Source organism: Dendronephthya gigantea, unplaced genomic scaffold (assembly GCF_004324835.1).
Source record: "Dendronephthya gigantea isolate DGI-Jeju-01 unplaced genomic scaffold, DenGig_1.0 000001F, whole genome shotgun sequence".
Lineage (NCBI taxonomy): Eukaryota > Metazoa > Cnidaria > Anthozoa > Malacalcyonacea > Nephtheidae > Dendronephthya > Dendronephthya gigantea.
In genome coordinates, this window is record NW_021163011.1 from 623,365 (window position 1) to 735,606 (window position 112,242).

Here is a 112,242-nt window from a genome sequence, read left to right on the forward strand (position 1 = left end):
TTTACTTGCATATGTTGAAACATTCTGATAAAACTACCGAGTTAACTACCATTTTCTCTTAAATTTTAATTTGTCCCTTTAACTCGAGAGTCTACTTTATAAAGGATTCTACTTATACGACTTCGATCATTCAACAGAAACGAATATTATTGAATTTCAGTGATGGAAATATATGTTTATTGCTTCAGGTGAGAAGATTTTGCATCATTGCATGAATGTATTTCTAGTATGCATATAAATTAATAAGGAATATGCATGAGAAAAAGGAACTAAGGAACCATAATAAGCTGTTCCACTAAAAGGCAAAAGAGATCAAAAGTATCAAACAACGAGGATGACAAGGATCGTACATCCCAAGAAACTCGAGGTCGATCGGGATAAGAATGTAACATTCCAGAAGTCATTCTTTTCTAGGTGCGCGAGTGTATTGCATGTTCTTTCAATTTCCAAAAGGGCTGACAACGAAGAACATAAGCTTTTGTCGATTCAAAAACGATCTCTATAGCTATTACCATTCGGCCTTGAATATATATGACGCGGAAAATCCTAGACTTGGAAGTCTGTAAATAAAGTAAATTAAATAACCATAGCCATTTGTAGCAATATTCACTATCATTATATTTATTTAATTTATTTTATAATATGCAGGGTTTTATTGACGAATCCGCCATTTTGAAAAACGATAATAACACATGTGCAATTATCGTGTTTGATCCACCGAATCTGGAATAAAGAAGGGGGATAAAAAACTTTTCAAAAAAATCAGCAGTAGCTGCTATACAAATTAATTATTTGCTGCAGTTTGCAGAGTCGTGCACTCTGTCTTTATATACAATTTATATACTTAAGTACTACAACTACAAGTTATTCCGCTTATTCCGCAGTTTGAAAAACTACCATCACAGTTCATCAATCATCGTCACCCCGTTACATGCATGGTAATATTTATAACTATATACACGATATCACAACACAAACATGACCAAAAATCACAAAATTTGCATGGCTTATGTTATGGCTTAAAGTTTACAAACGAATACGATAATTAAACTTGTTTTAGCTAATAGAAACCGTCTATACTGACGATTGCGAACCGTACTCTCGTTCAGTTAACGAGGCTACTCGATCGTACGTTTAGGCCTAGGTTAAACATCGCATTTTAGTCGCGAAGAATGCAATTCAAACAATAGATAATGAGATGGTAAACCTGATTAAGCTTCATTACCATCTCATTGCCTGTTGTTTGAATTGCATTCGACGCGACCAAAATGCGACGTTTAACCTAGGCCTCAGTACAGTGCAGGTTAACTAATGAGACGAATAAATTTTCATTATGACTTTGAAAAGGGATTTTGGTAAAAATAAATAAATGTAGCCTTTAACACCAAGTGCTGATGCTCCAGTAGCTTAATTAGAAATTTGCAGAGATGCGTCGTGCGCGTACTATCTTTAATTATCTACGTTTGATCATAAACCACTACCTTTATTTATGCACAATGGGCACTATATTGCATAAAGGCGATTCTCCATTAACGTCCGCTTCACCCGCGCGGGCGAAGCGCCTTTTGAAATTCTGTCCATGCGACCGTGACCGGCCTAAAAAACAAAGCGCGCTTCGCCCACGCGGGCGGAGCGGAGGTAATGGAGAATCGCCTTTAAATCAAGATTGTTTTTTATTCACATCATTTCTTAACTAAATCAACCTGTTTTAGCTTACATTAAATCTGTAAATGCAGTGAGTGAAAAAGACACTTACGGTTGATAAACATACTTGAACCGCCATTAGAAAACGATGAAAAGTCAAATTTAGAATAAAGAAACCCCGCGCAGTCGCAGGGAACTAATAATAATCCCACAATCACCACATAGCGATGTCATATATACTAAGCCTCTGGCTTTTGGAGTCACATCCACTGCGTGACACGCCAATCTCGCTCTCTCGTCCTGTTTCGAGGAAAAAGGCTCCTCTTGCAAGTTTGATTATGGCGCCGTAGTTGTCGGCTTCTCGCACGTCTTAAGCGGAAGGAATATGGCGTAAAAGAGAAGATTTAGGTAAGTTAGAAAAAATATATTTATAGCTGTTGATTTCAAGATACTTTGGCCAAGTGGTGAAGACAGTAGTCGTGTTATTACGTCTCGATCCCATAAATATCGTGCTAAATATCGATTTTTTACCATGTAAAAGGCGTGATTTTGGAAATGATATATTGAAAGGGTATTCAGAGGTAAAGGGAATGTTGAAACCACTGGTTGAAACATTCTAATTAATCTACGAAATGAAATACCATTTTCCTCAAATTTCATTTTGTGACCTGTGAAATCAGACTTAACTTTATTGATCGTAAAAAATTGGACCGTGACCATTGGCTTCACCTGGGCCACATATAATTAGTTTATGGTAAGGTAATACTTCTTTGCTCAAGGCGTCCCATATCTGCGATATTTTATAGCGTCAACACAAATGGTTGATATTAGGTTAAAGTTGAGAATATAAGGTACAGTTACTTGCGTTTTGGACAAGAACATAATTCATCATAACTCATTGAGGTCATTAATTTATGTACAATCCTTCGACAAAAGGTTTAATAAAATAAAATAGGATTCGTAATTCGCTATTTGTTTTGCTGATCTAGTGGTGAGGCAATGCTCTGCCCGGTTCAAAACTGGAGGTTCGAATCCTACTATACTGCTTTTCATTATTAACTTCGTGAAAAAGACTATGAAATGACATAACCATAGCCGTTCAGGACAAAATCTTTTAGCCTAGTGACTAAGACAATGGCCTCCCAAGTGGTATCTCGATGGTTTGAATCCTACCATAACCATTTTTCATTACGAAGTTCGTGAAAAGGATAAAGTAAATTAAATAACCATAACCGTTCAGCAAAAGATCTTGTAGTTTAATGGCGAGGAAAATGGTCTCCCAAGTGGTTGCTATCTCGATGGTTCAAATCCTACCATAACCATTTTTCATTATGAACTTTGTGAAAAGGATAAAGTATATTAAATAACCATAGCCGTTCGGCAAAAGATCTTGTAGTTTAGTGGCGAGGTCAGTAGTCTTCCAGGTGGTATCTCGATGGTTCAAATCCTACCATAACTATTTTTCATTATGAACTTCGTGAAAAGGATAAAGTATATTAAATAATCATAGCCGTTCAGGACCAAATCTTGTAGTCTAATGACTAAGACAATGGTCTCCCAAGTGGTAAATCGATGGTTCGAATCCTTATAAACCCTTTTTCATTATGAACTTCGTGAAAAGGATAAAGTAAATTAAATAACCATAGCCGTTTAGCAAAAGATCTTGTAGTCTATTGGTTAATACAATGGTCTCCCAAAAATGTGAAATAAAGAAAGTGGTAAATCGATGGTTCGAATCCTACAATAACCGTTTTTCATTATGAACTTTGTGAAAACGATAAAGTAAATTAAATAACCATAGTCTTTCAGCAGAAGATTTTGTAGCCTAGTTGCTAACACAATGGATTTCCAAGTTGTAAATCGATGGTTCGAATCCTGCCATAACCGTTTTTCAGTATGAACTTTGTGAAAAGGATGAAGTAAATTAAATAACCACAGTCTTTCAGCACAAGCTCTTGTAGTGTTGTGGTCAAGATGTTAGTCCCATGTGTTGACAGTCAAAGGTTCGAATCTCGTTTTCGATGAAAATTTTCGTTATTTATACAATGTGGTAAGTTTATGGTGAATAAATTGGTGCAGGCTTTCAACAATCACCAGTTAGCACTGTGGTAAAATCGTGGACTATCAAGTACAAGATCGAGGTATCAAGAACAGTATGGTACGTTCCTAATGGCGGTGGAAGGGAAAAGAAAAAGAAAAGAAAAAAAAATTGGTAGGTATGTTGCTCGGGGAAGGTTTGTACTCGATTAATCTTTGCAAATCAAAATTAATCTTTAGGGAAATCAGGGGATAGGTAGGGTGAATGAGGGGTATATGGGTACAAAAAGACTTAGTAATTGGGTGGCCTCGGCTCCCGGGGGAAGGAAAAGGGTATAGGTGAGAAAACAGTATATAAAATGTTTAAGTCTTTTTGTACTCATTTAAACCTCTTTACCCCTATTTATCCTCCTATTTACTCCTATCTATCCCTACTTTTTCCTATCCTCACATACCCCCAACTATCCCCTAACACAATTAAATGTTTGAAGAAAGCTTGCTTTGAAAGTCAGGAAAGCCGGGGGAAAGAGAACCCCCCTCAGTCTACTCCTCGCCCAAGGCGAGGGCATATTCGCCCTCTCGCTCTACTCCTCTCACACTCACAAATTCTCACTTTATTACCTTGTTCTTTTTTGGTTTGTCCAGGGCTTGAACCATCGACTGTATTCTTGGCAGATCATCGTCGTCACCATTACACCACCAGTTCTTGTGGTGAAAGCCTACAGTTTTTATATTTTACTTAATCCTTTTTGGAAGTATTTTTGATGAAATGGAAGAAAAAAACTTTCCCACCTCGGACCCGAACCTTCGCCTTTAAACGCGCAGAGCACTGCCTTTACCAGTAGACCGCACGATCATGCGATGAAAGGCTGTACTTTTTTATTTTACTGAATACCTTACGGGTAGGATCTCAAATGAAATAACAAATTAAAGGAGTTCTTTTTAACGCTCATGATTTATTTTCTCGTCTAAAACACGCACACAACTGTATCTTATTCGAAGCTTGTAACCTCATAGTAGCCATTTGTGTTCTCGCTATAATATCACATACAAGGTATGAAGTGCCTTAAAACACTATTGTTTCCATAAGTTAGTTGTTATATGCGGCCCAAGTGAAGCTAATGGTTACGGTGCGATTGTTCTGTATTTTTAATGAAGTATATTCAAAGTAAAGTCCAAGAATTAAGAAAAGCCGAATACTCATTTTACTGAGACTGGAAAGTTGATAGCCGTAAACACCCGTCTGAATGTGAATTGGGATCTGGAAAATTTATACGTGTGGTGATGCATGGTTCGGGTAATGCGTGATCATTACGATAATAATTATTTATTTTCCGTAGCCTTGTTCCGTCCTTGACCGTGCTGATATTTCTCAAACTCGTCTGGTTTACCAATCCGTCTAAATGCGAATTTAAAACGAGTTTCTCTTCCAGACGAGTATCCCGTCTTCGATGAGTGTCCCGTCTTTATTTAGAGGGGAAAGTTAGACGGGAAAATTCGGACGACAAACCCGTCTGTGATTCACCGTCTCTAATACTGGTGAATTCGACTAAATGTATATAACTCGTATAGTCATGAGGCAACAAGCATTACATCTGAAATTGCAAATAAGCAAATATCCAGTTAAACAGATAGAGGAATATTTCTTTCAAGACTGTTCGTCGCCGCTTCGTCTAGCCGGTTCGTCGAATATAAAATGCACCAATCTAATATTTAAACCTTTGGAGTAAAAAGACCAACGGCTTAACAACTGCTTGACGACCACATCGTTTGTCGATAAGCTATTGTAGTATTGTTGTCTATTTGACTTAATCGTTTCTTCAAAGAACTTATAAATGAATAGTTATGAATCGTTGCCGTAATATTGTAGAGCCGCTGTTTGTTTGTTTATTATCGCGGCTAATTGCGGAAATTGCGCTTTTGAACTGAACTTCTTTTTTCTTAACGTATTTTATATTCGACGAACCTGCTAGACAAGCTAGTATTTCGACTCTTTATACAAGAAAGTCTTGAGATAAATAGTTAATATCTGTTTAACTGGATATTTGCTTCAATTGCGATTTCAGATGTAATTTACGAGAGTACGAGATGCATGCTTGTTGCCTTATGATTATACGTGTTATATACACATTGAAATACATTGTTAATTCTTGTACTTTACTTTGACTTCAGTTCATTAAAAATACCAAACAATCGCACCGTAACCATTAGCTTCACTTGGGCCGCATATAACAACTAACTTATTGAAACAATAGTGCTTTAGCACTTCATACCTTGTATGTGATATTTTAGCGAGAACACAAATGGCTACTATGAGGTTACAAGCTACGCCTAAGATACAATTGTGTGCGTGTTTTAGACAAGAAAATAAATCATGAACATTAAAAAGAACTCCTTTAAATTGTTATTTCATTTGAGATCCTACCCATAAGGTATTTAGTAATATAAAAAAGTGCAGCCTTTCATCGCAAGATCGTGCGGTCTACTGGTAAAGGCAGTGCTCTCCGAGTTTAAGAGCGAAGGTTCGTACCCCAGATGGGAATGTTTTTTTCTTCTATTTCATCAAAGATCCTCCCAAAAAGGATTAAGTAAAATAAAAAAGTCTATGCTTGCACCACAAGAACTGGTGGTGTAGTGGTGAAGACGATGATCCGCCATGTATACAGTCGATGGTTCAAGCCCTGGATAAACCGAAAAAGAGCAAGGTAATAAGGTGAGAATTTGTGAGTGTGAGAGGAGTAGGGTGAGGGGGCGAATATGCCCTCGCCTTGGGCGAGGAGTAGACTGAGGGGGGTTCTCTTTCCCCCGGCTTTCCTGACTTTCAAAGCAAGCTTTCTTCAAACATTTAATTGTGTTAGGGGTTAGTTAGGGATACATGAGGATAGGTAAAAGTAAGGATAGATAGGAGTAAATAGGAGGATAAATAGGGGTAAAGAGGTTTAAATGAGTACAAAAAGACTTAAACATTTTATATACTGTTTTCTCACCTATACCCTTTTCCCGGGAGCCGAGGGCACCCAATTACTAAGTCTTTTTGTACTCATATACCCCTCATTCACCCTACCTATCCCTTGATTTCCCTAAAGATTAATTTTGATTTGCAAAGATTAATCGAGTACAAACCTTCCCCGAGCAACATACCTACCAATTTTTTGTATTTTTTTTTTCTTTTCCCTTCCACCGCCATTAGGAACTTACCATACTGTTCTTGATACCTCGATCTTGTACTAGATAATCCACGATTTTACCACAAGGCTAACTGGTGATTGTTGAAAGCCTGCACCAATTTATCCACCATAAACTTACCACGTTGTATAAATAACGAAAATTTTCATCTAAAACGAGATTCGAAGCTTTGACTGTCAACACATGGGACTAACATCTTGACCACAACACTACAAGAGCTTGTGCTGAAAGACTATGGTTATTTAATTTACTTCATCCTTTTCACAAAGTTCATAATGAAAAACGGTTATGGCAGGATTCGAACCATCGATTTACAACTTGGAAATCCATTGTGTTAGCCACTAGGCTACAAGATCATCTGCTGAAAGATTATGGTTACTTAACTTACTTTATCGTTTTCACAAAGTTCATAATGAAAAACGGTTATTGTAGGATTCGAACCATCGATTTACGACTTTCTTTATTTCACATTTTTGGGAGACCATTGTATTAACCAATAGACTACAAGATCTTTTGCTAAACGGCTATGGTTATTTAATTTACTTTATCCTTTTCACGAAGTTCATAATGAAAAAGGGTTTATAAGGATTCGAACCATCGATTTACCACTTGGGAGACCATTGTCTTAGTCATTAGACTACAAGATTTGGTCCTGAACGGCTATGATTATTTAATATACTTTATCCTTTTCACGAAGTTCATAATGAAAAATAGTTATGGTAGGATTTGAACCATCGAGATACCACCTGGAAGACTACTGACCTCGCCACTAAACTACAAGATCTTTTGCCGAACGGCTATGGTTATTTAATATACTTTATCCTTTTCACAAAGTTCATAATGAAAAATGGTTATGGTAGGATTTGAACCATCGAGATAGCAACCACTTGGGAGACCATTTTCCTCGCCATTAAACTACAAGATCTTTTGCTGAACGGTTATGGTTATTTAATTTACTTTATCCTTTTCACGAACTTCGTAATGAAAAATGGTTATGGTAGGATTCAAACCATCGAGATACCACTTGGGAGGCCATTGTCTTAGTCACTAGACTAAAAGATTTTGTCCTGAACGGCTATGGTTATGTCATTTCACAGTCTTTTTCACGAAGTTAATAATGAAAAGCAGTATAGTAGGATTCGAACCTCCAGTTTTGAACCGGGCAGAGTATTGCCTCACCACTAGATCAGCAGAACATTTAGTGAATTACGAACCCTTTTTTATTTTATTAAACCTTTTTTCGAAGGATTGTACATAAATTAATGACCTCAATGAGTTATGATGAATTATGTTCTTGTCCAAAACGCAAGTAACTGTACCTTATATTCTCAACTTTAACCTAATATCAACCATTTGTGTTGACGCCATAAAATATCGCAGATATGGGACGCCTTGAGCAAAGAAATATTACCTTACCATAAACTAATTATATGTGGCCCAGGTGAAGCCAATGGTCACGGTCCGATTTTTTACGATCAATAAAGTTAAGTCTGATTTCACAGGTCACAAAATGAAATTTGAGGAAAATGGTATTTCATTTCGTAGATTAATTAGAATGTTTCAACCAGTGGTTTCAACATTCCCTTTACCTCTGAATACCCTTTCAATATATCATTTCCAAAATCACGCCTTTTACATGGTAAAAAATCGATATTTAGCACGGATATTTATGGGATCGCGACGTAATAACACGACGACTGTCTTCACCACTTGGCTAAAATATCTTGAAATCAACAGCTATAAATATATTTTTTCTAACTTACCTAAATCTTCTCTTTTACGCCATATTACTTCCGCTTAAGACGTTCGAGAAGCCGTCAAGCCGACAACTACGGCGCCATAATCAAACTTGCAAGAGGAGCCTCTTTCCTCGAAACAGGACGAGAGAGCGAGATTGGCGTGTCACGCAGTGGATGTGACTTCAAAAGTCTGAGGCTTAGTATATATGACATCGCTATGTGGTGATTGTGGGATTATTATTAGTTCCCTGCGACTGCGCGGGGTTTCTTTACTCTAAATTGGCAAAAAAAACTGCGTTTGAGCTGCGCGACCCGCCAATTCAGGCATTTACATTAAGATTCAATACATATGGCGGTCACAGAATGTTTTCCTTTTTGCCACCACTTCTAACGAAGCACTGTGTTGTTGTGGCGAGACGGGATTTTATTTCAATTTATAATAGTAATACTCAATCTCGTCTCCAGTGTGCCCAGAGCCCGCAATGCTTTGCTTGCAAGTGTGAAAATTGAAGGCTATTATAACAGGTGGGTGGCGGCTTTTCGGGGCGGCTGTCGTGCGCTTGTCATCACGCGGAAATACAAATCAACACAAATCGTCGTTTGTTGTGACTTCAAGCAAGTTAAACCGCTCAATAAAACGAGTGCTTCGTTAGAAATCGTTAAATTCAGCGTTGACTTGCCGTTTGCCTACGAAGTGGCAAAAACGAAAACTTTCTATGACCGCCATTCGTATTGAATCTTAAAGCTCATTGTCATCGGATCAGATCTTAAAGTGGTTAGCTCATTTTAACTTGCGATTTCTGTGTGAATACTTGACCGATTTTAATAAAAATAGAACCATTTTAAGGAGCCTTATCCTCAGTAGATACATGCTTTTTTTAGATTGATATGTTGCCAATTCGCCATAATATTCACTTGAGTTAAGCGCGTGCTTACTACGTGCTCGGAATGTTGTCATGCGGTTGGAAAAGGCGACAAAACTCTATGATACCCTCCCGCTAGGATAAATTTGACCCTAAAAATCGATTCCGGACGTAAAATTGGACCAAGGGGTCAGTTTTTCGGCTTTTTTTGCCCGATTTTTTTTTCGATATTTGTATTATTGTGAAATAGTATTGCCGGTGATGTGATAATTCATATCATCATGCATGTTTATATAAAAAAAAATCGGCAAAAATCCTCTAAAGGCTCGATTTTGACGCTAAAAATATAAAAATAATGCTGAGAATGTGAACTAACCGTACTAACTCACTGTAACCGTTTTAGTTTGTATTTTGCGTAATATTTTATAGATTAGGCCGCTGTGATGTGTAATATTGAATAATAAATAAATCGCATGCATTTTAAGCCTGCAGCACAAGAGAGCTATCAGCTGAGCTACGGGTTACTCCTGCCGGTTAGCGCAGCCGACAGCTCACCGTGTGCGGATAGATTTTTCTGAGTTTTAATATATGATTTGGAGAAAATTGTAACTAGTACAGCGGAAACCAAAGATATTGGATACAGAATTAACGCATTTTGAATATTTTCTTTCTGTTCCATCAAAATTGGTAGTTGTATTCTTGAATATCAATCCATGTATTTGAAACCTGAAAGAGAACGATGGGCATAGAAATTATCCAATCAGAAAACTCGATTTATACAACGTGAATGGGGAAATAATTTGTCATGGAGTTTCACTGAGTTTCCTCGCGTAGTGTAAAAAAAAGTTCCCAGATTGCTAAGAGAGTCTTAAAATCCTCTTCCAGCTGACAAGCCTGGACAGTTTTCACGTGCCACTCCTCGTTATATGCTCAGCCAAACAATATGTTCTCACGGATGGTGCCTGGGAATACCCAAAGCGTATCCGAAACGTAGGCTATGCTTCCTGCATGTTCTAAAATGCCGTTGGTTATCAGAAGCTCCCCATCAATAATGCTTGTCAGCAGTAACGACTTTCCACTGCCTACAGAGCCGGTAATAATTACCAATCCCTTTGAAAGTATTTGAGGTGAAATGTTATTTATCAGTGATACGCCATCGTGTTCCTCGTGTTGCGCCTGATGTTTCAGCTGCTCCCAGAAGCGTGGGACTGAACTGTTTGCATTATGAACATGTGTGTCAGTCAACAAATTAAGTGTCGTTTGGTATGTCATTTGATATAACATTCCAGACAAGTGTCATCTTTCATTTCCTGCCAACTCAATTTCCACACACATACCTGCATTTCTGTCTTTCTCAAACAGGCTTTTCAACACTAATTTATATGTTATATACTAGAAATACATTGCATGCAAAGTCCCCTCGCCTGAAGCAATAAACTTATATTTACATCACTGAAATTCTATAATACTCGTTTCTGCTGAATGATCGAAGTCGTAAAGTAAAATCCTATATCTTGGTACAATTATAAAGTCAACTCTCGAGCTATCAAATTCGACTATAATCATAATTGTGCTACGAATAGTTTTAAATACTTCAATTTTTAGCGAAATTTCAATTACTTTTTAAACAAATTCACCTTTAAAAATAAATACTTTCCAAATCAAAATGATTTCAACGAAATTGACGAATAAATTCAAAGAGGTGTCATACATTTGTTGTTAAATCCACATATTAAACTTGCAAAATACTTGTATGCTTTAAAATACAAAATCTACCCATTTACCTGTTCAAAAACACTTTAAAAATGCTTCAATATCGTAGATTTTTTCCATCCCTTTGGATGAAATGAAAATTTTTCTATCCAAAGGCATCTTCAGTACATTATATTTTAATCAATTTTACGAGTCAATTTTTCGTATAGTTTTAAGACCACCCAAATGAAAAATATTATTTAAAAAGTTTTATAATTCAAAATATCAGTTATGCTGACGTGAACCCAAATTTTAATTTAGCCAATCGCACGTTTGTAAACGTTTGCTAGTTACCAGTTTTAACTCGTCTTATACTCACGCATGCGCATTACTTACAAAAACGCCCAACGTCCATGACATAATCGCGGATAACTTTCATTTCGCATTTGCATTCCCGGGCGTAATTAAAATCTCCGGGCGGAATTAGTACCCTCGCCCGGTGTGACGCGAAATCTCTGACCTGCGAAATCTTTGACTTTTGCGTTTGTGCACATGCGCAATGATATGCATGATTTATTTTTGCTCATAAATTTCGCAAGTGTTCAGAGAAAGCGTGCGTCTTAAAAGCTTTATTTTAATCCTTTAATCGTTGTTAAATGCGGCTAATTTTACAACTGGGACTAATACTGCCAGTGTCGATACAAAGCCTAAAACAAAGATAAATAAACACAAGGTATGTAGAACTTGAATTTTATAGCGATCGAACACCGCACAATTTAGTCAGGCGCCTCTGACTTTTATTTTCTCTCGAATTTTGAATGCCATGAAAGAATATAAAGTTTGTTTATGAAAAAAATTTCTTGTTATTTCATAAAAATAGGTTTCTTTACAAGATGTTCTGGAGTTCCTGAAGTCAGGACGCCAGATGCCAGCACACTTAGAAAATTTGAAGAAGACCACGAGGAGAAAAGCCTTCCATGCGCTTTCTGAATTCTCAAGAAACTTTGTGTATGAAGGGTATGGTATTGGCAAGGCATAGCAAGTCTGTGTGATTTTTGTGGTTCTTAAATGATATTGGTAAAGCTTAAAATCATTTTTTCATCGATATAGCTGTTATTATTTACTTGGCTTTTACTTGGCTTTAGGTGGATTTGTGATTTATTTTATGCTTTGGATTTACTGGAAATATATTGCTTGGTATTATTGTGGCCAGAGCCAAATTTCCTCATCAAAGATGTAGTACTTGTGCCTGTACAATTTAAGTGTAAATATATAGTTTAATTGTAAATAACTAACCTCTGGATGTAAATAATTATGTAAATGCAGTTGCAAGAAATTAAGATAATAATAGTAATTAGTTTGAATATTTCTTTAATGTTATTGTTGAAAGTATAAATAATACCATCACATGTTAATAAATCACTATCATGAATGTCCTGAATAGTTATTGCTGTCTGACAACATTGTGATCTGTGTGTTAATTACTAAAGAACAACACTCTAATACCGCAACATATCAACTTAAATATCTATATATTATTTTTACATTCAAGTTGTTGATGTCAAAGGTCTGGACAGTGGACATTGAGCATGTACATACATGTGCACATGTTGACCACACATATCGACAAACCTATGTGGTCATGTGGACAATTATATAGGCTATTTAGGTATAGTATCACATATAAAAGTTGCAGTTCACACACGACTTATATTTAATATACAATATACATGTAGGTGGCCAAATAGACTATAGTCATATTAATTTCAAACATTAATTTGCCAAATATTTCCTAAACCAAAGCTGAAAATTACATTGTCTTACATATTCTTTGAGAACAAAGTAATACTTTATAAATAGAAATACTTTATACTTACTATTAGAACATATAACATTTAAAATATAAATTATAAAGATCGGCCGAGATCGGTAATTTCGCGAAGGTCAGAGATTTCGCGTGTACACGCGCGAAATCTCTGACCGGTCACGCGAGGTCAGAGATTTCGCAGAGGTCAGAGATTTCGCTTGGCACCGGAGCACCGGCTCAGGACTATATTTGCAAAACCAGTAAATTCATTTTAGACAAGTGAAGTTTACACAATGTGTTTTACTTAGATATTAGGCCCATTTTCACTGCACTCTTATTGGCACGGCACGACTAAAATAGATACTTTGGTTAAATTTTCTTCACTCAGCACTTTTCTTGTCTCATTTTCTAGAAGCTTAATCAAAAAAATAACATGCATATTCAATGGAGATTTAGCACGGGAACGTGAACGTCAAAGAGAACTTAAAAATGGGGACAGATGGCGTCATACGTCTATATATGGACACACGACGCAATTTATTCGCAATATTCACGTTCTCCTTGACGTTCACGTCCTCGTGCTAAATCTCCCATTTGATGTGATACTTCTGCAACGTTTCCCATAGTTAAATTACTCCCGCTAAACAAATTTTAGGTTAAATTTCTTGTGTCTTTTCTTGATATTTTGAATCAACATATACTGTCATTATTTGTAAATAATTTATACGTGTCTGAAATCAAGCTTTTAAAGTTAAAGATTTATAGCAAATTTACCAATAAGAGATTTTAAGGGGTAAATTCTGGGTAAATCGTAGTGATTCTTGAACATCGGGTTAGTATATTCCAGGCTTCAAACTATGCGAGCGGGCACGTAATAAAGTCATGAATAAAGTGAAAATGTTAAATAATAAAACTGCTTACTTTCTTTGAACAAAACTCCTAACTTTCGTTAGAAATATAGTCTATGTAATTAAAATTGTTTCAAGTATGTTTTGTTACGTCTAATATTGCAAAATTAATATTATAAACGATTTTTGTTAGCAAAGTATTTAGAGCATTTTGTTTTTCTTGTCAATGGTCTACTTCCCTTTTTCATTATGAAGTAAATTATATTTGTAACACAAATGCATGCATACTAAATTACTATTATTCAATTATTTTTTCTTCTAGAGCAGTGTAACGATTATTCGCCTGATGCAGGCGCAGGAACCAGTGACTTCGACCTCGTCTCAGGGAATATTCACCGATACTCACTTCAGTTTCAAAAGTTTGCACTTTTAACGCATAATTATAAGCTTCGAGATGTCTGTGAAGAAAATGCAGCACCCAATTTTGTATCAATTTGGCAAAGTTCAGCTGGAAGCTTGAGCAAAGCATGTGCTGTATATCCCGCAGGCCTTTTCGCAGGTTCAGTGAAGAGGTTCATTGATGCAAAACAATATACCTTCCTAATTTACTGCCACAAGTTATTGACTATTGCAATTTAAACAAAGAATATTGACCATTCGAATATTCTTCGATAGTGTTTCCTGACAGATGAATGGATTGTATAAAACTAAAATATCTGATGTATAAACCCGGTAATATAACTCGATCATCAAGCCAGTCCCTTTACCTGGTTTTCTTTGTTCATACCCTGCATGTTCTTTTGCAGTCACATGCATGAGAAGATTCGATATGATTGATGCAAAACTGCAGGCTCCTTTCTATGTTCAGGTACAAGTGATTTACTAATGCAAACTGAAAATTGTGAAAAATATACCCGAGAGATTTGGCATCAAATGTGGTATAACAACTGCCTAAATAGACAAAACACTTCTCAAATATGAGATGAAACATCTGCTTTCATACCAGCCCAACTACTTAATTCACTTGACTTCGTTTATTCCCCGCAGGTTTTTCGCACAGGTACCATGAGAGAGTTCAGTGATGCAAAAGATTTGCCACCTTCCTGATCAACTGGTACAAGCAACTAAAAAAAAATTGCCCTTCAGAATATTGATCGAAAAAATTTTGCTTCAACGATGAATAAACTTTGTCACAAAATGGTTAATATATATTTTCATCAAATAAACGCTTTTCAAACCAGCCGAACTCTTTTTTCTTGGGCTTCGTTTGGATCAAGTTTTTCATGCCGAGAATGACGTTAGTGTCAAACAATTTGATAAATTTTGGTTATTTAAAGCCGCAAACGAATAGGCGAGTATGAATCGTACAGCCTGTTCGCTTGTGAACCGGTTTTTGGGTGCACAAGGTTTTTTATTCCTCTTAAATTTTGTTTTATTGTCAGTTTATCGTCGGTTTCCTGGACTTAATCAGATTTTATTTTCTGAGTGGATCTTGCAAGTTAGGCGAGGCAACACTCGGAGATTCTGAAAAGGAAAAAATATAGTTGCTGAAAAGGAAGGTAAGAATGACAATTTATTTCTCAAAAGTATTATTTCGCCCATAAGAAGAACATGAAGATAATGTTGATTTGTGATTTGTAATTTTGCTGCGTGTACAGGGTGTATACTCCAAAAAAGTGACAAATTATAGAATTAGATATAATTCGAATGCCTGAGCGCTATGCTAAACTCATAGGTGCATGCATAGACATAAGCTTCTTGAATTTAAATAACTTTGAATTTAATTACCAAAAACGTGGACTTACAAGAAATTCGCGGTTCAACTGGCAAAGCGAAGAGCATTTTTCGTTACTTATTCCTATTCAGTTTTAGAACTTCACTACATTGCCTTGTCTGAAATTAGGCGCGTTTATGCTTGGAGTATAGGATAATCTCTGATGACTGATGCGTCACTTTTTTGTTTGGATCCTGTAAAATGGTGTTGGTATAAACAAAAATGTAGCTAATTTGAAAAAGGATGTTAATAAAATTAGATTTTGTGCAAATTTATTTTCAGAATACAAAGGCGAGCAATGAGTTTTCTACTTTTGATTATAATTATGGCTCATGCTTCAGATGTCATCGCCAAAGTTACTGTTGGTAAGGCTGTATGCATGGGTAACGTTGCTGGTAACTCGCATTATACTTAAGGTCTACGTTCTCTGTTTTTATATAAGGATTGGAAATTAAAATAGTTTGTCTAAGAACATGCTTGTAAGAATTGCCCAGAGCTATTGATGTCTATTTCTAGAAAAGAGTGCAAACGTTTTGTTTGAATATATAGTATAAGGTACTCAAACGCACCAAACTCTTTGCCGGCTTGGTATAGATACGGTGGATGTAGTTAGCTATATATTCGATTGCATGATCATCACAGGGTGTCTAAAAAGCTTATAAATATATATTGGTAAATGCATGTCCTCTAGGCGTTCGCATATAAGCATCGTTAAGGAAACCATTTAGTGTGTTTTTTGTGGAAGGCGATTTGTTTTGGCGAGTGAAAAATGTGTCTTATGAACAACATAATTAAAAACGCGCACAAAAATGTATTCGTGTATTGCTTTTTGTTCGGCAAATAATTTTCCTCATCTTCTTTCATTTAAGAATACAACTTTGAGGGTGATCTTCCAACCGAAATAACTCCGCAAAAGTCTTTGAAAATCAGTACAAGTCACTTCAAAAAGGGTTCCAAATCAATGAGATGGCAATGGAGTGCCAAACAGATACTGACGTGGGATCTTTCGACCAAGAATGTTAAAGTAAAAAGCAACGCAGGAATACAAATCTGGATTCACAATTCTAAACCTTTGGCTGAAAAGTGTCTCACTCTTTGTGTTCGGCAGAAACGAAAAGCAAATCAGAAGCAGTTCTGTTTTCCATTTTCTCTAAATTTTGATGGGTGGAGAGCAGCATGGGTGTCATACTCAGAATTCCTTGGGTGTCCCGCACCATCATCAACTAAGCCCGTCCCTGTCCGTGGTTCGCCAAATTACGCTGGAACAATCGACATGTTTTCTATAACGGCTCCTTCAGGCGTGACTTCACCAGGCATTCTGCACATTGACTTTTTAAGATTTGTCGACAAGCTATCCATGGCAACACGCGATTTAATCATTCCACCCCTCACATACGTTCAATCAACGAAAACGCTTTGTACCGACTGTAGCAAGATATCCTCGGGTTTAACGCAAGACGACGCTCTATTAAAACACAAACGCAAGTCGTTTTGGCAACAAATCTATCGCTGGAGCCTGCAAACTCCATTCCCCGCTATAGCTTCTAAAGTGGACAAGGGCAAAATGAAAGCTATTGACGAAATAACTCGGCGTTTATTGGACTGGTATGCTAGCGAAACCAAAGCATATACAACAATTCCTCACAAGTTGTCCAAAACCGACCCATTTCCTAAACAACGATGGGGCGATTTAGTGACATACTTCGACGAAGCACGAACACACTACAAGAATTTAACAAAAGGTGATTCAAACACTCCTACATCTGGGCTATTTTCGAGAAATGACAAATCCAAAGTTCGCGGAGGACCAGAAGAGTTCTCATTCGTTCACCACAAGGTGTTACTTCCGTTGACACTGGAATTCCATCTTAAGTCCAGAACAGTCGAAATTGAGCACGTCGCGTGTGAACTTGCTAAAAAGTATGCTTGCAGTAAGACAAAATCCCTCAATGATGAAGATGTGGAAGCAATCACTGGTGAAGACGATTCATTAAAACGATCTTTCAAATCCTTCTACACTCGTTCGTTTACATCTACCAATAAAGGCATGCATCCTAAATGTTCAAGTGCGAAGAAAGATTGCGTTGAACACGTCAAAAAAGCTTTGCAAGACATCAACAAACTCCGAAAAACAAAAATAATTGGACTTTTCGAATACCTAAAAAATCAAGGTTTAAACAAAGGAAGCGCTCTTGGTTCAATGGACCACGAACTACTTCAGATGACTGGTTTTCTGCATTCAGTGTTCTTGATGAGAAATTATCTCAAATCCGACACCATTGACATGATGAAATGGTATGTGGAGTTTGGAGAGGTTTATCAGAAAAAATTTGAGTTCAAGGGCAGTACAGCGGACAGGATAAGAAGTGCAATGTTGTATCGTTTGATGACGGTTCTCGCAATGCCTGAAAAGAATGACGCCCAAAAAAGAGAAAAAATTCGGGATATGGACGCATTTAAAAGATGGGTCGAGAACGCTTTGGATGTCACTGAAGGACTTTCAGGCCTTGTTAAGCCAGACTACACAGTTTTCCACCACAAGACATTTTACGCCTCTGCTTACGGGCCACAAGCATTGCATACCGTTGCGTTGGTCTCTTATTTGCTGGAAGAAACAGCATATGAGTTGAAAAGTGAAACAAAATTAAATATAATCGACTCTTTGAAAGTCCTACGAATTGCCTCGGTTCGTTATTCAACACCCAGTCAGGTTGGTGGGCGGTTCCCAAAATATAACAAAGCCGTTCTTACTGAGATCGTACCAGCTTATGCTTATATGGCCATGAAATCTCCTTTGAAAGAAAAGGACAAATATAATAATCCTAATTTGAACATACATTTGGCGCAAGTCCGCATGTTTCTCCGTCTCTATACCCCGGTCCCCGGAACCTGTGAAGGTAATTTAAACAGCCGCTTGTGTAAGGGTACACCATCTCGTATTTACTATTTAAACACACTGGGATCTTTGGGAATCATGGAAATGGTGAAACGCCTAGCCTCCACGTATAAAAAGGGGCCACAAAAATGGTACTACCGCGCCGAAGACTCGCCAATTGGGCATTGGTCGAAACAGTTTGGGTCGTTGAGCATACATCGCCGGGATGATTGGGCAGTTACCGTGAAAGGTTTTGACAAGTTCGTTTGGGATTTCGAAAGTGGCAAGGATAATGTCTATGGTATGTACGGCAGCCACGGTGCCATGTTAATAGCAAACAGCGAGGCGGCTCTGAACTCGAAGGACATAGACAAGGGATGGGACTGGAGAAAGATTCCCGGTACGACTGTTATGGACGTGCCCTATGCAGACATGGCTACATACGCTCAAAGTAGCTCGCGTCAGTACAATCCGTCCGTCAATGCCATGGCCGGTGGTTTATTCCTTCATGGAAGTAAATCGAAGATGAAGTTTAGAAACGGCGTTTTTGGCATGGACTTCAAACAGCCCACATATGGGGGTAAGAAGAATTCACCTTTTTCCAAGCCGCTGAATTTCCTCTTCAAAAAATCAGTTTATTTTTATGACGATATCATTGTATCCCTTGGTTCTGATATCAAATATTCTGGTGGAAAATATGAAATTCACACCACGTTGTTTCAAGATTTAATGCCAAGTGCCAGTTCTCCAGCAACAAAAGATACTGCTCCAAATATCTTTCATTGCAATGCTGGTGGGCCTCTGAAAAAAACATCTTGGTCAGGGATAGAACTTGCAATATTGGTGGACGTTAATGGTAACAGGTGAGATAAATAGGAATTTCTTTTTAGACCGAAGCCTTTTATACAGACAGGATCCGTAAGGCGAGGTTTGTGAAAAATTTCGCGGTATTGACCAAGCAAGCGAGGTCAATAAAATGGTCAGTATGGGACATCAAGGGTGCATAAACTTGCATTGAAGAGAAGGGAAAATGTATGAATGTATACATTATTAGAAGCGCGGCGCGCATTTGACGACGAAAACCACAAAATTGCATTATTTTTACCTATTTGCAGACATATTATTGATCGCAATAACCTCTTTATTTTTCATCTCGTGATGGATCGTCAGCCCATTACGCGAAAGTAATGAACCGCAAAAAATTTTTCTCATCTAATCGCAAAGCTCCGTTTCACCGGAAGTGCATGTACTCGGTTTTCGATATAAAATGCATAGCGCCTAGAATTTAAGAGTCTTCTGCTGCATATTGCATGCAAGACTGCAGTTCTTAGTTTTATTATATACTTAGTAGGTTTAATAACTCAGAACCCCTCAGGGAATAAGATTGCAGCAAATTATAATTATTATAATAATTTATTATTATAATTTCGCAGGTAATTCCATGCATGCAAGGTTTTTCTTGTCTAACATAATTTACACGAAAAAAGTAACACCTCGTTTGTTCCCGCGAGATTTTACAGGTGGTATGAGTATATTAAAAACCACATAAATTATATAAGGTATTTTGCCTTTTCCAACGGTCTTAACAAATCTTATATTTGTTAGGTATTATGTTCCAAAGCCTGACCAACAGCGCTTGGTTCTCCATCGAAACCAAAGACAGGATTCTATTAAGGGAAAAAAAGCTACACCTGATCCAACACACGGAACGTATTGTACTGCGTGGTTCAATCACGGTAAAAATCCGTCAAGAAAGACTGCTAAATATCAATATGCCGTGCACGTAGGGGCAGAGACAGTCAAAGGTCAGACGAAACCGCTGTTCAAGCTCAATGATCGATATAGTGTATTAAAGCAAGGGGCGAATAGACATATTGTGCATTTTAAAAAGCACAGCGGTAGAGGTGATGTCTACGCTTATGTTGTGTTTCAAACAGGGCGTACAGTAGGATTAGGACAAACCGGTCCTATAGAATCCGTGAAACAACAGAGTATTATAATGGCAGAAGAAACGACCAATCCTAAAGCATTGTACATAAGCGTTAAATCTCCCCAGTTGAAGCTGGAAGAGATAAAAAATTCGCCATCTTGGTGCAAAGGTGGAACGACTACACCTTCAAAGAACGGCGACGTCGACGAAACATTGCTTTACTGCTCGAGGAGCGCTGATCAATCCATACAACTCAATCTCCGAAACTTCAAAAAATGGTCAAAGGTGGAGTCTTTGCGTGTTGGTGGAAAAAATAAATCAAGCACTAAAAGTGATTATCTGAAACCAGCAGGAGCCCCGAAAAAGAAGCTCATAGAATTCACGAAACTAAGAAATGGAGCTGAAACTGAAGTGGCTTTTGGATGATATCCGAACATTTATGTAAATCAGGAAACTGTGAAAAAGCTTTGTGAAAAATATCGAAGATAAGAAGAAAGAAATAATCCAGAGAACAATTAAGTGATCATATTTTGGGATGCTTTAATTAATCTTATGTATATGCATGTATGCACGTGTGCTAGTTCAATTTTAATATATTGAACGCTTGTGTGCAATTATTATATTCAAAATGAATGATTGAATTAAAAGAGCTTCATCGTGTTTGAGTTTATTAACATGCATTTTTGATCAACTTAAGTATTACGATTAATAATTTTACAATCACCCTGTAAGCTCGGTAAGTGCTGATGCTGTGACTGTGGTAATAGACGAGCACGCATTCAAAAACATGAAGGACGCTAGTTCCAGCTCTTCTAAATTTGTGCTCTAGGCCAGGCGTTTTTCATATATGGCTTGTAATATCTACAAGCTAGGAAACTAGGCGTAAGTCTTCGGATATAACGCCTCATTGCCAAAAGTCGATGTTAGTGCTGAACACAAAAGATGCCGATGAATTTTTTCAAATATTACAGCAGCTGATAAATGTTTAAGTGATATTGAAGATGCAATAAATTCGGATTTAAGAAATCCTCAGAAATATGGCTTTTCGCAAAAAAACTGAGCTTAAACCTGAAAAAAAAACTGAATCTCAAATTATTGCAACAAAACAGAACGGCTAAAAAAAGCTTCAGCTCAACAAATAAAAATTCATATTCAAAAAAATCCAATAAAACAGGTTTTTCAATCCAAAACCTAAGACGTTACTGGTGATGAAAATCTGTGTTGGAAGAATATATTTATAATAACAAGGGGGAATTTCGTTTTAGACCAATCAGCAAGTTTGTTTGCATTTTCAGTAACCCAATCTGAATACATAAGTTTTTATAAAAGGTACAATGTATGCCAATATGCATTCTAGTGATGGGTAGCGATTTTTCTTTTAAAACTTGAAAGTGCACGATTTACTTTTTCTAGTATTTTTTGGCAGGGATTTCCAAATGGAAGCTCTATCATAATTTATAAAACCCTTATATTTAACAGTTATTCTGCGAACTCGAGTCGTATATGAGCTGATAGCTATCGGCCATATACGACGAGAGTGAGCAGAATAACTGTTTTATTATATACACAAACTTTGTCGCCCTTTCGGTGCATTTTGGTCTGCTATTATCAACTAGGCTTGGATTTCTATTTCACTCAACTCCCCAAATCTTTCCGCCATTTTGTTTACTTTCTCTACTACAGACAGATATGAGCTAATATCTGTCTAGTAGCCAACCAATGAAATTGCAGCATATACCTCATATCTGGCGCTTGTGTATATAATAATTTATAATATTTGCATGCTCTTGTTCCCTATTGTTCTATTTGTAATCATCTTATTGTAGTTTTACACGCCCATTGTGGAAACCAGCTATAGCTGACAATGTTAGTGTGGTTAAATAAAGTTTATCATCATCATTTGATTTACAAAAAGGCAGGCGTCAACAAGACAACAAGACAAATATCTTGAAACAGTTAATTGTCTTTTTTTTCTCGAGCACCACCTATTCTTACTAGTTCCGCGAAGAATCCATTCTTCCTGTCAAGCAGAACGTCTTGCTTATCGAATTCAACAATGGATCCTTGGTCGAACACCATAATCTTGTCGCACCTCTTAGTCGTGTCGATACGATGAGAGATAATTATCATTGTGCAATCCTTGAACAAGCTATAAATGACGTTCTGGATTTGTTCCGCGGTCTTTTTGCCCACTTTGCCAGCAGCTTCATCAAAAATAATAATCTTGTTGCGCTTTAACAAAACTCTTGCGAGATGGATAAGCTGTCGTTGGCCAATACTAAAATTTGAACCACCACCAGCGCATACATTTTCCAACTTATTTGGTAAACCACTTACAAGAGGACCCAATTGCATCTGATCCAAAACATTCCATATTTCGGAGTCATCGTGGTTCCCTGTTGGATCAAGGTTTTCTCTTAAAGAACCGTTAAAAAGGACTGGAGACTGTGAAATAACAGAAATACGTTGTCGGGTTGATCGGGGATTAAAATGTGCGATATCCAAATTATCTACAATAATACTTCCTTCCGTTTCTGCGATTCTCATCAGAGCTGCGACCAAAGAAGATTTACCGGCACCAGTTCTGCCAACAATGCCAATCTTTTCGGAACCTTTAATTTCGAATGATAAATCTTTTAAAGCTTTGGGTCCTTTTTCATAATATCTTAGAGAAACATTCTTGAACTCTATTCCTCCGAATTGTGGCCAATCTTCAGGTGGTTCGTCGCTGATTTCGCTTCCCCGTTCTGGTTTGATTTCTGTATACGCAAGAATTCTCTCAGCAGAGGTCATCTGTGCTTGGACTTCGACAGCACTACGAAGAGCTTCTCCAACGTATATAATACTGTGAAATGAATACAGAATAGCCACCGATGCAACAGCTAAAATATGTGTGGAAAAGTCTTTCTCAATTCCATGATTAAAATTGAAACAAGAACAACATTAAAACTTACGAAATTGATAGTACTAATTTTTTTTTTTAGTTATACTACTCGGTCTCATATTTACTATATTATTTATGTTAATAATTTATGTAAAACCATATGTACAAGTCCCCTACATAATTGCTCAGACGTATCAGTATTTTTACAAAATAAACTCTTCATTCAACTATTTTTAAATGCTTCCTACGATACGACATAAGCAAACAGTAAAATTATTGTAATAAAGAAACAGAGACTGAAATTGTATTACATTCGTCACTCGAAACAACAGGTAAGTTTATTTTTAACCATCGGTTCAGTAACGCTGCTGTGTATTTTATTTTTAACAGTGTATAACTAAAAGAATCCTATCAATTTTACCATTTCAATGGTAAAAATTATTTTAAAAATAAATTATTTTTCAAAAAACTTACCTGCAGTTGTAGAATCCTTCACAGAATATAACTCAGAAGTTACGATAATAATCATGAAAAGATGGAGAATAGTATCGATCATCAGTACGAACCAACGCGCTGAAGCGTAATAAGCAAACATAGCTTTGTGGTGGTTGTCAACGTGACTAAAATAAATTTAAAAATATAAATGTCATGCATAGCTGAAAAATTACATACTGCGTATGCGTGATTTTTGGTGGATAGCACAGTGTAGATACCAATAAATTAATTTATTAAAATAACAAAAAATATGGCCAATATTAAATAAATGTGAAAGGTGTGTGAAACTACCTTCTTTATGCGGATAAGTTTAGTGATAAATGCTACGGAATACGAGTCCACATACAAGACTACAAAATCAGCAACCTCGGTCCCAGGGCCTTTTAGAACTTTACGAGAAAGAAGATGAAAGGCTCTTGGATCGGCCGTTATTTTATGCATTCAAGCATAATATAATTTTCAAAATGGCGGCAAAAATAACTGTACATGCAGCGGGGTATAAAAATAAGTAACACGAAGCTTTTCCAATCTACTACTAATTAATTAATTACCTCAATAAAACCTTTGTGAATTCTTGTTGTCTTTTGTGAACACGAATAATCCTCAGTCCCTCCAGAGTGTTCGAAAAATGGGAATACAGCGGACCTCCTGCTTCCGACATTAGACGTTTTATGTCCATTGCTGGTTTGAAGAAAAATCTTGACGCTTTAAAACATATCAAGAATATCGGTAAAAAAGCCAGCGTTAAAAAAACGTTGGCCGCAATGCACAAGCATACAGCAGTCAGTGTCAGGATCGTGCATTGAAATAGGTACGAAAAATTATACGGTAGAAGATCGTCCAAGTTATTGATGTCCTGTGAAAATCTGTTGAGGATACGTCCTACTGGATTCACGGCAAAAAAATCAGTTGGTGCTCGTAGAAGGCAAGTTGTCATCTTGTTATGGATGTTGTAGTTTGCACGGATCGGTAGAAGGAAAGTAAAAGATACTTCAAGCATAGTGATTAGAAGGGCAGCTGTTACATATATGGGATACATAGTCAACATTCTGTGTAACTTTTCTTTCTGTTCCATTATAATCGGCAATGATGAAACTTGAATATCTATCCACGTCGTTAAACCTGGTGATAAAATATGTTTAAATTCTAATATTTACAAAAACTGCAGAAGTTTTATTTCCATTGAAACATCCAGGTGATCTGAGTCGGAAATTTTAGCCAATCAGATCAAAATCTGGTCAGATAGAAATCCATACCGAGCTGCCTCGCGCGCTTTAAAAACAAGCAGTGGAGGGTTAAAATATAGCTGAAGTTTGTTGGTTTTTAATGTTTTATAACAAATTTTAAGCTTCCTGGCGATTATTTGTTATCGTTTGACACTTTAAATCATAATAAACGGAAAGTCTTTTTCCTCAAGAGCTGACGAAATCGCGTTACTGCTTGGCCAGTCGAGGAAAGTTTCGATTGTGTTTTATTTTTGTGCAGCTAAAGCACTTTGTCTTTGTATTTTCTCAAGTATCAGTTGTAGCGAAGCCGGGTCAAAAGGGACAAGTCTTTTAAGTGTGAAAATAAATTTTGGCTGGGCCTGCCACGGAAAGTTGTTTTAAATCTGAGACCCGAACAGACTTTTGTATAAAAGTCAGGGAAGAATTAGAATTGGAAATATTTATTAAAATAACAAAAAATATGGCCAATATTAAATAAATGTAAAAGTGTGTGAAACTACCTTTTTTATGCGGATAAGTTTAGTTATCTTTTTGCCTGTTTTGGCGATAAATGCTACGGAATACGAGTCCAAATACAAGACTACAAAATCAGATTCCCGTAAAAACCCAACAAATGAAACAATTGCTTCTCTAGTCTATTTTTTGTCCTCAGTGAAGTTCTATGAAAAGCAAATATGTCTTATTCCATCAATCTTTCATCGTAATAAACAAAAATGCTAAAACAACGCCTGAAATAATCAAATCCGTCATTCCTTGCTGTTTTCGCTGGAATTCGCTGTGCAAATTTAATAACAAACGCCAGCAATGGTCTCTGGCGTGGATTTCTATTTGCTTGCAAAATAATGCTTTCCGAGCTCAGCACGAGATCACATGGATGTCAAAAGAATAAAAGGAAAATACGTTTGACGAAAATAGATCTGAAAAAATTGTGTAGTTTTCCTACCACGTACTGGAAATCGTTTACACGTTTCAAGTGCATGTGAATGGAAAGAGTTTTGGTAAGTTATTTTGGTAATATTTGGTAATATTTGCTAATATACACAAAAAGCACCTTCGCTTACGGATTTAATTAAAGCCGTAATTGGGGAAATGAAAGAGGGTTAGGGAATTATATATATGGGTCAGGAATATATATATATATATATATATATTATAATATATAATATATATATAATATATTATATATATTTATAATATATATAATATATAATATATTAGCTTAGCTACTCGGAGTTTCACGCTATAAAGCGATCATCAGGCTAATGGCAGGTCTGGTTGCTATTCTCTATATTTACATCGTGATATAAGGTGTCGAATTACGTGTCTACATTTCGTAAAGAGTTCAGAGCGTTTGTTCAGCAGTGTTCTAGTTTTGTCTTTCATGATATGGAGTTTCTCCTCAAGGCAGAGGTTGCATCTTCTTGAACCGGCTTTGTAGGCTGGGACAGTTTTCAGTAGGGACCATGAAATCGAAAAATCTTTCTTAGCTTCCTTCAGCTTCCATATGTGTTTCGACAGTTCCGTCTCCTTGGCATACTTCTTATTCGCGAAAGATTTTGCGTGATTTCGGTAGCGTGTCTCAGGAACTTGTGGTGGTGTTCGCTTCGATCTCAGGCCGTACGTTTCTTTTCTGGTCGTTTGCTGTTCTTCATCGTTTTGTAGGAAGAAGTGCGCTTTCCAGCGCATTCTATGGATGGCTGATTCCGTTTTATTAATAAGGTCCCGTTGGTATTCATCGTGTGAGGGAAGTCCGATATTTTTAAGAGAATAGTTAAACCGAATCTGTTGCATGTCTTCTGTATTAGAACCAATCCAAGTAGAATTCGACACCTTATATCACGATGTAAATATAGAGAATAGCAACCAGACCTGCCATTAGCCTGATGATCGCTTTATAGCGTGAAACTCCGAGTAGCTAAGCTAGTCTTTCAATAAATATATATTATCGCTCTGCCAGTAATGGTATTGAGCGCTCTCCAACCATTGTCAAGTTCTGTGATCTTTTTGTCACAGTCAATTATTTGGATATATATATATATATATATATATATATATATATATATATATATATATATATATATATATATATATATATATATATATATATATATATATGGGTCAGGAATTATTGCATGCAGACAGCTTTTTTTAAAAAACATATATTCCCGAATTGCCATGATGCCGTCTATAAAATTTGGTGATTTTATGTTCTTTTATACGAATTTCGTAGCCATCAGTTCTTAAAAATATGATTCAATATTAATTAACAATTAGTATTATATACCACTTGTCAAAGTTTGGTGTTCGGAGCATTTCATTGGTCGAGAGCGAATCACGCGAGAGTGACGAATTTTTGATGTCGCCAGCGCGACCCCCTGCGGAGTGAGATAACGTGGGATTATCTCATGGGAAATAACTTTAATCACGTGCGGCGCACCTGGACGTGCGACCTTTAGACTGTTTATCCATTTGAAATTATGTCTTTTATGAATAGATGTTTCGTTGTTTACCTTGTAGTTTGGTTTTTCTTTGACAAGTGGTATATAATAAAAAACTTATTTACTTAGAACTCAAAAAACATTATGTTTTGTGGCCCTCGACCATCGATATTTCACTCGGCTTCGCCTCGCCACAAAACATAACGTTTCCTTCGCAGTAAATCAGTGTTAATTAATTGAATATTAATAATCACCCAAACTCCACTGCATGTATTGCTGGTTTGAGTTTATATAAATGCATAGCTTATAGCGACATATCAGGTAAATCGGACTAAGTGGCACTGCTCATAAGCTGTAATGTTATCTCTTAGCAAACTCAATGCTCACCATACCTTGTCCTGCTCCAGCCACGAATAACATCAGTAGAAGCGTGACGCCTGAGGCTCCGTACAGGAAATACTTCGCATAAACTCCGAAGGAAACACTACCAACTTTGTGATCTTCTCCAGCCTCCCGTAATATTTCACTGTGTGCTAGATCATCATCTTTTTCCAAAGGCCGATCTTCGTCCTCAATTTCTTCATGCCAGTGATCTTTTACACCAGCAATATCAATCCCTGGCGTCTTTGTGATTTCATGCACTGTTCCTTGGGCGATAATCGTACCTGCATAAATATATATTACAGCAGGCTAGCTAATTTTTAAGTTATTATACAAATTGACATCTTTGAGATTTTGATGCATCGCTCAAATGATGATCATGATGTGATCAGATTTTCCTAATTGGGATAAAAAATTTTAACTCGTTTTAAAAAAATATTTAATTTAAATATTAAAAACGATAAGCCAGGTACTGAAAATTAACATGAGGTTATGCAAGGTTAAGAAGGTATTGTTAGGTTCTTATTTTGGCTAGCAAGGTGGAATAGAAAAGCAATGCAGTAATCATAAAGCAAAACAAAAAGTTTATTATTCTGGACTTCATCACACAAGAACTTCGCATCCTTAAAGTGCCCCTGACACAAAATTCCATTTTTGCACCATAGAAAGTAAGCACCATAGTTGTCGGCCGCAGGATCCAATTTTTATACCAGCTATTAAGGTTAGGGTTAAATAAACCCTCAATTTTGAGGCTTTCAAACGGCTCTAAAATTGCGACGTTTTGAAATCAAAAAATTCTTTCATCGAAATACTCGGACACATGAGTCCTTTCCACAGTGTAAAAATCGCATTTTGTGTCACGAGCACTTTAAATGGGTTGTCGAAATATATTGTACACGAGGCTTTAATAAGCTGAACGTTATAACTGAAAACCGATATTTAAACCATTTTTTAGACGTTAGCCGGTGCAAACGATGGCGAGCTAATGCCTCCATAAGCCAACGAAATTTTTAGAAGCCTATATTGGGGACTGAGCTCGGGAATGCTAGTGAGTGCAAATTAATTTTGTCTTGTCCAGACATCTTACACTGAGCATAATTTCATTTTTTTTATTGGAGACAGCGAATAGCAGCATTCCGAACGAAAAATGATTGAACTAATTTATCGGGTCGTACCGCCTAACGTTTGGGTACGGACCATTGTAATTTCGTCAAAAATCTAATCCTTCTTTAATTCACTTGAGCCAATCATACTGAAAAGATTTTGAATAATTCCAGAAGCCGACTCATCAATGCGTATAAAATGGGGGTTGTGCGGTTAGGTTAATAGATTAATTAATCCAGACACTATAAATAACTCTCCGCTAAGCGCATTGATTGATGCGAACGTACAAACTTTAAATTTCCCTCCCTGTTAATCAACTTTTACCTTTATCCATTTTTACGATGTAGTCTGCTTCACTTAAGTATTTCTGCGTAACTAAGAGTACAATTTTCTCGGATAGGATTCCGTTAAGAACACTTTTTAAAATTTTTTCAGCGACTTTGGCATCTAAAGAACTCAATGGATCGTCCAGTAGGTATATATCCGCCTGCGCGTAAACAGCACGTGCCAATGCAATACGTGTGCGTTGTCCTCCGCTTAGAGTCGCACCGCTTTCTCCGACAACAGACAAATCGTGTGCCGGCAGTCTCATAAAATCATCTTCTAACTGGCAAGCTCTAACAGTCTCGTAGTACCACCCTTCGTTATATTTTGAACCGAACAAAATGTTCTCACGAATGGTACCTGAAGATACCCAAGGTTTATCGGAAACATAGGCAATACTTCCGGAACGTTTTAAAAAACCGCTGGTTATAGGAAGTTCTTCATCAAGAATGCTAGCTAACAGCGAAGATTTCCCACTGCCTACAGGACCAGTTATAATAATCAATCCTTCTGATGATACTTCAAGAGAAATATTGCTTAACAGTGACACGGTACCATTACAATTTGCCTTTTCGGCTCCAGGGAGATTACTTGACAAATTGTTTAACGAAATGTAAGGCGTAGCGTTTGTAATGTTTGTTGTGTCAATCGTCCTTTCAGCTAAATCTTCGGTCCTTTTCGAAACGTTAATCTGATTAAATCGATTCGTAGTTATTGCGGCATGCGTCATCTCACAGCGTTCAAAGAAACCTTGTATCCGAGAAAGAGCAGTCATTATATCCGTAGTGAAATGAATTCCGAGTGGCGTGGCCTTAAGAAGAGTGTTACTCAGGCCTAAAAACAACATCATCATTGTGAATACTGTGTTAAATGTAATCATTGAGCTGTCGGTGAATAGGAGAATTATGATTGTGAAGAATGTTGCAACTTGTTGTCCACACATGTTAAAGGTAAAACTGATGGACAAAATGAACCAGCGCTTTGCTTTGGATTTGATTTCTTCCCTAAGTAAATACAAAGAATAAACACTGAGAATCCAAAGTTACCCATGCAACTGATTGGTCGGGCAATCTCTGATTTCACGCGTTAATGATAACAAAAATTAGAACTCACCATCTCGTTAGTTTAATCTTACTCTCATGGATGTATTCAAAACAATTGAGCCTCGTGGAAATAACGCTGGTAAGAAATTCCTGTAGGTATCCAAGACGTCTTTCTGCAACGTCTGAAGCATTTTGCCGTAATCTCACGTCGATATCCGTAACTAAAACACGCAATGCTGTGAGGAGGACAAATACAAAAAGGCCCGGAATGACTTTCCAACCAAGATACATTGACAGCCAACAGGTGTATATAAAAGCTATAATCAACTTTCGAATCATGTATGGTAAAGATCTATCTGCCATCATGACCAAACGTTGGGTGTCGTTACATATCAATTCCATCACTTCCCCTACAGATATCATTGTCTTACTACATTTCAACACCTGCAAGGATATAAAAATCCATATATCTGTCTCCAGCCCCGATCAAATCTTCATCAGCTTGCATAACAGGATATCGCAATGTTCGCACTGTTCATGCACTGTTCGAAATTTTAAGCCCTGATTTGTCCTCTAATTAAGTTTCATTCATGACAGACGGTGACAATCTAAGTTTCTAGGCTCTAACTAATATGAAGGACTCTAATTATACATGTTTACTGCAAGTTATATATTGACCCACATTTCAAAATTTGTCTTACCTTTTGATAGATCAAACCTACGACAGCCCCTCTGGCTTTTATTCCTAGGACTGGTGTGACCAAATTGAAGTGTCGTGTGCCATATATCTCAACTAAAGCACCAACAATCATCCCCCATAAGTAAGCAAGAGAGCTTTTACCGGATGGCATGTCATGCGCGAAAGTACTACTTCTCAACATAAATATAAGTTTTAAAACAAAGTACCGATAAAAAATATCTCCTCCAATGCAGCAAAGACCAAGAAAGCATAAAATTCCATATTCGTTCCATGTATAGAATTTCAGCATCGCTTTCCAAAGTTTTGGTTTCCTATTCTCTCGTTTTGCTGAACTCATCTCATTTGCCCAAACCTTTCCCAAGCGCTTGACTTGATACTGAGCGCGGTAATTCTCCTTTAAGGGATCAAGATTGTCATGATTCAGGGGAATTTTGTTTCCTACCCACAACAGATCAAAAATCCACCAAAGCGTTAACTTAGAGATGAAGTTCGCTTTGTCTTGAGGGTGAGATTTAAAGCTCATTGTTCGCTTTTCCACCTAAAAATGAAAGCATGCAATTTACTGTAGTGGTCAAATGTTCACATATACTGTATTTTGTTTGCTGTATTTGATGTGGAAGGAATCTGTAGCAAATCTCATAAAACAATAGAAACAACAAAGTTAAGTTAACACAACGATTGTTGACTAACTTTAGTGAGAAATTTCATGGAAAAATTTGGCATTAGACTAAGTTGAACGTTTACACACATGCAATTGGCAGTGGCGTAGCCAGCAACGATAATTGGGGGGGGGCGAATATTCATATATTCATGTTAACAGACTGTAAAGACAATTGATTTGAAAAGAAATTAATCCTGCGTATCACGAATATATGAATATGTGCCCCCCCATTTATCGTGCTGGCTACGCCACTGGCAATTGGCATGATCAAGAAGCTTTTCCTAAACTCTCATCCTGTTTTTATTAAGACTGAAAACATAGGCAATGATTTTGTTTACGGCATCATTGCATGACGTAGCTTGCATGGCAGGCGGTCCCTGAATTCGGGTAGGGCGACGCTGGGTTTGTATTTTATTGATTGCGAGTCTAATCGGCTGTCAATCAAAAGTAAATATTTAACGCCTTCAAAGAATTTTGTCATTTTCAAAATTCATATTTTCTTCGGCCAATTTTGCCAAATTTTGTAAAATTCTGCAAAAATTTTGTTAAAAAGCTAAATTATGTGGACTTCGCCTGTAATTTCTATCAAAAATCCCTTTTTGTCTACCTCCGGGCGGAGATTTGAAGCCAAATTTTGGGCTCATGCCCAGTCTTTTCACGCAACTAAACACGCGGTTTTTTAAAACTTCAAAAATAATACTTCAACATGCAAGCACTAAAAACATCTTTTAGAGAACATAAAGTGCGTTTTGCACAGTATTTTTACGATAAAAGCATCCGTGAGAACTACAGAGTAAAGTATACTAAATTTATCTGTATCAAACTCGCAATTAAATGCCCTTTCTTATGAAAAACGTTGAACGAGGAGTGAAGCCGGGACAATTCAAAAGTGTTTGTGTGAATTCACTTATTTAATTTCATTGTTTATCATTTAATTCCTCTGAAACTTACGAAAAAACATTCTAACAATATTTATTTAACAACAAACTACAGCTAAATTTTCTTTTTTATATGTTTTATGAGCACATAACAGCAAAATATATATTTTTTGTTTTGTTGCCTGCAAACCTTTTTGAAGTAGTGATCGTTTTCGAACAAACTGTTTACATTTTCCTTATAATTTTACCACGCCGCGGTTCGAGGTATGCTTTAATCAGCATTGATTACAAAATTATAGCCTAAATCGTTAAAATAAACGATAAATCCGAACGAATGTAACTTCGCCGCTTTAAATACTTTTTTTATTAATACAAGGCGACAAAATATAAAGGCGATGAATAATCACTTGATCAATTTGCCACCAAAACTTGTTAGTGTATCATGTTTTGAGAATGAGCTTTATTTCGACATCTGAGCGAAATGAACCGCCCATCGTGGTTAGTGACAATGAACCACCCATTGTGGTGAGGGACAATGAACCACCCATCGTGGTGAGTGACAATGAGCCACCCATCGTGGTTAGTGACAATGAACCACCCATCGTGGTGAGTGACAATAAACCGCCCATTGTGGTCAGTGGACCTTCCATTGTGGCTGACTCAATGGTCACAACAAATGATGGGGAAGTAATTAGTGTAATTGACTACAAACAAGAACTGCAAGGGCTTGTTATCATTCATGAGGACATTCCCTCTCATTATAATATGTTCTTTGATAAAGCATATGGAGTGTTTCTATCTGTTTGATTCTCATGCACATAATTGTTTTGGTTTGTCCAATCCTAATGCTATGCCTCTTTCTGAGGCATAGCATTCTAATTTGTTTGAAATTGTGCCTGTTCAGTTTACAGAACCTCTTAATTGCACCTCAACCAAAACTGGGAATTTTATCTAGAGTGTAAGGCTTCGAAAAAAAAGAGAATTACAAAAAGCTAAATATTCAAAGGAAAATGATCATGAGAGGAAAATAGACTCCAAAATATGAGGGAGTATATAAGCAAACCATAGTGTAATGAAACTGACTTGGCTTGACAATATAGACTTAATAGTGCAAATGTAAAAGCCTTGGTAGACATAGTTCCCCAAGACATTTGTCTTTCAGATGTTTTCTTCAGATGACTTGTCCGATGCACTTCTGTGAATCCCTGATGTCAATCCAAGATAATATACAACTCAATGGCAAAAAAGTTGATTTATATCGCTAAAATTGATGTTTAAAAATGCATTTGACATTTTCTATCACAGTTGACAGTCCCCATTATCATATTAGAGATGTTCTAGTTTTGTTTTTTTGTTAAAAGTGTACCCTTTTATAGATGGTATTGACATGTAACATTAAATAACTATTTATGGCACATGCTGCTGTGCTGCTAAAATTGACATTTAAATTTGAAAGTGCATTTGACATTTTGTACTATTATGTTGACATTCTTCTTTTAATATAAATTGATCTTACTTTTATTTTAAAAGCATGTAAATCTTCTTCGTATAAATAATATACCAGTTGAGAAAACATAATGTAAACCCCTTCCCTCAATAAGTCAATAACAAACACTTATGTATTGCATACATAGTGTGTTACTATTAATGCCTTAATAATTATTAAAAAGTTATTATCAGTATTAATTGCTTGTTACTATTATGATGTAAATATTTCAGACTTCATCAAATAAGTGTAAGTAGTAAGTTTTGATGTGTTGTAAGTTTATCTATTTAGACTTAATCACTGATATCACTTGTAAATAAAGTTTTTCAAGCTAATATAATTATAGTTGTTTTCCCAAGGCAGCAATTTCCTTGCGATAGTAACTCCTAGTTTTATTCGATTGAGTTTGTAGTAAGACTTTATTCAATTTTATATCGACAATTCACAATTTACCTTGCGTAGGTCATCGTTATCACGGTCTCTCAATCCGGTTCTGTATTTATTTGTTAGATTGTCGCAAGCCCAATCACACTTTCGGCTCAAAATCCACTTTGAAAATCAAAGTCCAAATAGCATTGAGATATACGACACTCATATGGGCATCGGTGTAATTATGACTGGTCCATATGGTTGGTTAGCAAAGAACCACTGTGAAGTTAGCCGCGGATTCGGCCTCAGATTCGGCCTCAGATTGGGCCTCAGATTGGGCCTCACATTCAACTGTGTTCAATCATTCAAAAGTAGAATTTGGTCATTTAATAATAACAGGTTTTTTAGCCATTTTTTCGTTTAAACTTTAAAATTACGAAGATGTATAGCTTATTTATGCATTGCTAGACTGTAATTAGAACAAAGCAGTCGATTTTATACAGATTTACAGAGTAAATTGATTATTATTTTTGGGCACTGTGTGAGAAGTGATTGACCCGCATAGATATGGCATACACTATAATGTTTTATTTCAATTCCTGTGTATACGTCTATATTTTACAGAAAAATACGGCCTTACAAATGGCGTGCATCGTTGGGCTGCACAGTCACAACATACTCGGGATTATTTGCTTCCTTTCTCAAATTAAAAATGTCCTTATGATATAAATACAAAAGACTTAACTAGTATATGATCCTCTCACCGACGCTATCAATGTTACAATTTGCCAAAGTCATTTGCTACAACAAGAATTAGCGTAGATGTGCATACAAATCAAACGTACTATTGCCATATGACAAACAATGGTCCAACGAGGTTAGGATTACAAGTTAAACTCGGCGCAACTTTCACACGCATATATAGATCGTTTCAAACGTTATTTAGAACAGTATTTTCCCATCTATCCAAAAGTACACATCAGTTGAAGACGCAGACGTTACACGCTGAATGTTTCAGGGCAACAGCAACGACTCATTGCAAAAACATCTTACAATATTACATGGTGTTGACATATATACCCACGTTATCATCCTAATTGTGCAATTTAAATTTATGCATTTCATACAAAATGCATGCCTATTCCATCCACTGCATTGAAGTTAAAACTTCTGTTTATATGAAGGTATGATTTCATTGTTCTACAAAATAATACAATGTGCTGTGCCGTGTTTTGATGCAGTTTGTAGCGCAGACGATGGAACCTGCGCTTAGGCATTAAGGGATTACTCAGAAGACAGAAGGTTGACGTGCTATTAAAATAAAGCAATTAAAACAGTGATGACATGTAAAATAGACGCACTTAAGCGAACAAAATGCGAAAGAAAGATGATCTCATTGCCTGCTTAATTAAAAGACACATTTATTCAAGAGGATTAGACACATTAGAGATTAGACAATTATAATATTAGTTATGGTATCAAACTGAATATATAGCCAAAGATGCTCAAAATTTAACTGAAAGGTTTAATGAAGCAAAAAATCTACGTAAAAGATATATAAGATGCCATTATGCTAATCAAGAACAAGTTACAATCATAGAGGATGGTTTCTTATTAACTGTCCATACAAATGTTCTCAAATTTTAGTATTCAGTACATTACTGTATGATCTTTCTCATGACACCAACGTTTTTGCGGTAAAAAGAAAAAAAACGGGCGTTTTTGCGATACATTCCACTTCGATTTCTGACGTATTATTGCGTAATAACCAGATGACAGAAAAACTCAATTATTGTAATTCTGAAACATAAGTTGTAAAATGAAATATAATTTCCGATGGATAAATGAATGTCAAGACAGAATGAAGCAAAAATCTATGTAAGAGATATATAAGGGGCTATTATACGAAAATCAAGATCAGGTTACAATTGAGAAAAGTACTTAATATTTAGAGGATGGTTTCTTATTAACTGTCCATACAAATGTTCTCAAATTTCAGTATTCAGTACATTACTGTACGATCTCTCTAATGACACCAACGTTTTTGCGGTAACAAGAAAAAACGGGCGTTTTTGCGATACATTCGACTTCCATTTTTGAAGTATTATTGCGTAATAATAAGAGCGCAGAAAAACTAAACTATTGTAATTCTGAAACATAAGTTGTAAAATTAAATATACTTTCCAATGGGTACATGAATGTCAAGACAGAATGAAGCGAAAAAATCCATGTAAGACATATATAAGGCGCTATTATACGAAAATCAAGATCAGGTTACAATTGAGAAAAGTACTTAATATTTAGAGGATGGTTTCTTATTAACTGTCCATACAAATGTTCTCAAATTTTAGTATTCAGTACATTACTGTACGATCTTTCTAATGACACCAACGTTTTTGCGGTAAAAAGAAAAAAAACGAGCGTTTTTGCGATACATTCGGCTTCCATTTTTGACGTATTATTGCGTAATAATAAGAGCGCAGAAAACTAAACTATTGTAATTCTGAAACATAAGTTGTAAAATGAAATATAATTTCCGATGGATAAATGAATTTCAAGACAGAATGAAGCGAAAAAATCCATGTAAGACATATATAAGGTGATATTATACGAATCAAGATCAGGTTACAATTGAGAAAAGTACTTAATATTTAGAGGATGATTTCTTATTAACTGTGCATACAAATGTTCTCAAATTTTAGCATTCAGTACATTACTGTACGATCTTTCTAATAACACCAACGTTTTTGCGGTAACAAGAAAAAACGGGCGTTTTTGCGATACATTCGACTTCCATTTTTGACGTATTATTGCGTAATAATGAGAGCACAGAAAAACTAAACTATTGTAATTCTGAAACATAAGTTGTAAAATTAAATATACTTTCCAATGGGTAAATGAATGTCAAGACAGAATGAAGCGAAAAAATCCATGTAAGACATATATAAGGCGCTATTATACGAAAATCAAGATCAGGTTACAATTGAGAAAAGTGCTTAATATTTAGAGGATGATTTCTTATTAACTGTGCATACAAATGTTCTCAAATTTTAGCATTCAGTACATTACTGTACGATCTTTCTAACGACACCAACGTTTTTGCGGTAAAAAGAAAAAAAACGAGCGTTTTTGCGATACATTCGGCTTCCATTTTTGACGTATTATTGCGTAATAATAAGAGCGCAGAAAAGTAAACTATTGTAATTCTGAAACATAAGTTGTAAAATGAAATATAATTTCCGATGGATAAATGAATTTCAAGACAGAATGAAGCGGAAAAATCCATGTAAGACATATATAAGGTGATATTATACGAATCAAGATCAGGTTACAATTGAGAAAAGTACTTAATATTAGAGGATGATTCCTATTAACTGTGCATACAAATGTTCTCAAATTTTAGCATTCAGTACATTACTGTACGATCTTTCTAATGACACCAACGTTTTTGCGGTAAAAAGAAAAAAACGAGCGTTTCGATACATTCGGCTTCCATTTTTGACGTAATATGCGTAATAATAAGAGCGCAGAAAGTAAACTATTGTAATTCTGAAACATAAGTTGGTAAAATGAAATATAATTTCCGATGGATAAATGAATTTCAAGACAGAATGAAGCGAAAAAATCCATGTAAGACATATATAAGCTGATATTATACGAATCAAGATCAGGTTACAATTGAGAAAAGTACTTAATATTTAGAGGATGATTTCTTATTAACTGTGCATACAAATGTTCTCAAATTTTAGCATTCAGTACATTACTGTACGATCTTTCTAATAACACCAACGTTTTTGCGGTAACAAGAAAAAAACGGGCGTTTTTGCGATACATTCGACTTCCATTTTTGACGTATTATTGCGTAATAATGAGAGCACAGAAAAACTAAACTATTGTAATTCTGAAACATAAGTTGTAAAATTAAATATACTTTCCAATGGGTAAATGAATGTCAAGACAGAATGAAGCGAAAAAATCCATGTAAGACATATATAAGGCGCTATTATACGAAAATCAAGATCAGGTTACAATTGAGAAAAGTGCTTAATATTTAGAGGATGATTTCTTATTAACTGTGCATACAAATGTTCTCAAATTTTAGCATTCAGTACATTACTGTACGATCTTTCTAATGACACCAACGTTTTTGCGGTAAAAAGAAAAAAAACGAGCGTTTTTGCGATACATTCGGCTTCCATTTTTGACGTATTATTGCGTAATAATAAGAGCGCAGAAAAGTAAACTATTGTAATTCTGAAACATAAGTTGTAAAATGAAATATAATTTCCGATGGATAAATGAATTTCAAGACAGAATGAAGCGGAAAAATCCATGTAAGACATATATAAGGTGATATTATACGAATCAAGATCAGGTTACAATTGAGAAAAGTACTTAATATTTAGAGGATGATTTCCTATTAACTGTGCATACAAATGTTCTCAAATTTTAGCATTCAGTACATTACTGTACGATCTTTCTAATGACACCAACGTTTTTGCGGTAAAAAGAAAAAAAACGAGCGTTTTTGCGATACATTCGGCTTCCATTTTTGACGTAATATTGCGTAATAATAAGAGCGCAGAAAAGTAAACTATTGTAATTCTGAAACATAAGTTGTAAAATGAAATATAATTTCCGATGGATAAATGAATTTCAAGACAGAATGAAGCGAAAAAATCCATGTAAGACATATATAAGGTGATATTATACGAATCAAGATCAGGTTACAATTGAGAAAAGTAATTAATATTTAGAGGATGATTTCTTATTAACTGTGCATACAAATGTTCTCAAATTTTAGCATTCAGTACATTACTGTACGATCTTTCTAATAACACCAACGTTTTTGCGGTAACAAGAAAAAAACGGGCGTTTTTGCGATACATTCCACTTCCATTTTTGACGTATTATTGCGTAATAATGAGAGCACAGAAAAACTAAACTATTGTAATTCTGAAACATAAGTTGTAAAATTAAATATACTTTCCAATGGGTAAATGAATGTCAAGACAGAATGAAGCGAAAAAATCCATGTAAGACATATATAAGGCGCTATTATACGAAAATCAAGATCAGGTTACAATTGAGAAAAGTACTTAATATTTAGAGGATGGTTTCTTATTAACTGTCCATACAAATGTTCTCAAATTTTAGTATTCAGTACATTACTGTACGATCTTTCTAATGACACCAACGTTTTTGCGGTAAAAAGAAAAAAAACGGGCGTTTTTGCGATACATTCCACTTCAATGCACACACCGAAATTAGCATTCAGCTTTGGCAACTTATAGTACTGTAGCAATCGGCGGCGGAACTAGGACGATAATTAGGGGTGTTGTTTATCAATTAATACCCCCCTCCCCAATTATCGTTCTAGTTACGCCCTTCAATAAAACTTATATGTGAAAATCATAGGCGTACGAGGCGCGCTTATTCCCCCAGAAACATTTTAATAAATAAACGTTGGGCAAATATCGTCGCAATTTACCACAGATTTTACCAATTTTCGCCAAAATTTGTAAAACTTTTTTTTACTGAGATATAAAAGAATAGACGCGTACGTGATCCCACCTCCCAAAAAGAAAAATAGGCGCGTACGCCTGTCATTAAAATATTATATGAGGACAACTATATGTTGCTCGAGTTATAACTATTAAATTTAATGTAAATGTAATATAAACAAGTGAAATGGAGCAAATATTTGAAAGCGTGAGGGATGCCCATGGAACTCTGCATGGATGTAAAGCACTGTCTATCAAAATAATACCTATGCAATAATAAGGTAAATCATGTATATGCTTTATATGTATATATGAAAAAATTGTACGTCGTTTTATATAATTTCATTTCTTTTTAGGTGGCTTAGGTATTTAAATTTAAATCTGTCCTTGATAAGTGAAGCATAAAGAACCTATCGGTCTCGGAGATAATAATGCGCTAATTTAAAAGTGAAACTGCCACAACAATTCTGCAGCAATATACGTAATGAAGATACTATGTTTCAGGTGATTCCAAATGAAATGTAAAATGTATAAATTATATATGCATTCAGATTCTTAAATTTAAATTGTTGAAGGAAATTCATTACTGCGCATGAAGCAAAAAATTAGAATCCTCATAAAGGTCGTTAGAATGGAGAGTGGCATCAATACATTTATACGTATATAACTCTAACTAAATACAATACATATATTTTCTAGATTAATTTGGGTAGAAACCTTATTATGTTCTAATTTTCTTCCGCGGAAAGCATATCTAGTCACCTACACGAGTTATTCAAAAAAGCACGGTAAGAAAAGTAATGTAATATTAAATATTGTAATTTGTTTTAAATCATTTTCAGCTTATGCCAATTGCCCAGTATCTTCGTGTCTTAATATTTCAGGTAGACAAAATGCAATGAATGCAGTAATCAATGATATCCTTGCAGATCTGGGTAAAATGACTTCAAGAATATATCCATGTCAATTTCACAAAACGCAATTGAAAGAATTTTTATTATGATCGCCGAATAATTGAATCAATATAAATCGATATATTTATGTATAAGAATAAATATATACCTATTACATTATATATTATATTATATATATTATATTATATTTATATTAAAGAGTACATTTTCTTTTTCTTCAGAATCACTATAGTTTAGTTCTTCCGTGAACTGATTATTACCCAATAATACGTCAAAAACTTGGGTCCAAGTTATCGAAAAAAAACCGAGTTTTTTTCTTTTTACCGCAAAAACGTATGTGTCATCAGAAAGATCATACAGTAATGTACTGAATACTAAAATTTGAGAACATTTGTATGGACAGTTAATAAGAAACCATCCTCTAAATATTAAGTACTTTTCTCAATGGTAACCTGATCTTGATTCGTATAATAGCCCCTTTTATGTCTCTTACATAGATTTTTTGCTCATTCTGTCTTGACATTCATTTATCCATTAGATATTATATTTCATTTTACAACTTATGTTTCAAAATTACAATAATTGAGTTTTTCTGTCATCTGGTTATTACGCAATAATACGTCATAAATCGAAGTGGAATGTATCGCAAAAACGCCCGTTTTTTTTCTTTTTACCGCAAAAACGTTGGTGTCATTAGGGAGATCGTACAGTAATGTACTGAATGCTAAAATTTGAGAACATTTGTATGCACAGTTAATAAGAAACCATCCTCTAAATATTAAGTACTTTTCTCAATGGTAACCTGATCTTGATTCGTATAATAGCCCCTTTTATGTCTCTTACATAGATTTTTTTGCTTCATTCTGTCTTGACATTCATTTATCCATTAGATATTATATTTCATTTTACAACTTATGTTTCAAAATTACAATAATTGAGTTTTTCTGTGCTCTCATTATTACGCAATAATACGTCAAAAATGGAAGCCGAATGTATCGCAAAAACGCCCGTTTTTTTTCTTTTTACCGCAAAAACGTTGGTGTCATTAGAAAGATCGTACAGTAATGTACTGAACTAAAATTTGAGAACATTTGTATGGACAGTTAATAAGAAATCATCCTCTAAATATTAAGTACTTTTCTCAATTGTAACCTGATCTTGATTCGTATAATATCACTTTATATATGTCTTACATGGATTTTTTCGCTTCATTCTGTCTTGAAATTCATTTATCCATCGGAAATTATATTTCATTTTACAACTTATGTTTCAGAATTACAATAGTTTAGTTTTCTGCGCTCTTATTATTACGCAATAATACGTCAAAAATGGAAGCCGAATGTATCGCAAAAACGCTCGTTTTTTTTCTTTTTACCGCAAAAACGTTGGTGTCATTAGAAAGATCGTACAGTAATGTACTGAATACTAAAATTTGAGAACATTTGTATGGACAGTTAATAAGAAACCATCCTCTAAATATTAAGTACTTTTCTCAATTGTAACCTGATCTTGATTTTCGTATAATAGCGCCTTATATATGTCTTACATGGATTTTTTCGCTTCATTCTGTCTTGACATTCATGTACCCATTGGAAAGTATATTTAATTTTACAACTTATGTTTCAGAATTACAATAGTTTAGTTTTTCTGCGCTCTTATTATTACGCAATAATACTTCAAAAATGGAAGTCGAATGTATCGCAAAAACGCCCGTTTTTTTCTTGTTACCGCAAAAACGTTGGTGTCATTAGAGAGATCGTACAGTAATGTACTGAATACTGAAATTTGAGAACATTTGTATGGACAGTTAATAAGAAACCATCCTCTAAATATTAAGTACTTTTCTCAATTGTAACCTGATCTTGATTTTCGTATAATAGCCCCTTATATATCTCTTACATAGATTTTTTGCTTCATTCTGTCTTGACATTCATTTATCCATCGGAAATTATATTTCATTTTACAACTTATGTTTCAGAATTACAATAATTGAGTTTTTCTGTCATCTGGTTATTACGCAATAATACGTCAGAAATCGAAGTGGAATGTATCGCAAAAACGCCCGTTTTTTTTCTTTTTACCGCAAAAACGTTGGTGTCATGAGAAAGATCATACAGTAATGTACTGAATACTAAAATTTGAGAACATTTGTATGGACAGTTAATAAGAAACCATCCTCTATGATTGTAACTTGTTCTTGATTAGCATAATGGCATCTTATATATCTTTTACGTAGATTTTTTGCTTCATTAAACCTTTCAGTTAAATTTTGAGCATCTTTGGCTATATATTCAGTTTGATACCATAACTAATATTATAATTGTCTAATCTCTAATGTGTCTAATCCTCTTGAATAAATGTGTCTTTTAATTAAGCAGGCATAATGAGATCATCTTTCTTTCGCATTTTGTTCGCTTAAGTGCGTCTATTTTACATGTCATCACTGTTTTAATTGCTTTATTTTAATAGCACGTCAACCTTCTGTCTTCTGAGTAATCCCTTAATGCCTAAGCGCAGGTTCCATCGTCTGCGCTACAAACTGCATCAAAACACGGCACAGCACATTGTATTATTTTGTAGAACAATGAAATCATACCTTCATATAAACAGAAGTTTTAACTTCAATGCAGTGGATGGAATAGGCATGCATTTTGTATGAAATGCATAAATTTAAATTGCACAATTAGGATGATAACGTGGGTATATATGTCAACACCATGTAATATTGTAAGATGTTTTTGCAATGAGTCGTTGCTGTTGCCCTGAAACATTCAGCGTGTAACGTCTGCGTCTTCAACTGATGTGTACTTTTGGATAGATGGGAAAATACTGTTCTAAATAACGTTTGAAACGATCTATATATGCGTGCGAAAGTTGCGCCGAGTTTAACTTGTAATCCTAACCTCGTTGGACCATTGTTTGTCATATGGCAATAGTACGTTTGATTTGTATGCACATCTACGCTAATTCTTGTTGTAGCAAATGACTTTGGCAAATTGTAACATTGATAGCGTCGGTGAGAGGATCATATACTAGTTAAGTCTTTTGTATTTATATCATAAGGACATTTTTAATTTGAGAAAGGAAGCAAATAATCCCGAGTATGTTGTGACTGTGCAGCCCAACGATGCACGCCATTTGTAAGGCCGTATTTTTCTGTAAAATATAGACGTATACACAGGAATTGAAATAAAACATTATAGTGTATGCCATATCTATGCGGGTCAATCACTTCTCACACAGTGCCCAAAAATAATAATCAATTTACTCTGTAAATCTGTATAAAATCGACTGCTTTGTTCTAATTACAGTCTAGCAATGCATAAATAAGCTATACATCTTCGTAATTTTAAAGTTTAAACGAAAAAATGGCTAAAAAACCTGTTATTATTAAATGACCAAATTCTACTTTTGAATGATTGAACACAGTTGAATGTGAGGCCCAATCTGAGGCCCAATCTGAGGCCGAATCTGAGGCCGAATCCGCGGCTAACTTCACAGTAAGAGGCATTATTTATTTGACTGATCGCATCTATGGATCAACTATAATTATACCGACATACCGTCGCATTCAATGATAGTCAAGTATACTATATACAGTTTATCTTCGGATTAGAATTCAAGTATTTATCTTAAATCTATACTGGGAATCTATACTAACAATACTGGGAACAAACCGATAAAGAAAAATCGTGTGCTGAACGAAGAATGAAAAGTTAATATTGATACCAGGGTCGACCGAGTCATGGAGTTGACAGAAGTGTAATCTGTATATAATATAAACTACATGAGAAACACTGAAAAAAATGTGTATTAGCTACCTTCAAGTGCTTCAAGGTAAACAATATAAATCTAATTGCTTTGAATATTACGGCGGAAAATTAATCCCAACGAGTTTGCACTGGATGAATGTTGTTCTTTCCTGAGTCCTGACATTCGTGTTGGCCAGTGGTGTTAAAATTGCGTGCGCGTATCACATTTCTGCCATGTAATTCAATCAAGATTTCCAGAGCAGGATTTCCACTTTGATGGAAATTTCCATATGTTATGGAAATTTGGATATAAAGGCAAGTGAAATGGATTTTTTTATGAGAATGAAAAATTTATGGACATTCTTTAGAACTTCCAACATTTTCTTTCTTCAATTAAAATCATAGATCTCTGTGATTATTATAAAATTCAATAAAGAGACTTGTTGCGTTGCAATGACAATGTCAATGTGTACTATTGCATTGAATCAAGAATCAAGAAGGTTCTTTATTCGCATCATTTCTTAACTAAATCAACCTGTTTTAGCTTATAATAAATGCACTTAATGCAGTAAGTAAAAAAGGACACTTTACAGTTGTTAAACATACTTAAACGCTATTGGAAAACGATAAGGAGTCAAATTTAGAATAAAGAAACCCAGCGCAGTCGCAGGAAACGAATAATAATCCCACAATCACCATATAGAGCAATGTCATATATATGAACTACTAAGCCTTCGGCGATTTGGTTCTCGCTCTGCTTTCCTGTTTCGAGGAAAGAGGCTCCACTAGCAATTTTGACTATGGCGCCGTAGTTGTTGAAAAGGAATGTGTTTTTCATTATGAACTTGAATAATGAAAGAACTACGTAAAAGAGAAGATTTAGGTAAGTTAGAAAAATATAGCTGTTTATTTCAAGATCTGTTGGCGCTGTGGTGAACGCGATCGTCGTGTTGAATGGTTCATATTAAGTTAAAGCTACGAATATAAGGTATGGGTACAATTATCTGTGTTTTAGACAAGAAAATAAATCATCATCATGAAATCAAAATCATCGTGAAAAGGATAAAGTAAATTAAATAACCATAGCCGTTCAGCAAAAGATCTTGTATTCTTCTGGCGAAGACAATGGTCCCAAAGTGGTAAATCGATGGTTCGAATCCTACCATGACTGATGACTGTTTTTGATTATGAACTTCGTGAAAAGGATAAATTAATTAAATTATGATCATATCATAGCTGTTCAGCACAAATTCTTGTTGTCTTATCGCGAAGACAATGGTCTTCCAAGTGGTAAATCGATGGTTCGAATCCTACCATAACCGTTTTTCATTATGACTTCGTGAAAAGGATAAAGTAAATTAAATAACCATAGCCGTCCAGCAAAAGATCTTGTATTCTTCTGGCGAAGACAATGGTCCCAAAGTGGTAAATCGATCGTTCGAATCCTACCATGACTGTTTTTGATTATGAACTTCGTGAAAAGGATAAATTAATTAAATTATGATCATATCATAGCTGTTCAGCACAAATTCTTGTTGTTTAATCGCGAAGACAATGGTCTTCCAAGTGGTAAATCGATGGTTCGAATCCTACCATGACTGTTTTTTATTATGAACTTCGTGAAAAGGATAAATTAATTAAATTATGATCATATCATAGCTGTTCAGCACAAATTCTTGTTGTCTTATCGCGAAGACAATGGTCTTCCAAGTGGTAAATCGATGGTTCGAATCCTACCATAACCGTTTTTCATTATGAACTTCGTGAAAAGGATAAAGTAAATTAAATAACCATAGCCGTCCAGCAAAAGATCTTGTATTCTACTGGCGAAGAAAATGGTCCCAAAGTGGTAAATCGATCGTTCGAATCCTACCATGACTGTTTTTGATTATGAACTTCGTGAAAAGGATAAATTAATTAAATTATGATCATATCATAGCCGTTCAGCACAAATTCTTGTTGTCTAATCGCGAAGACAATGGTCTTTCAAGTGGTAAATCGATGGATCGAATCCTACCATAACAGTTTTTAATTATGAACTTTGTGAAAAGGATAAAGTAAATTAAATAACTGTAGCCTTTCAGCACAAGATCTTGTAGTCTAGTGGTGGAGACAATGGTCTCCCAAGTGGTAAATCGATGGTTCGAATCCTACCATATCCCTTTTTCATCATGAACTTCGTGAAAAGGATAAAGTAAATTAAGTAACCATAGCCTATCCGCACGAGATCTTGTTGTCGAGTGGCGAAGACAATGGTCTACCAAGCGTTGAATTAGTGGTTCGAATCCTTCCATAACCATTTTTCATAATGAACTTCCTGAAAAGGATAAAGTAAATTAAATAACCATAGCCGTTCAGCAGAAGATCTTGTAGTCTAGTGGTCCAGATGTTGGTCTCATGTGTCGACTGTCGAAGGATCGAATCTCGCTTTAGATGGAAATTCTCATTATTAATATTTCATGGTAAGGTTATGGAGAATAAATTGGTGCAGGCTTCCAACAATCACCAGTTAGCCTTGTGGTAAAGTCGTGGACTATCAAGCACAAGATCGAGGTATCAAGAACAGAATGGTACGTTTCCCGTCGCGTGAAAAAAAATGGTAGGTATATTCTTCGGGGGAGGTTTATACTCTGTTAATCTTTGGAAATCAAAATTAATGTTTAGGGAAATCAGAGTATAGGCTGGGTGAATTAGGGGTATATGAGTACAAAAAGACTTAGTAATTGAGCAGCCCGAGCTCCCGGGGGCAGGAGGAGAGGTATAGGTGAGAAAACAGTATATAAAAAGTTAAGTCTTTTTGTACTCATTTAAACCTCTTTACTCCTATTTATCTTCCTGTTTACCTCTATCTATCCCTACTTTTTCCTATCCTCAGATATCCCTAACTATCCCCTAACACAAATAAATGTTTGAAGAAAGCTTGCTTTGAAAGTTATGAAAGGCGGGGGAAAGACAACCCCCCTCAGTCTACTCCTCGCACGAGGCGAGGGCATATTCGCCCTCTCGTTCTACTCCTCTCACACTCACAAATTCTCACTTTATTACCTTTTTCTTTTTCGGTTTATGCAGGACTTGAACCATCGACCATATACTTGGCAGATCACCGTCTTCACCACTACACCACCAGTTCTTGTAGTAAGCCTACAGTTTTTTATTTTACTTAATCTTTTTTTTTGACGAAACTTAATACCTTTTGGTAGGATCTCAAATGAAATAACAATTTAATTGAGTTCACTTTGATATTCATGATTTATTTTCTTAAATCTCAGACACTGTATCTTATTCGTAGCTTGTAACTTATTATTAGCCATTTGTGTCATCGCTATAATATCACATACAGGATCGGGCGCCTTACAGCACCATCTTTCCATAAGTTGGTTAAATGCGGCCCAAGTGAAACTAATGCATGGTTACGGTGCGATTGTTTTGTATTTTAAATGAAGTGAAGTCAAAGTAAAGTACAAGAATTAATGATGTATTTAAAAATAGGTCGGAAAAAAGTACGATAGTTAAGAATGTATTTCAATGGGTATAACTAGTATAGTTATTTGGCAACAAGCATATACATGTAGTTTGATATTACATGGTAGTATATATTACATGGTTATATTCATCATTTCCGTTCTCAGTTACGCTGACAATTGTTATTACAACAATCTGAAAAAGCTTAGGCAGCCTATCATGCGTGTCGCATTTGAAAATAAAGATTGACATCATGAAAGAGTCTATTATTTTATGGTGCAGCCTCCGAAATTCCTATCTCGTTTATAGAGTTAAATAGACAAGAGACTACATTGATCTCACGGAATTCATCCAAAGGAACAGTGATTAGTTCTTTTTATTAATATTATTATATGTATATGTGTGCAACCATGAATTAGTACGATGATAATCAGTTCAAATTCTTTAAATTGAACAAGACGCCAGTTCAGGCATTCATTCGGGCTTGGCATGTTCGTGACACCCGCGCGAGAAACGATCCTAGCTAGGACGATTTCGATTCGTTCAAAGACTTCGTGCCGCCCACGCTTACTTTTCGAAAAACCTATAGCACATTATAAAAGAAAAAACAGAGCATATTTCTCAATTCGCTTTACCTACGGTTGCCCGAGTAATCAAAAAAGGGAATTTTCTATTTCGTCACTGCCACTATTAGACCAATGGAATGCATCAGACAAAGATAGTATGCGCATGCTCACGTCAGTATATGTTTTCTTCGCTTCACGTCGGTCGTATGTAAAGCCGGTTTTCCACTAGCGATATTTTTCGCGCGAAGCGACATTTTACTTTTGTTTCAGAGCTCTCAACTGCAACCATCTGGAACAAATTGCTCAAATACAAAGGAATAAAGTCGCTTCGCGCGAAAAATATCGCTAGTGGAAAACCGGCTTAAATTGTACTACAATTTACATATCAAAAGACATGTAATATCAAAATATCAAAATTTACTTAGCACTTTTTGGCCTCACGGAATATATATGTAGAGCTCATGCACTGGTTAATGATAATCACTGCTTTCCGCCCGTGTTCGGGTGTTTACTGTTCAGCCTGCGAACCGGCATTATGCATTCCAACATTCCTTTGTGAACTAACACTAACACTAATTCGTAACATTTTAACTGAGATAACGCATGCAGGTAATCTGAATTAGCCATTTTGAAGCTGCAGTAGAAGGCTGGTAATAGTGATATTAACAATGCATCATCAGGCTTTTTTGAGGACGAAGCTTTAATTTATCTACATCCCCAAATCGTTCTTTTAATGCATTTTTAACCCAATACTCTCATCAGTGCCGTATTATAACTTCGATTCGGAATGACTAAAAAATTTCAAACTAATAAGACATCAAACTTCGAGCCACCTTTAACTGAGATAACGCATGCAGGTAATCTGAATTAGCCATCTTGGAGCTGCAGTAGAAGGCTGGTAATAGTGATAGTAACAATGCATCATCGCGTTGTTTTCAGGACGAACCTTTCGTTTACGAAAAAGTTCTTCAATTCATTGTCAGCCTTTCTACTCAACGACATCGGAATGAACAAATAAATTTCAAACTAGTCAGGCATCACACTTCGAGCAACCGTTGTTCAACAATTAATAGAAACCTTAAGCACGTAGGACGGGAACACAACGACGGCAGCTATCAATACAATGCTCCATTGAAGAAATGAATTTTTAGATATACCTATGGGAGTTTTAGACGTGATCTACGTTCTGTTTACAACGGCAGAACGTCGTTTATTACGTCCTATGTAGAACGTCTGCATTTCAGGACCAATTAAGTGAGCGCTACCTCGAATTAGGCTCTATAGAATTGTCCCTAAATTGTACAGTTGATAATATAGAAGAACGCTTTATCATAACATTTATTTAAAGGAGTATTTCAACTACGTCGTCGTCGTGTTGCCGTCCTACATGCTTAAGGTCCCTAATACTTATTTACTGAGACCGATGGAGGCATTATGTTTTGTGGATCCGAGACCTGTCGATATTTCACGAAGCGAAGCCGAGTGAGATATCGACGGTCGAGGGTCCACGAAAGCGATATCAGTGACATTGAAAGCGAGGGACAGAAAGCGATATCAGTGACATTTTTGACATATCGGCTTTATGTCGCTTTGTCATCTTCCTGAAAAAGGCACAAGATGCTCCTGGCAGAACTCTAAATTTACTGCTACTACAATCGTATCGTGAACAACCTATGATAATAAGTCCAACTGAGTTAAAAATGCTCTAAAAGCGATAAAATTTCATCTTCAGAATCAAGAATTAATAAAGATTATCCTTGATTTAGAAACACTAAGATTTAATCAAAATTATAGCAAACAACGGACGATTTTAAAGCGATTGAAAAAAATACTATCTGGTTGATGGGGCTATCCGGCTTTCATACATGCAACCGGCCTCAGTCATACACATACACTTTTTCAACTACATAGTTGTTGAGGTCCTGTTACATGGTGCAATTTTTCTTGCAACTTGCAATGCAATTCTACTTTTGAGAGATGTGCATTTGGAAACAACGAAACTTTTGTGTTTATTACACTTCATGAACTTGCAACTCATGCAAGTTGCAAGAAAAATTGCTTTAGCATGCACAGCGGCTATCCACAAAAACTAATCACAAAAATGCTCGTTATACCTGCTCCTTATTGGTGGATCAAACACGAGAATCGAAAATGTGTTATTACCGCTTTTCACAATAGCAGATTCATAAACTTTTATTAACCTGCTCGGTCTTTACCGAGAGATATTTATACCAAATCTATCAAACTAATAAGCATTTGCTAATAGAACTATATAGCTCTATAATGTCAAAAGAAGTTTTTGAAGTTGTCATCGAAACGGTGACAACAACGCCTAAACTATTTCGAAACAGATAGAACGATTTTGTTATCGCGCACACAGGATATTTTCATGAATTCCGCGAAGAATCCGTTCTTTCGGTCAAGCAGAACGGTTTGCCTATCAAATTCTACGATGGAACCTTGATTGAAAACCATAATTCTGTCGCATTTTTTAATCGCGTCCATACGATGCGTGATAATTATCATTGTGCATTCTTTATCATTGTCAAAAATAACCTCGTGAATTTTCTGAGCAGTGTCCTTGCTGACTTTGCCCGTAGCTTCATCAAAAATGATAATTTTGTTTGCCTTTAACAAAACTCTCGCAAGATGGAGCAGCTGTCGTTGACCAACACTAAAATTTGAACCACCACCAGTGCAGACATTTCCCAGCTTGTTTGGTAGACTTCCCACGTGATGGCTCATCTGCATCTGATCCAAAACCTTCCATATTTCGGAGTCGTCGTGTTCACCCATTGGGTCTAGGTTTTCTCTGATAGATCCGTTGAAAAGGACAGGTGATTGTGAAATGACAGAAATACGTCGACGAGTCGTTCGTGGATTTAAATATGCAATATCCCGATTGTCTACAATTATACTTCCTTCGGTTTCTGCAATTCTCATGAGTGCGGCGACCATAGACGATTTACCAGCACCTGTCCTCCCAATAACGCCGATTTTTTCTGCTCTTTGGATTTGAAAAGATACATTTTTCAAAACCTTAGGCCCTTTCTCATAATACGACAAGGAAACATTTTTGAATTCAACCCCACCGAATTCTGGCCAATCGTCAGGTGGTTCGTCACCGATTCCGTTTCCTGCTTCAGCCTTTATTTTTGTATACGCAAGAGCTCTCTCGGCGGAGGTCATCAAAGCCTGTACCTCGACAGCACTGCGAATAGCTTCTGCCACATGCATAGCACTGTGAAATGTGTACAGAATAGCCACGGAAGCGATAGCTAAAATGCAAACAGAATTATTTAACAACACTTAACACATTACTTTTTAACAACACTTTTTATTCGCTTTCAATTTGACGTTAAAATAGCTCCTTTCAAATTTAAAACCGAAGTTATTGTTGGTGCTAACAGATAGCTATAACAATGTCATTTCAATATTGCATTGCTGATTTTGATCTTTTAAGAATTACACGGGAAAAAAGCCTAGTTTTCATTTCATGAATTGTTGTCATAAAGCCGGAATACGAAATTTAAAAAAATTTATCGAGCTATTTCTTTGAAAAAATATAGCGTATTTTTCTGCAATAGCAATTTTTTGGCTCTATAAAAATTTTCAAAAAGAGCTGTCCTGCAGTTGTTACCATGAAACCGTTTTTGGTGAAAAAAGAGGAGGTTTTAGCAAAGCAAACACGCCTATATGTACTACAAAATAATACGGTTTTATTTGTTACATTACTAACCTGCAGTTGAAGAATCTTTAACAAAATACAACTCAATAGTTACGAAAGTAGTCAGGAAAGTTACCAGGATAACATCGATTATGAGTGCAAACCACCGAGAGGCCGAGTAATAAGCAAACATGGCTTGATGGTGACGGTCAATGAGACTAAATAGAAAGTTTTGTGCAAAAATATTTTGTAATTAACTGGCTTTAATGCTAAACATGGTGAGTAGAAAAAAAGTGATGCCTTTCATATTCAAATAAGCCGCGAACTTATGACTGGCCTATATATTGACAATTAGACTATATGACAATTCCCAGTGATAACCTTCAACGTGACACGTGTTAAGTTACTTAAAACAATAGCAAGCACCGATGCAGTAACAGTATATACAAGCAATAGAATTATAATAGAACATTGATTATCAAAAAGGGGTACTCATTGGGGGTGGGTGTGCTGACTGCGCAGGAGAAAATAAGTTGCACCACCAAAAAATTTATATGACGAAAATAATCACGCCAAGCTAAAAATATTTTCAGGTGTGGAACGGAAATAATTAAAGACAGACCTACAATCACACATTTATTATATCTTGATTATCGTTCTTAAGAAATGGCATCCACTGCACCGCGACCTTCCCTTTCTCTTGGATGCGACACTTGCCCTGCTACATTCTCCGCTTATTTAGAATCAAAATAGGCGATAAAGCAAGGGTTGGTATTAAATGTGAGAGATGATGTGCATTCGCATTGTTTTAAAGAATTTAGCAAACTATTAATTGTGCCTATAATTTTCTGATTTATCAACCGAGTATCAGTGTTAATTTCTTGAGTATAGTAATTATTCATTACCTTATTAAAACACTGGTAAATTCTTCCTGCCTCTTATGCACACGGATAATCCTCAGTCCCTCTATGGTGTTTGAAAAATGGGAATACAGCGGACCCCCAGCTTCAGACATTAGACGTTTAATGTCCATAGCCGGTTTCAAGAAAAATCTTGACACTCCATAACATATGATGATTATAAGAAAAATCACCGGCGTTAGAATGCTGTTAGCCACGATACCTAAGCACACGGCTGTCAGTATCAATATCGTGCATTGAACCAAGTACGCCAAATTATATGGCAAAAGATCGTCTAAATTAGTCATGTCTTGTGAAAATCTGTTGAGGATACGACCGGTCGGATTCACAGCGAAAAATTCAGTCGGAGCGCGGAGAAGACAAGTCGTCATGTGGTTATGGATTTTGTAGTTTGCTCGAATCGGTAAAAGGAAAATGCAAAATTTTACCAGCATTGTGATCAATACAGAGATAATCACGTATATAGGATACACCACTAACGCTCTCTGTAACTTTTCTTTCTGTTCTATTATATTTGGTAATGACGAAGTTTGGATATCGACCCATGTGCTTAGACCACCTATAGAATAACATTGGAATTGAATTAAAGTTTGACATTTAAATTAATAAAGTTAATTTTTTAAAACGACGCCATATCACGCCCCGGATGATCATGCAAAAAACGACCAATATTTGTATATTGAATAAGGTTTAAGGTTTCAATATTTCTTCTTTATTTTTTTCTGCCAAAAAGTCAAAAAGCGAAGAACCCGAGCACGTGAAGTTCCATGCGTGTAATAGAAACGCTACAATCCAATAGGTTAATGTGTTCAAACGAATCTGCATGGTCATCTTATCTACCGTTATTTCTTGAATTTACCAAATATTCTAGTGAGAGTTGATTATTAATTAGAAATGACATTGCGACACCAAAATTAACCTTCGGCGTAATTACGGCATATGTACCTTGTGCTGCTCCAGTCACCAATAATATCAGGAGAAGCATAAACGCTGGAGCTGCGTGCCTCAGGTATTGCGCATAGACTCTGAAGGAAACACGACCAACTTCGCGATCTTCCATAGATTCCCGAAATTTTACAGCATGTGCTATACTGCTGTCCATTTTTGGAAGCTGAAATTCGCCATCATTCTCCATATACCTTCGATCTTTCTCATCCTGAATCTTAAGTTCGGGCATCCTTGTTTTAACTTCATCTATTGTTCCCTGAGCAACAATCATACCTACAGAAGCATACAAGAATAGAAATATAGTTCATGTGAAGCTTATTGTTGCCCTGGTACACATTTTCAATGTAATCAGGTTGATTACATTATTATACATTATCACAAAAGGGGCGAGTTATAAATATGATGATGAATATGAGCCATTTTTGTCATTCCTGCTTACCTTTATCCATTTTCACAATGAAGTCAGCTTCGCTGAAATATTTATGGGAGACTAGGAGTACAATTTTTTCCGATAAAATTCCTTTCAGGACACTTTTGAAAATTTTTTCTGCTACCTTGACATCTAAAGAAGTGAATGGATCGTCCAGCAAGTATATATCCGCTCTCGAGTAAACAGCACGTGCCAATGCAATACGTGTGCTTTGTCCTCCACTTAGTGTCGCACCGTTTTCTCCAATACCTGACAGATCGTTTGCCGGCAGTCGTATAAAATCATCTTCTAACTGACATGCTCTAACAGTCTCGTAGTACCACTCTTTGTCATATGGTTTACCAAACAAAATGTTCTCACGAACGGTTCCTGGAAACACCCAAGGTTTATCGGAAACATACGCAATACTTCCAGAACGTTCTAAAAAGCCACTGGTTATGGGAAGCTCTTCACCGAGAATGCTAGCTAACAGTGAGGATTTTCCACTGCCTACCGAACCGGTAATGATGGTCAACCCCGTCGATGATCTTTCTAAAGAAATACTATTCAACATTGGCAAGCCGTCGTCATCTAAATGATTTAAATTATTGAATTTAGGTAATTTACTTGAAAGATTATTTAGTGAAATGTGCGGTGAACATTTAACAGCCTGCGACGCCTTGCTCGTCTCCTGGGCTGATTTTCGTACAAATGCTGAACCATCGCCTTCGTAAAAATGATTTGCGTTTATTGCGACCTGCACAACTTCGGCACGTTCAAAGAAAAGTTGTATCCGATAAAGTGCTGTCATTATATCGGTGGTGAAATGAATGGCGAGTGGAGTGCTAAGGAGAATCGTATTACTTAGGCCTAAAAAAAGCAACATCAATGTAAATATGGCGCAAAATGTAAGCATGGATCTGTCGGTAAGAAGAAGCACCATAATTGTCAAGAAAGTCCCAATTTGGTGTCCACACACGTTGAAAGTTAGACTGATGGACAATATGATCCAGCGCTTCGCTTTAAACTTGATTTCTTGCCTAAATAGAATATGAAAGATGAAAATGTAAATCTTACGGATCGAAGTTTAAATTGGTGTCCAAAAATAAACATTACGTTAAAGGAAGCTTTTCAAAGAATTTTATTGAAGTGATGAACATTAATGCATGAATGAGATTGTGAGCATACCATCTTGTCTGTTGAATTTTTCTCTCGTAGATTTCTTCCAAGCAATTCAGTTTCACGGAATGAATGCTGGTAAGAAATTCTCGCAGGTAACCAAGACGTTTCTCTGCTACACGAGAAGCATTTCGTCGTAAATTCACGTCGACATTCGTCACCAAAATTCGGAAAGCAAAGAAGAAGACAAATACGAGAAGACCAGGAACAACTTTCCATTCAAGAAGTGATGCAAGCCAACAGATGTATATAAACGCTACAACTAGCTTTCGAATTATGTATGGAAACGATTTGTCTGCCATCAAGACGATACGTTGGGTATCGTTGCATATCAATTCCATCACTTCTTCTGCAGATATAATCGCCTTACTACATTTCAACACCTGCAAGAAAAAATAGCAAAAAGTATCTAATTAAACTGATATAGCTGGGATAGTGTTGAATGCTCTGTGTATAAACTGTAGGTAGAACAACTTATAGCAGTTAAACAATAATCATATAGGAGACAATTAGTAGCTTTAAAACAACTTTATTTCGAAGTTTTTACCTTTTGATAAATCAAGCCTATCAGAGCCGCTCTCGCCTTCATTCCCAGAACAGGTGTGACCAAGTTAATATGTCGTGAGCTAAACTTCTGAACTAAGAATCCAATAATCATTCCCCATACGTAGACAAGATTCACACTTCTGGATTTGCGGATTTCATGGGTAACTCTATAACTCCTCAACGAAACTATTAGCTTCAAAACGAAATACCGATAGAAAATATTTCCCGCGATGAAATAAAAAGTCAGAAAGCATAAAAGTCCGTATTCTCTCCAGGTAAAATATTTCAGCATTGCCTTCCAAAGTTTTGGTCGTCTATTTTCTCGTTTTGCTGAATTCGTTTCATCAGTCCAAACCTTTTCCAAGCGCTTGATTCGATGTTGAGCACAATACTCCCCTCGAATAGGATAAAGATTCTCATGATTAAGAGGACTTGTGTTTCCTCTCCTCAGCAGGTCAAAAACCCACCACAATGTTATTTTGGAAATGAAGTTGGCGTTATCTTGAGGATGAACTTTCGTGTTGCTCATTGTTTCATTGCACCGCCTAGGAATACGAAAATGTCATGTAAATACATTACAATGTTATTTACCGGCTGCGAGGTCCGGATGCAAAAAACTGTGCCCAAGGTTTCGAAAACGGCCGTTACCATATGGCTGTTACCATAGCAACTAAATCACGGCAAATCTATTAAAATAACAACGTATTGACAGACGAAAAAAGGCGTAAAATCATCCAAACTAAGAAGTTTGTCGGGTATGTTTTTTTATTTTTAACAGTCTTTTAGCCTTTTCCAGAAAGGTTTTCAGACATTTTAGCCGAATGTTGTTTTGGTTTTGTCGTTTTGTTTACATTTTTCACAGCGGGCCGAATGCATTTCACAGCGGGCCGGAGGCATTTCACAGCGGGCCGAATTATAAAATCGTCTCTCGAGCAACAAATTCAACTATAATCATAATTGTGCAACAAATAGTTTTAAACACTACAATTTTCAGCGAAATTTCAATCTTTTTAAACAAATTCACCTTTAAGAATAAATGCTTTCCCAATCAAAATAATTTTAACAAATTTCACGAATAAATTCAAAGAGGTGTAATACATTTTTGATAAATCCACATATTAAACTTACAAAATACTGGCATGCTTTAAAATACAAAACTTATATAACCATTTATCTGGTCTAAAACGCTAAAAAAATGCTCCAAATTTGTAGATTTTTTACCATCAACGTAAACCCATATTTTAATTTAGCCAATCGTATGTTTGCACACGTTTGCTAGTTATCCGTTTAACTCGTCTCAAACTCACGCATCCGCATTAGGGCTAAATGCGCGGTGTGTGTCAATTGACATGCACTTGGCTTTAGAGATACGTTTGGTGGCGGTAATAAAGAAATTAAAATAACTTAAAGCTCCCCTATTTAAATCATTCCCAAAATTTTGTATCCCTGTTTTTATTTGCCGGAATACATTTTTTCAGTTATATTATAAAAATTTAAAGTACGAACCCGCTATCTGGTTCCTCATGCAGCCAATCATAATTTCTGTCATCTCGTGTGGTCCAACTTCAAGGCCGTTTTACATTACATTTGCTCACTCTCGCATCAATATATAGAATATTCGATATGGTAACAGCCTTGGGGAAGAAAATATCTTTCAGTATATTGCACCTTCCTTGAATAACGTGAAAGTTCTAACAATTGTAACAACAAAATTCTCGTAAGATTTTTGTCGCAAGCACTGGCGTAGCCAGCATCGATAATTGGGGGGGGTCCATATTCATATATTCATGTAAACAGACTGTAAAGACAATTGATTTGAAAAGAAATTAATCCTGCATATCACGAATATATGAATATGGACCCCCCCAATTATCGTTCTGGCTACGCCGCTGGTCGCAAGAAGGTTACCAACTTTGTTATAATTAAATTTGAAACATGTTAAATGGAAGAGTGGGCGGTTGTCCTCGAGCGTAACTTGCTGTAGCAATAAATTAGCCCTTCGTGTGGCGAATCTGTTGACTAAAAGTATAGCAATAATATCAAGAATTACATCATTATCATTATAGATACTGGTACTTACAAGAATTAGCCCTTTTTTATTTTGATCATAAACGCGTAAATCTATATCGAGTTCGCCTAGGCGTATTCATCACGGTTGAGAAAACAGTTAAAACACTAGAGGTGAATTTTCGTGTATACATACCGTCTTAAAAGAAACCTGACAATAACAAAGATCTTGTGATTTACCTTTAGTATGCTCGAAGAGTTTTTTTAGAAAAGCGTCATGAGTGTTTCTGTATGTATAACAGTATATTGCAGAGTTTTCTTATATTATCATACACACCCCTGCAAATTATATACCCATTCATTTTAATTAGCAATTCAAATTCACACAACAAGTGAAACAATTTGAATCGCGAAAGTTATTTGGGTTTATTTTAATTTCAAAGTAACCCACAATTAACATGACAGAGCTGATAACCTTCTGCTGACAGCAGGAGTTTACGGACTAAAGACATGCAGTGGATGGACCTGTTTCTGCTTTTCTTTTTCTGAATTATACTTTCTGCATGTAACCATGTACGCGTTTTCGGATGAAGTACATTACCGTTTATTTTCTACAATAATTACGATGATAATGAATGATTAGTTAAAAGATCACGTTAATGCCTCAATCACTTAGCAGTGACATACGCGTAATTCGTGACAATTGTCATCTATACACGCTATATAACAACATATTCCCCCTTTCAGAGTCAGGTTAGCTTTTTTGAAGAATGCTTTTTTTAGAGATGGTAAAAGCATAGATTCAATTTTCACCGGCGACGGAAAATTAAATTACGTTATTGCAAACTTGTTTTAAAGAATAACACAAGCGAGTACTTTATATAAAATGCTGGCGGTACGCCATTGGCTAGGACCGCTAGGTTTGAAAGCAGACGTTTATGCATGCATGTATAGGCGTTTACGTTTTTTTTATCACATTCGCCGTTGTGAGAAACAGTGGCGTAGCCAGCCCGACAATTTAGTCATGCTATGCTAATATTTTGGTGTTCATTGACTGTGAAAACAATGAATTTCAAAAGAAATGAATAATGATAATAATATAAAATTTGCATAGCATGACTAAATCGTCACGATTTTTTTCTTCTCGATGAACAAAACCATGCATGCACCGAATTAAAATGCCGACCCTACTTCGATTTTTGACGGCTTTTTTCGTTGATCTCTGTAAAAGCACACGGACATAAAGTATGAATAATTGTATTAAAATTATATTGGATATAAAAGAAAATAAAGTTTCGTTTTAATGGTTTCACAACATGCATGATTTTTGGACCAGGAACTGGTCCCTAACCGCTGCTAATCTTCTTCTTCTTCTTCTTCTTGTTAGGGGGCGACGCTCTTTAAAAAAACCCTAAGGCTCTATGTCATTACTTGTTTGATCGGAATGAAACTTGGCACAATTATTCTAAGCAATATTCCGGCCGCATCGATTGACGGAGTTCGAATTTTTACTTTTGACCTTTGAAGCAAGTTACAAGCAATTCTTGATATATTTGCAGCAAATAATATATACATATCATTAATATTCAGCCTATATAAAGGTAAACGGAAACGATTAGAAATACATTGTCCTCTCCATTGTTATAAATACAATGCAGTTCAGAAATTAAACTCGGTTACGCAGTCCCTGGTCCCTATAGTACGATCGTACTTGTTATCATAATTTTAATGCAAAATTGAGATTAATTCATATGAATTATATTTGTCTCATATAATTCTGTCCAGTAGCGTAACCAGCCCGACAATTTAGTCATGCTATGCTAATATTTTGGTGTTCATTGACTGTGAAAACAATGAATTTCTAAAGAAATGAATAATGATAATAACATGAAATTTGCATTGCATGACTAAATCGTCAGGCTGGCTACGCCACTGATTCTGTGTGTCCTACAGGATCAGTGAAAGCAGCCTGTATACTTGCTACCTGAGTATGGAAAATCTAGAAGTTTCATGCCAAGCTGACGACAGAAATGCGCACAAATCGTTGCCGGTTGCTCGTCAGCTCTCAATAGGTCAATATCGAGAACTAAGTCGGTCAGTTCAAGATTATAATTGTTGCAATGTGTATAAATAGTTATAGATAGATAGTGACTTATTGTACATCACCATCACCGTTCAATTTCATTCTATTCGAATGCAGAGCTGCATTAAAATTAAAGCGAGACAACACGCCTACGCTCTAGCAGTATTGGCTGGATTTGGCTCGCAAGTGCGGGGTATAAATACAAAGTCTATGTCTCTATGATTAAGGCGTTAAGGGTCAATACTTTCCTTTGACCTGCAAAATTTGTGTCGAATGTCTGTCAATTTGTAATTACAAGTCCAGTCTTAAATAACAATAACCGAGCGATGTTTGACTGCATGTAGATAAAAGGCGTAAAGGCTGCTTTCTACTTAAGGCCGATTTCCACTTACAGCGAAAACGTTCGCCAGCGAAATATTTGCATGTTTTCTTTTGAATTTTAACAGCATAAATCAATTAGTTCGACTTGACTGTTCTCAATTTAAAAGAAAATATGCAAATATTTCGCTAGCGAACGATTTCGCTGTAAGTGGAAATCCGCCTTTACGCGTTTTTTATACGCACGTACACGTACGGAAAATTTTAAAGGCTTTTAAATTTTTATTATTTAACATCTAGGTCAACTAATGCATACTAAAAAAATTAAAAAATGCAGAAAACTACGTTCCTTCGATTTATTTACTTAGTTTTTTCGAAGGTAACATGTATAAGAATTTTGACTCACTACGCACGTGTACGAGCGTGTGAAAGACGTGTAAGTGGAAAACAGCCTTAATTAACACGCATTAAGTATGCAAATGTCTTTGCGTTAAGGAGATTTTAAATTCTGCCACAAGGGAAGTTAAATTTCGGTCGCTTGACATTGGCTTTTAGGTGTCGCGATATCAGAAGCAAATAGCATCTCGTCTATGTTTTGGTCGTGGTAATTAACCGATGTCTTCAATTGAATTTCATCATGTCTTCGATGTTTCTCAACCCATGCAGACCTCTTACCAGTTCCAATCCCGATTGCCTAAAATACACTGTTGAGAGATGCAAATCTTCTACATACCAAAAAACCTTCTTCTTCATTTATAATTCGCTCAACGAGAACCGGGAATATCCTACCTGCATGATCATATAACATCAAACATTTCTATACTTGCAACATTTTCAAGAAAAAACTACTACGTGACAGCGCTCCAAAATACTTCCACCCAGAAAACCCACACACATGGAAGAGCATCTGTTTGAAATGCAATACTGCTGGGGGCATCTCAACAGCACCTAAATGTTGCTTTTAACTTCTTCCACTTATAGTTCCCATTATTTTACCAATCAATCCGTCCGTCCGTCTGTGCGGACATGCATGCAGTAATTGGCTAACGCTGTTGTGGCTACCCAGCCATCATCATTCCATGTATCATGTGTGTTTTTCGTCTTTTTGTGTATATTAATATTAGTATGATGTAGCAAATGAAAATAATTAGCAAAATATCAACAAATACGGCCCGACCAAAGCCGTAAATAACATATATTTCTCTTTAGCAATTTGAAAACATTCATATATATTCAAATTTAGCGCTATATGGACGACACTGCCGCACTTAATGACTAGGGCAATCAAGGTGCGGATAACATCCAAAACGAAGTTTTAAGTGACTCATCTACGAGCTCAATAAACATTTCCTGATAAATTGAGGACAGCATATTTACGAAAGTTGGTAGCAAATGGAGAGGTTACTATATAGACTAATATTCACGTTCTTATGCAAGAACTTGGAATGCATTCATTCACTTTTCAAATTGTCTAGATATATACAAGGAAGCAATGTTTTCTACCTTTATGAAGCTTTCTCTACCGCTGATGATGAGATTCTTAGAAATAGACCTCACTAAAATCGATAGATTTAAGTTATGCTGATCACTGGCTCTTGGTAACTATTCCTTCCTGCATCTATACAGTTAAGAATTCAAAAAATGCACAAAGATCAAATAAAATCGTTCTGGGAGACACACTGCCATACTTTTATTAAACAGCGAGTGTGATGCATCTCGTGTGGTGCATTGAGATGCACAGAATAATTCATTGATCCATCTTCGTCATATCTTCATTAGACTTATTCATTGATCAATCTTCGTCACATTTTCGTTTGACTTTTCTTCACTAATTCTAGCGAGTTCTGCAAAGAATCCGTTCTTATCGAGCAGAACGTTCGGCTTATCAAACTCAACAATAGCGCCATGATCTAAAACCATAACTCTATCACACTTCTTTACTGTAGCCATTCGATGCGAGATGATTATCATTGTGCAACCTTTAAACATGTTAAAAATAACTTCATAAATTTGTTCAGCAGTTTTCTTGTCAACTTTTCCAGAGGCTTCATCAAAAACGATAATGCTATTTCGTTGTAATAAAACTTTTGCAAGATGCAAAAGCTGTCGTTGACCAATACTAAAATTCGAACCACTGCCAGTGCATATGTTGTCCAACTTGTTTGGCAGACTTTCAACAAGAATGCCCAATTGCATTTGATTTAAAACCTTCCAGATTTCAGAGTCGTCGAATTTACCTGTTGGATCCAAGTTCTCTCTGATTGTACCGTTAAAAAGCACAGGTGACTGAGAAACGACAGAAATGCGTGTTCGAGTTGATTGTAGATTGAAATAAGCAATGTCAGCATTATCGATAAAAATACTTCCTTCAATTTCTCCAATTCGCATGAGGGCAGCGACTATAGAAGATTTACCAGCACCTGTCCTTCCCACAACACCAATCTTTTCCGATCCATTTATCTGGAACGATAAAGCTTTCAAAACTACCGGCCCATTTTCGTAATAACGGAAAAAAACATCTTTGAACTGTATTTTTCCAAATTCTGGCCACTCTTTACGTGGTTCTTCTTGGATTTCATCTCCTTTTTCTGGCTTTATTTCCGTATAAGCAAGGATTCGTTCAGCAGATGTCATTTGCGATTGTACTTCGACAGCACTTCGAACCGCAGCTGCTGCATAGGCGGAACTTTGAAATGAATACATAATGGCCAAAGAAGCAATAACTGAAATGTAAGAAGAGAAGCATTGTAACTGTAACATGTAAAAACGTTAATATGTCAAGGCCATTGGCGTCAATCGAACGTTAATTGGGGTGGACCATACTTATATATTCTGCCATGCCTAGCTAATTTATCTTAAAAACAATTTTACTTTCAATAAAAATCAGCCTGGCATAACAGAATAAATGAATATGAGCCCCTCAATTAACGTTCGATTGACGCCCGTGGGACTCAAGGGCTTTTTTATGCACCAAACTCTAGTCGGGACTAATGCTGGAAGATAACACAACCCACGAAGTTTCACACCTTCATGTAATATTATTTCGTTGGGCACATTATAAAATAATGTAATGATAAAACATATGAAGGGCAAAAACATGAACATAATTCAGTGTCATGAATCCAACCTGGAGTAGACGAATCCTTTACTGTAACGAACACGGTTATCACGATCGCAATCAAAAAGATTAAGAGAATACAATCCATGACAAGTCCAAACCAGCGCGCCGCCGTGTAGTATGCAAACATACATTGATGGTGACGGTCGGTGAGACTAAATTGAGAAACGCTTTTTATAGTGCGTCGAATATACAAAATAGCACTTACGCTCTAATTCCACGAGCTAAATTTTCAAGCGAAATGCAAAATATTTCGTCTTCTTTTTTTTGAATTGTGAGCAATGAAGCAGAACGATTTATTCAAGTGGTCGAAAATTAAAAGAAATAGGCGAAATATTTCGCCGAGAAAAAGCGCCCGTGGAATTAGGCCCTTTGGCCCAGTTCATACGTCGCATTTTGATCGCGTCGAATGCAATTCAAACAATAGTTAATGAGATGGTAATGAGGCTAAATGAGGTTTATCATCTCATTTTCTATACAGGGTGTCTCAAAAAAACGAAAAACTATTGAAATCACCCATAATTGCTAGAGTTTGAATGCCTAAGCACTCTTTTAGTACCCACAGGTGTATATTTTTTTATGTATGTATATGATGCAGTAAAATTTGCCTGTACGCAAAAATGATATTTATTAACAATATTTACAATTTAAAAATATGGATAACAACATTTAAATGTGCATCTCAAGGACCATGACCTTCGACATGTCCCCTTTCTCTAGCAACACAAAGCATTTAGCATTTTATAAGTTGCATTAAATCCCCCCAGGCTGAAATTCGTGAAGACGGCATTCAGATTTTAAGAATGAGTGATTTCAATAGTTTTCGTTTTTTGAGACACCCTGTATAGTTTGAATTGCATTCGACGCGACTAAAATGCGATGTGTGAACTGGGCCTTATGCTTATATTAAATAGGGCATTTATTAATATAACAACCTGGAAATAAAAAATACCTGAACAAAACCTTTATAAACTCCTTTTGTCTATTGTGTACACGAATAATCCTCAGTCCCTCCAGAGTGTTCGAGAAATGGGAATACAATGGACCGCTAGCTTCCGACATTAGACGTTTTATGTCCATTACTGGTTTGAAGAAAAACCTTGACACGGCGAAACACATGATTATTGTGACGAGGACAGGTAACAATAGAGAAATGTTGGTCATAACACACAGAACGATAGCTGTCAAGGATAATGCCATAGTCTTGAAGAAATACATCATATTATACGGCAGAAGATCTTCTAAGTTGTTGATGTCCTGAGAGAATCTGTTGAGGATTCGACCAGCTGGGTTCACTGCGAAAAAATGGATAGGGGCTCGAAGAAGGCGCGTTATCATCTTCCCGTGGATGTTGTAACTTGCTCGAATAGGTAAAAGGCAAATGCAAGAATACGAAAGCATAGTAACAAACACTGCAGGAATTAAATAAAGTGGGTACGAAATAAACGCTTTGTGTAACTCGTCTTTCTGTCCCGTTAAAAGCGGCATTGATGAAACTCGAAAGTCAATATATGTTGTCAAACCTAGGAGGTAAAAATATTTCATGAAAACCAGTACTGTACAGGGTGTATCAAAAAAAATGTCCCAAAAGTAAAATTTCCATTTTTCAGGATATTTTGCAGAATTTGGCAAATTTTTGTGTTCCTAGAGATAGTTAAGACTTATCTGGTATACCTAGGCCAAGTTTGGTTTTTCATTAACAAAATTATGTTACCGGGGGGGTGGTTCCTTTCCACTGATATTGAGAGGGCTTGCGCGCAAAAATGTGAAGCTGAAATTGAGATATTATTTAGCTGTCTAAAAGTAGGAAAGCTTTTTAATAAACTGTCAAAGTTTCAGGAAAAATAATGCATACTGGGAGCAACGCGCGACCCCTAAAGGTGACAAATATTTCATTGCGCGCAGTGGATTAAATGCATCGTTGATTTTAGCGTGACCGATCTCATACAAGGTGGGCAAATGAATGAATTAAAGCGAGAAACTGAACACAAAAACAAAGCGATTTATTCGTGATGTTAATCCTCAGCATGTCCACCATTTCATTCTAAGCAAACTGCGGCTTGTCTGAGCATACTAAACACTGAGCAGCGAACCATTTGTCTGCCCGTTCGCCTAGATTTGCCGGTGGTAGCGTAGGAGATTTGCAAGAAAGCATTTCGAACGAAATGGATAATTTGAGGCAGGACAGACAAATGTGGTTCGCCGTTCAGTGTTTACCATGCTCAGACGAGCCGCAGTTTGCTTAGAAAGAAATGGTGGAAATGTTGAGGATTAACATCAAGATAAAGAATCTTATAATTAAATCGCTTCGTCTTCTTGTTCAGTTTCTCGCTTTAATTTATTCATTTGCCCAGCCTTGCATGAGATCGGTCACGCTAAAATCAACGATGCATTTAATCCACTGCGCGCAATGAAATATTTGTCACTTTTAGGGGTCGCGCGTTGCTCCCAGTTTGCATTATTTTTCCTGAAACTTTGACAGTTTATTAAAAAGCTTTCCTACTTTTAGACAGCTAAATAATATCTCAATTTCAGCTTCACATTTTCGCGCGCAAGCCCTCTCAATATCAGTGGAAAGGAACCACCCCCCCGGTAACATAATTTTGTTAATGAAAAACCAAACTTGGCCTAGGTATACCAGATAAGTCTTAACTATCTCTAGGAACACAAACATTTGCCAAATTCTGCAAAATATCCTGAAAAACGGAAATTTTACATTTGGGACATTTTTTTTGATACACCCTGTATAGCTATCTGTGGTATATATTGAGGGAAAGGTTTCTTTCTTAGGTTTGAATATGCCCGTCAGGGTGAGTATGGTAAACACGTAGAACATTTTTGTCTAAAAATGTCAAGTATCTACAATCATGTGCAAAAACTATTGAGACACGGTCATTACACGTAGTATCTACCCCCTCTCTATCCAAAACAATGTTGTTCCTATGATACCAAGCCATTTGTAGGCCGTTGAAGTCATATTTATAATTATGGCTTTTCAAGATCCTCTATTCTCTATTGGTTTCCATACTAAAAAACCTCGGTCTGATATTTCACAGTACAGACCTCACGCTCGGTCAATAATCAGTAAATATATGTCGTTTGGTATACGAGATATACTAAAATACTAGAGAGTGCTCAATACTACATAGAGCAGATATAGAAGTACTGCTTACCAAAAATCGTCCACTACAGTCTGTTTTATCCGTATAGGAATTTTACGTGGTAGATCTCCCACCCACGTTACGACCAAAACTATTTAAGTGGCATCGTCTCGTTATTTGTCAACCACCTGAAGAATCCTATGCGGATGAAACAAACTGTAGTGGACGAATTTTGGTAATCAATACCTCTATATATTATACTTCTATTTACGGCATGAATTTAGCGCGTAAGAACTAAAAAGGCGCACATTTTCACCTTTGTGCTAGGCTGGTCGTTATAGGTTGTTTTACATGTGTTTACGTGACAACTACTTATCAGAGTTACAACTATGGGCGCTATCCAGAATGGTCAGGATCGATCAAATTGAATTCAAATCGAGTATTTCGTTAAGAATATAGCGGTGAAACTGCATTACCCGTGCTAGGCGGATGTAAATAACGATATACGTGAATATAGAGTCGTTGAAACGCTCTAAAATACTAGTACTAGCTCTGTCTGGACCCGAAATACAACAGGACCGGTCTGACCGTTTTTTGCAGTATAAAGGAAAGCTCGCTAGTTAACACGCGTCGCGAAGCAATGACTAGCAGGGGTGTCATTTTACAAGGACAGTTTCCCTGCTCCTCGTGACTTACCTTTCCCGGCTCCAATTAGCAATAAAATTAGTGCAAGAAAGATCGCAGGGGCTCCATGCATAAAATACTTTGCGTAAGTCTTGATGGAAACATTGCCAATTTGTCGATCTTCTTTAGCCTCACGCAACTGTTCAGCATTTCCCAGATCATCATGCCTTTCCACATGTTGACTTTCGTCATCCGTCTGCAATGCCACCTGATCTACTTTATTTGTAGTATTTATTCCCTGTATTTGATTTACCTCATCCACCGTTCCCTGAGCAACAACCGTTCCTGCAAAATTATTGTACACTATGATGAATCATAATGCGGTTTTTTGAAAAACAAATGATTTATAGAAATACTGCTATCACTTTTGTACAAGATTTCACGGTCTCCTATTAAGTAATAGGCTTGTGTTAAATCGTCATGTCCAATTCCAACCAGTGACGTAATAACGTGGGATACGACTTTTTTAATGCACGCTATTACGTGATAAAGTGGGGGGGGGCTCGTACTGAATCACCACGTTAGGACGTCATTCGAATAACGCAATTCTCTAACTGCATATTTAACTGCATACCTTTGTCTAACTTCACAATGAAGTCGGCTTCATTTGAGTATTTGCGTGAGACCATAACCACAATCCGCTTAGATAACAATCCTTTTAGAACCGTTTTGAAAATAAAGTCCGCGACCTTTGGGTCTAAAGAACTGAGAGGATCATCAAGTAGATATATATCTGCCCGCGAGTAAACAGCGCGTGCCAAAGCGATACGTGTCCGCTGTCCACCACTCAATGTTGCACCGTGTTCTCCGATACGTGACAAGTCCTGTTCTGGAAATGTCCTAAAATCCTTTTCCAACTGACAAGCTCTGATGGTTTCTAAGTACCATTGCTCGTTAAAAGCTGAGCCAAATAATATATTCTCCCGGATAGTGCCTGGAAAAGCCCACGGCGTATCCGAAACATAAGCAATGCTCCCTGAATGTTTTAAAGATCCCTCTTTAATAGCAAGATCTCCATCAAGAATACTTATCAGGAGGGAAGACTTTCCACTACCCACCGAACCGGTGATAACAACCAATCCATCGGTTTCAATTTTAAAGGAAATATTTTGTAACTGAAATGTGCCGTTTTCCTGGCCATGTGTATCCTGATGAGCGACCTTACGGGAATAATTTTCAAGCCAAATGTAAGGAGTACAGCATGCTTTCAACGAGGCCTGTTTTTCTTTAGCTGAAGATTCTTCAAGTTCTGGACGGGCAATATCGTTGGACCGATTAACATTTATTATGGGTTCGAGGTCGTCAGAGCGTTCTAAGAAATGCTGTATCCGAGAAAGTGCAGTGAGAATGTCCGTTGTAAAATGAATCGAAACAGGAATGTGCATAAGAACTGTATTGCATATACTCTGACTTAGTAAAATTGTCGTGAATACAAAAGAAAATGTTAGCATGGTGGTGTCAGTAAATATTAGAATGACGATTGTCACGAATGTCGAAAGAAGCTGCCCGCACACACTGAAGGAAACAAAAATGGAAAAAATTGTCCATCGCTTTGCTTTGAATTTGATTTCCTCCCTAAATCAACAAAAGAGGTTGAAATACACCAAGGATACTCGAAAACAAGGATACTCGACACACCAAGGATACTCGAAATATTGAATCGAGGAGTAATAAAGTATACATTTTCTAACTTTGACACATCATCGTAGTAGAGTGATATGCATCTGTGAAAAAGCGCCACTTTTTAGCACCCAAACACTTCCTTAATTTAATTCTCAAATGCCTAAATAATGATTACTACTTTATTTCTCCAACGTTGCTAATGCAACTGAAAAATTGTTTTCAGAAGAGACGAAGCTAATATACAGTAGGAGGCAAAAGTTTGAGTCCAGTGACTGTATTTCATTGTTTTAGCAGCATATATTAATATTCTACAGAAAACCTTACCGATAAGTGAACTACAAAAAAGTACACGAGTAAACAGAAAAATACATGCTGTACAACAACTATGAGACGTTATGATATTCATTTTACGTATGTTAATGTGCAAAAATGCATTTCATGTCAATGCTTAGTGTCCCTCTTTTTTGCTCTTGAAATGACGTTTATTCTTGCTGGCACAGACTCCATAGGTTTCTTAATGTCGCACGTTTAATACCTTGCCAGAATTCGTTGACAACTTGCCTCAAGTCATTCTGGCTGGCGGGTCTGTGCCTCGCCCTTTTCCGGTTAAAACGGTCCTACAAGTACTCGATAGGTTTCAGATCTGGAATTTGAGGTGGAAAGCCATGAGAACGAGATCACCAAAACGAGTTTGCTTCTAAACGATTTCTGGCACATAGAAGATGTGCAGGTGTTTATGGGGATTATCATGTAGTTACACACGCGATCATCCTTGTACCAGATGAAATTCCATGTCCTTGAAGAATTGGATGATACTTTACTTTAATTAGGATCCTATTATATCTTTCAATATTGCCAAACCGAGCATGACGGAAGAAGCTAAAAGTTTGCTTGAGTAGGATTTAGTTTCTTCGAACCTCTCCAAGGTTAGTTGCATACCACCTTTTTAAATTCTCACTTTTTCTGCGATCTTACGAGGAAAGAATCCCTCAATACTTAATGCAACTATCTGTCCTTGTGCACCATCACTTTGCCCTTTTTCCCACCAATCTTGGGCAGTGTAAAGGAATAAGAACTTTATTTTGTTATAATTTAGATCATTAGGACCAAAACAGTGTGTAATTAATATGGTTTACAGTACTGAAACACTAATACGCATGTCTTACTCGAATACACTGCCAGGGTTTAATACTGGAATTCTACAACGACTGGACTCAAACTTTTGCCTCCTACTGTACATCCAGTTTTTTTTCCTCAAACCTCACCGCTGTTCTTTTAGTAAAAAGACGTTCAATGTGGTATATGACACATTAAAATTTTTGTGATGATTTCTACAACTGCTAACTGTAAATATAGGTTTTGGATGTACGGTTTTTAATAAATAATTGCGACTATAATCATGCTGTATTTCCATGTACTATAGCGCTAGTTGTTTTTGTAGAACAAGCTAAGTCAGTTATTAGGGGAGTATAGGTTTACCTTCTTCATATATATGCAATGCCGTGCAAGCGTGCAAGCAAGTTTTGCTTAGGTATTAAATTGTGATTCAACATACCATCTTGTTGCTTGAATCTTACTCCGGTAGATATATTCTAAACCATTGAGCTTGACAGTAGGAATGATCGTAAGGAATTCTCGCAGGTAACTAAGACGAATTTCGCCAACTTCGGAGGCACTTTGTCGCAACTTCACATCGCTTTTCGCAATTGAAATGCGAATTATGGCAAGAAATATGGAGACAAGAAGACCAGGAATTATTTTCCATCCAAGAACTAAAAAAAGCCAGCCTGTGTATAGAAACGCCGACATTGACTTACGAAACAGGAATAGAATAGATCTGTCTGCCATTAAGACTAAACGTTGCGTATCGTTACAAATCAATTCCAGCACCTTCCCAGGGTTTAACGTCGTTTTGCTGCATTTCAGCACCTAAAAAGAAAAAAGTCCCCAGGTAATTTAATTAAGGATGGTAAAAGTATAATGATGGTCTCGATATATGACACACGGTATTTGACAGATTTCTCTATCAGGTAATATTGGACGAAGGTCCTAAAGCGAGGTTTGTGCGAAAAGACCAAGGTCCGATATTTCTCGGCAAAGATGGAGATTGGAGCATGCATGCGAACTTATATGAGCAGATAACCTGTGGAACCCTATTACATTACTACGACCGCATTACCTTTTGATAAATCAAGCCTAAAACAGCCGCCCTGGATTTGATTCCTAGTAACGATGTATTCAAATTGAAATGTCGTACGCCGAAGTTTTCAACTAATAATGATATAATCATTCCCCATAAGTAAACAATACACGCATATTTTGATCGCATGTCGTTTGCCATATTATCATTCATAGCCTCCATTAGTTTCAGTACAAAATACCGAACGAAAACAGCGCCTGAGACAGCCGAGAAACACCAGAATGATACAACTCCATATTCTTTCCACGTTATATATCTTATCATCGCTTTCCAAAGTTTTGGTTTTCTCTGTTTTTGATTTGCAAATGTTTTCTCATCCCTCCAAATTTTCTCTAAGCGACCACTACGATGTTCGGCGCGGTCTTCTTTATCAACAGGATAAAGATCTTTCAAATTGAGTGGATTTTTGTTTCCTCTCCACAATATATCAACTATCCACCAAAGAGTTAGTTTAGAGACGAAGTTAGCTTTGCCTTTACGGCGAAACTTTACAGTCATAGTTTCGTTGACATATATACACTCCCTCTATATACCTAAATCCAAAATACAAGCCAAAATGTGTCAGATGCTCTAACGCGATGAAATTGTTATTATATGCAATTACATAAACCGGCAAGAGCTAGGAAAATTTTGATGACAAATTAAAAAAAGGGATTAAATATTTCGTTTGAAATGAATTACGTATCTTCGCGATGTTCGATTTAGCTTTTACGAATCATTTTCACCAACCCGTAGGCACTGGGTTATGGTTGTCAGCTTTACAACTTTTTTGCTCTTTGAAGGTGTATACCATGCTGTGTTCTTTGTTTTGCGCCTGATGTTTCAGCTGCTCCCAGAAGCGTGGGAACTGTTACGCGATATGAACATGTGTGTTATTCAACTTAACTTAAATGTCGTTTTGTATGTCATTTGATATGTAAAGCACTTTCTTTCAACAACACCGCTTTAACAACACTTTAAATAGCAAACTACTGGAAAGATAGCAAACTACTGGAGGGATAGCAAACTACTGGACAAGCAAAAGAATGTACCTTCTTCTGCCCTCTTCAACATGTACACTAAGTGAATTGCCTACTCCATGATAAGACAGCTCTCATGTTATATATGGTCTGACCACTCATTTTAAGTACTCTCTACCAGGCAAGTTGGTCTTAAAAATTTTAGTAGAACCCACACCTTTTAAACGTCAACTAACATACTCTTTAATGAGATCAAAATTTAACTTTTGGACAAGAACAAAATGCCAAGCGATTTGGAAAAGGGGCCTTTTATTGAAAAATCATGAGTGGGGCTTAGGAGTTTCCCAAGGGGTAAGCAGAAATGTCATTTTTTCACAAACATGTTAGAGGGTTTAGTGTCTTGCTCACTTTGAGACTGTCAAGACTCTTGGAAACACATTTTACTGCATCGTGTTGCCAATTTTCCTCTCATTAAACCTAGTTATTTGCTGACAAAATATCAATGTTATCTCAACAAAGGGCCGTAGCTATTCCGCTTAATTGGGGGGGGGGGTGTATATTCATATATTCATGTTTATATACCGTAGGAACAATAACGTACAAAAGAAATCAATCGGGCATAAGACGAATACATGAATATACACCCCCACAATTAAGTTTCTAGCTGCGGCCCTGTACCTGTTATGCTACCCCCGCCTGCCCTTAATTGTTTCCGGGGCCTCTGAGTAATTTTTGGCAGATATACACATAGCGGCTAGGAGCAGTATTAAGTTTACCCTTACATAGTATCGTATATACTATTAAGTATATATGTGTACTCGTATTATTTATTCTTAAATGAATTTTATTGTGGGGAAAAATTAAACTACAAAGTCTATTCATATATACTAAATTTGCATATAAACTTACGTATTTTTAAGTTCTTTTAAAATATACACTCCTCATTATCTGGTAGCCATATTGGATGTTATGGCCGCGCACGAGTTGGAAGCCTGGTAAAGATCAAATATCAAATTTATTTCGCGCGCTTTTTGATTCACATTTCACAAATCTTTTATAGCTTTCATATATCTTACAGTAACTCACTGCACGAATATAAAGCAGAAAAAAAACTAAAAGGTTTTTAGAAAGGCATTGTTTTAATGATTTTAGCCTATTAATGCTAAATTACACTATAAATACTACAGAAAGCAGGATGGCTAGCGACAGCGAGGTACTGGAAGCAAGTGGTCGTGACTATACTGGTGCGTCAATGATGGTTATTATTTTGAATTTAGTACAAAATATTTTCACTGAATTCTAGCAAAATTTGCTTGATATTAATTTTTTCAATTTAATTTTATTTTGCGTTTTCGCCGCAACAGAAGAGAATGAAACTACGATATCACATATCAGAAAATCAATCATGATTTTTGGCACTTCACTCGATGCAGGAATATTCTAGAGGTTTAAAGGGTCTTAATTTCGAGTGGTATTATACACACTTCAAATTCAAGCCAGGAACAGTTGATGGAAAAATGAGTCAACTGTAGCTCCTCCGGGAGGAAGGACAAGGGCATTGCACCGGCATTCCTTATCCGTCACATGTCTATTGTATTTTTGCCCAACTAACCAATAGCAATAGCTTGGCTTAGCTCCTCAACCGAGACTTGAACAAAATGTTAATTCAGACCTTACTACTGGTTTATTTGTTCAAAATACAATAGACACGTGATGAATAAGGAACAATTTTTGCATAAATGTTCCCCGACATAGTTAATGAGTTCTATTGTACTTTTATGTAGTCTCCAAACCATGTATATTCTATTAACTATGATTTGCCCAAAGACTGCAGATCCCAAATCATGCAAGCCTGCACTGAAACATATTTTGCAGAATTGTACAAATTGCACCATGAACTTCAGTGCATGTACTCTACCCAACAAAGATTAAGCTAGGGTATATTCTAATGATTCCAGGATCATTATGTATTGTGATATTCAACAGTCTTGGTTTCCTGAAATATGCAAAATCTGGTTAATTCTATTCATGTATTATATTTTACATGCCCAGGTTAATCTTTGTTGGGTAAAAGTGGCATTCAATTAATTGAAATTAAAATTGAATTCTTACATACCTATAACGACCATACCTATAACGAACATGTTTTGTTTTAAGAGGAGTTTTATTAGAAAATCGCGTATTGGGCGCTCAAAACTAAATTAAGATTTAATCGAATGAATCGGGTGGTAATATGGCGGCTGGTTCTTATATCGTGTGAGTACTTTACTGCGTGTTTTCACATAGTCAACTGTTGACTTTCGTTTAATTTTGTTAAATATCGTCAATATACTATTGGAATGATGTGTAAAATGATAAACAAGATGAATTCAACAGTAATTGAAGAGTCAAAAGCAACGCAATGTTACACAGAGGGGTTTGAAGGATTCGACTCTCACAGAAGCATGGAAGGTAGGCGTGCATTTTTGCGGATTTTTCATATTTTACTGCCATCGATAATAATGAATCATACCTTGCAACATTCCTTTGACATTCTAGTTTTAATTTAAGGCATCTTAAATAAACTTAGCTTGGTTATTTCGGAGTATATCTTGCTTAAATTTAGAAGCGATTCAAATTTTAAATTTTCACAAAATGCAGTCACTATAATCCGTATTTTGCTCTTATCTTTCAAGCTAAGTGTTCATATTATAATTTATAACGTCTAATGTTTAACTAAGATGTATTTTGTTACAACAATTGCCCTGGTCCCAAAATCTAGGCATGAAATTTATCTAAAAAGTTATTAATATTTTTGTGTAATTGAGTATAAAATGAATACATAAGTCTGTTGTAAAACTGTTGTTCACCACTTGTAAATTACTATAGAACTGTTTCCGATCAACCTAAGGCATATTTCATGATTTGCCCTAGGTATGCTAGTTTACAAAAAGCATCATTTAATTAAAATTGGAGTGGTGCGCCGTGGAGCATTTTTCGACTTTTTAAAATGAACCAGATTTGTGTATTCTCAACCTGTATTTTTTGTACAGTCCAGCATTACTATCTGTTTATTGAATATAACGCGAAGCGCCATATTACAAGCTGTGCAAACATGGCTCTCAACCTATTTTACACTTCTATGATGATTTTAGATGGTTTGAAGATGTTTTGTTCCCAAAATCCACAGGTTTTCTATAAGCCATGATTTGGCCAATATGGAGGGAACCTTCACCTTAAGTTAAATGATTAAATATCAACTGAGAACCATTTCCGATCAACCTAAGGCGTATTTCATGATTTGCCCTAGGTATGCTAGTTTACAAAAACCATCATTTAATTAAAATTGGAGTGGTACGCCGTGGAGCATTTTTCAACTTTTTAAAATGAACCAGATTTGTGTGATATTCTCTACCTGTATTTATTGTACAGTCCAGCATGTATCTTTACAATGTATCTTTCTCCAATTGCCCAATATTTTGACAAATATTATTCACTTAAATATTATTACAAATTGTAAAATCCTAAAAATTACTGACTAAAGGCAAGGTGATTACTAGCCTATATTCAATGAGGAGACAAAATTACAATTTGTTTCAACACGAAACAGATTTGCTGTATACACAACATGTATTTACTTGAATAGCCCAGTGTTGCTATCTGATTTTTGGATATAAAATGAAATGTATACTGTAAGCTGTGCAAACAATTGGCTTTCAGCCCATTTTATATTTCTATGGTGATTGTATAGGGTTTTATTTATCCTGGTTGAACACATGTTGCAGATCTGGAAGTTTGCAAATCAGGCCCTGGATGCTACATCCTACATGCCCTTAAGCCCTTTCTTGTTAACTCCAGACTTGTCATGATAAATCACTTATAGAGGAATTTGCCATTGCCACATATTTGACATATCTTTTACTTTTTATTGCAGGCTTTCTTTAAAAAACAGTGGAAACAACACAAGATTGCAAAAACACTATTTATTGCAATTAATGATATAATATTTTAACAACAAAGTCACATTACAATTTCATATTACCTATACTTACAGCTGTATAATTTTGGAATGAATTGTCCCATGATTGTCCCACCTACATGTCCCATATTATGTACCCACCACACAAGGAATTCATTGTTAATAAAGTAGAGAGGGCAGTTGTTTTTGAAATAAATCAAAATAGTTTGACCTTCCCTTTCTTTGTGTTGTTTCTTGAATAAATTATTTACGGTCTTTTATTATTGTTGTGATAAAGATAAACTGATCTTCAAGCTACGTACTACACATAACTATCCACCATCTCCAACGCAAATGCGAGTTTACTGGCATGTCCGTATCTGAAACTATTGTTCATATTTTCCAAGATGTGTTGGATACCTAGAAATAAAAACGTTGACATTTGAGATTTTTATTTTATCACAAGATTAATTCTAAACCACTAAAATCAGTATATTTCAATATGTTTACACTGTCAATTACACATTAGTGTGTGACTGTGAGTCTGTGACTGTGTGTCACTCCTTCGCACTAATAAAAATGTACGCATGGAAAATTATATCATTCAAAATACCAAAACAATTGAACGAACACTCACCTGTTGTTCTTCTTTGTTTCAAGGAGCTTTTCGTCTTTTGAAATTCCCCAAAAGTTAGTAAAACAGCTGTCACTCACAGATATGTAGCACCTCTCGCAAGATCTAACCTGATTGGCTAAAATGAGATTTCGGGTTTCAAGGGTTTCGAACCAATCATAGAATAGAATTTAGAATTTTAATTATATTTGTTAATTTCCGGAAGTCAATATGCCTGTCATGGCGCAATGCGATGTATGAAAAAATACTCGTATATATACGTTTACTTTCTGGTTTTTGCTTGTTTTTAATAGTTATTAATTGCTCTGAGTTTTGTAAAGTAGACTCTGCTGTGATAATGCGCTTCTTCAATCATTCTGGCGACCGACAACAACAGCGATATAATTTGAAACCATGATATTGAAGGACAAGCAATGGAGGTAAGATTCCCGTATTTTTGCATATTTGCGGACAGCAGTTATACGTGTACCTCAAGGACATACTTATATAAGTTATATAAACGTTTTATGCATGCAACAAAGTGTTTAACCGTGATAGTTTCGACCAAAGGTAGCTTTTGTAGCGTTGTATATTTATACGGCAAATATCTTCGAGACTATCTATTATTAATATCCCAAAAATTATAAATTACAACTTGCTGTTTTATACTTTATATGACATCGTTGAAAATATCAATTCCAAATTCAAAAAAAATTAATACTGACACTATAGCACAATCTAGCACAATAAAACGGCAGGAGAATGAATGACAAGAGTACGAAACTACCAGAAATCATCTGGCACTGTCAGTTTTAATATACAAATGTTTTTTTATGCGCAATCGTTGCACTGCCATGGTTCTTCTTCCATTGGTAGTGCTGTTAACTTTACACATTCCCTATAAGAAGATATTTTGTAGGTTATAGAAAACGATTTTATTAGTTATGTAATATCAATTTAAAAGTCTTCTGAAATATTTTTTCGGCACGTTGACTAGTGTGGGGTAACAATTTTAAATTGGGTCTCTCCCCGAAGCAATATATGTTGGAAAAATATTTTCTTTAATTTGGAAGACTATTCCATAGAGTTACGATGAGTGTATTGATTGTATTTTGTGAAATTGATATTTCAATAACATATTGCTACTTACAAATGAAACCATTTATCGCAGCCATCACACTGTACCCACTGATTAGACCAATCTTTTGTTGGACTTACTAGGCCACATGCTTGGCAGTGCTCTGTTGTTGGGGAGCTTTTTGAAATGTTCTGCCTGACTGCAAGGTATTTTTTGAGTAAAAATTCTATTTTATTAATTTTACATTACCAGTATATAAGCTTTTACATATAGTTAATAATATTATTTGCATATTGTACCTCTTCTTGTTTGAACTCCGACTGTCCCCTCTGCAAACAGCCGTTTCTTGGCCTTATCTAAGTGTGTGTACAAGTGAAGATTGGTTATTTATTATTGTAAATATTTAAAGGCAGTGAGATTGCAAAATATTTATTGCATATGAAAATTTTGTTTTATTTTTATATTGCGTTTTAATACGTCTAAATCACTTGCCTTTTGTAGTTTTTGGGTTAGGGTCTGTCTCTTCTTCAAAGGTTGAGAGCTTTATCCCAGCTTGGACACCCTATAAAGAAGCATTTCAAATTATCCTAACTCCTAAGTATTGTGTAGGAATTGTCAAGCAGGGCTGTATTAACACTATACAGAATTTACCTATACTAGAATTTACCTTTTGAAATACTTCTTTTCTATTTGGTGTTAGTGTTGTCCACCATTTTGCTGTGTTTGGCGATAAGAAGGACTATATAGTTTTAAAAGTGAGACATGATAATATAATAAGTACCAGGTAAATTAGATATATAGATAATAAGGTAATTAATTCAATTGAATGTTCTAAGAGTAGTGAGGATTTCATGGGGTTTTTTTTATGTTTTAATTAATTTTTTTCTATACATGATTTTCCTGTTAGAAATTAGAGTATTCAAGAAATTGTTAACCAAGCCACTTACAGGGGCAGGCTCATTTTCTCTTTCTGGTTCATTGGTGCTACCACACAAGGTGTTTACAAAATCTAAATATAAATAATAAATTAATTACCTGCAGTATGTGTGTACACACTACAAACACACTACAAAATCTCATCCATTACACGTTAAGAAATGATAATGAATTATATTAATAATTAATGGCAACTAATTATAGAACTATGCAAGACATGGTTCATGTCCATCTCATTTGGATGTAATATGGTATATATGGACAGGAGGCAAGAACTAAAATCATCTCTACACTCATACAAGTTTTATGATTAAATATTAATACCTTTTCCTAGATTAATCAGCCTTTCTTCTACATTATTTAATTCCTCCTCTTCTTCTTCAGTTATTGCCTGATCTGATGTTGCTTTATCCCCAGAATCTTCACTTTCATGAATTGGCCATTCAAGATTGAATTTATCTGCTCATAATAAATGATATGCAGGGAATCAAAGATATTTTCCATTTTCATTTAAGATTTTGTAAGTTTCCCTTGAAATGACATCCCAAACACTCTATTATTCACTATTTGTGCACTAAAGAGCATTATAGCATATATGACATATTTACCATTAATTATGTGCAGTGCTTCTGGTTTTATCACTGCAATTGGAATTTTCCAACCTTTGGCCATCTTGCATTTCTCCTCGTTTCGTTTTTTTATGTCTGTTATAGTACAGTCATCCTGAACAGCAAACATCATTGATGTGCTTGATGTTTTATCTGACATACTCTTCAGAAATGCTGAAACATCCTGTGTGACAGATGGTACATTAAACAGTGTATACAGATTCGCATTAAAAATAAAAATGTAAAACAGGTATGTTCTTTATTCTTAGGGGATTTCAATTTATTGCAAAGTGTTGCGTGATCACTTTCTTTTCATATGGGTTCACAATCAAGGTCATTAGGTGCACTTAATTAATGTACACAGGACTATCTTATGACAACATACCTTGCTTTTTAGATTGATAAACGTGTCCAGAACAGACGATTTTATTCCTATTGCTGGGCCATATTGTTGGTTAACGGGAACAGTCGTTAATGGGTTAAGCCATTTCATAACCTGAGAAAAACGATAATTAGTTATAAATTCGATATTGTATGAGCAACCTCTAGGCTGAATTTGAATGAATGAAATTTTTGGCTCGATTTTCTTTTCCATTGTGACTGGTCAAGGTATTCCGCTACGGTTGAATTCTCACAATAGAAAAGAAAATTCGACCTAGTGGAAAACTGCCCTAATGACAAGTGCCTGCAAAGCCAATAGGTACACGAACGTAAAGTAATAATTAGCTCGTGAAAACCACATCGTTTGGTTGCATCAATGGTATTTCACTGCCAAATTGGTCGAAATTTAGTTAGTTATTATCAATTGAATTTATTCAATTACGTACATTTTCGTCATCCCTCGTCAGTCTTTCCATCAGGCATGTATTTAATTTTTCCAATAAATCTGGGCCATCATTGCCCTTTTCCACAGCCATATCTTGAATCAGTTTCATAATTGCATCCTTGCATCGTGGTTTTATGCCTACAGATGTTTCAAACTGAAAAAGAACATCATATTGGAGAGGGAAAATCAACATAAAAGGAATTTGTCAGTGTCTTGTTTCCTGGCGAAAGATACCTGTTCAAACAGGTAATACAATTTTAGTACCGAGAATGCACTCCGTTCCTCTGACTGGAAGGCGTACGTAGGTGCGATTCTTGTCAGACGATCGAGCGCATGTCCTAACCCTAGCGTCTACACATTTTTGGTCGAAAGGTGAACGTACTATCGCATATGTTGCTATAATAGCTGAAGCCCCTTGTTGCCATCTGTCTTGAATTTTGGGCGGAACTAATCGTGACAAAATTTTTTCCACCAGGGTGGAAATTGTCGGGAATTGCTGTTGCCAAAAAGGAAACATTCTGATCACCCATGCTAGTAGAAACCCCTATATAAGTAAAGGAAAAATAAAATAAAATTGAATATCCTGTGGCGAAAATCTTACGAACACACGATAACTTCAGATAACATTATACCGTGTGAATTTCAGCTATTGGTCCAATGCCGGCTTTAAGCTTTTGCCTGTCTTCTACCGAAAATGGCGTTTTTCGGTATTTTAGCACAATGATCCTCCCATCGGCTCTGAAAATGTTAATATTTTCACAGTATATATAGGAATTCCGTAGACTTATATGCATGATATGTTTGTGCATGGATACGTTCCAATATAACTAGAGAGCAGCGTCTTCAAACAGCTTCTTATCAAATGTGGTATGACAACTGCCTAAAATATAGACAAAGCACCTCTCGACGTTTTGACCTAAGCCAGGGTCCTTGTCACGACGTAAGGGCGAGAAATGTTTTGTCTATTTTAGGCAGTTGTTATACCACATGTCATGCGAAATTTATATATATATATATATATATATATATATATATATATATATATATATATTTGTATTCATGATCATGAACTATTCTATACGTACTTTGTTGCAAGGGTACAACTAAATACAAATTGATTCGTGCATGTCAATACTCTGATTTCTCTTACCTATTGAAAACATCGTTGTTAGAGGTCAAAAGCAAACTTCCTTGAGGTGCTGCTAATCCACCTGCTATCGACCCTGCAAAGAGCCCACTACCTGTTTGCAGGAGAAACTCTTCCATACCTGGCGTTATTATTGGATCGTCTATCATGACCACTACATTAGTTTGTGTCAAAATTTTTCGAATCATTGCCCTATAGAGCGCAAAATTGAAGCATAAATAGTAATGAGTAAATAGAGCATGTGTATAATGTTTAATTAAAACGTTTTACATTTTTTTGTTGATGAGGGATGCTTTTTCAGTTTATGTACTTCCCTAATAAATAGATGTTTGTTAACTGGACAGAATAATAGTATATTTTGACTTACACAGATGTTCCTGTTTTATTTTGATCTCCACCAGCCAGCAGTAAAGAATGCTGTCTACGATTAACACCCTGTGCCTTGGAAAGGATATCTAGGGTAAAGGATTTCCCGACATTTCGCTCTGCAATGGTGGAATGTAGCAGCAAGATTGAACTCTCGTCTATAATGAAATATGCGAGAAAACTCGAATTAACTCAATTCAACCGTGCATATGATTCAAACCTCGTACGCAAATGTCCTAGCACGAGTATTTAGAGAATTGACTTTTATAACGTCCTGTTTAAGAAAACCTTTATACCACTAGAAATTATGCCATAGATATAGTTGCATCAACGATTTCATGCATACACTAATTATATGCCAAGTTAAGATATTGAAAATTGCGTACCCCAATGGTTATTATCGCCTGTTCTTAAGAGACGAAGCAGAAGAAATGCTGTCGCTAACTTGAAGGCCATTGTATTTTCCTTGAACGCCAATGATTCCTCGATAAATCTATATGAAATGGATTGTGCTCAGATGGTTCACTAGCGAGCTTAGGATGCACCAAAGTCCAGATCTACGACGCGGACGTGACATAAAAACAGTTTTGGAAATTAGTTTTAGTTTTTTTCCGTATCATAAAACTGTATAGAATAATAGGTAAAACAATAGTTTCTCCTCATATACGCGTCGTAGATTTGCTGCATCTTATGTTTGCTACTATTTAACCCACCAATGGTGTTTAAACGACATCTTATACTTTGTTCTTCAAGGGAAGGAGATGTGAACTGGTGCAAATAATTACAATTTTAATCAACCTCACTATAATATTATATGTCTGTAGTATCTAACGCTATTATACTTCAGTCTCTCACGCGACGGTATATGTTTTACAATACAATTTTATGCATTATTTTTCAATTGGGGGGCATGCCTAAATTTCCCTAGAATTCTCGAAACGCCTACCCCCAATATTTCATGTGGGTCATATGACAGTGTCCGCCACTGTTTTAATCTGTGATTTTGAAATCGATTGTATTCGGAGTAAATTGTTGGTAAAAAATGAACAAACCTTTGGCATATTAGCAACAAATTTGAGCTGTCGCTTAATAATCGCTCCTCAAGGAAAAGCTCAAAATCCGTCAGATCCGTTTGGCTAAAATAGTGTTTCTTGTCTTCTTCCTTAAGAAACTGGCCATCATTGTTTATTTGTATCTGAAATGAAACAAACTATTATAGATACATAGTAATTATAATGGGATTTTTACATCGCTATGTACGCCACAGCAACATATAGCGCATGGATGTGAAGAAAGTAATGAAAAAAAAAACTTTGCGGTTGTCATGTCCGCGTGGATAACATAACTGTGCATGTATTTCGAAGATTAAGAAAAGAGGCAGGATTAACCAGTTGCAAGTGAACACGCACTGGGAGTTTTTAACAATGGCAATACCTGCATGCATGTCCCATTTATTTTTTGCGCAATTCTCAATGAAGATTTAAAAAAAAACGTTAATGCCCATACCTCCCTTGAAAGACACCAGTAGCCTGTCTCTTTTTGCCGTCCAATTAGCTCGACCCCGTAATACGCTTTGGGACTCCCTGCGTAGTATTCCTCTTTGAGGTAATTGTAATATGCCTCAATATCCCTCACGTTAGCATCACTTATGTTGAACAGGCCGCCACCGAATGCGTTTCTTGTTTTCTCGAGAAATTTCGGTTTTGAATCAAACGCACTGGCTGGTATCACAATTCTCCTGCGATGAACAAAGCATGCAATTTTAAACTAAAACCAAAAATAGTACAACCTCGAGACGAGAGCGAAGAGAGCTGTCAAAATTTTACGGGATAGGTTATACAGTAATATTACCTTTGCATTCAAAAAACATTGGGTGAAATATCGTTACATCGGGTGATATGGTATGTATGAAAATGTCAGAACAGAACAGACCAATATAAAATATATACAAGAGAAGAATACGATATTGATATACCTTTGCTCGTACTGACCAAGAACCCGGGCCGTACATGAGCACACCCAGCTGCCACAACTCATTTCCCCCAAAAATTTAAGAGTGAAATCTCCAAATAACACCCAGCCCTCGCCATTTTTTATATACGTCTGGCCTTGCTTTTCTGCGAATAACTCGTGGAAAGACGTTTCTCCCCACTATAGAATTAAATAAAAACACCAGTTTTATATACTATGAAAAAACGAAACTGCTCAGTCAAATTTATAGATGTTTTCCAAATTTTGTTCTTTGGCAATAGAAAATACTTTGGCGAAATCGCCCGCTGGGCGGGGTACAGCTCCCTCCCTGCCTGCATCGCGACGCCACTGGTTTCTTTTCTACCGCTAACCTAACGGCTTATCATGCATGTATACATTAATTGTAATCGAAATTTTTAACTCACCTCTTCTTCATTATCCCTTGTCTCAGAATAAATGGAGTCTTCATCACTTTTTGGCGAGCTCATGATAAGCTAAGTAGATCTGTATATTACACCTGTCCTTGATTATTTTGTCTCTCGTCAGTGCACGGTCAGTGTGAGATTTGCTTCTATTGTTTTTGTGTTAGCTTGCACTTTACAAATATGCTGTGTTAGCAAGTCAAAAGTAACTTTGACAATCTGATTGTTCGATCTCCTCAACCAACCAAATGTGCTTAAAAATTGTTTTGATCGACGACATGAAAACAATGCATCATTTGTGTTTTGGTGTAACGTATCAGAACTCCAGGAAAAATTTATTTTAAATTGTTTTAGTCAGATTTGTATAGCTCCATTAAAAATGACAATGGCTTGCACTTTAAAAAGAAGCTGTGTTGGCAAAAAAATTTAAAGCTTCAAATGTATGTTAAAAACCACGAATTTAGTATGAGATATTAGTCACTTTTGTAGAAAACTGTAAAAACACTAATTAACTTTTCTTCATGTTATGGATTCGGATGTAAATATTTTGCTTTTAATCCCAATTTAAAAAAATGCTGTTTTAGCTAAAGCCATTGTTTTGGCTTGAACTTTGTAAATACGCCGCGTTGGCAAAAGTAAAAACAACTATGGCGTTCTATTGTTTGTCCAATCAAAACTTAAGGAAAGTCAAAAGTGCTGACAAGGGGTTACTAAATTGAACAATAGCTTAAACATGCATGATTACTTCATCAACTGTCAAACTTATAGTAAGAGCGTTGCGTTTTATACAATTTTTTCGTTGAGAAGTGATCGTATTTTATTGTAATATTATTTATTGTAATATTTGGATATGGATTCGAAGGGAAGAAAACGTGGCAAAGGGCAGTGCCCGAAATGCAGTGCTGAGTATTTCAATCGCTATAAGCCCAAAGAGTGTTCGAGTTGCGGTGAATTTATTGGTGGATCGCATACGTCAGAAAAAAGACCCAAAACTGCGGTAAAAATTTCTAGCGCAGTCACCGTAACCCAATCAATTGTTTCAGTTGCGACAACTAAACGTGGAAACAGGTGTTTTGTTACAAAGGATGAAAGTGGTAATTGGATGTGTTTGAATAACAACTGCAAAGATAAACGTGCAATGCATGTTAGTTCTGGCGAAACAAAACAGTTTACCTGCGAACACATAAACGAGGCAGTAGATAAAAAACAACTCCTTTGCAACAGATTTCCGTCAACAATGAATCGCTGACAACCTACCCATGTAGCAGCACCATTAGCGAGAGTCTTTCGCGAGCATGTCAGTTTGCAAAAGACAATGGTTTTGCGCCTGTTGTAAAAATTTCACACACCAAGTACGCGATTTACGCAGAGGCAACAGCCAGCAATCCACTTGGTTTTTGTCACGTTGACGTAACAAAAGAGGGTATGTCGTGTACTGGCAAAGATTGTCGTGGTTATATGGCGAAAGGAAAGCACAAAAAAGTGAAGTGTAATTGCATACATTTGCACATGTATTGTTAGCACAACAAAGCAAGGAGACTGAACCATCTTCATTACCTGACAATCCAACCGAAGAGGAACAATTGCCTGATATAAACAGTAAAGCATCCGCAAGGGACTACACAGTTGATATCGCTTTGGCAAGGCAGCTCCCTTATAAATTCGAAAAGACAACTATCGAAACAATATTGGAACATGACGTTAACACCTGGAAAGGCATCTCAGATGGTTGGCCAGAAGTTTTTGTTCCATGCTGTAGCGATTGCCAGAAATGTGGTTCTCCCCTGTCTCCACCTAAGTCCCATCCAGGCAAGAAGGGAAATTGTTACCTCATCACCGATCTGAATCCGTTCAAACTTATTTCCATCAAAGTTAAGATGTGCAGTAACTCCGCATGCCAAGCTATGCACCAAGCAGTCCCATTCGATATTGGTAAGTATCGTCTAAAGGTCGACACAGACCGAACGCGAAGCGGCAACGCGACGCCAATTTTGAGTTTTCAGAAGCATATAATTTAAATTCTGGAAGCAATACTTGGAATCTACAAGAATATCATGATATATAGGTTTAAATTTAAGTAATTTAGCTTGTAGGTACACCATGTTCTATACTACGGGACTTTATTCCGGCGACGCAAAGCGAAAAAAAACACGGGATTTTGGAAATTCCTATTGATGCGCCCGCGAAATAGTACATTTTCCCTTCCCCTGTTGCTAATGATAGACTAACTTATTAGTTCCGATGTTCTTAGTTAACCACTCAATCCTGTATCTTGTGTTCAAGGCATGGTGTATAACAAAAGCAAACATGTATTTTAGGTCTTTTCAATATTTCTGACAAGCTGATGGTATCCTTTGATATCTTACTGGAAATTCGTGAGTACTTCAAGACAGGACATCCACTCACAAACGTTATCCGAGCAAAGTTGGCAATGATGCAGATTAAATCTAAAGAGGTAATAAGTTATGATATGAGTATTGCAATTAAAATAAGTTGTTAACTTACCTAAATAGACATTATGTATATAATGACGCATCAAGCTGTGACGCCTGCAGGGAATTCTGGTCTGAGTAGCAACGGCGAAAAATTTAAAATTTCCCTAAAAGACCAGAATTTCCTGCAGGTGTCACGGCTTGTTACGTCATTATGCATAAGGTCTATTGTATTGCTTGCAACAATCTCTGCCCCCATACCCATAGTCCCGTAGGACTCGAGCTCTGACCGTGCTTTTTGTTTGTAGACACTTTACACAGGAATCTTTTTAGGTTCGACACGCATTGTTCAGTAATCCCAGATCCATAATAGCAAAATTTAGCAAACACGACGTGACGCTTGGGGCAGCTGGGCCCCACAGGCCACTGACTCCGACCTCGTAGGCCATGTATAATAATAATCGTCGAGGTGTGATACCCCCTAAAAACTGTCGTTGTTGGCGAGTGAACAGTTTATCAGCAAACTGTTTGACTGCTTCACCTTCAAAGAGATCTTTATGAGTAAAAATTTCACCAGCACCCGTAATAATGTGACAGTGCTGTTTCAACAATTAAACTTCGAAAGTCCAGAATATTTTTCTTCACGATTTAGCAATTTTTGTATGCTCTAAATGCTTGACAAATGTAAAATGGCTTTAGAATTTTAATTATCTTTATAGATCTACTCACGAGTTAATTCTTTGTTAGAATCCGTCATTGAGTGAACTGCAATACATTGAGGATCTAATATACAATGGTTATTTGATGTTTGAAGCAATAACTGAAAGGGACTTGAACGATGTAATATGTGGTATATGTGGGATTTGCCCAGAAGTTTGCCTTGGTGACGGTAATGAAAAAAATTGTTGCAGTAATGCCGAGGTACAGTAGTAGAACTTACTTAACATTTTCCCGGTGAAGGCGATAATATTTTTTACTAGTATTTTTACAATATATTGGAAATTTGCCATTTTAATTCATTTCAGATTGTTTATGAAAAGACCGACATTACAAATCAAAGAGGGGGGTTAACTTTGAACGAACTTCTGGAAAAAATCAAAAGACAACTAGTTGAAAGAGTTGTTTACACCCGCAACAAGAACCCTTTTCAGATTGGTATAGCGGAGATGCCACTCATTGTTCCCTCAGCCACGGCGAACACCACATGCTATAATACAGAAATGGATAAGAAAAGCAACCATTTAACGTCGGAGAAAGAAGGTGATTCGAAAGTTAAATTTATGGTTTAAATTGTGCTGTATTGTAGCTACTATAATGTTCGATATATTTGTTTGGAAAAAACGTCTGTATTAACATTGAAATCGCAGGTGCATGAAGCAGTGTGACGTAATTGTCGTCAAAATACGTCCATGATTATAATACAACATTTCCTTTAGGTGATCCTGCTATACTCCATCAGCTCATAACCAACGAGAGCTTGGACATTGAAAATTTAAAGGACCTTAGCTTGCAGCAGCTAACTGTCGTTGCAAGCAGGTGTAAAATCAAAACCTCTGGAAAGTCAAAGGTATTTTTTATATAAAGCTATTACAAGTATGTTGCAATCAAATGAGATTATCGTTACCTGTATTTTGTTTTTTTCCTACTAAATGCTCTTCTCCATAGGTCGCTCTCATTGGTGATATTTATAGCTTATACTGTTCCATCATGGTTGGGTTAAGTCCTTGTCATACATTTTCGAAAGTTCCTGGAAAAACTGGTGGATTTTATCATTTCGTTTGTCGACACGGAGTAAGTTTTTTAACACATAAAACATATAAGTGTGGTATGTTATGTACGGCATCTTTCTAAAAAAGGTCCCCCAAAATGTCAATTTTAAGGTAAAATTGACCCCCCAAAAAACGACTCTTTAGGAGTAATTTATGTCACATGGTGGCAGGAATAACTGTATAGATATATAGCAATTTTCGCGCACATGCGGAGTTTATATGAAGATTCACGATCTTTATTTCAGTGTACTGTTGCATCGAAGTTTCTTGCCCTGACCGAGTCTGTCAGAGATGCTGCAGACATTTACTTGTCGCTCAAGTATCCACCAATGGTCTTTATCAACGACACACCTTGTGGCTTTGTCCGACATCTTGAATGTCGCGCTCCAAATGTCTCGAAAGAGCTTTGGGGTGAAAGAAGTGGATGTTTCGAAAAACCAATACATGGAAAGGAACCCAAAGATGTAATTCATAATTATTAAAATTACAATACATGCATGTAGATATAGTGTATATAATATTGCATGTACATATGTATACAGTGGCGTAGCAAGCCTGACGATTTTGTCCTGCTTTGCAAATTTCAAGGCAATAGAATTACTCATTTTTTTAAAAATTTGTTGTTTTCAGTCAATAAACACGAAAATATTATAAAGCGTAATGAGGCGTAAATATTATTAAAAATGTACACGTCTAACAAAATGATATATCTTTTCAGAATCAATTGTCCCGTCTATTGTGCCGCCAGAGTATAAGGCCAGTACTGATACTACAGAATCAAATGATCGCACGGTTGGTAGATGCCATCCACTCTCTGGTTGTAGTGAACGTTACGTGCTTGGTGACAGATTCCACGCCAGTTCTAATCCCCACAAGTCGCCGTTATGTCAGTACCATGATATCAACTTGTGTGCGCAAGCAAACTCCATCACAACTAGCGTACAAGAATGTCAAAATAACAGCAAAAATGCGCGGCGTTTAAGAAGCTCTTGTCAGCAGAATTTCGGGACACATATCTTCTTCAACTACTTAATGGACTACTACCAAAATGAGGAGATAGTGAAAAGGCAACAAATTAACCTTTCCATAGGTAAAAAAGACAACGAAGTGTTGGTAAGAGATGAATTACTGCGATTTAAACTGAAAGAACGATAAAAGTAATAACAATTACTATGTCTATGGTTATGAATTTTAATCAGTTTGCATGTTTACCAAACTTGATAATTTACCAGTTTCGCTGAAGGCGAGCTGAATATCGCCGAGAATATCGCTGAGTAAAAAAATGAGACGAAGTCCTGGTTTTTATTTAGCGATATTCAGAATATTGTTTTAGTATAATTACAAAGGAGATTTTTTGAAAAAACGAATTTGTTGTAGAAAATACATTTGTTTATAAACGTAAACAGATATCTCGACAAGTTTACGGCAATTCAAATAAAACAATGTTTTACGCAAAATAAGTTAAGCAGCGTGCTACAAGGTAGTTTTTACCTCGAATTTTGGCCAGATTTTTTCCCTTTTAGGGACAGTATTTTTGTCAAAATTATCGTATTTAATTTTGAAAATACTCCGCGAAATTTTCCCGAAATTAAATACCCCGTCAAAATGGATGTAGAGCTCGTATGTTAGCATAGATAACGCATTTTTTAATCATAAAATAATACAATAGTAACTCCAAAAAAAGAATTTTTATGAAATAAGAAATATTTCGCGAAGTTTAATGCCTTTTATATTTTAAATTTCGCGAAATATTTCTGATATAATGGAAATTTTTCGTCCATCAAAAACGCGAAATCCGAGGCCAGAGTTTTCTATAATCACCTTTGTTGTTATATTATACTATTTCTTTTGTAGTATTATTAGTATATATTGCATACTTATCTAATTAATGTGAAGAATGTTACGTTTACACAGTAAAAGACAAATTTACGGTGTCAAAATTGAATGGTATCCAAAAAGGGTAAATGAAATCTACACCACTCCTGGCCTGGCACTCTGATTTTCACAATCGCAATAATCACAATAATCGCAATCAATTTCAGATAAAATTATATAAAATTTAGACAGTTCAAATCAATTTAGCACGGTTGCAAATCCAATTTAGAAAACACACACATCAACGCCTTAAATAACTCAATTTAGGTTACAAAAATACTCGTGATAACGACAACCAATAAAACTCCAGCTAGGATGCTCCCTTTGCTCTTCGAATCTCATACTGTCATACAGCTGGCACTACAAATGAAGGAGCCTCCCTATTGTGAAAAAAAAGACATGATTATTGAAAAAAATCATTAGATAATCATAATTTCTTTTTTAGTATGGCAGCTGCTAAGGTCCATATGGATTATGCATGGAATGCTCTTCCTGATGACCTGATCATATTTGACTATTTTTTTAAACTAGCATATTTCTAATTATTGTAACTTTGGTAAATAGTTGTAATTTAATGTAGATATTAGATAACATATATTTGTAAAAGCGCATCCAATTGAAACCCTTGAAACCCCTGAAACCATTGAAACCCTTGAGACAATTGAAACCCTTGAAACCCCCAAGACCATTGGAACCATTGAAACCCTTGAAACCCCTGAGACCATTGAAACCATTGAAACCCTTGAAACCCCCGAGACCATTGGGACCATTGAAACCATTGAGACCCCTGAAACCCTTGAAACCCCTGAAACCATTGAAACCCCTGAAACCCTTGAAACCCCTGAAACCCCCGAGACCATTGAAACCCCTGAGACCATTGGGACCATTGAAACCATTGAAACCCCTGAAACCATTGAAACCCTTGAAACCCCGAGACCATTGGGACCATTGAAACCATTGAGACCCCTGAAACCCTTGAAACCATTGAAACCATTGAAACCCCTGAAACCCTTGAAACCCCTGAAACCCCCGAGACCATTGAAACCCCTGAGACCATTGGGACCATTGAAACCATTGAAACCATTGAAACCCCTGAAACCCTTGAAACCCCTGAAACCCCCGAGACCATTGAAACCCCTGAGACCATTGGGACCATTGAAACCATTGGAACCCCTGAAACCATTGAAACCCTTGAAACCCCCGAGACCATTGGGACCATTGAAACCATTGAGACCCCTGAAACCCTTGAAACCCCTGAAACCATTGAAACCATTGAAACCCCTGAAACCCTTGAAACCCCTGAAACCCCCGAGACCATTGAAACCCCTGAGACCATTGGGACCATTGAAACCATTGAAACCCCTGAAACCATTGAAACCATTGAAACCCCTGAAACCGTTGAAACCCCTGAAACCCCCGAGACCATTGAAACCCCTGAGACCATTGGGACCATTGAAACCATTGAAACCCCTGAAACCATTGAAACCATTGAAACCCCTGAAACCCTTGAAACCCCTGAAACCCCCGAGACCATTGAAACCCCTGAGACCATTGAAACCCCTGAAACCCTTGAGACCATTGAAACCCCTGAAACCCTTGAGACCATTGAAACTCTTGAAACCCCCAAGACCATTGGGACCATTGAAACCATTGAAACCCTTGAAACCCCTGAAACCCTTGAAACCCCTGAAACCCCCAAGACCATTGGGACCATTGAAACCATTGAGACCCCTGAAACCCTTGAAACCCCTGAAACCCTTGAGACCATTGAAACCATTGAAACCCCTGAAACCCTTGAAACCCCTGAAACCCCCGAGACCATTGAAACCCCTGAAACCCTTGAGACCATTGAAACCCTTGAAACCCACAAGACCATTGGGACCATTGAAACCATTGAAACCCCTGAAACCCCCGAGACCATTAAAACCATTGAAACCATTGAGACCATTGAGACCATTGAAACCATTGAAACCATTGAAACCATTGAGACCATTGAAATCATTGAGACCATTGAAACCATTGAAGGCCTTGGAACCAATGAAACCATTGAAAGCCTTGAAACCCTTGATATCCTGAGACCATTGAAACTATTGAAACGATTTACCTGCGAAATTCTTTTAAACAAAAACGCTTTGGTAAAAATGTTCTACAAAAACGTAAATATTCGAAACCGGAAGTGGCTAATTTGAAACCCTCGAAACCGGAACACTTGTTTCGACCAATCAGGTAGGACATTGCGAGACGTGCTACCTGACCCGTCACTCAACACGAAAACTTTACCAAACTTGTAAATTCAAAATGGCTGCAAAGCATATTTTAGCGAAGGCCTGGTTGCTAAGTTTTGAGCGATTTTGTGCAAAAATACGCGATTTTCTAAAAAATCTCCTCTTAATTTGCATTGCCCACTCTTCAAAAAGAGCTTTTTGCGTAAAAATTTAATGCATTTGATTAAAATATATGCGCCAATTCTTGTTACGAATGTCAACATTTATAATAAGGATGCCAGAATACCATAATGTATAATTTCTTTAAAAATTAATTAAATTAATTAGTTAAAAATAATTCATTTCCAAAAACTATGCATTAAGCTTTTGTGATGTTAATTGAATTGTGCAAATTGTGCAGTGATGGAAATATATGTTTATCGCTTTACGTGAGGGGATTTTGCATGCATGTATTTCTAGTCTTTATATCTTAAGATGTGTTTTTCTTCCTTGTCTAATTCTTGATCTAATGTCCTATGAACCTGATCTACTTCTTGGGCTTCAGTTTTAACTTCCTCTTGCTGTGTTTCTGTCTTTTGATATTGCATATTTTATTTATCCATTCAATTCCAATTCCTCCACTTCCATTGGCTGCATTCCATTTTCACCTTCATTGTCAATTGCACACTGTATTTCGTCAATTTCCACTGTTGGTAACCACCCTCTGTTCTTGATACATCTTGCTTGCCCAGGCAATCGTCAGTGTTCCCTAGCACTATATATAAACACCCCTCGTTCATTCCAAATAGCCAACATACGCTTTCTGGATCCTCGTTTCGTTGGTTCACTCCGAAGGTAACATTCCGTAAGTAGTCTGTCTGTCTCCTGATATTGCATATTTTATTTATCCATTCAATTCCAATTCCTCCACTTCCATTGGCTGCATTCCATTTTCACCTTCATTGTCAATTGCACACTGTATTTCGTCAATTTCCACTGTTGGTAACCACCCTCTGTTCTTGATACATCTTGCTTGCCCAGCCAATCGTCAGTGTTCCCTAGCACTATATATAAACACCCCTCGTTCATTCCAAATAGCCAACATACGCTTTCTGGATCCTCGTTTCGTTGATTCACTCCGAAGGTAACATTCCGTAAGTAGTTTGTTAACCTCTTTCGTCCACTCACGTTTTACTCTATTATGCACAGGGCCTTTAGTGTTGCCTTCAGCCCCTTCTGTGCGGTTGGTTTGTATATTTGTAGTTTCCATGATTGGCTACCAAGGCCATAATCAGTATGCACGGGAAAAACGTACAGTCCGCCCAGAGTTTAGATTTTAACCGAACTAACTGAGGACTGGTTTATACGTCGCATTTTGGTCATGTCGAATGCAATTCAGATAATAAGATGGTAATTCATTTTTAAAAACAAGTGTTGAGAAGCGTGGATTTAGAATTGTTTCGACGATTCTTCGATTTTGCCAAGAGAATTTAATGAAATTCTACTGTGTTCATACTGCAAATACTCACTATGATTTTACTGAAAGTGCACTTTTATTGTAATGTATGACAGTATGAGTTATTTAAAATTCAAAACCAAATGTCTATGCATGTGTGTATATAGCATAGCGCTCAGGCATACAAAATATAACAATAGGAATATTTCTACAGGGTGTCCCAAAAAAAAACGAAACCACTTAAATATGCAAGAATAATAATATTGTTCGGGTTTGCACCATAGTTCAGCTAAAATTACTTTTAGCATTGTAAATGAAGGATTAAGAGCCATTTTCAATTCCCAGAGGTGCTTATCTATTGCGCTTTAGAGCTATATTAATGTTCTGCATATTTAAGTGGTTGCTTTTTTTTGGGACACCCTGTACAGTGTTTCTACGTGTTAATATTTTTACGCGTATAAACATGCAGGGAATATTATCTTGCCATATTACGCTGTAGTCTTAATTCGTTATGCAAACGGTATTCAGTAAGGGTGTATGCTAGTCAATTATACGGTGCATTTTGGTCGCGTCGAACGTAATTTGAACAATAGATAATGAGATGATGATGAAGCCTAATAAGGTTTAATAATTATACCGAAGTCCCGAAGGCGTAAAAACAATTGTTATCTGTGATTTAAACCACTAATAACTAACCTGGCTGCGATAATCTTTTGCTTGTGTTTGTACTCCACAACCTATTTTACTTCGAAAGCCATATAGCCCTAAACTCTATTATAATTTAAATGAATAATTTATTTTTACATAATACCAGCCTATATATAAAAACATCAAAAGAGCAACGTCGCAAAGTGATCCAACTTACCAGTATATCATCAACCGAAAATGATGTACCAAGTAAAAATAAAACGAAGCATTGGACTTCAAGTTCCAAACACATCGAATCCTTCAAGAGACCATGGAAACTATATTAGCCATTTCCCAATCGAGCAGGGTACTGGGTCTATACGCGAACCGCAAAGCATTTATGTACTGTTTGGAGGGACAGGTTCGAAATCATTTGTCCCTCCAAACAGTCCATAGATGCTTTGCGGTTTGCGACTAGACCCAGTACCCTGCTCGATTGGGAAATGGCTAATTGAGACAGCATGAACAAATGAAATTCACCATTCTTATCTCCTGTAATCTTGACATGGTTTTCGGAATGTTTTGTGTAGTTTATTGCAGATCAGTATCCATATCAAAGATAACATGAAATACTTCATCCTGATTCGAGATTTCGTCCCAAGTTCCAGGAATCGCCAGTAATTCTAGCTATAAACGAAAACGAATAAAGACAGACGACCAATCCCACTATCTCACATACGACGACTTTATTAAAACCTATGCCCTATTTGCAGTAGTGGAACTTTTATGCCCTATTTGCAGTAAACCAATGGAGTGGACAAGTTGCAAAGACAGATCAGATGGGATCAGATGGATACGTGTTCGTTTCGAAACTGTAGAAAATATGACTTCTATTGGTCCAGAAAATACTTATGAAAAAAGATATTCAACTTTGTAAACAAGCGGCTTAAAAAATCGATGTAAAGATTTGCTTTAACCCAGGGTTAAGCTAACCGGCTTTTGAACAACCGGCCCCTGGTGTATATGTTCTGTAAAGAGATTTGCGAATTCACCCTGTTAAGAGAAAGCCACCAAATTGAAGGCGAAGGAAAACGCGTACGAATAATTGATGAAACAAATGTGGGCAAAAGAGAATATCATAGTGGTCATGTCGTCGAAGGCCAATGAGTTTTCGGTGGCATAGAAGAAGACTCGCGCAAATTTTTTCTTGCAGTAGTAGAAGATCGATCCGAGAAAACTCTGATCCCGATGATACAAAAATGGATAAAGCCAGGAAGTATAATAATTTCTGACTGCTGGAAAAGCTATTTCAATCTTCAGAAATATGGCTATATCCACGAAACGTCAATCATTCTGTTGAGTTTGTGAACGAAAACGGAGACCATACGAGCAAAATAGAAGGCCACTGGAAACAACTAAAATCGAGCCTCCCCACCCATGGAAGAAGAAAGCACCATTATCCGTTACCATTATTAAAACACCATTATTAATCGTGATCAAGATTGGTATACATTATTTCTCCAATGTATCAGAAATATTTATTACCCAAACTGACGACAGAGGCAAATGCGCACAACTTAAATCGTTGCCGGTTGCTCGTCAGCTCTCAATAGGTCAATTCGGGAACTAAGTCGGTCAGTTCAAGATTATATACTTGTAGCAATGTGTATAAATAGTTATAGATAGATAGTGACTTATTGAAAATTGTACATCAGCATCAACGTTTAATTTCATTCCATTCGAATTCAGAGCTGCATTAAAACTGATTAGAATTAAAGCGAGACGATACGCCTACGCTCCGGCAGTATTGACTGGATTTGGCTCGCAATTGATGCGTGCATGGTATAAATACAAAATCTATATGATTAAGGCATTAGATATACTTTCCTTTGACCTGCAAAATTTTTGTCGAATGTCTGTCATTTTTTAATTACAACAAGTCCAGTCTTAAATAACATCCCAATAAGTCAATAATCGAGCGATGTTTGAATGCATGTAGATATACCTGCAAGCGTAACGTCAGTTTCCTATTTTGTTTGAAGCGGGCACAGGTTGACAGGACAACGCGTAAAGGCTGCTTTTCAATTACATGTTTTTTATTCGCACGTACACGTACGGAATATTTTAAATGCTTTTAAATTTTTATTAAGGCTGTTTTCCACTTACGCGTTTTTCATACGCACGTACACCCACGTAAAAGGATTTATCCTTGTACATGCTACCTTTGAAAAAACCAAGTGAATAAATCGAAGGAACTTCGTTTTCTGCATATTTTAGTAGGCATTAGTTGACCTAGATGTTAAATAATAAAAATTTAAAAGCATTTAAAATTTTTTGTACGTGTACGTGCGTATAAAAAACGTGTAAGTGGAAAGCAGCCTTTAGCCACATAGTCTTAGCCTGACCCCAGCTCGCACACAACGTTAACTTATCCCAACATTGACCAAAGGTTGTATTCTTGGTTAAGTCGTGACTAAACCTTAATACAACGTTCTCACAACGTTGTTTGTTCTAATTCATTTTCGACCACGTTAAGCAAAGTTAGCTGGCCACGACATCTTCGTTTCCCGTTACGAAGCAACGATTATCAACAAACGCTTATCAATTTGATAGATTTTTGGTATATTTATTCAGGTCTCAGACATTAAAAATCTTCGCTGTATTTCATTAATTTCATAATTTGACCTGCTCCGATAGCAATCCGGTACCGTGTGAACGGGGCCTTAATTTAACATAACTGCAATATGAGAAAGCTTTGGATTAGATGACAACAAGCCTGAATACTTCACTATATATATATATATATATATATATATATATATATATATAATATATATATAATATATATATATTATATATATATATATATATATATTTTACTCGTTCTTTGTTGTCCATAACGATGGCATGCATGATTTACAGATCGAATGCGTTTACGAGATACAGTACATCACCTATAGCTGTAGTTAAAAAATATCATGACTTTTGCTCTACTTTGACACCCTGACGTAACCTACAATTACACAAAAATTACCGTTATGTGCACCAGTCCGATTCAGTCGTGTTTTTGTGAAGTTGTATATACGGGCATCACTCATCAGGAACAACTGGAATATCTATAATACTGAATTTTTATTCGTTTTTATTGCTAATTTGCAATACTTCTTTTATAAATAGGTAAATAAAGCCTCATTAATTAGTTCGTACACTATCCGTATTTATGTTCGTGTGTAATGTAGCGACAGTGAGGATTCTTTTATCATGACGAATGACGAATTAACTGGGGGAATTTCGTTTCAAACCAATCAGCAGGTTTGTTCACATTTGCAGTAAGGCCCTGTTTACATGGAGGTAGGGTGACCCTAGTGCTAGGGCCAAGAAATAGTGGTTGTTTACATGAGATGGGGTCACCCTACCGGTAGGTAACCCAATCAGAATTTTGACTACTTCCGGTAAAAAGGTACATTATTTACCATTTTACATGAATTCTTTAAAATTTAGGCATTCTGATTGGCTTTGCCTAAACAGTTTAAAAGAATTGTGTGAGAATGTTACGAAAACAGTTAAGAATGCATCTCACGTGGTGCATTGAGATGCACAGAATAATTCATTGATCCATCTTCGTCAAATTTTCGTTGGACTTTTCTTCACTAATTCGAGCGAGTTCTGCAAAGAATCCGTTCTTATCGAGCAGAACGTTCGGCTTATCAAACTCAACAATAGCGCCATGATCTAAAACCATAATTCTATCACACTTCTTAACTGTAGCCATTCGATGCGAGATGATTATCATTGTGCAACCTTTAAACATGTTATAAACAACTTCATGAATTTGTTCAGCAGTTTTCTTGTCAACTTTTCCAGAGGCTTCATCAAAAACGATAATGCTATTTCGTTTTAATAAAACTTTTGCAAGATGGAAAAGCTGTCGTTGACCAATGCTAAAATTCGAACCACTGCCAGTGCATATGTTGTCCAGCTTGTTTGGCAGACTTTCAACAAGAATGCCTAATTGCATTTGATTCAAAACCTTCCAGATTTCAGAGTCGTCGAATTTACCTGTTGGATCCAAGTTCTCTCTGATTGTACCGTTAAAAAGCACAGGTGACTGAGAAACGACAGAAATGCGTGTTCGAGTTGATTGTAGATTGAAATAAGCAATGTCAGCATTATCTATAAAAATACTTCCTTCAATTTCTCCAATTCGCATGAGGGCAGCGACTATAGAAGATTTACCAGCACCTGTCCTTCCCACAACACCAATCTTTTCGGATCCATTTATCTGGAACGATAAAGCTTTCAAAACTGCCGGCCCATTTTCGTAATAACGGAAGAAAACATCTTTGAACTGTATTTTTCCAAATTCTGGCCACTCTTTACGTGGTTCTTCTTGGATTTCATCACCTTTTTCTGGCTTTATTTCCGTATAAGCAAGAATTCGTTCAGCAGATGTCATCTGCGATTGTACTTCGACAGCACTTCGAACCGCAGCTGCTACATAGGTTAAACTTTGAGATGAATACATAATGGCCAAAGAAGCAATAACTGAAATGTAAGAAGAGAAGCATTGTAACTGTAAAAACGTTAATATGTCAAGGCCATTGCCGTCAATCGAACGTTAATTGAGGTGGAGCATATTTATATATTCTGCCATGCCTGGCTAATTTATTTTAAAACCAATTTTACTTTCAATAGAAATCAGCCTGGCATCTTTTTTATGCATCAAACTTTAGTCGGAACTAATGCTCGAAGGTAAAACAACCCACGAAGTTTCACACCTTCATGTAATATTATTTCGTTGGGCACATTATAAAATAATGTAATGATAAACATATGAAATACAAAAACATGAACATAATTCAGTGTCATGAATCCAACCTGCAGTAGATGAATCCTTTACGGTAACGAACACGGTTATCACGATCGCAATCAAAAAGATTAAGAGAATACAATCCATGACAAGTCCAAACCAGCGCGCCGCCGTGTAGTATGCAAACATACATTGATGGTGACGGTCAGTGAGACTAAATTGAGAGATGTTTTTTACGGTGCGTCGAATATACAAAATAGCACTTAGGCCCAGTTCATACGTCGCATTTTGGTCGCGTCGAATGGAATTCAAACAATAGATAATGTGATCGTAATCTGGCTAAATGAGGTTTATAATTTCTATCTATAGTTTGAATTGCATTCGACGCGACCAAAAGGCGACGTATGAACTGGGCCTTACTATGCTTATATTAATAGGGCATTTATATTAGGCTATGAAAAATACCTGAACAAAACCTTTATAAACTCCTTCTGTCTATTGTGTACACGAATAATCCTCAGTCCCTCCAGAGTGTTCGAGAAATGGGAATACAATGGACCGCTGGCTTCCGACATTAGACGTTTTATGTCCATTACTGGTTTGAAGAAAAACCTTGACACGGCGAAACACATGATTATTGTGACGAGGACAGGTAACAATAGAGAAATGTTGGTCATAACACACAGAACGATAGCTGTCAAGGATAATGCCATAGTCTTGAAGAAATACATCATATTATACGGCAGAAGATCTTCTAAGTTGTTGATGTCCTGAGAGAATCTGTTGAGGATTCGACCAGCTGGGTTCACTGCGAAAAAATGGATAGGGGCTCGAAGAAGGCGCGTTATCATCTTCCCGTGGATGTTGTAACTTGCTCGAATAGGTAAAAGGCAAATACAAGAATACGAAAGCATAGTAACAAACACTGCAGGAATTAAATAAAGTGGGTACGAAATAAACGCCTGGTGTAACCTCTCCTTCTGTTCCGTTAAAAGTGGCATTGATGAAACTTGAAAGTCAATATATGTTGTCAAACCTATAGGAAGTAAAAATATGTCATCAAAACCAGTACTGTAGGTATGTGTGGTATATATTGAGGGAAGGGACAAATTTACATTCTTAGGTTTGAATAGGCCCGTCAGGGTAAGTATGGTAGAACATTTTTGTCGAAAAATGTTAAGTATCCACAATCCGTATAAGGTTAACCTTAGCAATTAAGTTCAATAGAAAAACTAACGCTCGGAACCGACGTTTCGATGACATCCTGCGAAGGAAACTACGTTGAGCCGCAGGCACTTCACTTGGTAAAACATTGCTTCTATGTCTGCCATGAATGCATGCATGCTTCCCTTGCCTGAATCTCGTTAACACACAAAACAATGTATTTGTGAGACTCGGTCCTTGAAGCAGAAGATCGTTTAATGATGTCCTTTGAAATCGAGCACTGCAGTCGAAAACGACTCTAATCTTATCTGGCTTTTTAGGATGGTATAAACCATGGTGAGAAATGTACTATATTTTACCAGATTCAGCAGTAGAATGATTTTTCTTTGGCACCTTTTCGGCATACCCTTTCATAATGATATCTTCAACAAACTTGACATAGTCTCAATAGTACTTTTCATCACGTTGCGACTTTTTCTTCAACTTTCTTTATGAACAATTTGTCTTCGTGGGAATAAGTATCTCCGAGGGAATGATGGGAAAGTGCATGTTCGTTAAAATCCATCTCAAGTGTGTTAAGTAAGGATTTCGGTGTGAGAATTTCTTTAACACGTTCCACTTCTCTGATTGTGATTCGATTAGCGACTATCACATTAGAATCATTCTGGCCATGTACATGAAGAGGACCACTTATTGTCCATCCATGACGCAAACAAACTGCAAATGGACCATTTCCTACGCTGGGGAGAACTTGTTGAGGTTCCAGTGCTGCAGGACAGTGCAAAGCATCCATCACTGCCATTATCATAAAAGGCATATGTTTCGATTACTTTTTCGCTTCCTTTGTGTCTTACACGAACAGGGAGAATGGTATGAAATACTGTTGACTCGTTGCATTGAACCGTGGTACTTCCGTTATTCACCTTTATATCATCCTTAACAGGATCCTTTGGACTTGGGTCTTTGTCCGAATTTTTGTTGTGAGTTTAAACCCAGGAATATGCAGCGTTGTCGGGTGTAGCTTACAACACGTTTCGCATTTCTTCTTCTTCATACATCCTTTCACCATGTGTTCACTGCCAAAACAACCAAAACAGAGCCTCGTTTCTTTTAAAAATTGTTTTCTTTCATCAATAGACTTTTTCAAAAACAATTTGCAGTTTTCTAGTTCATGACGTCTGTTGCATAGGGGACATGGTTTGATAATAGGCGATGACCCCGCTCCGTCAACATTGGTAGGTACTGCGAATGCGTCAACATCGGTAGCAAAGCTCGACTGTTTAGAAAAGTTTTGTCTCCTCTTACCCTCCTTTCCTTTACTGTCACTCTGCTTGTCGCTCAACGCTGCTTTACCAAAGATTGGATCATTAGCTGACTCTGCACACAAGGTTACAAAGTTGACCAAATCTTCGAAAGTTGCAGATTGCTGTTGGGTTTTTCGCATCTGAATTGCACGATCTCTCCACTTGTTTTGTAAAGAGAATCGTAGTTTTCGAACCACAATTTGCAAATTGGAAGGGTGATCAAGTGCCATCCTATACGACAAGCTCTTCATTGCGGTGTTGCATTTCTTCAGAGGAAAGTGAAACGTTTCAACTCAGTAGCATCATCAAATTTCAATGTTGGCCAATTGAGCACTTTGTTGATATAGGCTGAAGATATTTTGTAGGGACCCCCGTATTCGTTGTCTAGTAACTGTTTGGCTTCAATATATCCTTCACTGGGATCAGCATATAAGCATCCACTTATTAATTCTGTAGGTTCACCAGTAAGATATTGGTTGAGGTAGTACAAACAATCAACAAGATTGGTCTTCGATTCGATGCGGCATTTAAATGCCGTAATGCCGTAATAAAGGATTGATAATTTAAAGGATATCCAGAGAAATTTGATATTTGAGGTTGTGGCAAAGTCATCGCCTCAGCCAATCGTCGGTTTGTTTCGATTATCTTGACTTTTGTGCCTGGTTCAAGCGATTCATTCGTTTCGTTTACAGACTCGCCCAGTTCTTCAAAGTTCTGTTGAGGATTAAATTCCGTAGCCATGTAAATAGCTACCAAATAAGCCCGTTCACGGCTCGATACTAGCGATATAAAGTATTCATAGACATAGAATTTAAACTAATGTAAGTGCACGTTTCGGTAGACGATTCTTGCCTTACAGGTCATAGTAAAAGTACGCGCTTTGTAAGTTTCAGATGATATGTAATGCTCTCTGTTATACAAATACTGTTTAAATTCTGTGACTTCGTTATAATCGTTGTTCATTGAATGTGTTCCAGCTTCACGTTGAAATACTATTATGCTCTCAGTTCGATTTTCCTTTTCTTTTATACGTTAGGAGTTAATCATGCATTAAACTATATGCATGCATTTACACTGACCACAACGAACTTTGTCAAAATATTCCTCCTAAACCAGGACAACAGGACGAAGACGTTAAACTCTCACCGCTGACCTTAAGCGGAGTATGCGCAAAGGATGCGCAGACGTTAAAAAATGGTGAAGTTTGTCTTCGTCTTCGTACTTCGTTGCCTTGCTCAAACTCCCTATTGTCAAGGACAGGACAACTTATGGAAATTTACATTAAGTTATAAACATGCAAGCAAAACAATAGTCTATTGTTCTAGATCTTTCCAGTGAATATAATAATGTCAAGTTTAGCACGTATCGAGTCTGATTCAACGTTAAGTGATGGCTTCTGTTTTTTGATTAGCAGCATTTCGTAAATCAGACAATCTATTTTCCCTTTGACACTTTTTAAGTAATGAAAAGTCTTTAGTCAAATTAATAAACCTTGGGTCTACGTCATGATCTCTATGAAGGTGTTTACATATTGACGATGAGCTCCGATAGTGTTCTTCTTTCTGAAACAAGTGTCGAGTTGTGAGGCCGATATATTCTGCATCGCACAGAGGGCATGAAACTTTGTAGACCACACATTGTTGCATGGTTGATCAGTGGAGGGAAAGAAGTGAAAGAATCTGGAGTGAAAGAATCAAAACCTTCTCTGATCAACCAACAGTGTGTGGTCTACAAATTTTCATGTCCTCTGTGCGATGCAGAATATATATCGGCCTCACAACTCGACACTTGTTTCAGAGAATAGAAGAACACTATCGGAGCTCATCGTCAATATGTAAAAACCTTCATAAAGATCATGACGTAGACCCAAGGTTTATTAATCTGACTAAAGACTTTTCAGTACTTAAAAAGTGTCAAGGGAAAATAGATTGTCTGATTTACGAAATGCTGCTAATTAAAAAACACAAGCCATCACTTAACGTTCAATCAGACTCGATAAGTGCTAAAGTATTTACTTGACATTATTATATTCACTTGAAAGATCTAGAACAATAGACTATTGTTTTGCTTGTATGTTTATAACTTACTGTAAGTTGTCCTGTCCTTGACATTAGCGAGGTTCAGATTTGACTTCCACTACCACTACCGAGACCTTTAAATGGGAAAAAAAACAATCAGATGCGACCAGTCTACTTGATTAACCAATCACATGCTGAATAGGTCAGCAAAAGGTAGTGTTAGTGGTAGTTGCATGAGATCAAATCTGAACCTCGCTAATGATAGCAGGATGTCATCGAAACGTCGGTTCCGAGCGTTAGTTTTTCTATTAAACGTATCTACAATCATGTGCAAAAATTATTGAGACACGGTTATTACACCTAGTATCTACCCCCTCTCTCCCTAAAAGAATGTTGTTCCTATGATAACAAGCCATTTGTAGGCCATTGAAATCATATTATATGGCTTTTCAAGATCCTCTATTCTCTATTGGTTTCCATGCTAAAAAACTTCGGTTTGATATTTTACAGCACAGACCTCACGCTCGGTCAATGATCAGTCCATATATGTCGTTTGGTATACGAAATATACTACAATACCATACAGGTAGAGCAGATATAAAAGTATTGCATGAATTTCGCGCATAAGAACTAAAAAGGAGCACATTTTCACTTTTGTGCTACGTTATTTTGCATTTGTTTACGTGACAACTAGTTATCATTGTTACAAGTCAACTATGGGCGCTATCCTTTAAGCGGTCAGAATGGTAAGAGTGATCATATTTTGAATTCAAATAGAGGATTTCGTTAAGAATATAGCGATGAAACCGTTTTTTTGCAGTATAAAGGAAAGCTCGCTAGTTAACGCGCGTCGCGAAGGAATGACTATAACGGAGGTGTCATTTTACAAGTACAGTTTCCCTGCTGCTCGTGACTTACCTTTTCCGGCTCCAATTACTAATAAAATTAGTGCAAGAAAGGTCGTAGGGGCTCCATGCATAAAATACTTTGCGTACGTCTTGATGGAAACATTGCCAATTTGTCGATCTTCTTTAGCCTCACGTAACTGTTCAGCATTTCCCAAATCATCATGCCTTTCCACATGTTGACTTTCGTCATCCGTCTGCATCATCACCTGATCTACTTTATTTGTAGTATTTATTCCCTGTAATTGATTTACCTCATCCACCGTTCCCTGAGCAACAACCGTTCCTGCAAAATTATCGTACACTATGATGAATCATAATGCGGTTTTTTGAAAAACAAATTATTTATAGAAATACTGTTATTACTTTCGTACAAGATTTCACGGTCTCCTATTAAGCAATAGGCTTGTGTTAAATCGTCATGTCCAACTCCAACCAGTGACGTAATCACGTGGGATACGACTTTTTTCATGCACGCTATTACGTGATTACGTGGGGGCTCGTACTGAATCACCACGTTAGGACGTCAACGTAATTCTCTAACTGCATATTTAACTGCATACCTTTGTCTAACTTCACAATGAAGTCGGCTTCATTTGAGTATTTGCGTGAGACCATAACCACAATCCGTTTAGATAACAATCCTTTTAGAACCGTTTTGAAAATAAAGTCCGCAACCTTTGGGTCTAAAGAACTGAGAGGATCATCAAGTAGATATATATCTGCCCGCGAGTAAACAGCGCGTGCCAAAGCGATACGTGTCCGCTGTCCACCACTCAATGTTGCACCGTGTTCTCCGATACGTGACAAGTCCTGTTCCGGAAATGTCCTAAAATCCCTTTCCAACTGACAAGCTCTGATGGTTTCTAAGTACCACTGCTCGTTAAAAGCTGAGCCAAATAGTATATTCTCCCGGATAGTGCCTGGAAAAGCCCACGGTGTATCCGAAACATAAGCAATGCTCCCTGAATGTTTTAAAGATCCCTCTTTAATAGCAAGATCTCCATCAAGAATACTTATCAGGAGGGAAGACTTTCCACTACCCACCGAACCGGTGATAATAACCAATCCATCGGTTTCAATTTTAAAAGAAATATTTTGTAACTGAAATGTGCTGTTTTCCTGGCAATGTGTATCCTGATGAGCGACCTTACGGGAATAATTTTCAAGCCAAATGTAAGGAGTACAGCATGCTTTCAACGAGGCCTGTTTTTCTTTAGCTGACGATTCTTCAAGTTCTGGACGGCCAATATGGTTGGATCGATTAACATTCATTATGGGATCAAGATCGTCAGAGCGTTCTAAGAAATGCTGTATCCGAGAAAGTGCAGTGAGAATATCCGTTGTAAAATGAATTGAGACAGGAATTTCCATAAGAATTGCATCGCTTATACTCTGACTTAGTAAAATTGTCGTGAATACAAAAGAAAATGTTAGCATGGTGGTGTCAGTAAATATTAGAATGACGATTGTCACGAATGTCGAAAGAAGCTGCCCGCACACACTGAAGGAAACAAAAATGGAAAAAATTGTCCATCGCTTTGCTTTGAATTTGATTTCCTCCCTAAATCAACAAAAGAGGTTGAAATACACCAAGGATACTCGAAAACAAGGATATTCGACAGACCAATGATACTCGAAATATTGAATCGGGGAGTAATAAAGTATACATTTTCCAACTTTGACACATCATCGTAGTAGAGTGATATGCATCTGTGAAAAAGCGCAATTTTTTAGCACCCAAACACCTCCTTAATTTACTTCTCAAATGCCTAAATTATGATTATTAACATTTCAACATACCATCTTGTTGCTTGAATCTTACTCCGGTAGATATGTTCTAAACCATTGAGCTTGACAGTAAGAATGATCGTTAGGAATTCTCGCAGGTAACTAAGACGATTTTCGCCAACTTCGGAGGCACTTTGTCGCAACTTCACATCGCTTTTCGCAATTGAAATGCGAATTATGGCAAGAAATATGGAGACAAGAAGACCAGGAATTATTTTCCATCCAAGAACTAAAAAAAGCCAGCATGTGTATAGAAACGCCGCCATCGACTTACGAAACAGGTATAGAATAGATCTGTCTGCCATTAAGGCTAAACGTTGCGTATCGTTACAAATCAATTCCAGCACCTTCCCAGGGTTTAACGTCGTTTTGCTGCATTTCAGCACCTAAAAAGAAAAAAGTCCCCAGGTAATTTAATTAAGGATAGTAAAAGTATAATGATGGTCTCAATATATGACACACGGTATTTGACAGATTTCTCTATCAGGTATAATATCGGATGAAGGTCCTAAAGCGAGGTTTGTGCGAAAAGACCGAGGTCCGATATTTCTCAGCAAAGATGGAGATTGGAGCATGCATGCGAACTCATATGAGCAGATAACCTGTGGGTATATTTTAAGAGCGTCTTTCGGTTTACATTTAGAACTGTGAACTAGGTGAGGTTAAATTCTTGCATGAGGAGTATATTTTGAAATGATTTAAAGCATGTTTAACGATTTTGAGAAGACACACTAATATAATTAATTTGCTCATAAGTGATTTAAACAAGTACGATCGTACTATACAGGGTGTCCCAAAAAAAACGAAAACTATTGAAATCACTCATTGTTAAAATTTGAATGCTGTGTTCACGAAATACAGCTGCCCGTGGGGATTTAATGCAACTCATAAAATGCTAAATGCTTTGTGTTGCTAGAGAAAGGGGACATGTCGAAGGTCATGGTCCTTGAGATGCACATTTAAATAATGTTATCCATATATCATTTTTGCGAACAAGCAAATTTTACTGCATCATATGCATGCATAAAAATGAGTATGGTAAACATTTATACACCTGTGGGTCCCAACAGAGTGCTTAGGCATTCAAACTCTAACAATTGCATTGTTATGAGTCTAACAATTGCATTGTTATGAGTGATTTCAATAGTTTTCATTTTTTTGGGACACCCTGTCGTGGACCAGGAACTGCGTGACCGAGTTTCTGAACTGCATTGTATTTACAAAAATAGAGAGGACAATGTATTTCTAATCGTTTGCGTTTACTTATATATAGGTTGAATATTAATGATATGTATATATCATTTGCTGCACATAGAGTCAAGAATTGCTTGTAGCTTGCTTCAACGGTCAAAAGTAAAAATTCGAACTCCGACAATCGATGCAGAATATTGCTTAGAATAATTGTGCCAAGTTTCAATCCGATCAAACAAGTAATGATAGAGCCTTAGGGTTTTTTTAAAGAGCGTCGCCCCTAACAACAACAACAACAACAACAACAACAACAACAACAACAACAACAACAACAAGAAAAAGATTAGCAGCGGTTAGGGACCAGTTCCTGGTCCAACAAGGGGAAATAAATGTTGCATTAATCCCTACTCAGTAATAAGAATCATTAATCATTATCTAACCCATTCAACTGTAACTATCGTTTTGAAAACCAGTCTTGTGCAAATGTTCAAAGATTACACACGGAACGAATGTCGTCAACAGTGAACTCCATATGTATATATATTTTGCACTTTAGACAAACAAAAAGTGCATAAAAGCAAAGTGTGCGAAAAGAGAAAGATTTGATGTCACTAAGTATACAGAGAAACCCTATTACATTACTACTACCGCATTACCTTTTGATAAATCAAGCCCAAAACAGCCGCCCTGGATTTGATTCCTAGTAACGATGTATTCAAATTGAAATGTCGCATGCTGAAGCTTCCAACTAAAGATGCAATAATCATTCCCCATAAGTAGACAATACACGCATATTTTGATCGCATGTCGTTCGCAATATTGTCATTCACAGCTTCCATTAATTTCAGTACCAAATACCGAAAGAAAACAGCGCCTGAGACAGCCGAGAAACACCAGAATGATACAACTCCATATTCTTTCCACGTTATATATCTTATCATCGCTTTCCAAAGTTTTGGTTTTCTCTGTTTTTGATTTGCAAATGTTTTCTCATCCCTCCAAATCTTCCCTAAGCGACCACTACGACGTTCGGCGCGGTCTTCTTTATCAACATGATAAAGATCGTTCAAATTGAGTGGATTTTTGTTTCCTTTCCACAATAGATCAACTATCCACCAAAGAGTTAATTTAGAGACGAAGTTAGCTTTGACTTTACGGTGAAATTTTACGGTCATAACTTCCTCGACCTACGTACACTCCCTCAATACCTAAATCCAAAATACAAGCCAAAATGTGTCAGATGCTCCAACGCGCAACGTAGTTGCTAGGAAAATTTTGATGACAAATTAAAAAAAGGGATTAAATATTTCGTCCAAAGTGGCGATACAAAGAAAATGTTTTTTACCATCTCTTGTTACTCGCCCGTTAGAGTTGAAATTTAAAAAAAAGACAGAGAAACTGCATGCTTGTAAATGGGAAAGTTCGTAAGTGGAATTATATTCTGAGGCCTTTTGCATTAAAATCTAGTTAACTTTTAATTATATAGTTATTGACGGACTTGGATAATCAGAGTGTATTTGTAAGTTGGCCACGTTTTAAGTAGCAAAAATACATAAATATACATAAAATATGAACGTCTAGATAGCGGCGAAGTCATTATTCCAGTCTTTTTGTGTTTACTTGGGCCAGGTCACACATCGCTAGTATATTCTATAAAGACTGGAGTAACAACTGGCGGATATTAACCGCCATCTATATGAAGCCAATTTGAAGCCAAATAAAATAAAGCCGATATAATACTACACTGAAAAAAAACCCGGGGTCGGTTGTTCAAAAGCAAGTAAAATTAAACCCAGGGTTAACGTTATCGTCTTAGAACAGCCGGTCCCTGAATTAAAAATTAATTTATCCCTGATCGATGCCAAACAAGTTACAACGGTCTTGATTAATCGATTGCCAGGAACTTTCCCAACGGTTCTGGTTACGCGATTTTAATTAATTTCCTGAGGCCGTACGTCGGCAGTTTGACAAGGGCTGCTTTCCACTCTAGCATTGGTAGTGTCGAGGTTTCGCAAATGTTCCTTGTCATTCTTTTCAGTAATAATCAAATCATCAAGGATACCTCCAACTCCTTGTAGGCCAATCAACACTATGTCCATGGTTTTTTCGCTACTCCAAAAAGCAATCTGGTATACCGACATAGCCCCAAATGCGTGTTAATTGTAACATACTGCTTTGACTCGTCATGCATCCAAAAGAACTTTTTGATACGCAGAAGATAGATCAATCTTCGATAGAAAATGTCTTCGCTCCCGTTCAACCTTGGTAGGCATTGGGTATTCTTGCACGTCAAGACACGGGTCAATGGTGACTTTATAATCCCCACATATATGCGTACACTGCCATTGGGTTTCAACACCGGCACGATTGGCGTTTCCCAATCGGAGAACTCGACCTTTTCCCCGAGTTTCTCTAACCGAGCCAATTCCTCACCAATTTTGTCCATCATAGCGAAAGGAACTGGTCGGAGTTTGAAGAATTTGGGAGTCGAATTTGGCTTTATCTTCAAATGGGCCTCTACTCCTTTAATCGTACTCAACGAATCATCAAACAACGGCGCATATCGATTAAATACTTGCTCCACATTGTTGAAAGGCTTTACAGAAACGTTCTTTATTTGACTTAATACTCCAGGTTTAACACTGCATCATAATTATACCAAATATACCTATACATAAATGCTTGGATGTAATGCTAGAATATGAATTAATGAATATTCAATATGAATTATGAATATTCTAAAAAATAAATATGAAATACCTGTTATGCTACCCCCGCCTGCACTTTATTGTTTTCGGGGCCTCTGAGTAATTTCTGGCAGATATACACATAGCGGCTAGGCTAGCAAGTGATAGTAGGAGCACTGGAGGCTGGAGCAGTATTAAGTTTATCCTTATATAGTGTCGTACATACTATTAAGTATACAATAATGTACTCGTATTAATTATTCTTAAATGAATTTCATTGTGGGGGAAAATTAAACTACAAAGTCTATTCATATATACTAAATTTGCATTTAAACTCACGTATTTTTAAGTTCTTTTAAAATATACACTCTTCCTGTCTGGTCGTCTGGTAGCCATATTGGATGTTATGGCCGCGCACGAGTTGGAGGCCTGATAACGATCAAATATCAAATTTATTTCGCGCGCTTTTTGATTCAAATTTCACAAACAATTGTCTTGTGTGATAAGAATTGGCTATCTTTAAAACCAGGAACGGGGAATCAAGGAAGGGAACGGGGAAGGGAACGGGGAATGATAAAACCAGGAATGGGAAAAGCCGGAATCTTTAAAACCAGGAATGCGAAAAGCCGGAATCTTTAAAACAAGGAATGGGAAAAGCCGGAATCTTTAAAACAAGGAATGGGAAAAGCCGGAATCTTTAAAACCAGGAATGGGAAAAGCCGGAATCTTTAAAACAAGGAATGCGGAAAGCCGGAATCTTTAAAACAAGGAATGAGAAAAGCCGGAATCTTTAAAACAAGGAATGCGAAAAGCCGGAATCTTTAAAACCAGGAATGGGAAAAGCCGGAATCTTTAAAACCAGGAATGAGAAAAGCCGGAATCTTTAAAACCAGGAATGGGAAAAGCCGGAATCTTTAAAACAAGGAATGAGAAAAGCCGGAATCTTTAAAAACAGGAATGAGAAAAGCCGGAATCTTTAAAACCAGGAATGGGAAAAGCCGGAATCTTACGGCCGGAAGTTTGTAACTAAATTAGTAACAATTTCCGCGCGTAATACAAAATATGCTAATTTGACATGGCTATATTTTCCGTATTTTACCAAATTTCGCAGCCAAACTTAGCATTTCCACTAATTCAAGTACGCTCAATTCTTTTATCTGTTATATGGAACATAAACTGCATTCTTTTGTGGGGGAAGGAATGGATGATACATATATAATTACACAAACGATGAAACGAACACAAGGACTGACAAGGTTAGTTTGTAAACAGTTAAATTTGTTGATTTGGTCTCATTCATAAACCTACAAAGTGGAGCTTTGCGCGTTGCTATCTACCGTTTATATCTACATTGCAATTGGAATTGAATAATGTTTGGTTGGAAATGAAAACTTTTTGGATCCAAATTTGAATTTCCAGATTTTCATATGAATTGCATACTGCATGATATAAAATATGCATGAACAACTTCACTAAATACACAATATATTTTACCTTTTCTATATTCAGTACATTGTATTTACAGCTACTTAATTATCAGTATAAATCTATGCGAACAACAATTTTGCTCCATTTAATATATACATACTAAGCTTATTTTGCAATATATATTTGTCATAGTTCATGGTAACAGCTTTTCATTATTGGATCAGATTACCCCTGAACAATGCACTACACTTTTTGAACAATGCACTACACTTTTGTTGTCCCAAATATAATGATTTTGCTTGTAAGTAAAATTGTATAGAAAATAAAATATTT

The 112,242-nt window shown here is 36.5% G+C and overlaps 8 protein-coding genes, 1 long non-coding RNA gene and 1 pseudogene across 13 annotated transcripts; 3 read left to right on the plus strand and 7 right to left on the minus strand.

Moving 5' to 3' along the window:
* Positions 1 to 22,104: 22,104 nt before the first annotated feature.
* LOC114525801 (multidrug resistance-associated protein 4-like) lies at positions 22,105 to 44,747 on the minus strand. Of its 4 annotated transcripts, none has more exons than XM_028547256.1 (8): positions 44,624 to 44,747; positions 30,992 to 31,528; positions 30,361 to 30,734; positions 29,248 to 30,251; positions 27,831 to 28,103; positions 24,326 to 24,479; positions 23,754 to 23,899; positions 22,105 to 23,277 (listed from the first exon to the last, which is right to left on the minus strand). In XM_028547256.1, exons 2-8 carry the CDS (start codon positions 31,511 to 31,513, stop codon positions 22,352 to 22,354), a joined length of 3,399 nt encoding a protein of 1,132 aa, XP_028403057.1. In that variant the 5' UTR covers positions 31,514 to 31,528; positions 44,624 to 44,747; the 3' UTR covers positions 22,105 to 22,351. The 4 variants fall into 4 exon arrangements, with proteins under 4 accessions (XP_028403057.1, XP_028403034.1, XP_028403043.1 ...); XM_028547233.1 differs by having other exon boundaries at positions 24,326 to 24,896; XM_028547242.1 differs by lacking the exon at positions 44,624 to 44,747 and adding an exon at positions 34,469 to 34,574 and having other exon boundaries at positions 24,326 to 24,896.
* A 6,172-nt stretch (positions 44,748 to 50,919) lies between these two features.
* Positions 50,920 to 53,540, minus strand: LOC114530472 (annotated as a pseudogene).
* Positions 53,541 to 54,640: 1,100 nt separating this feature from the next.
* Positions 54,641 to 56,780, minus strand: LOC114530489 (cystic fibrosis transmembrane conductance regulator-like). Its single transcript, XM_028552059.1, has 5 exons — positions 56,253 to 56,780; positions 55,715 to 56,088; positions 55,502 to 55,566; positions 54,752 to 55,396; positions 54,641 to 54,648 (listed from the first exon to the last, which is right to left on the minus strand). Exons 1-5 carry the CDS (start codon positions 56,778 to 56,780, stop codon positions 54,641 to 54,643), a joined length of 1,620 nt encoding a protein of 539 aa, XP_028407860.1.
* Positions 56,781 to 61,861: 5,081 nt separating this feature from the next.
* On the minus strand, positions 61,862 to 73,302 carry LOC114523646 (multidrug resistance-associated protein 4-like). Of its 2 annotated transcripts, XM_028544635.1 has the most exons (8): positions 73,254 to 73,302; positions 71,365 to 71,918; positions 70,741 to 71,114; positions 68,137 to 69,137; positions 67,575 to 67,847; positions 64,730 to 65,300; positions 63,787 to 63,932; positions 61,862 to 63,382 (listed from the first exon to the last, which is right to left on the minus strand). In XM_028544635.1, the coding sequence occupies exons 2-8, from the start codon at positions 71,881 to 71,883 to the stop codon at positions 62,445 to 62,447; spliced, it is 3,822 nt and encodes a 1,273-aa protein (XP_028400436.1). In that variant the 5' UTR covers positions 71,884 to 71,918; positions 73,254 to 73,302; the 3' UTR covers positions 61,862 to 62,444. The 2 variants fall into 2 exon arrangements, with proteins under 2 accessions (XP_028400436.1, XP_028400445.1); XM_028544644.1 differs by lacking the exon at positions 73,254 to 73,302 and having other exon boundaries at positions 71,365 to 72,017.
* A 1,257-nt stretch (positions 73,303 to 74,559) lies between these two features.
* On the plus strand, positions 74,560 to 76,512 carry LOC114523679. The gene is made up of 2 exons (XR_003687047.1): positions 74,560 to 74,795; positions 76,258 to 76,512. It is a non-coding gene; the product is annotated as an uncharacterized LOC114523679 (long non-coding RNA).
* A 515-nt stretch (positions 76,513 to 77,027) lies between these two features.
* LOC114523670 lies at positions 77,028 to 79,888 on the plus strand. The gene is made up of 7 exons (XM_028544667.1): positions 77,028 to 77,334; positions 78,116 to 78,178; positions 78,673 to 78,756; positions 78,887 to 78,968; positions 79,113 to 79,176; positions 79,293 to 79,428; positions 79,622 to 79,888. Exons 1-6 carry the CDS (start codon positions 77,309 to 77,311, stop codon positions 79,301 to 79,303), a joined length of 330 nt encoding a protein of 109 aa, XP_028400468.1. The 5' UTR covers positions 77,028 to 77,308; the 3' UTR covers positions 79,304 to 79,428; positions 79,622 to 79,888.
* Positions 79,419 to 81,638, minus strand: LOC114530505. The gene is made up of 6 exons (XM_028552063.1): positions 81,493 to 81,638; positions 80,975 to 81,080; positions 80,725 to 80,886; positions 80,344 to 80,496; positions 79,902 to 80,012; positions 79,419 to 79,700 (listed from the first exon to the last, which is right to left on the minus strand). The coding sequence occupies exons 1-6, from the start codon at positions 81,636 to 81,638 to the stop codon at positions 79,419 to 79,421; spliced, it is 960 nt and encodes a 319-aa protein (XP_028407864.1).
* Positions 81,639 to 82,972: 1,334 nt separating this feature from the next.
* Positions 82,973 to 84,314, minus strand: LOC114530513 (the record flags this gene model as incomplete). The annotated part of the gene is made up of 4 exons (XM_028552076.1): positions 84,252 to 84,314; positions 83,831 to 84,006; positions 83,362 to 83,593; positions 82,973 to 83,050 (listed from the first exon to the last, which is right to left on the minus strand). Coding segments are annotated over exons 1-4 (549 nt in total), but the record flags the coding sequence as incomplete, so codon positions are not given.
* A 784-nt stretch (positions 84,315 to 85,098) lies between these two features.
* Positions 85,099 to 89,604, plus strand: LOC114530527 (HMG domain-containing protein 3-like). The gene is made up of 8 exons (XM_028552097.1): positions 85,099 to 85,392; positions 85,473 to 85,671; positions 85,770 to 86,180; positions 86,567 to 86,716; positions 87,447 to 87,601; positions 88,346 to 88,471; positions 88,695 to 88,921; positions 89,175 to 89,604. Exons 1-8 carry the CDS (start codon positions 85,099 to 85,101, stop codon positions 89,602 to 89,604), a joined length of 1,992 nt encoding a protein of 663 aa, XP_028407898.1.
* Positions 89,605 to 97,725: 8,121 nt separating this feature from the next.
* On the minus strand, positions 97,726 to 110,877 carry LOC114523660 (multidrug resistance-associated protein 4-like). The gene is made up of 8 exons (XM_028544655.1): positions 110,821 to 110,877; positions 108,451 to 109,002; positions 106,616 to 106,989; positions 105,376 to 106,376; positions 104,826 to 105,098; positions 99,887 to 100,457; positions 99,490 to 99,635; positions 97,726 to 99,156 (listed from the first exon to the last, which is right to left on the minus strand). The coding sequence occupies exons 2-8, from the start codon at positions 108,967 to 108,969 to the stop codon at positions 98,219 to 98,221; spliced, it is 3,822 nt and encodes a 1,273-aa protein (XP_028400456.1). The 5' UTR covers positions 108,970 to 109,002; positions 110,821 to 110,877; the 3' UTR covers positions 97,726 to 98,218.
* Between the last annotated feature and the right edge of the window lie 1,365 nt (positions 110,878 to 112,242).

Coding starts and splice junctions, on each gene's coding strand:
- LOC114525801 (XM_028547233.1), bottom strand. CDS start 31,513: ATGAGCTTTAAATCTCACCCTCAAGACAAAGCGAACTTCATCTCTAAG. Junction 30,735..30,991: donor TAGGTTTGATCTATCAAAAG/GTAAGACAAATT, acceptor ATATCCTTGCAG/GTGTTGAAATGTAGTAAGAC. Junction 23,900..24,325: donor TTCACAAAGGTTTTATTGAG/GTAATTAATTAA, acceptor AATTTATTTTAG/TCACGTTGACAACCACCACA.
- LOC114530489 (XM_028552059.1), bottom strand. CDS start 56,780: ATGAGCAACACGAAAGTTCATCCTCAAGATAACGCCAACTTCATTTCC. Junction 55,567..55,714: donor AAAATTCAACAGACAAGATG/GTATGCTCACAA, acceptor TATTCTATTTAG/GCAAGAAATCAAGTTTAAAG. Junction 55,397..55,501: donor CAGTCTAACTTTCAACGTGT/GTGGACACCAAA, acceptor TGCTTTTTTTAG/GCCTAAGTAATACGATTCTC.
- LOC114523646 (XM_028544635.1), bottom strand. CDS start 71,883: ATGACTGTAAAGTTTCGCCGTAAAGGCAAAGCTAACTTCGTCTCTAAA. Junction 65,301..67,574: donor GCTAATTGGAGCCGGGAAAG/GTAAGTCACGAG, acceptor TTTACCTCCTAG/GTTTGACAACATATATTGAC. Junction 63,383..63,786: donor AAAGGATTCGTCTACTCCAG/GTTGGATTCATG, acceptor CTTACATTTCAG/TTATTGCTTCTTTGGCCATT.
- LOC114523670 (XM_028544667.1), top strand. CDS start 77,309: ATGATATTGAAGGACAAGCAATGGAG. Junction 77,335..78,115: donor TTGAAGGACAAGCAATGGAG/GTAAGATTCCCG, acceptor TGGACTTACTAG/GCCACATGCTTGGCAGTGCT. Junction 78,969..79,112: donor CATTGGTGCTACCACACAAG/GTGTTTACAAAA, acceptor AACTAATTATAG/AACTATGCAAGACATGGTTC.
- LOC114530505 (XM_028552063.1), bottom strand. CDS start 81,638: ATGATAGACGATCCAATAATAACGCCAGGTATGGAAGAGTTTCTCCTG. Junction 80,887..80,974: donor CAATAGCTGAAATTCACACG/GTATAATGTTAT, acceptor TTACTTATATAG/GGGTTTCTACTAGCATGGGT. Junction 79,701..79,901: donor TTATCAATCTAAAAAGCAAG/GTATGTTGTCAT, acceptor TCTGTCACACAG/GATGTTTCAGCATTTCTGAA.
- LOC114530527 (XM_028552097.1), top strand. CDS start 85,099: ATGGATTCGAAGGGAAGAAAACGTGGCAAAGGGCAGTGCCCGAAATGC. Junction 85,393..85,472: donor AAGATAAACGTGCAATGCAT/GTTAGTTCTGGC, acceptor CCTTTGCAACAG/ATTTCCGTCAACAATGAATC. Junction 86,181..86,566: donor AGCAGTCCCATTCGATATTG/GTAAGTATCGTC, acceptor CATGTATTTTAG/GTCTTTTCAATATTTCTGAC.
- LOC114523660 (XM_028544655.1), bottom strand. CDS start 108,969: ATGACCGTAAAATTTCACCGTAAAGTCAAAGCTAACTTCGTCTCTAAA. Junction 99,636..99,886: donor TTTATAAAGGTTTTGTTCAG/GTATTTTTCATA, acceptor CTCTCAATTTAG/TCTCACTGACCGTCACCATC. Junction 99,157..99,489: donor AAAGGATTCATCTACTGCAG/GTTGGATTCATG, acceptor CTTACATTTCAG/TTATTGCTTCTTTGGCCATT.